Below are 121,896 nucleotides of genomic sequence, written 5' to 3' on the forward strand. Positions count from 1 at the left end.
ATAATGAAGAAAACCGCATGCTTACGTGGCACTTAATTGGATTGTGGTAAAAAATAAGATGATCTTAAGCGGGAGAGACAAAGGAGTTCGATGATCAAATGTTGAAATTGAGAAAGAAAAGATCAATTGGCCAGAATGCAAATAGAGCAGCAATTTGGGCTTATTCTACGAGTGGAGTGAGTGAGATTGCCGATTGACGTGAAGAGTCGCAGCCCATTTGAATAACATGGTCACCTCACGTGAGAATTGCTAAAATCGACTCACCTCAAGTCACTCGACTCATAGAATAGCCCAATTGACTATTCGAAAGTTAGAGATAGAACGTGATGAACGCCTTTCCCAGGCCAACATGAAGATAGGAGCCGAAGTGCGGGAACGTGTTTAAAAATATGAATTAGAATTAAGAGCACGATACAATAGCCATTTAGTTCAGTTTTAAATAAATTATGATACATACAAACTATTAATTCAATTCTCTCAAGACCTCTAAAAGCGCTTGACGCTTCGTTACTCCTTCAATACTACAATTATCACCATTCTCGCTAACAAAATCTTCGATTTCATTTCTGTTCTCGATCGTCGGTTCAAAACTGTCCTCGTTTTTTTTGTTCTACTGTGATGTTATGCATATTAGTATATTTAACGTAATCGTTATCTTTTAACAGATTTTAAGTTCTTTCAAACAATTAAACCTTTCTTTTAATAGACCAAAGGTATGCTCAACTATAATACGGTACTTGCTCAGTTTTCTGTTAAAATATGTTTGCTCTTTCAGACTTCCTTCTGTTGAATTGGACTCATATGTGTAATAACGTTTCTGCAGTTTGTACGCACTATCACCCAGTATCCACTCATGTTCACTAAAATATTGAGACGGGTATTTTGATAAATCGCAATTATTGTAAACCCTGCTATCATGAACACTTCCGGATAAACAAAACCAAACGTCAAATTTTATTCTCGTAGTCACATACAGCCTGATCCTTCAAGGAATAATCGTGTGAACGGGAAAAATATGATTCGGGATCTTGATAGGGTTTTTCAGAAAATTTAATTTCTTTCCGTCAACATAACCGATGCAGTGAGGTAGCTCATGAAATGTTTCCGACACTATTTTTGATCTTTCAAATTCAAGACAGTTCAAAAACTGATGTGTTAATCTGAATTGTCTCGTTCCGACACGAATAAATAAGCTATTAGGTTAGCCAAATTAGGTTTAAAATTATGTTAAAATTACTAACTTACTCGCACTAATTTTCGAAATCTGTCTTCGTTGAGTTCAAGAAGAACGTGAAGGAAAGGTATTGTGGGACGAATTTAAAACAAAATCAAGTGGTATCTGTAAACTCGCAACCACTGTGGAACAGATGAGTTCTTCTATTACTTCATCTTCATTTGCTTTTCGAGTACATATCGATGAACACGAAGTTGTTGAAAATCACTTCATTGATCATGGAGTATCTTACCATTATCTTCGTTCGATAATTCATGATCAGATCATAAATGCACGATCTTTTAGACGACGGAGCAATTTCCTTTTTTCACTGATTCTGGGCATGTTTGTTTACGCGGTAGTATGAACGGTTTGGATGTTATACTTTCAAAGCATGCTAGGATTGATCTCTTCTACGTTTGGAGCTACCTAATGGAAATATTTCATTTCTGGTTTACGCAGCTTGTGTCATAAATTTGGGATAAGAAAGAATCATTCTATGGTAAAATATTGATAGTTTGCGTGCGTTGACAGTATTCTCATGGAAAAACTGTCAAAACGCACGCAAACGTATCAATTGTTTGGCCCATTACGCAGCCGTTTCGCAGAAGGGAATCCATGTAATTTAAAACACAAAACTATCATTAAATTAATGAAACTCCTTTTAATATTTAGGGTCTGTCTCATGATAATTAAACTGAAATTAAACTTAAAGTGACATTTCAGTAATTATCAAATAACCCTGCTCGCAGAGCAAGATTACTTTGACAGATATCGAATCATTTTCCATCGATGTCCTATTGGAATTGCGGTAGCACCAGCCATTTTAACGTAAGTGATTTTTACTCGAACTGTCACTTTTAAGTTTAATTCTCCAAATGAGACAGACCCTTAAACTTTAGTTTACTCAATGAGAAGAAATAAAAAGCATGGTAATAACTAACGATGACGAATTTCGCGCCAACCGTTCTATGGGGCTGGCAGCACCATTTCAGAATCGAATGAAACTTGGTGGGCATAAAGATATGGTATTTCTAAGCCACCCTGCATACTTAGTTTTTCAAAAAATTCAAGAGTAACATTTGATGAGGCCTAATTTTTTCATGATTTTTTATAACGATGTAACTCTAAAATGACAAGACCTACAAAAAGTGTTGTTATGGACTGTCTGAAATTCCAGAAGTTTTTTAAAACATATCCAAAAATAAAATACGATTTCTACACTGAAAAAATTAGTTTTAAAATTAAAATCGATGTTAAAAAACCTCATCTCAGAAATCGATGAAATTTTTTCTGCAGATAGATATTTTAATTATCTAACTTTTCTGGGAATAATGTTCCTGTGAATATTTAAGGAAAAAAAGTTTTTCTAACAAAAATTTTTTCATGTCCATATTGAGTGAAAATTTATTAGCGTGTTTTATGCCTACAGCGCCAATTATAGGTTCAGCAGCCTATCATCTACTAACGACACATTTTGGACGCATACAAATTTGTTTGGGAAGCAATTTAGCATAATCTAACATAATTGTGGACCAACATTTGAAAAGGGTTTATGTTTTATGACTTTTGTATCGAAGTAACTTAAAACAATGACAAAAAAATAATTACTTTGTAAACGGGCAATGTGCGAAACGAAACTGAAGTGATATTTAATTGTAATAGTGGAAAAGAAGATGTTGTTTTCAGCAAAGGCTAACCACTGAACGGTGCAATTTATAAACCGTTATAAAGCCTGTAGATGATTTTGTATCGTATTTTATTAAAAAAATTGATAAACTTATACCTTATGACATTATTTAAAAACAAATACACTTGTACAGTTAGATTTCTTTGAAAATTATTCATTCATTATCCAAATGCTGCTCAAGGTTGGAATAATTCCAGGCAACAATACATCCATTCGAAGTTTACTTTAAAAGAAACGGTTATTAGAAAACGTTATTTATTAATTAGAAGTAATGACCCATGACACAAAACCTGTTCACTTATTCATTTCAACGTTAATTGACTTTTTGAAACAGTCGATCGATTTTACAAAAATTACTTTTGTGTCTGGGTGAGCTGCAGCACATTTTAAAAATAAAAGGAACTTTGTAAGTCTGTGTAATTTAAATTCAAAACATGGCTTAGAAGCAGAATGGCACTTTTTACAACATCGCACGGAAAAGGCCCTTGCGAAGCTATTGGTGACTCTCAAACGAATGGCAAAAGAGCAACTCTTGCCAAAGATTATGGAAATACTATCAAGACTCCTCAGGAGTTGTACAACAAGGCGAATGGGCACGTTTTCAATCAAACAAAAATATCACTATATTACATTTCTATTATATCACGAATGAGCAATACGCTATCGGGGTGGCAATGGCTGGGGTGAGAATGGGTCATCGCTCTCACCGCGAGCATGGAGGGCGTAGAGCAAAATCGTTCAAAAAGCCTTATATTTTGTCTTCTTGTCCTCAGATACATCCATTGTACGCATTCTAAGTAGTTGAAACAATGACCCATTCTCACCCCATTTGACCCATTGTCACCCACGACAGGTACTCAACAAGAATATGATGAACTTTCAAAAGGCAAAAACTATAATTGGCACACAAAAGCTTCATTCTTTATACCAATCGCTCATAATAAAACCTAAAAATATTCCAACCTGATGAAGACCCAAAAGTCTTTGAATTGTTCGACTAAGTTTACAAATTAATGAGTATTCAAGTAGAAATAAGAATTAAATGTAGTAACAAATTAAATTGAAGAAAGAATTTAAAAATGCGGAAAATTTATTATTCTTTAAATGTGCGTTTACGAACTCTAATGAAATTACCTCGTGAACGAAACGCCTATTTATGTTTCAGACTTCATAGTTCAGACAAATTTACAATAGTCCATCAAAATCAAATTTTGTAAATCTCATTTGTGTGTAACATTGATATAAGCCATTCAGGAAAATATACGCCCTTTCCAAATGTTGGTCCATATTAATGTTAGATTATGCTAAATTGCTTCCTAAACATACTTTATACTTCCAAATGTGTCGTTGGTTGATGATAGGCTGCTGAACCTATCATTGGGCTGTAGGCATAAAAAGTAATAAATTTTACTCATATGGACATGAAAGAAGTTTTTGTTAGAAAACTTTTTTCCTTAAATATGTCACAGGAACATTATTCCCAGAAAAGTTAGATAATTAAAATATCTATCTGCAGAAAAAAATTCATCGATTTCTGAGATGAGGTTTTTTTGTAATATCGTTTTAATTTTTAAAACTAATTTTTTCAGTGTACAATCGGTATTTTATTTTTTGGATATTTTCCAAAAACTTGGGAATTTCACGACAGTCCGCTATACAACACTTTTTGTAGGTCTTGTAATTTTAGAGTTACATCGATTTAAAAAATAAATTAGGACCTCATCAAATGTTACTCTTGACAATTTTTGAAAAACTGTTGCAGAGGGTTGAAATACCATATCTTTATGCCCACCAAGTTTCATTCGATTCTGAGATGGTGCTGCCAACCGCTGGTCGAGTTGGCGCGAAATTCGTCGATAAGGAAAATGCTTTGAGTAATTTTCGGTAATGTCTTCTCCTTCAATAACTCTACTTGGAACTTGGCTGGCTTTCCAACTTAGTATTCTACTAGAATTTCCTCAGTTATTAATTGCAAGCTTTCTATGCCCGCCATTGCATGAGTATGTATCTTTCGTGGCAAGTACAATTTATGCACTAGACCCAGGGTGTCGAGAAAGTTTCCAACCCTGTCCAACATTCTAGACCGGACAGAGAATCGAACTCGCCATCTCCGAATTGGCAATCCTACGCCTTTGCTGAAGGCTGTTGAAGACCCGAATTAATCTAAAACTTTCCCGTGTCTATAGCAATCAGATTCCCTTTGTTCTTTGTTTAGAATTTTAAGATGATCTCCAAACTGAGGATCTGCAACGTTAAAACCATCGGTGTCTTCTTTTTAATTTTACTTGGATTGTTCTATATATATTTTCCAAAAACATGTTTAAGTTTTGTATGTGGTATTTTTTATTTATAACGAATTATAGTCGAAATTCATCTAGAGCTTTTTCAGTGAAACTATTAAAAGGACTTGGAAGACGCTTATGATTTTATCGAATATTACATAGTTAAAATTAACCTTTCCTTCCCATGGTAGCTGTAGAGCTCCATCAAATTTTGCACCTTCCAACATACATCGAATTATTTCAACAACAAAAGCAGTTTGGCACAACTTTATGGTTTCATTAATAGCAAATATAATCAATTTTGAGTGAAAATAGTTAAACTATTGAAAACAATCAAGTAACTATTGATTTACAATCAAAAACTTTTTGTTTTTCACTAATTTTGGCTATGCCAAATAACTTTTGTTCTAGCATTTTCCATAGATGATTCCTTCCTATTTAAATCTTTGAAAAAAGTCGTGGAAAGAGAGGGTTAAAAAGTGGTTTGCCACTCGATTTAATTGTCTTACCCAAAGTTGAGCCTGTATAGTTTTTATTTTCTAATTTGAGCGATTTGTAACTCAATTTACCTAATCGTTTGCCCGCACTTGTATCAAAGGTATTGTTTACTCTGCTCCAACCTATAAAAATATTGGTTGCTTTATCATGACTTCATGATGCGGCGAGATTAATCTATGAATACGTCCGATGTAGTGAAGCACTCGTTCCAACAAACTGAAAACTCCTGCCTCTTAAGCAACATCCTAAAATGATTCAGCTGTGACGCAACGAGCGTCACCACAGTAGCTTGGAACACTAAGTCTTATTTGTAGTTCCTGCTGGAATCGTCATTAACCGGATCGTCCGAGAATCCCGGCCGCGCAATGATTGTAATTCCAAGTACTGAGACGCCTCACAAATCAAATACGGACTCGTATTCTCTGTGCGTTTCTCTACTTGCTTATATTTCTTAGTAGACAACAATAACGTGCCTATGAATATAATATATACATGTGGTAGAAAACAGTACAGTAATAGTATCCAAAGAAAGAAACAGCTGAAGCAGATCTTGTTTCCTTGGGTTAGGATACGTGCATGGTTTGCAAAGAAGTTTCAAGTGGCGTAAAATGATCAACAGGGCAAAATTACATTATTACAGCATAATTTGGGTATTGAATATGAAATTCCATCGAGAGAATTAACCATAGCTATGCGTTGGATAAACAGTGAAATGCAAAAAGAATTGATTTTACATACAATTTTGTTTAAAATAAACACATAGTATGCATTCTAGGAACATTCGTAGTAGCAAAGAATTAAAAAATACCAAATTATTGCTCTTCTTAGATTAGATTATTCTTCCAACATTTTTGCCGTTTTGCACAGCTTTGTATTACGAGTTTAAACACAAATTTTGGTATTTTTTGTAGGAGATCGTTTTGCAAATTTTGTATCTGTTAACGCGCAGATCTTCTTGTTTCTTCATTGGCATTACATCCACCACTGGGACATTGCCGCCTCGCAGCTCATTAAGCACTTCCACATTATTAAATGTGAGGTTTCTAAGCCAAATTACATTTCTGCATTAGTATATCATGAGGCTAACACGATGATACTTTTATGCCCAGGAAGTCTAGGCAATTTCAATCCGAAAATTATTCAGACCGGCACCTGGAATCGAACCAGCCACCTTGTTTTGTAGCCGCGCATAGGTTAACGCGCAGATAGGAATATTTGATATCTGATCCTCTTTCCCTACTATGTTGTTATCTTGCTATTCTGTAATAAGTGGCGTCATTAGCTTGTTCCATAACGCTCTCGTGGCCACTGTATTGCAAAGTATACGTTAAAGGAATACGTCAAAGTGTGACGTTATTCATTGTACATTAACGTTCAGTAGATCGTATATCTTGTTGGTATGTACGTTCAGTATTTATAATTGATCCGTTTGTTTGAGAAACTGCATATGTGACAATCCCTACCTCTAATTTGTTTTAAAATTTACATATTTGTATGGCATTTGAAATGCAATTATGCAGCATAATGGTGGCAGATTGCGAACTGCAAGTTCAATCAGGTATTGAAAGCTGATTTTGTCTAATTTTTATCGAAATAATCAAAAGATTCGGTGTCATTTTTTGGCCACAGCTTTTCTATTGTTTTCTCGGAATAATGATTCAAACTCATTATGTAGATTCATATTATATTCTAAAGATTTTCCAAAATAAATTATTTAAATTTTTCATTCAAAGTATGTTATACATTTTAGCATAAGTGTCATTATTACCGAACCAGGTGTGTCTGCATCAAAATGATCCCACCAAAGAAAGCGACTCTAACATATTCTCCAGCCAAGCTCCGGTGCTTGATCGCTCCTCCACATGCACCGTCACCATCCGTGAGCTGGAATGCACTACGAAGGCCCCTCCAATGTGCCAGCATGGGGAGAATATTATTCAGAGGTGTTCGAGACTATCATTATTGCTATTTAAGCTTTAATCTTCTCCGAACTGAGCAGCAAGTATAGCAATTAAATGTGGAGTCAGCAGCGGCAGCAGCAGCATTGTAGTCGTACACACCACCAGACACTTTGACTTCACATGCAAGCTTCGGAGTGGAAAAAGCCCTCATTTTCTAGCGCAACATTGAAACGTGTGTTCCACTCTATTGATTTTCCACCGTGCATCAGCACGGTGACTTCACGTGGTTGGGCGTCTGTTGTAGATTGTCGATATAAATAAACCCACTGATGATGTTACCTGAAACGGTGCGGTGGGTAGGCAGACATGTACCGGGTACACTGTGGATTAGCAAAACTTCGCCGAGGCGAATAATCAAATACATACTCGTAGTTTTCAATTCCTGTGGCCCGGCCGTCAACAAGGCCAAGCGCTGCTGCGGGAAGGGGCTCAGCGTCGCGTGCAGGAGGGCCTTGCACTCCACATTTCATATGAAGGGGAACGATGGAAGTACAGACAGGCAGTTCAATTTATTCCATGTATTATATTTCGGAATATTCATGGACTCATACATATTAATGGGTTGAAATAAGCCCGTTTGAAATTCTTTTTATTCAGTTGCTCTCTAGTTGGCTCGTACTATGCACTGGTACATATTGCTGTCGTAAGCACGCTTTGACGTTATCGAGTTTGACCGAAATGGTGAGCGAATAGAGAATGGCAGAATACGAATATTTGAACTCGATCCGATGAGAGCGTTGCGGTTTGTTCAGCGTTGAGCTTTGTACTGAACCAAATGCCATACAACGACGGGGATTCTTGTGATCCGAACGATGACGTTTCAGCTAGGGACTATCGATAATCATTACGATGAATTCATAGCGTCATTACTGAATCATTACTGTTTGCTGTTCTAAACATTACGGATGGGGATTTTTCTACGTTACTATGGTACTTTACTATATTGAGCGTAGTATTCGTGCCGAAATTGTATATGACAAATTATTATACAATTTCTGTAAGGTTCTTATGCAGAACTGTATTAAAATCTGCTATCCGCTGGTTGGGTGAAAACATGTCGTAATGTTGTCAGACCAATGATAATCCTTCCAAGTGGAATTTTCTAATCAGAATCGATTACCTATCTAGGCTAGAATGTTTTCAGTTTGGAAACATTTTCAACTCCCTAGCTACACAGAGTCATGCGCTAGATACAACAAACATTCAAAACACTTAAGTTGAAAGTATTTCAGTTATACAATTATTCGTAAACGTTTTAAAAAGTTTGTTCTAGATGATAGCGAATCACTACTCATGTAATAATGTCTTTCAAGTTGGACTGGCGACGATTAGGGATGTATTTTTCACAGCAGTCCGAGTTTCCGAGGGTTAATTAAAAATGAAACAAGCCGACCGATCAAAAAATAAAACGATAGTCGTCAATAACTGTGGAGGGAAGTTCTACACGTCGTCAGTGCTATGATCCTCGTGAGCTGCCCGAGAATCAAATTAAGAAGATGCATGAGAAATGCGAAAATGGTCAGAGTCTAACCGTTTTCAAGTTTTTTTGGATGCCTACTATTTTGTAAGAAAATCATTAGGCCGTTTTAGTGGAATGTCTTCACCTGTCAAAATTTCTTGAGACAAGTCAGTAATATTCCATTTAATTCCACCACGTTGTGGAATTAAATGGAATAGTACTGCTTGCCTCAAGAAAAGTGATCATTTTTGTACTGTACTGGTTGCTCCGTCGTCAAAAAACACAAAATCAACTGAATGATTCCCAGTCAATCATTCAGTTGATTTTTTTATGTTTTCTGACGACTGAGTACAACCATTATAATTGCGCAAGTTTCAGTGATTCAAATATTCAAATGATCATTAACTGCAACGGCCACGTCCTTGTAGTCCGCTTGGAAGAGGGAAGGAATATTAATAGGTGATTTTTTTGTTATTTACCTCTGCGGCTCCACAAAACCACAGGAAGGATTATCAGTTAGTCGGTAGGGATCGTTGGATCTGGATTCACTCTGATAAGCGAAGTGACCGTGACATTTTTTTACACAATGATTTTAATTAACTATGATTAGGCCGCACAAAGCAGAACTAACTAACCACCTTCACACCGAGCAGAAACATGATCAACCGCGTATCAATTGGGTTTCTTCTCGACCACATAAAACACAACGATACCAGATCGCTCGAAGTGTCTATAAAAAGAGCATGCACACTCCTAACCATGCATGCCGGAACGACATGCGGCACTCTGTACTTATTTGCTCGATGGACACTGCAAGCTATGGAAGATCCCGTTTGTCTCCGCCAAATCTCCTCGCGACGAATAACACACGCACTGTACTCATTTGCTCGATGGCTACTCACTAAATTTGGTCGTATATGAGTCATAGAAATTTGCTTACAAAATGTGTGCTGCTCGTCATCAACACTCTCAAAGCTAGAAACAAGCCCAACATTATAATGCATATCAAATCTTGAGGTCTTACGATATTGACGACGGTATATTTCGGCTCTTTCAGTTTTTATGATAAGCTAAAACGGGTTTTGCGTCAACTATCCAACGTTTCGGTGTTTATTACACCTTCTTCAGGGATTTAGAGGCTGCGTTTTGTTGTACTTATGTGTGTCATGTCCGACAAATAACCGTCGTCCATAATCAATCACAGTCGAAAGCAACAATTAAAATTAAGGTCTTACGATAATCATGGAGCTTCCAGAAGATTCCTACACGTTACTTTAATGTGCTGAGTTGTTCGATCCTCCAACGGATCACACATCTTTCACATCCATGACTATTTGTAAGCAAATATCGATACTCGGATGTCACCAGGGGTGTTTGTGGATATTCTTATATGCGACCAGAGCAGTCTCAGACGATTCCTCCTTGAGGTCTACCCACCGTTATTTAGTTTATGGCTTCTGCTCAGAAAGGATGATAACCAGAAGTATCTATTCTGGTTATCATCCTTTCTGAGCAGAAGCCATAAACTAAATAACGGTGGGTAGACCTCAAGGAGGAATCGTCTGACACTGCTCTGGTCGCCACAAGTTCCTATCTTACGCCTCCACGGGTTGACCGAAGACAAAAGACCACCAGCTGGGGGTTGCGTACTTAGCTTGTAGTACAGCCTAGGCACTGTTGTCCGTCTGACATCGGCAAGAGTGAGAATGTACGTCTCGAGCATCTGTCCGCCAGTAGGTGTAGCTAAAAGGGTGTCAGGCCATTAGGCCGAAGGTCATTAGGCCGAAGGTCATTAGGCCGAATGGCCATTAGGCCGAATTAGCAAAAAGAAGCAAAAATTTAAAAATGAGTAGTGCTTTCTTCACCTTACCCCTTCTTCCTTCTTGCTTCTTCTATCTGTCTTCTTTTTCCTTCTTCTTCCTTTTTTTCTTTTTCGCTCTTCCTTCTTGCTCCTCCCTATTTCCTTCTTCTATGCTACTTATTTCTTCTCCCTCGTTTCTTCTTCTTCTTTCTGCATTCCTCTTCCTTCATTCTTCTTCTTTCTTGATTCTTCCCTCTTCCTCTTCCTTCTTTCTTCATCTTTTTTCCTACTTTTTTTTCTTCTTTTCCCCCATTCTTCTTTCTACTTTCTTCTTCTTGTTTCCTTCTTCTTTCTTCTTTTTCCTTTCTTCTTTTTTTCTTCTTCCTTCTTCATTTTCTCTACTTCCTTCTCAATTATTCCTTCTTTCTTCTTCATTTTTCCTTTTTCGTTTTTTTCTTCCTTCTAACTTCTTCCCTCTTCCTTCTTCTTTATTACTTCTTCCTTCTTCATTTTTCCTTCTACCTTCTTCATTTTCCTTCTTTTATATGTCTTCCTGCTTCCTTTTGCCTTCTTCCATCTTCCTTCTGCCTTCTTCCTTCTTCCATCTTCCTTCTTCCGTCTTCCTTCTTCCATCTTCCTTCTTCCTTCCTCCTTCTTCCTTCCTTCTTCTTCTTTCTTCCTTCTTCCGTCTTCCTTCTTCTTCTTCCTTCTTCCTTTTTTCTTCTTCCCTCTTCGTTCCACCTTCTTTCACCTCTCTTATTTTTTCTTCTTTCTTCTTGCTTATTCTTTCTTCTTTTTCCAGTTTTCTTCATTCTATCTCCCGTCTTCCTTCTTTCTTATTCTTTCTTTCTTCTTCCATTTTCCTTTTTCCTTCTTTCTTCTTTCTCACTTCGCACAACTTATTTCTCACTCCCCAGTTCTCATTCGGCCTAATGGCTATTCGGCATAATGACCGTTCGGCCTAATTATCTTTGACCTAACGTCCTTCGGCGTAATGACCCAGCATCGGCTTCTTCCTTCTTCTTTATTACTTCTTTCTTCTTCATTTTTCCTTTTTCGCTTTTATCTTCCTTCTAACTTCTTCCCACTTCCTTCTTCCTTATTCTTCATTCCTTCTTCCTTCTTCCTTCTTCTTTTCTCATTCTACCTTCTTCATTTTCCTTCTTTCTTCTTCCTTCTTCCTTCTTTCTTATGTCTTCCTGCTTCCTTCTGCCTTCTTCCTTCTTCCATCTTCCTTCTTCCGTCTTCCTTCTTCCATCTTCCTTCTTTCTCACTCCCCAGTTCTCATTCGGCCTAATGGCTATTCGGCATAATGACCGTTCGGCCTAATGACCATTCGGCCTAATGGCCTTTGACCTAACGTCCTTCGGAGTAATGACCCAGCATCGGCTAAAAGAGCGTCTGGCTGCTATCCTACCACGTAGAGATAGAGATAATGATAGATTTAAAAAAAATAGAAGTAAAAGAGAACGTTTGGCAACCGGCAGCGAAATATGGACTCTGATTGGATACTAGCTACCTGGAAGAAACGTCAGGACCCTAAATGGATCTGATGAGTGAGCTTTCTGACTCCTGAGCTGCGGAAGGTTGGAGGGAACGTGTCTGCTATCCAAGACGTCCAGATCCGGAGAACGTGAACTTAGAACCGTGAATTCCACGAGGTACACTGCATTTAAAAATAACATTTATTACAGCGGCGCATGGAAAAAATTGGATTAAACCTTATATCATCATATCATATAAATTGAGAACAATAGAAATGCACTGTAATAAAAAAACAACTTAAGTCCCATAGTCTGCGAAGGAAGACGAAATTCGCGCTGTATACTACTCTCATTCTTCCGTTGGCCATACACGACCACGAAACAAGGCTGTTAAAGGAGGCTGATCGGCGAACTTTTGGAATATTTTAGCGTAACATGCTGTGGACAATACTCGGCTGTAAGCAAGAGAACGACATTTGGCGGCGTCGTATGAATCACGAGTTATATCAGGTGAATAAAGGGATGGGTATTATTAAGCTTATACAACATTGCATATTACGGTGGGCTGAAGGACCCCATAAGAGGCCGTAGGCTTTTTGTAGTTGAAGAAGGCCTGATGGCGCTGAACGTTCAGGGTGACTAGTTCAACATTGAGTTCAGTTAAAAAGGATACTCCAATCGACCTAGGCTTATCGAGCAGCATCTGCAGCCCATCAAGTATCAAATAAGTGAGTTGATGTTATAGAATTGTCCATTTGCGTAATAATCCCCGATGCCTATGGGGGCTATAGCCCCTACATCTATTTTCTCTATTTTGAGCTTCTTCGCAAAAATTCTCAAATATCTTAGTGGTAATGTTTTTTTTCTTTGGCAAGGGAAAACAGAAATCTCCAAACAGACACCTGAGGAGATTAACTCAGGTAGTGTGGGGATGGGCTCACCCGACCCACTAAAACCAAAACCCTTTCGCGAGTCCGTATTCCCCGGCCCGCAATTAAGCAATACATCAGGGGAGGACTATTGAGAAGCCACACGACATTATGACACAAGATCGACTTCAAAAGGGTGGTAACCTCTCCATCCGTCGATCGCAAGCTATGATAGTAACCTATCGGTCTGTATCATAAACTCGCGTAGGAGATGAGCACCCGACAACAAACACCGCGCAGAAACCGCAATGACCTCTACATCTACATACGGAGGTCACCGCAGCCCACCCGCGACGTTTTTGCTGTCGGGGTGAACATGGTGGTAACAACAGTGGTAATGTAATAAATACGGTCAAACCACCTAAGGCAATTGCGGATCAATCACACTCATCCATATTCTCTTTTCTCAAGCACGTGCTTTCTGTTGTAGCACACAGTGTCGAAGTGTATGTGTTTACCAGCCGATGATTGCTACAACGACTAAAATTGATAGCTTTTGCTATTGCGTCTAAGTGTAGTAGCACTCGGCTTGGTCCCGCACACTGTGACGGATCGCCATCATGTTCCCACCGATAGGAAGTGGAAATGTTTCCATATTTCATAAATATTTTATCTATCTCGAAGGAAAAAAACATTCCTCCAGGGATTCCGACGGGAATCTCCAGAGAATTCCACCAAGAATTCTCCAAGCATACCGAAGGAAACCTCCAGTGATTCTGAAGGCAATCCACCAGCGACTTCGACAAGAATGTTCCAGTGAGTCGGAAGGGATTCCTCAGGGATTCCTAATCCTCCCGGGAAGTCTACGGGAATTCTTCCAGGAATTCCGACGGAAATGTTCAAGAGATTCGAACGGGAATCTTGCAGAGAATTCAACGGAAATGTTTCAGGGATTCCAATGAGAATCTTCTAGAGATTCCGAATAGATTCTCCAGGAATTCCGAAGGGAATATTCCAGGAGCTCCAACGGGAATGTTCCAGATATTCCGTCAGAAATCCTCCAGGGATTCCAACGTGAATGTGCAGGGATTTCGTAGGCAATTTTCCAAAGAAGTAGAACCAAATCGTCGAGAATACCTAAGCAATCTATCGAGGGATCCCGAAGCGAATCGTCGAGGGACCCCGAATTAATCCTCCAGGGATTCCGTAAATTATTCTCCAGCGATTCCGAAGGGAATCCTTCAGGAATGTCGAAGCAAATCGTTGAGGGATTTCGAAGCAAATCTTAGAGGGATTCTGAAACAAATTGTCAAGAAATTCCGAAGCAAATCTCCGAACGATTCCGAAGCAAATCTTCGAACGGCTCCGGAGGAATTACGAAGCAAATAACGAGATATTCTGAAGCAAATCCTCCTAAGCACAGATTTCCAAAGGTATCTCTCAACGATACCGAGAGGAATCCAGCGTGAATTCTTCTGGATCCCGGTTGTAATAATTGGAAGATTCTGAAAGGAATTCCAATGAGAGTTCTTCTCGGATTCTGATGAGAATCCTTCTCGGATGCTGATGGGAACTGTGGAGATTGTCATGCTGCTAGGCAAGCGGAAGTCTGCTGGAAAACTGTCACTCCAGTCCGTGTTGGTTGACCACATGTCTTTGACTGCTGGCAGAAGACCACGATTGCTTCGATTGATATTTTGATGACTCTTCGTTGTTGTTCATATCAAGCTTACTTCGATGGTTTCAAATCAATTAGATATTGCCTTTTCGTATTTGATTAACACCAAGTGCAATTTCACTGCCACACAGGAATCTTTCTCAGAAATGAGAAACAAGCTCATTTGTCTTCCAATCATTTCATTATGACAGAGTAAACATGAGAGATAACTCTTTTGCCTTCAATTTTTTACAGTAATTCATTATGCTATATGTTGAAAATTTATATCAATGCTAAATAACTTTTCAAATCCTAGGGGGGGCTATTTTTTTCTAGGAATGGACTGAACGAAATATAAACACGCCTTTTGACTCTATTTTCTCACTCACTCCGTCATGTATCCTAAGCACCCCGAAGGGTACATGCGGCCAACGTAAAAAACCTCCACCCTGGAGATGGTTGGCTTTATCCCTGATAAGTCGCCACGAGCGCCTTGGTCTGCACTCGGCTTCTGCTGCGATGTCCTGCTGGACATCCTAATGTGCTTTTTCTTAATGTGTGTTTATGCTCTCGAATTTCTGTTTTTGATGGTAGATTATAGAATAGAGTTGCAAGACCACCATTTGAAAAGGGCGTAACAGCCAAAATTTATTCCTTCTGATTCTTCTTCTACATATGTATATAACTGTATATGCCGACGAAGAATCAGAAGGATTAATTTTTGGCTGTAACGCCCTTTTCAAATGTTGGTCTACGTTTGATAAATGCTTGCAGCCTTTGTTCTCTGCTGATACATATCCAGTCTCACTGGCGTATAAGAACACAAAATTAAAGTTAGAGTTAAATATGCGAGATTCAGTGCATTCTCCATTTAATATGTTTGGATATCCATATATTTCGTAAACTCGCAAAAACAACCTTAGCCTTCTTGATCTGTGCTTCTATCAGAAAAATATATTAAGCTCTTTTAGTGGAATATATGTAGCTGAGAGCTTGGAAATCCACCGACAGGTACAAACAGCGCTGTTGAATAAGGATCAGGGAAATGGCAGCTCTTGGCTCTTTAAGTTTCTACCTAAACAATAAAGTAATTTACTGTATAGGTAAATAAAGTAGGCAAATAAGATTAGATTAGGTACCTAGCGTAGTATAAATAGTGTAAGTTGCGATTGTTTTCTTCAAGTCGAGTCAAGTACAAGACACTGAAGACGACCACACAGTTGTGGTCGAAATACGTATCTGCAAAGATAACGAAAATTAACTGGTGGAATTAAATGGACGGTACTTAATTCGTCTTAGACGGTCTGTGCTTCTATGTTAATTTTGGTTGTCACCATTCGACGCTAACTGGGGTGGCATTGCGCATCTCGACTCGATACGAGCAAATCATGCAAACTGTCATACGACAGAACTGTCGAAAGGAAATGCGCAATGAGGCTCCTGGTTTGCCAAGATATTGAAAGTTTTCGACCTTTTCATCTGCTTGCCAGGTTATCATAAAGTTGGAGGGGTTGATCGTATAGACATCCAACGATTTGGTCCTGTTAACGTTGATGGTGAGACCCGCCGTAGAAGAGCGTTCGGCCAGGTCGCAGCCAGAGCAGCCCATGCTTTGGCATACGGTTAATCGCCCCCACCATGATCTCGTCGATTATTATGAGGAATAGTATTGCGCAAATTCCGCCGTATAAAAAACCCTGCGCGAACATTACTTGCGTGAATATTTTACCCGTGTCACTCACAAATGAATAAACACTGTTTGCTGTCTAAAAACTCAAGTCTAAAAATGTATGCAACGAGCAATAGCAGAGATAGAATACATATTTCCCTCACTTCTGCGACTACCCGGTTGGAGTCAGGCAAAAGTCCGTTATGCAGGACTCTGCACGTGAAAGCTTCATACTGCGGCCGACTATTTTGTCCGGAACTCCATTGCGTCTAAGGGCGCTCCACAGATTTTCGTGGTTCAGACGATAGAAAGCTTTTTCGAGCGTGACAACATGATCCACACATGATATTACGGGACGGAATTCAGCCCGCTATCATCGAAGAATCGTGTCTATCCTCTCCTGCATTCGATTTAGGATAACTCTGTACAGAATTTCGAAAAAAAAGCACAGTAACATGATGCCTTGCCAATTTCTTGACAGTCAGATCCCCTTTCTTGAGACCTTTACTAAACACCCTGCATCCAGTCGGTCGGAAAAGTCGCAGTTTCCCAGATATTGCAGAATAGTTGGGATCAGCTTTGAGCATCTCTGCTGAAATGCGATCGACACCAGGAGGCTTGTTGGATTCCATACTTCGGATGGTTGCTTCAATCATCAACGTGCACTGCCCACACGAAGGGAGACCCGACGACGAGAAAGAAGCCTTCTACGCACAGCTGGAGCAGACATACGATGGATGCCCACTGCGGGACGTCAAAATCCTCATTGGTGACATGAACGCACAGGTAGGAAGAGAGGAAATGTATAGACCGGTCATCAGACCGCATAGTCTGCACACCGTATCGACGGCCAACGATGCATCAACTACGACTAACGATGCATAAACTTCGCAGCCTCCCGCGGAATGTTAGTCCGAAGCACCTTCTTTCACCGCAAAAATATCCACAAGGCCACATGGAGATCACCTAACCAAGAAACGGAAAACCAAATCGACCACGTTCTAATCGACGGTAAATTCTTCCCCGACATCACGAACGTCCGCACTTACCGCAGTGCGAATATTGAATCCGACCACTACTTCGTTGCAGTATGCCTGCGCTCAAAACTCTCGACGGGGTACAACACGCGTTGAAGTCGGACGCAGCGGCTTAACATTGGGCGGCTACAAGACGGTAGACTAGCCCAAGAATACGGTGCCCCCGGATCAGAGAAACGACTGGTATGACGGCGAATGTGAGCAGTTAGTAGAAGAGAAGAATTCAGCATGGGCGAGATTGCTGCAACACCCCACGAGGAGGGCGAACGAGGCACGATATAAACAGGCGCGGAACAGACAAAACTCGATTTTCCGGAGGAAAAAGCGTCAACAGGAAGATCGAGACCGTGAAGAGACGGAGCAACTGTACCGCGCTAATAACACACGAAAGTTGAACCGTTCACGTAAGGGCCACGTGCCATAGCCCGATATGTGTAAGGACATAAACGGGAACCTTCTTACGAACGAGCGTGAGGTGATCCAAAGGTGGCGGCAGCACTACGAAGAGCACTTGAATGGCGATGTGGCAGACGAAGATGGCGGTATGGTAATGTACATGGGGGACCGCACGCAGGACATAATTCTACCGGCTCCAGATCTCCAGGAAATCCAGGAGGAGATTGGCCGGCTGAAAAACAACAAAGCCCCTGGGGTTGACCAACAACCAGGAGAGCTTTTTAAACACGGTGGTGAGGCACTGGCTAGAGCGCTGCACTGGGTTATACCAAGATTTGGGAGGAGGAAGTTTTGCCGCACTCGAGTGGATGGAAGGTGTCGTGTGTCCCATCTACAAAAAAAAGACGATAAGCTGGATTGTAGCAACTACCGTGCAATCACATTGCTGAGCGCCGCCTACAAGGTACTCTCCCAAATTTTATGCCGTCGACTAGCAGCAACTGCAAGGGAGTTCGTGGGGCAGTACCAGGCGGGTTCGGGGGACCAGGTGTTCGCCATTCACCAAGTACTGCAGAAATGCCGCAAAAACAACGTGCCCAAACATCATCTATTCATCGACTTCAAAGCCGCATATGATACAATCGATCGGGATCAGCTATGGCAGCTAATGCACGAAAACGGATTACCGGATAACCTGACACGGTTGATCAAAGCGACGATGGATCGGGTGATGTGCGTAGTTCGAGTTTCAGGGGCATTCTCGAGTCCCTTCGAAACCCGCAGAGGGTTACGGCAAGGTGATGGTTTTTCGTGTCTGCTATTCAACATCGCTTTGGAAGGGGTAATACGAAGAGCAGGGATTAACACGAGTGGTACAATTTTCAATAAGACCGTCCAGCTATTTGGCTTCGCCGAAGACATAGATATTATGGCACGTAACTTTTAGAGGATGGAGGAAGCCTACATCCGACTGAAGAGGGAAGCCAAGCGGATCGGACTAGTCATCACGTCGAAGAGGAAGTACATGGTAGGAAGAGGTTCAAGAGAAGACAATGTGAGCCACCCACCGCGAGTTGGCATCGGTGGTGACGAAATCGAGGTGGTAGAAGAATTTGTGTACTTGGGCTCACTGGTGACTGTCGAAAATGATACCAGCAGAGAAATTCGGAGACGCATAGTGGCTGGAAATCGTACATACTTTGGCCTCCGCAAGACGCTCCGATCGAATAGAGTTCGCCGCCGTACCAAACTGACAATCTACAAATCGTTCATTAGACCGGTAGTCCTCTACGGACACGAGACCTGGACGATGCTCGTGGAGGACCAACGCGCACTCGGAGTTTTCGAAAGGAAAGTGCTGCGTACCATCTATGGTGGGGTGCAGATGGCGGACGGTACGTGGAGGAGGCGAATGAACCACGAGTTACATCAGCTGTTGGGAGAACCATCCATCGTTCACACCGCGAAAATCGGACGACTGCGGTGGGCCGGGCACGTAGCCAGAATGTCGGACAATAACCCGGTGAAAATGGTTCTCGACAACGATCCGACGGGCACAAGAAGGCGAGGTGCGCAGCGGGCAAGGTGGAAGATGACTTGCGGACCCTCCGTAGACTGCGTGGTTGGCGACGTGTAGCCATGGACCGAGCCGAATGGAGAAGACTCTTATATATCGCACAGGGCACTTCGGCCTTAGTCTGAATAAATAATAAATAATAATATTAATCCCAACCGTCGATAAACCAATAAAAAATCAATTTAATTATAATTTCCCACAGCGTATGTACACAATAGTGGATGGAGCACATTCCTGAATGTTAGAAATATTATTCAAGATTTTGTTTAAGTTATGTTTTAATTCACAAGAATCAAATTATTAAAAGATAAAGTTATAAAGCACTTTTAATTTCATTTCCCTACCTCCGGCCTGATGGTTTGATGCACTGCTCGATTGCTACTAGCAGATTCATCTGTTTTCACGCCGTTGTTTTCCACTCAATTTCAAGCTAACACAAATGTATCCTTTAAAAATTCACTTCACAACGCATAAAGCACCTCACATTTTCACTATGAATATAATTATATTTGAAAAATCAACGCATTTTCCTATAGTTTGATATAGGTTTATTTCGAACAACGTCTAAATTATCCTTGTCCGTATTCCAAACTGTTTACATGGCTTGCAGTACTCTCAAGGGTTGCCGACCTAGATTTTATTTAAAAAATGCTTGAATGAACTATCACTGTAAAAATCAACTCTTATGTCTCTTATGTCGAAAAGATAATCTATGGCAAACATAAAATTAAATTGATAAGTTAAAAAAACTACACAAAAAACTGCAATTTTGTAATTATATTTCAACTAAAATACAAAACATTGAAGAATTCGGCATCACTGCAATCATATCGTTACCTTTACACTCAAGTAATAGAGTGCGTATTCTATGTTGGAAACAATATTACTGATATAGGTACAAGCATAGGATTAACTGTTTTTGAATGTTATTGAAATAGGTACATGGTGGTGATGATGTTTTTTTAGCTAAATACTTCTATAATGTGATGATATGTAATTTCTTTTTTAAAGTTACCAAATTGTTTTCAATTAAAAATTACGTGAGCCGAGCATAATTATTATCATGTTTCTTGATTATTGGGTGAGAAATCAATGCATTTCATATGCGCATTGCCTTATTGTTATTGATATACGAACAAATACCCTATATTCCAGTAGACATTGTATAAGCAATTGAATTGGATTGCTCTATATTTTACCACTCATGAATACCTTGAAACAGTACTTATGTGTTATATTTCCATCCAAAATAAATAAATGCCTCATAACAATTAAGTATCAAAACCTTCTCTATAGCAATTAGAAATTGATTTCTTTTCGCTTACATATAATATTTTGAGTGATCATCATATGGTTTGGTTTAACCGCGAATACCTACGCTCAATATAGTAAAGTACCAGTAGTAACGTAAAAAAATCCCCCGTTCAGAATGTTTAGAACAGCAAACAGAAATGATTCAGTAATGACGCCATAGAATTCATCGTAATAAGATTACGATAGTCCCTAGCTGAAACGTCATCGTTCGGATCACCCCAAGAATCCCCGATTACGTTGTATGGCATTTGGTTCGAGTACAAAGCTCAACGCTGAACAAACCGCAACGCTCTCATCGGATCGGAGTTCAAATATTCGTATTCTCTGCCATTCTCTATTCGCTCACCATTTCGGTCAAACTCGATAACGTCAAAGCGTGCTTACGACAGCAATATGTACCAGTGCATAGTACGAGCCAACTAGAGAGGAAGCAACTGAATAAAAAGAATTTCAAACGGGCTTATTTCAACCCATTAATATGTATGAGTCCATGAATATTCCGAAATATAATACATGGAATAAATTGAACTGCCTGTCTGTACTTCCATCGTTCCCCTTCATATGAAATGTGGAGTGCACAAAAGGCCCCTCCTGCACGCGACGCTGAGCCCTTCTCCCGCAGCAGCGCTTGGCCTTGTTGATGGCCGGGCCAACGGAATTGAAAACTACGAGTATGTATTTGATTATTCGCCTCGGCGAAGTTTTGCTAATCCACAGTGTACCCGGTCCATGTCTGCCTACCCACCGCACCGTTTCAGGTAACATCATCAGGTGGGTTTATTTATATCGACAATCTACAACAGACGCCCAACCACAGTGAAGTCACCGAATTGCTGATGCACGGTGGAAAATCAATAGAGTGGAACACACGTTTCAATGTTGCGCTAGAAAAATGAGGGCTTTTCTTCTCAAAAACACTCCGAAGCTTGCATGTGAAGTCAAAGTGTCTGGTGGTGTGTAAGGCAACAATGCTGCTGCTACCGCTGCTGACTCCACATTTAATTGCTATACTTGCTGCTCAGTTCGGAGAAGATTAAAGCTTAAATAGCAATAATAATAGTCTCGAACACCTCTGAATAATATTCTCCCCATGCTGGCACATTTGAAGGGGCCTTCGTCGTGCATTCCAGCTCACGGATAGTGACGGTGCATGTATGGAGTGACGATCAAGCACCGGAGCTTGGCTGGAGAATATGTTAGAGTCACTTTCTTTGGTGGGATCATTTTGACTTATAACATACTTTAAATAAAAATTTGAATAATTTATTTTTGAAAAGCTTTAGAATATAATATGAATATAAAATGAATCTACCTAATGAGTTTGAATTATTATTCCGAGAAACCAATAAAAAAGCTGTGGCTAAAAATGGCACCGAATCTTTTGATTATTTTGATAAAAATCAGACAAAATCAGCTTTCAATACCTGATTAAACTTGCAGTTCGCAATCTGCCACCATTATGCTGCATAATTGCATTTCAAATGCCACACAAATATGTAAACAAACTAGAGGTAGGGATTGTCACATATGCAGTTTCTTAAACAAACGGATCGTTTATAAATACTGAACGTACATACCAACAAGATATACGATCTACTGAACGTTAATGTACAATGAATAACGTCACACTTTGACGTATTCCTTTAACGTATAAGGTACACCGGGGCAAGTTGAAACGGTGTTTTCAAAGTTGAACTTTGAAGTGCTATAAAAAAATCGCTTTTTAATCAATTTTGAATCCGTTTGCGGTGTTTGCTAGTTCGGGCCAAAGATTATACATAAAAAATAAACAACCTTACAAAACTTTTTTATAAATATTTTGTATATTAAAATTACTTTTTTATGTGCATCGTTTCAACTTGCCCCGCGTATCAGGGCAAGTTGAAACTACTACGCTTCTATACAGAGATAAGCTATTTTTTCGTATTAAAATCACAATATATGTACTCAGTGAGACTCAAGATGCACGAGGTTGTAAAGGTGACTAAATTCGCATAAGAGTCCCATGTAATTTTTTGATGATTTTGATTTTCTTTCTAGAAACTAGCTTAAAATTGTCTCCTGTTTAAGAAAAACTGATAACATAGTAGGCTTTGTTTCAAAAAATTTTAAAACCAAATCCCAAATTGTGTCGCCTCATCTTGATATTTACTCGCATAAAAGTCACATTCCAGATATTGATATTCTTTTATTCAAAAAAAAAAACTTAGATATGGTCCATTCAATTGTCTCATATCAATATATACCGTGGGGCATCGAAATCCGTACTCTAGACTAGACTATAGAAATCGAATGTAAATGAAACGTTTGTCATTGACAATGGAACATGAAGGCTTCTTCTTTTGAAGTGTTTCACATTTACACATGAAAACTACGAAAAACATGAGAAAATTATGAATTAAATCAACTACTCCTGAATCGAAATCCGTCCACCGCGCACGGATTTTGAATCAAAGGATCGTACAGCTATTTTTAAACTAAATATTTAAATTGAAGCAGACTGATTAAACAAACTACCATTGTGAATAGTTCAATACGCACCTTGAAAAGCGATCCCTTCGATTTGTAGTCCACTTATCTTATGTAATGATTCGCAATTAGCAATTAAAAAAACAGTTACCTCTGGTGCAATTATGCTCTACCCGTAGAACAATGGCGGCAGAAACTTCGCGTTTGGTGGGTGGCGACTTGTTTTTGATTTTTGATGTTTTAATTACAAAGCCTACTTTCCATTTCAGTGCCCTAAAAGCGTACTATCAAGTATATTAGAAAAAAAATGCGAGGGAGACGTTTTGAATCGTTGTTTCAACTTGCCCCGCACCACACATTTCTATTTGCCCCGATGGGTTTAAATTGCGGAGCAATTTCAAACGACCGAAATACAAAAATTAAAACGGATCTCCCATCGATTTTTCATAATTATTATGTTTGTTCAACATTGAATGATTACCTACCGTGAAAATTTGAGGAAAGCACTCTTCCAAACATCATTTTGAGTCCTATTTTATTGGCACGTCAAAAAGTTGGTTAAAATTTTGCAAAGGGCGAAAAATAAACATAGGCAGGGATTGCGTTCTTGTAGCTGCAATCTACCGGGAATGGCAGTCAGAAGGTGCGTTCAGGGAGTAGTTTGTTGTAAAAATAATCAGGGCATTGGGTCATTTCCGATCCAAATTACAGCTTCCGTTTGAACTTACCCTGCATTTCAACTTGTCCCGGTGTTCCTTACTTTGTAATACAGTGGCCACGAGAGCGTTCTGGAACAAGCTAATGACGCCACTTATTACAGAATAGCAAGATAACAACATAGTAGGGAAAGAGGATCAGATATCAAATCTTCCTATCTGCGCGTTAACCTCCTTGGCCGTGCGGTAAGATGCGCGGCTACAAAGCAAGACCATGCTGAGTGGGTGGCTGGGTTCGATGCCCAGTGCCGGTCTGGATAATTTTCGGATTAGAAACTGTCTCGACTTCCCTGGGCATAAAAGTATCATCATGTTAGCCTCATGATATACTAATAGACCTGTGCGCCGAAGTATTTGTGAACGGCGGCGGCGTAAGGCCATTTTTACACCGGCGGCGGCGGCGTCGGCGGCGTCACGCCGTAAGCAATGTTCGGCGGCGGCGGCGGCGGCGGCGTGAATCGGCGTGAATGATTTATTGCGAGAAAAGAGAAAAATTCTAATTTTGCGGAGCAAAGAAGAAGAAGCAGACTGAGTGTCGGAAACTTCAAAATGGCATGCACTGTACAAAATGTGTTGATATTTCTTGATATTAAGAATATTCGAGAAATCTAAAATGTTTCTAAATCACATAAATATATGACAAAATGCCTTCGAAGTATCATAAAATTTGTTTAAAAAATGTAGCGGCATATAACACTGGTTTAAAGTTACATATTCCCGTTGATTTTAATAATCAACATTCACACCGAAAAAAGAAACCAAACATTTTTACCGTGCAACAAGTGATTTGACGTTTGCGGAACAGCTTTCCGACAGTCGACCGTCGGACCCCGGTTCGAATTTTTCAATCTTCTCGCAATAAGCTGAGAAAAAAAAACCACGCAGCAAGGCCTATCATGCTTTCAGTGGAAAGTATTTCAGATATAAATCCAGAAATTCGTTTGGAAATTCATCAAGATATTCCTCAGAAAATTCGAAAAAGGAATTTGGTGAACTAATTTAGAATTACCCTATGAATTCCTTCAGAACTTTCTCCAAGAATTCCCTTGAAAATTTATTTGGGTATTGCTTTCCAAAATTTCTCCAAAAGTTCCTTCAGGAATTTTCTTGGAAATTACTTTAGGGATTGCTTCGGAAATTCCTTTACGGAGTCTTTTGGGAATTTCTTCGGAAATTCATTAGAAAACTTATTTAGGAATTCCTTTGGAAATTCCTTTGGAAATTCCTTCAAGAATTCTTTAGAAAATACCCATGGAAAATCCTTCAAGAATTTCCATAGAAATAACTACGGACACTGTTTTAGGAACACATTCGGAAATCCCTTTAGGAGAAAGCCTTCGGAATTCGATTAAGTTTTTTTTTTTTCAAGAATTTCTTTTAAGAATTTCTAATAGAAATTCTTCCAGTAACTCCTTAAAGAATTTCTTCGGAAACTCTAAGAAGATATTTTTGGTATTCTTTCGAAATTTCCCTCTGGAATTTATTTAGAACTTTCTCCAGGAATTCTTTCTGAATTTCCTATAGGAATTCCTTCGAACATTCCTCCGGAAATTCCTTTAGCAACTCTTCCAGAAATTCCTGTAGAATTTTGAAAATTTCTTTTAAAATTCCTTTAAGAATTCTTTCGAGAATATCTTAAGACATTCTTTGATAAATCTTCTAATTTCGTTTGAAAATTCCTTTAATTTTTTTGAACCTATGTTTAAATGTTTTTTTTTTTAAATTGAAAATAAGTTTAACGCTCAAAGACCTTTGAAAATTTCTTCAAAAATTCCTTTATAAATTCCTCCAAATGAGAATTCTTTCCCGAATTATTCTTGAATTTTGTATAGTTTATTGAAGGAGATTCTCTCTATCCCTCGGGTTTCGCGTAAGTGTCTCTGGTTACGGGTCCGCCACCTCCGTTTCTTGCCCTTCGCACAGAAGTGCATTGAAAGCAGAATGGTAATTAAATTCGATTGTACTATTGGGTGGAGCCGCATGCAGAGCAAGACTCAAGCCAGGGTGATGGATAACCACATGCATACATACATACTTAGAAAAATTTCTACAAAATTCCTTGGGAAATTGTTTTAACAATTCCTCTGGAATTTTTCCGAGTATTTCATAAGACATTCCCTCAGAAATTATTCCAGTAATTCCTTCGGAATTTCCAACACCATTTCCCTCTAAAACTGTAGGACAATTTTAGGATATCTCCGTACGAATTCCTAGAGCAATTTCCAAAGGACCTCCTAAAGGAATTTCTGACATAGGGGGAAAGACGGCTTTGGCAGGTTTTGTTCTATTATTGTCAGGGGGTTTTTGTAGACCAAATTTTATGATATGCAAAGAATGTTTAGGCCAAATTTGAGCATAGTCAGTCATAAAAACCCCCTGCCAATAATAGAACAAAACCTACCAAAGCCGTCATTTCCCCTACTTATTTTTCTCAACAATTTCTTTGGACATTCCTCGTAGAATTCCTTCATGATTTTCTCAAGAGATTCCTTCAGAAAATCCTCCAGAAATTACAACGGAGATAAATTCAGAAATTCCTCAAAGCTCCAAGAATTTTCTTCGGATATTCCTTCAGAACTTCCTCCAGGACTTCCTGGAAATTATTTCAAGAAAACCAAGAAATTTCTTTGGGAATTATTTATCGAAATAAATCGAAACTATTTTTTTGTTAAAACAATTCTAGCAATTACAAAGAAGAGTGAGGGAAATGTTCAATTTGTTGGGTCACGTGACCAATCGTGCTCCATCTTCAGAAGCCATAAGACCAGTTTTACATTCGCATATCATGAGGCTAACACAATGATACTCCATGCCCAAGGAAGCGAAAAAAAAACATACCAGACTGGGAATCCAAATCCAACATTCATTATGGTGTTGTACACATTTAATTTTATTTTCTGGGATCTCAGCAATTTGTTCAACTTTTATCGAGATTCGCACAGCCGAGCCCCAGCAAACGTGTTTTGGCTAATATAATTTCTGTCAAAATTGCTGAAAATCAGCAAATTATTTGCTGAAAACCAGCTAACAAACGTTATTTTTGCCAGGATATCAGTTTTTATTTTGCTGGGCTAACGACTGTGTGGAATTTGCCGAGCTGTATAAATAAAAACTACACACACAGCACTGAACCAATTAAGATATATAACATTCCAACCTTTGAAAAGATGATGAACCACCCAATGCGACCAAAATGAGTTTATTCCACATAAAGTTGCATATGAGATTAGAAGTTAATCGCCACGCTCATTGATTTGTAGATCTGTATCTAAGAAGTTTTTGGATGACTTAACATTTAACACGCCAAAGCGGGTTAAAGTGCTAAAAAATAAAATAAATAAAAGTAAACAAATCCGCTAAAGGTATAATAGCTATTTAATTAATGCGTGACAGGTTGCTTTGGTTCGACAGATGGAAACGCACTGCATATCGATATTTTTATGTTATCCAATCATCGGCGTGAAGGGCGAAATTCGGCGGCGTGGAGCCAACCGGCGTACATCAATAAGTGTCGGCGGCGGCGGCGTGGCGCGGCGGCGCACAGGTCTATATACTAATGCAGAAATGGTAGCTTGGCTTAGAAACCTCGCAGTTAATAACTGTGGGCTTTAATGAACACTAAGCTGCGAGGCGGCAATGTCCCAGTGGTGGATGTCATGCCAATGAAGAAGAAGAAGATCTGCGCGTTAACAGATACAAAATTTGCCAAACGATCTCCTACAAAAAATAACAAAATTTGTGCAACTCGTAATACAAAACGGCAAAAATGTTGGAAGAATAATCTAATCTAAGAAGACTAATAATTTGGTATTTTTTAATTCTTGGTCGAACCCAACTAGCAACTACGAATGTTCCTAGAATGCATACTATGTGTTTATTTTTAACAAAATTGTAAGCAAAATCAAGTCTTTTTGCATTTGACTGCTTTTCAAACGCATAGCTATGGTTAATTCTCCCGATGGAATTTCATATCCAATACCCAAATTATGCTGTAATAATGTAATTTTGCCCTGTTGATCATTTTACGCCACTTGAAACTTCTTTGCAAACCATGCACGTATCCTAACCCAAGGAAACAAGAACTGCTTCAGCTGTTTCTTTCTTTGGATAGGGTAAATGATATATTTTGGACATGTACATATTTTGGACAAGCCTGAGCTTCTTCGATCAATTTTAGATAATGTGTAGGAAATTTTTTATCGAAAGTATGATCATTGCATACTTTTACCTCAACTCTAGTGGCTCCTGATGAGAATTCACAAATCAACTATTATTTATCTTTAAAATTATCTAAAATGTAAAGCTATCTACCAAAGTGCCTGCTGAACGCCAGTATGCAGGAGAACATGCATTATAGGACTCTTCGTAACATGCACCTGAAACACGTTTAAATTGGTTCAAACGGCAATCTTGAGGTCCTGCGGCCAAAGTGTGATTGTAATTGAGATACTAACATATTCCAATCGCTTAACATCAACTTGAGACGGATGAAAAAGGAGTGACCAAAATGAAGTTATGTTTTTATTCATCAGACATTTATTGGTCACCCCATGTACAGTACATGGATGCACCATTAATTGCCAACTTTCAGGCTGTTTTCAATGATATCGATAAGATTGCGAAACAATGTTAATTTCTAGTTTAATCTATGTCAGTTAAGCAAATGAATGCATTTAAATGAATGTGGATACGTGCAGGTAAGTCATACCATTGAGATCTGTAGGTGGCCATTTTTAGATTAGGAGAAAATGACTCTGTCCAAAATACATGCATTTTCCATGTCGAAATTATATATTTGATGTCCAAAAAGAAAATATTTCAGTTCGCAGTATATCACAGTTTACACCTAGTAAACGTAATTTACTCGAAAATTGGGCAATGGAGACACAAGACTAATCATAGGTTATGTATATGGATGAACCTAGTGGTTTTCAATTGGTTTATACTATTCTATCTCGATATATTTTCTAATGAATGTCCTGCGCTTGTCCAAGATACATCATTTACCCTACTATTACTGTACTGTTTTCTACCACATGTATATATTATATTCATAGGCACGTTATTGTTGTCTACTAAGAAATATAAGCAAGTAGAGAAACGCACAGAGAATACGAGTCCGTGTTTGATTTGTGAGGCGTCTCAGAACTTGGAATTACAATCATTGCGCGGCCGGGGATTCTCGGGACGATCCGGTTAATGACGATTCCAGCAGGAACTACAGAAATAAGACTTAGTGTTCCATAGCTACTGTGGTGACGCTCGTTGCGTCACAGCTGAATCATTTTAGGATGTTGCTTAAGAGGCAGGAGTTTTCCATTTGTTGGAACGAGTGCTTCACTACATCGGACGTATTCATAGACTAATCTTGCCACATCATGAAGTCATGATAAAGCAACCAATATTTTTATAGGTTGAAGCAAAGTAACAAAATACCTTTGATACAAGTGCGGCAAACGATTAGGTAATAGTAGTTTGTGCAACTAGTTGCAAAAAGATGATTTTTTCAGCACGAGTTGTACGTTTATCCAACGAGGCTTGCCGAGAGGCTTGTACGAGTGCTGAAAAAATCGAGTTTTGCAACGAGTTGCACACGCTATTTTTTGCAATGACGAAAAATGGGCTTTAATATGATAAATCTATACCAAAATTGTACAATCGAATTTACTCCACATGATCATTCATGCCAATAAATTATGTTGCGGCAGAGAACAATAAGATTCCATCTTATCGTGCCAAATTGCATAGCTTGAAAAGCTATGAGCGATGGATGCAATTGTCTTTGGAAAATTGTGATGTTATGTCCAACAAACCATTTCATTTATTACGAGACGCTTAGAGTACATTATTTAAACACTCACCCAAACTAATTCAGCTAAATGTAGTCATGTAACTACTGTCCCAATGTAGGTTTTCCATTATAGCACCCAAATGAGTGCTATAATGAATATTATGCAACCCATTTGAGTTGCATAATGGTCATTAAAGCATTCATTCTGTTGGTATGGAAAAGTAGGCCGTTTTATCACTCAAATGACAACTGTAAACCAGGTATTATGATCAGGAATTGCAAAAATTTAGTTACAAATCGCTCAAATTAGAAAATAAAAACTATACAGGCTCAACTTTCGGTAAGACATTAAATCGAGTGGCAAACCACATTTTAATTGTTAACTATGTAATATTCGATAAAATCATAAGCGTCTTCCAAGTCCTTTTGAAAGTATTTCACTGAAAAAGCTCTGAATGAATTTCGATTATAATTCGTTATAAATAAAAAAATACCACATTCAAAACTTAAACATGTTTTTGGAAAATATATAATAGAACAATCCAAGTAAAACTAAAAAGAAGACAACCGATGGTTTTAACCCGTTTCGGCCCGGGTTACGATTTCAAATTGTAAAATCCACCGTTCTCTTGTTTTTCGACCGATTTGCATGAAATTTGGAGGAAAGATGTATTAAACCCTATATGTTTGTGTAGATGTATTGATTTGGTGATTGGGTCCTTGGGTACGGTTTTATCGAGGGGGTCCCCTGGGTCAAATGGGGTCAAAAATAGGTCAACTTCCTTTTAATTGTAGATAACTAGCAGTAAATGCTCTCAATAATGATGCAATCGTTTTTATTCTTCATTTTGCAATAGTGGGAATAGAAACTGCACGTTTGGACCTCAAAAATCCGGTTACAGATGTTCCGGAAACCTGGTTCCCCCAGGGAAGTGGTCACTTTTTGAGATGGTATGAATCCCAGCTTGCGACACATCAACTTCATGATTTTGCAACACAAATATAATAGAAGAAATTCGCAGAGCATCTGAGCACATAAGCCACTTCCGGAGGTCACTCTGGTCACTTTCTGATTGATTCCTAAACCCAGCTTGCGACACCTCGAACTTCATTATTTAGCAACGCAAATACAATAGAAGACATTTGCAGAACATCTGACCACATTGGCCACTTCCGGAAGTTCCCTGGGGACCTGGTGCCCTCAGGGAAGTGGTCATTTTTTTATTGATTCTGAAACCCAGCTTGCGACACATCAAACTTCATGATTTTGCCACACAAATACAATAGAAGACATTTGCAGAGCATATGTGCACATTCGCCACTTCCGGAGGGTCCCTGGGAACCTGAAGCCCTCAGGGAAGTGGTCACTTTTTGATTGATTCTGAAACCCAGCTTGCGACACATCGAAATTCATGATTTTGCAATGCAAATACAATAGGAGACATTTACAGAACATCTGACCACCTTGGCCACTTCCGGAGGTTCCCTGGGAACTTGGTGCCCTCAGGCAAAGAAAGTAATATTTGCCTCAGGTAAGTGGTCACTTTTTGATTGATTTTTAAACAAATGTCTTCTATTGTACTTGCGTTGCAAAACCATGGAGTTCGATGTGTTGAAAGCTGGGTTTCAGAACCACTTACAAAATTACCACTTCCCTGAGGGCACCAGGTTCCCAGGGAACCTCCGAAAGTGGCCAATGCGCTCAGAAGTTCTGCAAATGTCTCCTATTGTATTTGCGTTGCAAAATCATGAAGTTCGATGTGTCGCAAGCTGGGATTCAGAACATCTCAAAAAGTGACCACTTCCCTGGGGGAACCAGGTTTCCGGAACACCTGTAACCGGATTTTTGTGGTCCAAACATGCAGTTTCTATTCCCATTATTGTCAAATGATGAATCAAAATGATTGCATCATTATTGAGAGCATTTACTACTAGTTATCTACGATTAAAAGGAAGTTGACCTATTTTTGACCCCATTTGACCCAGGGGACCCCCTCGATAAAACTGTACTCAAGAACCCAATCACCAAAACAATACACCTACAAAAAAAATATAGGGTTTAATGCATCTTTCCTCCAAATTTCATGCAAATCGGTCGAAAAGCAAGAGAACGGTGGATTTTACAATTTGAAATCGTAGCCCGGGCCGAAACGGGTTAGTTGACAGGTCCTACAGTTTTGGAAGATCATCTTAAAATTCTAAACAAAAATATAAATGGGAATCTGATTGCTATAAGACACGGGAAAAGTGATAGTTAATTACCGGGGTCTCCAACAGCCTTGCGAGTAAAGGCATAGGATTACCAATCCGGAGATGGCGAGTTTGATTCTCTGTCCGGTCTAGAATGTTGGACAGGGTTGGAAACTTTCTCGACACCCTGGGTCTAATATATCCATTGTACTTGTCACAAAAGATACATACTCATGCAATGGCGGGCATAGAAAAGCTTTCAATTAATAACTGAGGAAATGCTAGTAGAATACTAAGTTGAAAGCCAGCCAAGTTCCAAGTAGAGTCAGTGAAGAAGAAGACATTACCGAAAAATACTCAAAGCATTTTCCTTATCGTTAGTTATTACCATGCTTTTTATTTCTTCTCATTGAGTAAACTAAAGTTTAAATATTATAAGGAGTTTCATTAATTTGGTGATAGTTTTGTGTTTTACATTACATAGGGGGATTCACTTAACTGCGTAAGCGGCTGCGTAAGAGATGATTCTTTGCTTATCCCAAATTTATGACACAAGCTGCGTGAACCAGAAATCACGGTATACAGACAACAAGGTAGGCTCGTAAAAAAATGACTCTTCAAGAGTGACGCATATTTTATCGCTACATGTTACACTGTAAACTCGGCATTACTCATTAATGTGGTAAAAATATCCATTATTTTACAATATATGGATCTGTCAAAATAATGGGTATTTTTTGATTTCTTAAAGTGGGTGAATTATATTCATTATATACTTTCGAATATTTACCCATTAATGGGTGAAAATATACTTCTTGCAATGAAAACATTCTGCAGTTGAAGTGGAAGCGCAAGCGAAAATTTTGTGCTCTTGGAGTGGTAAGTTTTAATCGTATTCTTTTAGATAATAGATTGAAAATATTTGGAATCCCTTCGTTTACTCGTTTTACAGTGAATTTTTCTGCTTGCTTGACACCTTTCAATTAAGGCTCCCAAGTGTTCGGCGTTTTGCTATAAACTGTACCATGATCTATCCGGCTGTTAACGGAGCGTGTTCTACGGCATCTTCTTCCCGATGGTACTGAATCGAAGCAGTTCCGGCGACTGGTGGCGTGATGTATCGAGGTGTTTCACAAAGGCATCTGGGATGGAGTCTCGAAAGGGTGAGCCAATTGATTTTTTATAATTTGTTTTGATTCAAAATTAAATTTTAGCTCCGATCAGAGTCAGCAAATCTTTATTCTAACCGGTCGATATGCAACTCGTATTCTCACAGGACCCGCCACTCGCCCCCTAAGTAGAGGACTAGCAACAGGGGAGGCTATTCGCCGGATCCGCAGCAATACACCCTCAATATAGATGTACCGGAAAAGATCGTGAGTGCTAGACAATGAAAACAGTGTCCAATATCGAAATAATTGATATAACTTAATAATAAACAGATTTTTTTTCAACGAATTCGATTGTTTTATTTCACTGTTATCGAACTTCCTGATTCATTATCAATCTAAAACTGGAAAGAATAATGTATAAATTTTACCCACCTCAAGATTTTAAAAAATTTCATAATGGGTAAAATTTACCCCTGGTTTTGACGTACAAGCGGTTTACTCATTAATGAGTAAACGCTGTTTACTCTTTTAATGAGTTGAACTATTTAACTTCATAATGGGTACTTTTTCACCCATTAAAGAGTACTTTGGTGGCACAGTGAGAGTACAAAAGTAAGCATGCTGAGACCAAGATGAATACACTACTAGCGGCGGGGGTGAAAAATTCATTTTCAGTGCAAAACGACAACAAACCGGCTGGCTCTCCCTTACTAAAATCCAAGATGGCTGAATCGTGAATTTGGCAGATTGGAACACACACTGAAAGTGAATTTTTCACCCCCGCCGTCTTCTCATCCACAAACTTGGCAGGTTGGAGCACCTACTACTAGAGATGTCGTAAAATCCCGATTAATCGATTAGTTACTAATCGATTACTCTTGATTCTTGTCGATTATTGAATCGATTAATCATTGTATAGTAATCGATTTAAAATTAATCGATTATCACAACGATGAATCGATTAATCGAAATAATCAATTAATTTTCGACATCCTTATGATGTCGTAAAATTCTGATTAATCGATTAGTAACTAATCGATTACTCACGATTCATCTCGATTATTGAATCGATTAATCGTTGGGTAATAATCGATTCGAAATTAATCGATTATCACAACGATGAATCGATTAATCGAAGTAATCGATTAATTTGCGACATCTCTACCTACTACTGTATTCATCTTGGCTGAGACCGTAGAGCATCATCTCGGTTCAGCTTGTGCGAAGATGGTAGTGACGACACATGTTTACATTCAAAATGAATGTTTACATAGGTTATGAGCCTGCCTTGTTTTTTGTATGCCGTGCCAGAAATGAAATATTTCCATTAGCTCCAAACGTAGAAGAGATTAAGCCTAGCATGCTTTGAAAGTCTTACATCTAAACCGTTCATACTACCGCGTAAACAAACATACCCAGAATCAATGAAAAAAATAAATTGCTCCGTCGTCTAAAAGATCATGCAATTTATGATCTGATCCATTTGGAATTATCGAACGAAGATAATGGTAAGATACTCCATGATTAATGAAGTGATTTTCAAAACAGCTTTGTGTTCCTCAGATACTCGAAAAGCAAAAGAAGATGAAGTTATAGAAGAACTCATCTGTTCCACAGTGGTTGCCGAGTTTTACAGATACGCACTTGATTTTGTTTTAAATTCGGTCCCACAATCACACCACTTTCTGCTTCACGTTCTTCCTGAACTCAAAGAAGACAGATTTCGAAAATTAGTGCGAGTAAATTGGAGTAATTTTAACATAATTTTAAACCTAATTTAAAGGGATCCAGTTTTCAATGATCCAAGGTCTTGTAATCAATTTCCCGTTGAAATGCAGCTTATAATAGTTTTATATAGACTAGGATCATCCGGAGAAGGGGCAACTATTGCTTTTTTTTATACACCTTTATTAAGGAGGCTTTCAGCCTTTGGCTGGCTCACTATTGCTAAGTTAGCTTAATTATTCGGTGTCGGAGACGGGGGAGCAATTCGGATTTTAACACATCGAGTTTTTGAAGCTGTCTTGAATTTGAAAGATCAAAAATAGTGTCGGAAACATTTCATGAGCTATCTCACTGCATCGGTTATGTTGACGGAACAGAAATTAAATTTTCTGAAACCCCCTATCAATATCCCGAATCATACTTTTCCCGTACACACGATTATTCCTTGAAAGTTCAGGCTGTATGTGACTACGAGAATAAAATTCGACATTTGGTTTTGGGTTATCCCGGAAGTGTTCATGATAGCAGGATTTACAATAATTGCGATTTATCAAAATACCCGTCTCAATATTTTAGTGAACAAGGGTGGATACTAGGTGATAGTGCGTACAAACTGACAGAAACAGTTATTACCATCTTGGAACAAGTTTTTTGATAATTGAAAACAGTGCTTAAATATGTTCAATATTTCTAATTTTTAGGTTGATGTAATCATCCCAGAAAGCCTGGCAACAACTAGCTGGAATGTAATAATATAAAGCCTCAATAATTAGACATAGAAATGTATACATCCATCAGCGAGGTCATGCTGTTACCATCTGAAACATCATATTTTGTATAATATGCAGTGTGGCTTTAGTTAAGTTCAACACTCGGATCTGGGTACTCTTGAGGTTTTCCGATGGGAATAACAAGGACATATACATTATGCATCCTGCTGTGGGTTCTTGCTACTTTAAAAAATAATGAACTATGTGCCTCCGCTGCACTGGGTTAACTAGGGGAAACGAATGCTATCCTATTTATCTAAAAATCAGTCTCGATTCTCGATGCGCATTAGATATACAAGATTCTAGTTCCTTAACGGGATTTCAGAACATGCGCAAGATTTTAGTTGTAGGTGTTAATTACACACTACCGGGTCTAAGCATAACAAAAGAATGACATGGAGTGCTTGAGAATGGCTTTATTAATACAATAGATTAAACAGTTTGTCCGCTTGTAATGAAAATTTATCCCGTACTAAGGCAAAGAGCACTACATAATAATATAAGTTTCTGGCCGAGATGAAAATATTTCCCGCAAATTTCTTCGTAATGCATTCATAATTGGTTATCGAATTTTAAAAGAAATTTAGGGGATGAAATTAAGTAAAATTAAATCTTGTATTGATTTGAATACAAAACAACCTTTCTATATCTACATATATTTCCTTTTATATTTTTTGAGATTAGGTTTTCTAATTTGATAATCCAACATCCGTAATCCACGTGAAGCGTTTCTGCCATGAACTTGCTCGTGTTTGTTTTTGCAACATTTCTCCTTGAGCAAGTTAAGTTTTTCAAAATGACTGAATGCACTACTTAACATTCAGTTGACAAAGGTTTTCTTTGAACTGATAAGCTATGGTTAGCTGCACATCGATGTATTTCGTAGATGAGCCAAGCCTACCCGTTTCCAAAGCATGACACCTGGTGTTTGATCTATAAACTGTATCCCTGACTATTGAAGCTTCAAATTGTTGAATTTCAGCCAGTTGTTTTCAGGATTTGTTATTTTTAACATCAGCCTAAAAATAGAAATGTTAAACATATTATAAAGTATAAAGGTTGCTGAGCAACTATAAGCGTCGAAAATAGTTCAGCGTCGGAAGCAGTTACTGCCAGATTAATTTATAGCAGCCGCCATTATGGCGAGCGTGGAAAGCTGGATACGACTCTTCTCACGTCAATCAAGCAATCTCACGTCACTCCACTCGTCGAATAAGCCCAAATTGCTGCTTTATTTGCATTCTGGCCAAATTGATCTTTTCTTTCTCAATTTCCAACATTTGATCATCGAACTCCCTTTGTCTCTCCCACTTCTTTTCCTCAAAAAGTTATTTATTTCAGATTTCTCATCTTATTTTTAAGCACAATCCAATTGAGTGCACGTACGCATGCGGTTTTCTTCATTATTCTGGCATAGAAAATCTGAGCTGTTGGTTTCTACATGAATAAAAATAATCAGTAACTATGAAAGCTTTTTAAAAAAATGGGCTTATACCTCGAATAATTCAGGATTATTTTTCACTTCATCTAAAACCGTCTCAAGCATGTCCCTGGTTTCATCACTTGCCCAGCGATGAATTGGGTTCAATCGACGACGTTTTGTTTTCTGCTGTGTCAGCTGCAAATGTTATTGTTATTTAGAATGATATATTAAACACAAGACTAGGTTTTAACTCTGTGGTTTTAATTACTTACACCCCCCATATTCGCGTTCCTAACTGTAGTAGTAGTAGTAAAATTCTTCTTTATTTAAATCATTTTTTGTTCTACAATCATTTTATACATGTACAGTGATCGGCCGGCATGGCCCTCCAACTTCAATTTCAATTATTGTTATTATTATTATTATTATGCTATTACTTAATTTTTAAAATATAATGTATCATGACGGCCTTTAGGAGGCGCTGGTGTGTTTTTTAAAATTTGATAACCTAACTACTATGTACACTAATATTTACAATAAAAATTTGATAACCTAGATTGGAACTAGCGCCCTAATTGGAGCCTGATCCGAATGCAAGCAACGGACCCTAAACTTTTCTTTACACTCACCAAAGCGTTCATGTAAGGTTTTTATTCCGGCCAGACGGTGGACCTCGGATGTTCTTGTCCTGGGAGGGGTGTTGAGGATCATCCTCAGGAATTTGTTTTGGACCCGTTGAAGTTTGAGGTGGTGGGTTTTAGCGCAGCTCTCCCAGACCGGCATGCCATATTCGATCACAGGGAGGATGATTTGCTTGTAGACAGCAAGTTTATTTTTCAGGGACAATGACGACCGGCGGTTGATCAAAGGGTACAGTAGTTTCAACAAGACGTTACACTTTGTCACCGTTTTGTCAACCTGTTGCCTGAAGATAAGCTTGCTGTCGAGGGTCAAGCCAAGGTAGCCGGCCTCATTGGCCCATTCCACAGTCGTGCCATTGAGGATGATTTTACAGTCCCCAGGCGGAACAAGTTTAGGGGATTTGGAGTGGGGGAAAATGATGACCTGGGTCTTCGCCGCGTTGATACAGATCTTCCAGCTGGTGAGGTACTCTGTCAGGGCATCCAGGCCTCGTTGGAGTTTAGCCACTAGCGCTCTGATCACTCTACCGTTGTAGACGATGGATGTGTCATCTGCGAACAGAGACAGAATGCCGCCTTCTGGAGGTTCTGGCATGTCGGAGGTGAACAGATTGAAAAGCAGGGGCCCGAGGATACTGCCCTGGGGACGCCTGCGACGATGTTGTGCGCATTGAACTCGCTCCGCTGATTGAGACCCGGAATGTCCTTGCCGACAGGTAATTGTTGATGATTTTCACCAGGTAGCTGGGAAGATTGTAGCGTTGTAGTTTGTACACCAGGCCATCATGCCATACATTGTCAAATGCCTTCTCGACATCGAGTAAGGCCATGGCGGATGTTTTCGAGACAAACTTGTTCCGTCTGAGGACGTTGGTAACTCGGGTCAGTTGGTGTACAGTTGACCGACCGCGTCGGAAACCAAACTGTTCCTCGAGCAAGATGTTGAGATTTTCGGCAGACTCAAGTACCCGATGATGAATAGCTTTTTCGAATAGCTTGGATAACCCTGAGAGAAGGCTGATGGGTCGATAACTTTTGGGAGAGGAAGGATCCTTCCCAGGCTTCCGGATGGGATGACTTTCGCTGACTTCCAGGACGATGGGAAGTAGCTAAGCCGGAGACACTGATTAAAGATCAGCGAGAGGTGCTCAAAGAACGGAGCACTCATGTGTTTGAGCTCGAGATTCAGGATGCTGTCGAAGCCTGGGGCCTTCATGTTCTTCGACGATTTGATATAGGCCGTCAATTCGTCAGTTGAGATCTCCAACTCCTCCGAGAAGTCGTTGGGAATCAAATGGATGTTGTTAGCATGCTCGTTGACGGCTGCTTCGTGTGGACTGACGATGTTCTGCCCAAGATTGTGTGAGCTGACGAAGTGACGACCTATTTCAGCGACCTTCTCTGCAGGAGTTATCAAGCGATCCTTAGAGCCATTATTGTCTAGTGGGATCAAAGGTGGAATGGGCCGAGGCTTGGATTTTAGAATTTTGGTCATTTTCCAGAACGGCTTAGCATAATCTGGGAGAGTGCGGATCTTATTCGAGAAGTCGTTATTTCTGAGGTCCACCATTCTGGCCTTGATAATTTTGTGATTCGATTGCAGCGTGCCTTAAGCTCAGGCAGTCCAGTACGCTGAAACTGCCTGCGAGTGACATTCCGCAATCGAATCAAATCTTTGGTGAGTGTATCGATGTTTAAGGAGTTGCTTACCTGCCGAGCCGTCGGTACGTGTTGCTCTCGGGCCGCCGTGATCGCCTCCTCGATAGCGCACAGCTGGCGGTCGATACTTTCCGGCGTCTCCGGACGCACCTCGTAGTCGACGGTGTTATCGACGCACTGCTGGAAACGCTGCCAGTTCACTCGGTGGTAGTTCCGCCGTAACTGCTGGTGCCGATTGACCGAGGAGCCCAGTTCCGCCACCACCGGATAGTGATCCGAACTGAGCTCCTGGTATACAACCGGCTGCGAGACGTGGTCACTCAGGTTTGTTACGTAGAGGTCGAGCGTTGCGTGGGCACCGGACCGACTCAGCCGAGTGGGGGAATCCGGGCTCAGGATCGTGTAGTGGCCTTCCTCCATGTCGTTGCTCCAGATGGTGCCGTTTCGATTGCCGCGACTGTTGCCCCAGGCTTGATGTTTGGCATTCAAGTCGCCGGCAATGATATACTGGCCTTGCCTCCGCGTCAGCTTGACGATGTCCCTCCGAAGGGCAGCCGATGATCCATCGCCGGCTTTGGCCTGCGTTGGACAGTACGCCGCGATGAGCGCGATTGTGCCGACCGAAGTGGTGATTTCGACACCGATGGCCTCGATGACATTGAGCTGGAAGCTTGGAAGCAGACGACAGTTGATGTTGTAGCGAAGAGCGATGGCCACACCACCTCCCCTGGTCGGCCGGTCGAGTCGCACGATGCGGAAGTCCGGGATGTTGACGTTCACCTCCGGTTTTAGGTGCGTTTCGGTGATGAACGCCACGTCTATTTCCTTCTCCTCAAGGAAATCCTTCAGCTCGATTGATTTGCTCTTTAGCGAGCAAGCGTTCCAGTTGACCAGGCCCACCCTAGCAGCCATTTTCAATGATGAACATGCCAAGTGTGAAGACCTGGTCGAATCGGGTTTGCAGCCGCGCAGTCGAGTGGCGAGCTGCGCGAAGATCGGCATCAGTTGCTCCGGAGTGTACAGCGGGGCAGATTCTTCCGGTGGGACGGCTTCGTTCTCCGACTGCCGACGGAACCCAGGAGGAGGAAGCGGGGCCATTCGCTGGTGGATGGTGCCGACGATGCTGGAGCTTGGACCGATGCAGCTGCCGCTGCCAGTCGCTTGTGCGGCTGTAGCGGTGGGAGTATTGGAATCACACGACGGGGAGCCGGGATGGCTGGAAAGTTCACCTCGTTGATTACAGGAACACGGTTCTTCTTCGGAATGGTCCTGGTGGAAGCCTTCTTCCGGATTTCCAGGAACTCGGCTCGCTTTGGGCAGCCCTTTGTGGTGGCCCGATGTTTGTCGCCACAGTTGGCGCACTTGGGATCGGCCACCTCCATTTTGTCGCACTCGTCCGTCGGATGGGGTTCGCCACACTTGTTGCAGCGCGGCTTCATGCGGCAGTTCCTGGTGCCGTGCCCGAAATTGAAGCAGTTAGTGCATTGCGTGACATCGCGGTGCACTGGCCGATATCGCTCCCAGTCAACGACGGTGTAATTTATAACGCCAACCAGCTTCAGGTCCTTCCAGGTAGTGGAGCCGTGCTCCAGATGGATCAGGTAAAGCTGGTCGCGATATCTCCTCGCCTTGTCGTGACGAGCGATCTTGTGGACGGCTACTGGCTTCAGTCCGCAACTTTCAAGCTCTGCTTGGAGCTCTTCCTCCTTCATGTCGTGAAGTCCTCGCAGCAAAGCCTTGAGCGGCTTCGTGCCGGGGTGGTCATGAGTGTAGTACTCATACTTGTGGACCTCGAGGAACTCCACGACGGATTGATGATGGTCCCTGTTGGCCGGCATCACTTTCACGCCCTCGCTGCAGAGCCGAAAAGTACATTTCAGCCCCTTAGCGATCAGCTGGCGAATTTTTGGGCGTAAATCCGGCGGATCGCCCTTCACAAACACGGGCGGGCACTTCTCCTTCCGCTCCGGTTGCACCTGCGGCAGCTGCGATTGCTGCTTCTTCCTCTTTTTCGGCGGATTGCCGGCGTCATCAAGCGGCAACGGCGAGAACACGTTGCTCTGCAAAAGCTGCTTGGAGGGGTTACCCGCGCCTCCAAGAGCAGTGCGCTTAGGCACTTTTCCAGCGACCGAATCGGCCACCGAGTCTCCCATGACGGGTCCGGGAGAAAATAACGCCAACGCGACAAGCGGAAACGTAAACAGCGAACGAACGAGAAAAAACACTTCGAAAAAATGCGCGAGCAAAAAAACACGTCCGTACGTGTTGCTGTCTCGAACTGGAATGAGAGAGATGACGTTCCTAACTGTCACAAAGTAATGAAATTACACGTTTGAAGAACACGTTGATATGGCAATTGTACAAATGAACCGTTTGTTTGAGAGAAACTGTATATGTAACATTTTTGGCCAAAATGAGATTTTTATATATTCTGAATCCTATTCCAAAAATACTTATTCTGGCAAAAAACACGAAAAAAAAAATTTTTGTTCAGGAATGTATGCATTTTTTTTTTCGTTTGTTTGAGAAACTACATATGTCCACGCACTTTGAAGAGCAATTATGGAGTACTGCTTACAGTTTTTGCACTGAAAGTGGAAGTGGAAGGTGTTGAGTTTTGCCAAAAACTATTGATCTGTATTGAAAAAATCGAAAGGTTCGTTGCCAATTTGTTCAAAAACAGATTTTTGTTGTTTTCTCGAAATTGTGTAAAATGGACTTACACACTTAATTTTTTTACCGGGATCTCAGCAAAATAGTCAAATTTTACCGAGATTCGCAGAGCCGTGCCCCAGCAAATATGTTTTTTGCCGAGATTTCTGTCAAAATTGCTGGAAATCAGCAAATAATTTGCCGAAAATCAGTTTTTTATTTTGCTGGTGCACGGCTGTGCGGATTTTTGCCGAGCTGCAGAAATAAAACTAAGTGTGCATGCAGTTTTTCAAACAAATGATTCAAATGCTTACTAGATGTGGAGACTTCAATAAATACAACCCACTGTTGTAAAATGTCGGTTGCATTCGATTGTATAATTTTCTCAGAACTTTTTCCAGAAGGTAGCTATCAGATCATGATGTATGACGAACTTCTAGCGCTTAAATGTGCCTACAATTTTGTCTAACAAGACATTGCTGTAAATATGTAATCTGGGGCGTGGGAGTCATTCAAGTGACACGTTTTCACTCCCCAGGCTCAGATGTTATTTTTAGAGCAATGTACCATTGGACAAAAATATAGGCGTTATGAGTACATCTAAAATTGTGGAATAAATTTGACTTCTAAAGAAAGTTATGAACAAATTAGTCAAATGACATGTAGATGACATTTTACAAGCCTGATACAACCAATCTGATTGAAGTTGTCTCATAGAATAATCTTTATTAGTTCTCATATTGTCAAATGTTCAATGTCTCAGTCCATTGCCTACCATGATCGAGTTAGACAGATACATTAAAATTATTTACTACACTAGATTTTCAAATTCTCATTTGAAGTAGACGTCAAGATAAGAGAAGAAATGTTTCTTGAAACATTTCATTGCATATTTCTACGCAAAACTCATTGTTACGCAGATTTGAGTGAATATAATTGCTAGAAAAATTTCGAAAAGGACGTATCTGTTCAACAAGGATTGTTTTCCACCTAAATAAATCTTTCCAATAAGAATGCCCGGCTGGTCGGCATAGACAAAACTCATTTTAATATTGCGCGTGCTCTGTTCATGTCACAAACATAGAGTAGATTTTTTTGGAAAAAAGACCAATTAAATTTTAATATTCGATTTGGCGTACAGTTACCTTGATTTGTCATTTAAAACATTTTTTACTGAAAATATAAAACCAGCAATTGATTCGACAGATCTGCTATGAAGATTAAAACTTCGCCTTTGCTCGGTTACTCCGCAGGGGAAGAGGAAAGCTCGCATCGAATAGATTACAGGCTTGATGTGCTACTTTAGTTTTCGGAATTCTTCGAATCATCCGTGAAAGGCAGTTCACCAAGAATATATTTGGAAATGCGTTTAAAAAAATCGAATAGGCCGAGAACATTCCATCAACACATTTAATTTACTGTACGAAAATAATACATACTTGGTACTGATTTTAATTCATTTCGCTTAAGATCTTAAATTTTTTTTACAATTTTAGAACAAAACCGACTAATTACTTGTTTTGTTGTTTTTTTCTGACTCAATAGCAACGATTTTGAAATGGAGAAGCATGGCTGTTTCCATCGTGAAATGTTATAAAGGTAAAAATATTACGGAGACCACAGACGTACAACTACAACTACGAAATAGTGAATATTTTTTTTCGTGGATTTCTTGGAATATTTTTTCTCTTGTCTATTATAAAAATTAAATTTCAGATTATGATTCTGATTAATTCTGTTAATAAATATGGTCGATGTAACATAATTCAAAATGATTACATCAAGCCTGGTCCAAATAACCAAAATGTGCGCTCATACGACGGGTAGATTTTCGTTTCACTTTTTCTCTCTTCATCGTTGTGGAAAAACCATCGCCAACGGATCACAACCGTCCGCAGTGAGATGGTTGGTCCAGACACCACCAAAGCATACTTACCTGGCATAGGGGTTACCGTGATCATAAAGGCGGTTCCCCCAGGGTGAGACCCTTCCATTGCACTACGGCTGGGTTGACCCCTGCGATTATCCCTCATGTGGATAACTCGTATGCGCAATTTTTGGTAGCCGGGACGTGCGTACGCGCACATCCCGATCCTTTTAAACTTAGAAATTATAAAGATTTTTTTTCCTCTGGCTTATCCATTATCCATTATGTTGTACCGTACCATCCAATAAAATGACAGTTTTTTAAATCGTTCTACAACGGTTCTCATAGATGAGCAAAATTTATCCACAATACAAATGACACATGCTATCAATAAGCATTCGTCGAGTCACTACACCACGAGACAACACAATTTTTAAAAATTATCAAAGCGTCTATTCCTGTGCTGCAGATTTGCTTTTCTTGGGGGACTATCGGCGCATATTTTTGTAGGCGTTCAAAAGTAATCGCACGAGTAGATTTTCTATACGCCCTACTATAAAAGCCTATTATACTATGGAACTTTGATGTCGCATGAAAAAAAAGAAGCAGAAAGATGATAATCGAAAAAATCTCCACCGGCATACGAAGAAGTTTTTAAAACTCTTCTAAAAAATTCTAAAAGCAATTTAATTAAAAACAGTGAGCAGTATGGGGTTGGACTTTTCTTATACTGTGTACTGAGTGTAATATAACAAAATGAAATTTCAAATAGAAATATTGTGTGTTTTATACAGTAGAAGAGAAGTTCAACCCCGTACTGCTCACCGTTTTTAATTAAATTGCTTTTAGAATTTTTGAGAAGAGTTTTAAAAACTTCTTCGTATGCCCGTGGAGATGTTTTTCGATTACTATCTTTCTGCTTCGAAATGCATTTCTTTTAGGAGAATAGTTTAAAAAGAGCTCCTACATATTCTATCAAAAGTTCCTTCTATGGACGATACCATTTAATTACCCTCAGTTGCTGCATAACTGGGTGCGAACGGTCAAATGGTTTAACAACGAGCGAAATTTGACATTGCAATTTTTCAAATTAGTTATGACACTTTTGGTTGTTGGAGACTTTTAGAGTCAATTTATGTTTCTTTTCCTGGAATAATTCACAGTAACTATGAGATCAGAGAATAACTATTTTCGAGATTATATGGAAGAAAAAAAAATCCCATTTCTGGAATTTTCGATGGACCGCTTTCTTATTTGATTCTATTTGATGCTTTGATGGTGGATAAAATTTCATTTAAATTCGTTCAACGTTTGGTTGGGGTCTAATTAATTGGAAGTTATATGGTGAAATGGAATAAAAACCCTTCGGTGCCGGCGTTTGGGGCTTATTTTGACAAATCAGGGGCTTCTTTGGATATTTTGAAACGTAAATTATGACGATAACTATTGTCGCATTTCCATGTATCACCATTTGGGTTTCTGGTTGATAGTATAACACTATAATAAATTATATACAGTTTGACATAGGATTACTTCGAAAGTCAAGTCGGTTTGAATTCCGCTGAGTTAAGGCTCACCCAAAAACACGCGACACGATTCTATCGCTTGGCGACTGCGATTCTGTCGCCGTTGATATGGAAGCGTAAATGGAACATTGCCTGTAGCAACCCAACGATAGAATCGCGGCGACTAGATGTCGCCGTTTCGGCGATGCATTGGCTTAGGTCTGGGGGAGCCTGTATAGGCTATTGCCACGCCGACAACAAACAGAAGCGATTGCGCGAGCAAACTGATGGAGACGCGTGGTCGTTCATGCGGTGCATTTTGCTTGCTAACAGTTGGGACATTTGGTGCGAGCGCGTTTTATAAGGCCGGCAGCACGAAAACAAAATGGTGTCTAGATGAAGCTTTTTTATTTCACCCGGCAAGGCATATAAAAAGTCTTTTTTAAATGCTTATTATATCGTCAAAACCTATTTTAGACGTAAATAGTTTGATTTTTTGGGTTAGAGATTAGATTTACATGAAAGTTAGATAAGCAACACGAAAGTAGACTAACATGTAGTTTTTAAAAATTCTAAGCCTACGGATTTGAAAATGTTTGTTAATATTGTTAAAACATTTAAAAGGAATTTTAAAATATACTTCTTTCTCCACTTCATCAAGGCTTCGTCAAGGCAAATGTTAGGTTGCAATCTAGCTCCGGTGACACTTGGGCATGGGTTTAAAAAAATCAAAACAAAACGTATTATGTATCTATGGATGAATTCCTCGAAATTAAACACTCTAATCTAAAAAGCATTCGGTAGGCGAAGTAGCGGAGAACTAACTTCTTATATAACTGATACTAATTATGTTTTCTTTTAAAACTCCTGCTTTCGAGAAAACCAACATCATGTCTTTCGCCATACAAATATCTGGCGGTTACTTCATGCTGCTGTTCGTGCATATGGGAAAGAGGCCCGATTCAACACGTCTTTTGGATATTTTCTCATAACTAGGACTACAACGATGTAGGTTAGGCGAAAAAAGTGTCGAACTAATAGAAATTTTCCACATTTTGATGAAACATTTATCATTTTGGTGAGGCAAAACACCCTGGTGGGACTAATCTACAATATACATTGCGCCTCCACGCTCTATTCATACCAGAATGCTGTTTCGCCGACACGTGGTGCATTGTTCCCTGTCATCTAAAAGGCATTTTGCCCATGAGCTTTCCAGCAACAGAACATTCGATTCATTTAACTCAATTTTCGGCTTGGCTTTCAGTCACGGGTAATTGGCAACTAAAAGTGAGGTTAGGTTTCGAACAATTTCAAAACTGGAAAGAATATATACGCTTTCCTATCACTTCAATTGCATAAATCAAAACAGGGTTTTCATTTTAAAACATTTTCTTCCATTTTAATCACACGAATCATTGCATAGAATGCGTTAATCATCAATTTATCGAATGATGATCCTTCGATTTTAACCTCACTTTTTTTCGCCAATAGCGTTGACAGTTTTAATTCATCGCCGACGTTTAGATCCGAATAGAATAAAAAGTAGAAAAGGAGGAGTTTGACTACATTCTGGTAAAGCAGTAGCGGTAGTCACTGCTAAACGATAGAAGCAAAACATAAAGAACTAGCTGATCCGGCGAACTTTGTCTCGCCCAAAACTGATCAATTTGCTGATATATTTTTTTACGTACACAATTTATCTAAAAAACAAACCGGGTTTTCAAAATAATGTTTCCTTTTTTCGACATTTTTTTATCATGACATTTTTCGAATTAATTTAGTAGCCAAACCGAAATTAACAAAAATCGATCGTTCCGTTATCTGATGATGATGTCAACTTAGATGACATGATTTGAAATTATCATACAAAATGCACGACAAACCATTTCATCGGAGAGATTTTATTTCGATTGTCAATGTTTTTTCAAAAAGAAAGGGATATAAATAAGCAAAAATTAAGCTGTCTATTCTTGAGCCATGCGCGGTCGTACAAATGCCAACTTTGTTTTATATATATAGATGATCAAAATTGAAAAAAATCATGCAAAATAATACGAAAAACCATTTCAACGAAAAGATTGGGAATTGATCTTTAAAGTATTCCATTTCATCTTAATATTTTTCCTCGTAAATTGAAGAAGAAAAGAGATATAAATTAGCAAAAATTGGGTTGTCTTTTCTTGAGTGATGCGCGGTCGTACAAATGCCAACTTTGTTTTATATATATAGAAGATATAAGATAAGATAAGATGAGAGAACATACGGAATCATATTCGTAATGAATATTCCGAATTGTTTATTGATTAGGACCGGGATGTGCGCGTACGCACGTCCCGACTACCAAAAATTTCACATACGAGTTATCCACATGAGGGATAATCGCAGGGGTCAACCCAGCCGTAGTGCAATGGAAGGGTCTCACCCTGGGGGAACCGCCTTTATGATCACGGTAACCCCTATGCCAGGTAAGTATGCTTTGGTGATGTCGCGAGTAACCACTAGACGTCGAACGGCATTGCTCTGCTGGCGATGTATGCGATGGAAAAAGATGTGATTTGCTATCACTCTTTCCTACAAGCCCACGGCGCACATAGGGGTATTTCGCCATTCTAGCCGGAATAAAGTTAAATTTTTAAAATTGTCCTAGAGCAGTCTAAATATGTCTCAAACTTCTCTGAATAGTAGACGAGCCACTCCTAGTACTAGGTTTTGTATTTAGAATTAAAGTTTTACCACTACACTTCTAGAAAGTTAGAGGTTTTTCATTGAGGAAATTACCGGTTTTCTCTGTTGAATTTGATTACTTTCGGTATGTTTTATTGTAGTCAAATATTTGTCACAGTAATCCACAGATCAGTACATACCATGAAAAAGTAGACAAAATAGTATCATGTAAACGTGTTTTTGACAAGAATAAATGATTCTGAACAGAAATACAAAAGAGTAATTCGAAGTCCTTTTTCGAGCTAAAACTAGTTAATATTCCTCATATTTTCAATAAGCATAAAACACTTATTCGATGATATTTGGTAATATTTCAGTATAGCGATGACGCATTTATGTCTATATTTTAGGATCCCGAAGAAAAATCTTGCGCAAATTTGCGCCATTTTGAAAGCAAATGTTTTTAGTTTGGTACTGTATTTAAGGCATTTATGACCTATATCATACATTCATAGAGTCATAGAGCAATTTCCATGACGCCATCTTTTAGCTCTATGTTTCCCCTTGCAACCACATAGAGTTAAACTGATTTCGGTAGAAGCGATGACGAGAACGAATTAATTGAAATTATCAATGTTTTTCAGGGTTTTAAAGGGTAAAGCACATGGGTTAAAAAGTGAAAATTAAAAAAACTGGTATTTCAGCTAAATTATCATCACAGTATCATAAAATAAGGTGAAATATAGCAGTTTGAGAGATAAAACAATTTATTCCGGCTAGATTGCAAAAATACCCCTATGTGCGGCGTAGGGTAGCCATAGAGTAATATTATACTTCTAATAAGAAAGTTTTCTTTTGTATTCCCTAACCTCGACTGAACCGCAAGTCATTCGGTTCCTCAAAATTAACATAATTGTATTAGGGAAAATGTTTTATAATACATTTTTTTGTTTCTAATAATCTAGATTATTAGAAACAAAAAAATGTATTATAAAACATGATATCGGCTCCGTAACGCTTTACGATAAACAATCCTTCCTAATCAATTGTATTTGTAGATCAAATATCCTGAAATAGCTGGAAACTATTTAATGAGAGTAATGTGAGAAACCATCAACATTAATAGTTATGTGTCTGTATCCTCGTAAAGTACTCTATAAAGCATTATAATAGTAAATTAGGAAAAATTGGAAGACCAACAAATTTCTTCAAATCACCATGATGAAGCATAAGAAAATCGCTTTGAAATAATTTTATAATTTTATTGATGTATATGCTGTATTATACATTCATGTTTGTAAAATTAAAATAAATAAAAGTATAAATTTAATTCTGTACATCAGAACGTTAGTAAAAAAAAGCCACAGGCTTAGAAACTTGTTTTAATATGATCAAATGTTTATTCCAACTACATTAACTGAACTCCAATTTTAAATTTTACTACACGTGTTCATGCTAAAAAAAATGTGGAAAATTAAGAACGATAACTAATTTCTAACAAAATATTAGAAATTGGTGTTATAATTTTTAATAATACCATAATTTTGTAGGTATCCAATAGGATACATGTGATGTGGAGCGCTTCAAATGTTACGCTTTCGAATATTCCTATTGGAACTACTGCCTGGCCAAGTATCAAAACTTATGACACTCACTTTAAGAAACGTCAACAGACTTGCGTGGCGTGAGTTACGTTTGAAATGTCTGATGCTTGCAGCAGATATTCTCGCTAGTCGCTATTCGCCTGGAGGACGGAACGCGGCTGCAGCAATCTGGTAAAGTTGAATGTGTATACGGTAAAAGTGTTTTATTACGGACAAGTGTGAACAACATTTTCCTTAAATATTAAGAAAACTGTGGAGTCGCGTGGTTATTCAGATGGGACAACTTATAAGTAACCCAGTTCATCAGAAAATAAAGTGACCAGACGTCCCGGATTATGCGGGACAGTCCCGGATTCAGCTTACTTGTCCCGCATTGCCAGGTGTCCCGGAAAACGTCCCGCATTCCATGATGAATCTGTGGAGTTTGGAGAATCTATGGAATCTGCAGAAAATGGGATGTCTAGAAAATCTGTAATAGATCCAAATAATCAGAAGAGAAAAGAGAACTGCGACAGATCACTTATAATCCAACTGACAATTGATGTCTCTATGAATAAAACTTAACGTAACGATCAATGGTACAAAAAAAACCGTTGACGCAACACGTTCGAAGAAACATCGTTATAAAATTGGTTGAAAACTTGTTTAGTTGGTGGCTAATTGAACAAATGGACTCGTGCAGAGAATAATCTGTGCTTAGTATGCCCAATTATTGATCGGATCTGGGGATGATGTAAGTCCGCTGTCCCAGATATCGCCGAGACCTTTCAGTTGCTGCACTAGGATAAGACTACGTCCGGAAAGGATATTGTCGAAGATGATCAGCATGCTCTTACGGTGGTTCGAACTAATTTTGCATTTTGCTACACTTGAGCACAACAAACTACGTGAACACCAATCTGCGAAGGTACGCATCATACTTTGAAGCTTCATGCAATCCGTGTCGTATTTTCATATTTTTATTTATTTATTTATTGTACATCGCCTTCAACTTATAAATTGCACAGACTGATTGTTTGACCTAATCCTATTTTAAAAAACTAATTTGTTTACATTAAAGTCGAAAAAACATTACACTTCGTTGAATATAAATATTTTATCTCGAAACAAGCTGTTCACCAGGTAGGATGAGAACCAAAGCATAGATTGATGAAACTTCTCCAGTATGGCGAAAAGAATTCCATGGTCCACTGTAATTCCGCCTTCAGAGCCATATACGCAGCGGCAGCATCAATCTGCCACCCCGAGTCCATGCTACAGGGTGTCTGCAAATTATCCGTACAACAAAACAGGTTCACAAAAATATTTTTGGACAAATTAAAACCAGCATGCATTGCACGTATTTGTAACAGGATTACACAAACCAAGCTTCATTTGTTCATTTCAAAATGTCAGAACGATCACTCCAGCAGAATTTTGATGAGATATCCTAAAATGTGTAAAATCTGCAACATCCCAAATTCTGCAAAGATCTAGGAATCTGCAAAATCAGGAAACACCTGAAACATTCGAAGATTGGAAAAGACATTTTCAGCGTCTTCAATCAATGATTGTTCATACTGACAACTGACAATATCCAGTGGACCATTGAAGAATATTTTGCTTATCGCGGGAATTGAACTCTCACCACATAACGTTCCACGCATATTACACAACATAAGGCGACCGGCATGGCTAATCGCACAATCACGAGGTCTAGATTATGGAACATGTCTCATTTCAATTGCTTTGGGAAATCCAGAGGGTATCTGTTTCTACGAAATCGAGTATTTAACAAACCATTATGGGTGTTGTAGCTTTATAGGAGAAAAATGTCTTCGGAAATTCATAATTCACTTTCAAAATATATATTGCTTAGAGTGTCCCGGATTGGCCCAAGACAGATCTGGTCACTTTATCAGAGAACCACATACCAATAGTGATTATCAACTACATTTGCTTATTCAATAAAACATTCATTCAGTATTTTGCAATCAAACAAAACGAACGGTTATGCTACGTTTTGACGGGGTAAGTGAATCGAACAACTCAGTTGAATTCAATTGACTTACCAGAAGTTGAACTTTTTCAACTTTCTTTTCGTTCAAGTGAGTTGAATGATGGTGTCGAAACGTTCAATTCGTATTCAATTCGAGCGACTTGTTCAATTCACTTGCCTTGTCTAAACTTAGCATTACTCGTTCAGTCCAATACAGGACAATTTAGGCTGAAGAACCAAAAGACCAAACACTTAAAATGTTTGAAAAGTTGTTAAAAACTAAAAATAAATTAAATTGTTTGGAAAAAAAATTCCATAGGCAAGTGGCCAATACACCTTGGAGTTCGACTTAACAGTAAGCTGAATTGGAACATACATCTTGAAGAAGCATTTAGCAAAGCTACAAATGCTTTATGGATAAGTAAGGCGATATTCGCTGCATTAATATGGTGACCAAGACCTTTCAACCCACCCATTAGCAATGCTATTTAATCTATCAGTTCAGCGTAGTGAGTTCCCGAAACACTGGATATTTTCCTTCATGTTTTCGATTCACAAAAAAAGTAGACAAACGTGATATTGCAAATTATCGGAGCAGTACTTCCACGTTATTTGAAATAATAGTGACCGATTGCCTGTTTACGTGTTGCAAAAACTACATCGACAAAGATCAGCACGGGTTCCACCCGAAGCGTTCTGTATCCACGTATTTGATACATTTTACTTCCTCTTGCTTACGGAGCATGGACTTAGGTTGGCAGGTTGACGCTGCATACATGGATTCGAAGGTGGCATTCGACACAGTTGACCACGGAATTCTGCTCGCCAAACTGGAGAGACTCGGAGCATCCTCAATGAACGTAGACTGGTTTAGATCCTACTTGCGAAACTATCCAGCTTTTTACGCAGGCCATGCTATAAACTTTGAATCACCCCTTTTGACGTTAGGCGTGTCCACTATAAATTTCGTAATTCCATCAAAGTATGCTCTGTTACGGTTATCAACAATCACATGGAAACGTCTGATAAGCGAATGTTTTCTTAAAGTGATTCTCAATTGTTGTTTTCAATAGTCTATGTTTCTTCAGATAATGCAAGAGCTGCTGATTGTACATTGTTAACGACCATTATTGTTTGCTATACACGAGTAAGCAACCGAAGGGTCTTGGTGGAACCAACATGGGGTTTTTAATCAAGAAATCCATAGGAGTTATGGACCACGCACGCGTTATGCTAGACTTTACAGCTCTTTAGAATGCAGAGTTCAGGGATGTGGAGCCGGCTCACAAGTACAGGCGCTCCCTTCGAATGAAATCCATTAACGATGACATGGTCGCTCTCTGTTGAATGCTGTTTACGTTCATGCCATAGGGCCACTTTCCCTATACTGTTTTACTGTGTCTTCATCAATTTTAAGTTTCCAAGTTTTTTAAATGTATAGACTGCAATTGCCGTTCACAGACGTTCGCAAGTTTTCTTCTGGAAAAATATCATTGAAAAAAAAATTGAACCATCCACAATGTCAAAAATAATCCCAGATTGATCCTTCTTTTTGGCATCAAATGAAACATATTTTTAAACAGGCCATTTTCGAAATCAAGAAGTCTGTTTTGGAATTTATCCAAGAATATTCCGAACTATTGGTTTTCCATCTCTGAAGGCAGCACAAATCTAAAACTAGCTGATGTTGAAGAAAGGTCCTCCCTCATCCAGGATATACGAATTAAAACTTGGTGAGAAAATTCCATTATATATGATATATATATATGTACATACATATTTACCAAATTGTATGACTACTGACTAAAAGAAACAATCAGGGCACCCGATTGAAGCGATTTGGATAGAAAGAGTGGAATCGCCAATTTCCTATTGTTGACATCTCGTGGATCAAGGGCGGGATCTTCTCCCCATCTATTGGGTCAATCTGGGAAACGAGGGCTAGATTATAATTTTGTGTGTACGAACTTTCTTCTGGAAGGAGATTCTCTATTCATCCCGTGGATTCGCATAAGTGTCTTTGCTTATGGAACCACCCCACCCATTTTTGGCCCTTCATACAGGAGTTTGATGAAATACATACAATAGTATAATCATGTTTGTCAGATTTGGCCAGTGCTATCGGCAGGTGCCTTGCTACAATAGATGGTAGTATCATCATCATCATCATCATCATCATCAAATGAAACTTATTTTTAAACTATCAGTGCCAAGTTGAACAATCCGATGGCAAGTTTAGTGTATATTTGCCACCGTTGCGGGTGGCCACAACATCGACTCCTCATTCGCCAATGCACTAAAAGGACTGTAAAACCTTATACCTTTGCCTCACCAAAATACCTTTGCCTCACTAATGTCAGATCGTCGATCCTGATCCCCTTTACAAACAGGTTTGTACAGTCAAGAGAGAGAGAGTATTTAATCGGATTCGGAGGATAGTTTTTGTGACAAGCTTTTGTTCAGTTCAATCAAAGGTAATTGCCTATTTCCGGGGATTAAACCACCCGACTTGGACGTTAATTTACAATGTTATGAAAACTCATATGTGAATATGTATGTTATGTGGAAGATATTGATTTGAAAATATATTGGAGGTAACCACTTTCCCTTCGATGGGACTCGAACCCATGACCCTACAGTACGCTAGACTGGTGCTTTAACCAACTAAACTACGAAGGACCTCCGTCGGCCTTCGCAACCTAGCAGCTACTGAACGAGCTCGAGATTTCCACATTGGACGCATAGTCAAATCACTCGCAATCCATTTATCAAGCCAATACTTCCACATGTGTATTGTACACGTCCACATTAGAGGAGCGTGAGTATTTAGAATGTCTGGCGGCTATACATTCTTCATCAGCAACGGTACTGATCAAGTGAGGTTGTGTAAGCTATTTGCCAGTCGGTCGTCAAGCTCAGACCCGACCGCATTGCGTAGGCAAGAGCACGCAACTCAAGTTCAGTTCAATCAAAGTGGTGCCCAATCCCGGAAAGAGGCGGTACGGCACGGTTGAACTGAACAGTTGCGATGCGATCTAACTCTGACTTCAAAATGACTCAAATAATAATCTATCATATCACATATATTTCATCGATAAACTTTGTTTCCTAGAAATTCCCCCGCATCGTCGTTACAGTTGTTTGAAACCCAGGAGATGAAAAGTGTATCTGTTAGCCTCTTAGCTTAGTTGGCTTAGTGGCGACTCCTTCCGGGATTGCCAGTCTCAATAGTGCATCATTAGTTGCATTGGCATTTTTCTTGATTCGCTTGGTTTACTGGTTTTTGGATCTAAAATGCAGATTTAATAATTAAATATAATTTGAGCCATTTACCGTGAAGTGAAGGAAAAAACATAATATCATGACCTAAAGTTTGACAGAACGAAAAACAAACAGTAAATTCATGGCTACTAGGATGAATCTAGTGGGCCCTCCTTAGCCGTGCGGTAAGACGCGCGGCTACAAAGCAAGACCATGCTGAGGGTGGCTGGGTTCGATTCCCGGTGCCGGTCTAGGCAATTTTCGGATTGGAAATTGTCTCGACTTCCCTGGGCATAAAAGTATCATCGTGCTAGCCTCATGATATACGAATGCAAAAATGGTAGCCTGGCTTAGAAACCTCGCGGTTAATAACTGTGGAAGTGCTTAATGAACACTAAGCTGCGAGGCGGCTCTGTCCCATTGTGGGGATGTAATGCCAAGAAGAAGAAGAAGAAGAAGGATGAATCTTTAAAAATGTTCACATCATCTGTCATAGTTGAATTACCCTTACCAAATTTATGGCTAGCGTAAAAAGCTGGATTCAGTTAGCGTATAAATAGGTTGTTCGGAATCCTAACTGATTTCCAATAATTCTGGAGTCCCGCGAGGTAGCAATCTTGGAACACTTCTATTTTCCATTTTCGTTAATGACGCCTCCCTGTTGCTGCTTCCTTGGTGTCGCTACTTACTCGCAGACGAAACAAAAATAGTCAAAATAGTAAAATGTTACTCAGACTGCTGTTATTTAAGACTAAGTATCGAAAATTCAACATTATCTGGTTTCATCGGAAACATCAACCACACATATTCACATTCGACTACGTCCTCAACGGACAGACTCCTATTCGGGCTCAGCAAGTTAAGGACCTTGGTGTTATCCTAGAGAGTGCCCTTACATTCCGTGTCCACTATAACGATATCGTGACCAGAGCTAATCGTCAACTTGGCTTTATGTTCAAAATCTCTGATGAGTTCAGAGGTCCAATGTGCCTCAGGTCTCTCTGTTGCTCTGTGAGATCTTTATTAGAATCGAATACATTTGTGTGGAGTACTTTTTAGGGACGTTCCGATACTTCCGATATATCGGAATATCGATATTTTTGTTTCGATATCCGATATTTTTGTATCGATATTTTGTTTTCAATATATCGGTCATATCGATATTTTTGCTTTCGATATCGATATGATGAATCCGAAAAAAGCAACAACAAAAAAATTACACTGTATTTTGTAAAAAAAAATACTTCAAAATGGATTGGAATGTCGTATTTTTTATGGTTCAGATAATTTTTCTCAGAACATTTGGTGTGAAGTGTGCGGTTTCATCACAAATAGTTTTGACAACTTAACACTTTGCATTGACGCGCCGTTGTGTAACATTTGCCATGCCACTAGTCCTTGAATCCTTTCACGGATTCAATTATATATTTGACGTGTTCTTATGATAAATTAGATGAATTAACTTTAGAAACCAAGAAGATATTTATGGAAATGGGAATTTAGAAAAAATGGAAAACATATAAAAATTTCCTTTATAAATTAAAAAAAATGCCCCGTAGGAATTGAAAAGAATTTCCATAGGAAGTTCAACATATTTCTGCTAGTTTTCTGATGAAAATTTTGATTTTTTTTTTCAGATGGAAGTTTTAGCGTAAATTTTGATGAGAATTTCCTGCCGAAACTCAAGGGAACTTCGTATGAAACAAAAACATAATTTCTCGTGAAAGTTTAAAAGAATTTTCTTTTTTAGTTAAGAATATTTCACTGGATTTTATTCAAAATTCAAAAACAAAAAAAAAACAAAAATTCAAATTCAGATTTTTTTTGAACACTAAATTAAAAAAAAAACTTCCGTTAAAATTCGGAAGAGAGAATTTTCTGCTGTTAAGAATCAGAATAACCAGAGGAAAAATACAAAAAAAAATGTCTCGAAACTTCAGTTGATTTTTTTGAGTGAAATAGTGAAAAATATCATGCCAAAAACTCCGCCGCTACCGGTTAAAACTACGACGAATGCCGCCACCGATGATTCTTGGACTCTAGAAGCAGATTGGATTAAGTAATAGATAAAAAGTTTTGTTTAGTTTATTTAAAATAATCACGTGAACTTTTTACATCAATTTCTAATAATTATTGCAATTAGGGTAATATGGTAATACGACAGTAATTGAATTACTTCAACAAATATATTCTAAATATTCTCATTTCTGAAATATCATATGATTATCCGATATATCGATATTTTCATTCCAATATATCGGTGATATCGATACTTTGATTCGATTATCATATCGAATCAAATATCGATATTTTGAAGTATCGGAACGTCCCTAGTACTTTTCAAGCCAATTGGATTGCTCGAATAGAAGCCGTTATAAAAATATACGCGGTATGCACTTCGCTTCATTGGTTGGAGAGAGAGATCGACTGGAATGTTTTGGCTTTTTTCAAGGGTGAAACTGTCTACCGTTTTTCGGTAGACGGAAACGTCGGGTAAAACAAAACACATCGTTTATTGATTGGCGTGACCAATGAAATTTGCCACCGTACGAGGAGCGCTGTCGTCTTTAGAGAATCGAACCACTTGACGTGAGAAGAAGATTTGCCCAAGCAACGTTTGCAGAAAAATTGCTCACAGGTGACATCGATTATCCGGCATTGCCCGCCCAAATTCAAATATACGCACCAGATGACCGCTTGCTCATTGTAACTTTCTTTTTCTGGAGTCAAGAAGCATTAATTATGCTTTGAACGAGCCCGTCCGTGCAATCTGCCATCAATGAAATCAGTACTTTTCATACTTTGACTACACTGTTTCTGCTCATGTGTTTCGACAACGAATACTAGAAGTCTTCCGTACCGCCGGACGTTACCAACTAGATTTAGAATAGAATAAGTCATATTCATTTAGACAACAGTTGGATAATAAATAGATTAATAAATAAAAAAACAGTTTAAAAACTTCAAGGACTAGCCACTCTTTCAATGACTGGTGCATTGATAAGCACATCATCAGAGGTGACCCAAAAGGACATTTAAGAATTCTAAACAAAATTAGTATCATCAGTGAGTGAGTGAGTGATCAGTGAGTACAAACAATGATGACTGGATGAGGAAAAGGTATAACTTTTATCGTATTTTACACCGATCAATGGTTCAACTCTGAATAATCAAGTTGGAGCTGATGGGATAAATTTTTCAATTTCCATGGGCAAGTGCCCAACTGTTTTCCAAGCTGAATGATTCGTTGTTGTAAAAGGGCGTTGGATTGGTGAAGTTGGCAAATCGCTTGTTTGAACGTTAAATTCGCTTGAATGAAAAGAAACTTGAGCATGTTAAATTTTTGGCAAGTCAATTGAATTCAAATGAGTTTTCGGTCCATCGAAACGTAGAATTATAATGAGAACTTTTTGCTGAAGAACCACGAATAAACTAACTTTACAGCTTTACACTAAACATAATGTCATATAACATTTAACAGTTAATACACACCACAAAAAAACAATGATATTTTAATGGTTGATATCCATGGAATAATGGATCCATGGACATCGACCTCAAAAATATATTTTTTTTTGTGGTAAGTATTAACTGTTAAATGTGATAATGCAGACTATATACATTATATATACATTACATATACAGACTATATACATTATGCAGACTATATATACACGCTGTAATACATAATTACGATTACGAGCCGGCAATGTCCCGGAGGGGAATGTAATTCCAATGAGAATATGAAGAAGGATTTCTGCTACATCACACCAAGTGCCAATAAAAATCACCTATATTTTGCCAACAGTTATGATTGTTCGTGCAGCAGATCTAATTGTCCTCAACTCGTACTGGATACCTATCCCTCAACTCCATAATTGAGGATATCTTACAACAATTTTACTCATAAATTGATAGGATTTAATTTTCGTTTTCCTTCTACGAACAAAATATTACAAGTTAGTCAAAAAGACGTTTAATGCGTTTGATCCGATACCGATTTTAAGCCTGGTTTACTGTTCGGAAAACTTGTCACGGGATTTAGTCCCCCATGCATTTTAAAAGGGCACGCCCCTTTTATTTATGGAATTTAGGCACGGAAACCAGGCTTAAAATCGGTATAGGAAACCGCATCAAATGCTGGTTGCATTAATACCGATTACATATTGTCCATGAAAAAATTAGTAGGCGTTTTCTACTGAATTGCTCTCACTATACAGGCAAGTTACCCAGCTTCAGAAATAGGATTCGCATAAGAATGTGCTAAACAACAAAAGATATTTTATTTACTAGATAAAGATTGTCGCTGTCGTCGCTGTCCGGAACATCTTTTGCTGGCGAGGATAGGGGAGCTGAATGTCAAAGAAGGAAAATCCATACGATTTGACAGGTATGCACCACACATGTTTCGGACAGCAGAACAAAGGGAACCGCAGCGACAATCTTTATCTAGTAACTAAAATATCTTTTTAAACAACACATCATTTATTTGACAGATAAAAGTTCGGAAGAAACTTCGGTTCGAAAGTCCCTTCTTTCGAATTGTTATTTGGTACTACGCCGACAGTAACACGCATTACCAAAACTAAGCGGCATTCTTGGAACACATGTTATCAGGCACCATGCGTCTCCACAAGTGCAGGTGGTGGTTTTCCTTTTCCAAGGGGGGTGTGTGGGCTGAATCACGTCTACTCAGCATGCTAAAACAAGCAAATGATAAACAATCCCACAAATATTTCGGTAGCCAACAGGAGTGCTGCTCAATAAATTTCCTACATTTCCAATAAAAACAATGTAACACTTGCCGAGCGGGATGAAGCTGGTAATATGTATTAGGACTGATTTGTTCGCCGATGACAAGTTTGCTTACTCCCCCTGGCTTTTTTATTATAAATTTTTGGGTGGACAGGTTTTGATCAAATCTCCCTCTGCATGGACAATTACTTATAAAAATATACTAAATATGTATACATGAAACATGAACATTAGCCTCTAAGCAGTTCGAGTGGTGTACAGACAGCCCTCATCGAAAAATGTTCCTATTTTATGCAAACGAAGGGAATGAAATTATGGAATCGAAATATAATTATCAGTGCCGTAGCGTGTGGTTGGCAGGGTTGGGCCCCGCAAAGGGCGCCAGGCCTTAGGGGGACGCCGAAATCCAGAATTCCGCTATGGAAAAGGATGACAAATTATTCAACCGTCTAAGACGAGTTAAGTTAGTCACAAATTACGAGAAATTATTCACAAATTCACTAGTGCAAACTGATACAAATTTAACATCTTATCACGATTCTCTCGTGAACTACATCTATAATCAGGTTATTACCAAATGGTAACACTTTGTGTATGGTGTTGGAATGCAGGGAAATAATTTGAGTGTCTAACCGTCATTTCAAAACGGGTGGCGATGAATCAAAGCGGTGAATTTTGGCAAAGTGTGTGGCTTACCAAAAATATGAGCTCCAGAGGCTTCGATGAAGAAGACAAGAAGGAAGAAAGCGATCAGTCGAGGTACGAGATACTAAAAACCTACAGCCAATTAAGCATATGCGGTATTTCGAAAAATTCCGTTTTATGGCATTCGAAACGAAATTCCGCGGAATTTCGCGGAATTTGAGTATGGCGAAATCCGATTTTCTGATTTCGTTTCGTATCGTTAAATTTTAAAAATTTCGATGGAAAAATCATACTTTTAACGAAATCAAACGGAATTCCGCGGAATTTCGAAATTAATTTTTAATAATTCAAACTTTCACATCATAAAAAAAAATCGGCTGCGCCGCTGAATAAAGCCATTCAGACTGTATTCTAAATTATATACACCCAACCAGCAGCGGATGGCAGATTTTAATACAGTTCTGCATAAGAACCTCACACAAACCTTGACACAAACTGAATAATAATTTGACATATACAATTTCGGAAAAATTTAGAACAATAATTGTATTGAAATCTTACAGATATGTATTACTTTAATGCAATATTTGTATAAAAAGCTTACAGAATTGTACATGCCAAGATTTTATACAATAATTGTTGGATTTGTTTATTGGGTTTACATATCTATTCTTTCACTAAATCTAACTACATAATACAATTATGTATCTTCAAAAGATACGCATGTAGCAAATGTCTTCATTGTTTTGAAGAAGTACAAATAATTTGTAGATCTCATCGTTTTGTCATGACCTAAGCTTTTACATTCAGATATTTTTGATATTGTATATAATGGAAATCTATAACTAAGCCATGAGCTAAATTCCAGGAGCAGTTCCCTTATATGACTCATATTTTTTCAAGTGAAATCTTTTGTGTTTGAATTTTTCGCTCTTCTTACATAAATAATGGATAGGAACATCGAGTTTTGAAATATATTGTTTAGAAGATTCTGTACCAAATTAATTTGGTTACACTGGCGACCACCTCGTCAGAGCTTGACTTGACTCCCACCATACATTTTTTTAAAATTTCCGCCACTTCGCCGTCAGAGGTGAAGTGATGAAACGAAAAAACGTTTTCATCTAGCAGTCACGAATTTCGTTTATCTTGAATAAAAAATATCCCTAATTATAAACAACGTAAAAAATTGCTCGCATATTATTTTCAGCAGACCTCATTAGAAAATTTAGAAAAAGTCGAGTTTTGTACTGCAATCAACAGCTTTCATACTGCTTAGATCTGTTGAAAAGGCTATTTTGGAAAGTTTTACAGATTCATGAATTCAGTTGAAAATTTGCCTGGAGACTTTATTCAAGATGTTAATTGAATTGTGGGATTTTGAATCTGTAATACTTTTCAAAATGATGAACAGATCTAATCAATATGAAATCTGTTGATTGCAGTTAAAAATCGGCTTTTTTTTAATTTTTACTGAGGTCTGTTGAAAATATTAAGCGATGAATATTTTCACGTTGATTGTAGTGGAGGCATGCTTTTGAAAATGGTGAATAGGCCCAAAACTGATCGGTTACGTATGTCCTTTTGTAAAATTAAGCTAGATTCTCCCATAAAAATTAAGTCCTACTAATCCCGGAAAGGTCAAAAATAAATATTAAAATGAAAAAAAAAATCGAGAAACTCCTCGGATTTGTTTAAGAATGTTTTCGAAATCCTTATAATTTTCCGATTTTTTTGTGTTGTTCCCTCAAAATATTATTTTAGGGGGAAAATCCAGGGGGAGGGACATGATTCGTTTTAAATATTTGTAGCGGCCTTATTTGACTCTAAAAGTATTAAACAAAATAACTTTCCTCCGCGGATTTTTTGTATTTATTTTTTGCATTTAGTTTAAATACAAAAAAAAAACATTAAATGAAAATTCCGCGGAAAAAAAATTAAATTTCGTTTCGTTTCGTAAAATTTCGAATCAAATAGACCTCGATTTCGTTTCGTTTCGAAGTCTCGGAAGTAAATCTGAGTATCGTTTCGAATCAACAATAGCATTTCCAATTTCGTTTCGTTTCGTTTCGTCAGGAAAAAAATTGTTATCGCATACCCTTACAGCCAATTCGCATCTTTGAAGTTTATTTCATTCCTCGTGAAACTCGGAATTTTGAGATAAGTGTGGTAAATCAGCCCAAATAGTCAGTTCGATAGTGTGAAGTTCGGGAACGAACTAAGTGGGAACCCAGCTACGTGCGTGGCTGGATATTGCGCCTTTTCGACGCCTCTCACCAACTGTAGGTGCTATCAACACGAGAACGCCATCTTGCAAGTCGGCGCGTGCCTAAGTGCACCTCCGGAGCGAATACTGCCAAGAATTACCATTTGGCTGGCCGACGTTTGGTTATTCGTTTCCGGGGTTGACTATCCTGTTGGCTGACGGGGTTGACTATCCTGTCCTATGACTGTTGGCTATCCAGTTGGCAGACGACTTCCAGCGAGCGGTGCGTATTGTACAAGCCGATCGTCCCCGAGCTTAGCAAGACCTGCCAAGTAAGAACCACCGAAAGCCACCACCATTCGAAATCTCCCCACGCTCGCACGCCCTGGAAGCTGGGAGAAAAGAGGCCTTTTGCGCCTACCCCGGAAGCTGCCGATGGTCAGACCCTTTCTGGGACAGCAATAACTCCCGGGGTCATAACGTTTCAAGGTATTATAACGTCGGTATGCTCCCCTAATTTTGGAATGTCTTTTTCATCATTTACTTGATGGAAAAGAAAGTGGAAGAGGAAATACAAATGCATGAAACAAGCTTCTGGGGAAGGAGCCCTAGATAAGGACTTCAATAAGCCAAAGGCGAAACACAGAGTAAACTAGAAAAAGCGTAAATCAAATTCATATAGTTTTTGTTCGCAATTAAAAAATCCAAAACGTAATCTAATAATAGTTATACGGAAGTACTGATAAGAAATTTGTGTGAATTTAAGATATTTTTTTTCGGAAATTGCTGCAATGCATTGAAATGAATGTTAACCCTTTCTTTCCCATGGTAGCTGTAGAGCTCCATCAAATTTTGCACCTTCCAACATTCGTCGAATTATTTCAACAACAAAAAGCAGTATTTGGCACAACTTTATGGTTTCATTAGACTGCAAATACAATCAATTTTGAGTAAAAATAGTGAAACTATTGAAAACAATCAAGTAACTATTGATTTACAATCAAAAACATTTTTTTTCGTTTTCCACTAATTTAAGCTATGCCAAACAACTTTTGTTCTAGAATTTTTTTCATAGATAATTCCTTCCTATTGAAATCTTTGAAAAAAGTCGTGGGAAAGAGAGGGTTAATAAATGAGAAATGACGAAAATCGTTAAACTTTAGGGGATTTCTAGAAATGTTCTGGTCCTAATAACCCTTACTTTCTATCTATTGGAACATATGCAGGATATAGATATAGAGGCTTTAGGAATTTATAAAGCAAAAATTCATTAAATCTTCCCCGCAAAAAAAGTTAATTTTCATTCTCCCTGCTATTAGCACGCTTTTTGTTTCGAACATCAGCAAGAATGAGAGGCGCATATTAAAGGTTTCGCCAAGGGCGCTGGGAGTCCACGCTACGGCTCTGATAATTATTTATCGTTTTGACCAAAATTTCAAAAATGAGTCATATTCCGAACATTGGCGTTTTGGCGCCATTGAAAATTAAAACTTTCAATTATTTTCCGGATCAAGGTTGCGAACTACCGCCTTCGGGGGTGACAATGGGTCTGGGGGTGAGAATGGGTCATCGTTCTCACCGCCTGCCTGGAAGGCGAAGAGCAAAATCGTTCAAAAAGGTCTCTTATATTTAAGTCTTATTGTCCTCAGATACATTTAATCCATTCTACAAGCATTCTAAGTAGTTCAAACAGTGACCCATTCTCACCCCCATTTGACCCATTGTCACCCCCGACGACGGTACGAAAATAATTGAAATAGGTATTTTAAAGCAAGCGTACAATTGACTCGGGTTTTACGCGGGGGATACGTTCAGCGTAAATCCCTACGTAAATCGTACCCAGCCCACCACAGTATGGACTTGCTTTGTAGTCGCGCATCTAATCGCTAGGCTAAGGAGTGCCTTTAGTGCCTTTAAACTGAAAATTGTAGATAGCTATATATGGTATTTTATTCGAATTTTGTACGAGAAATTTACCAAAATCTTAACTGAAAATTCTTCATAATTTCCACGGTAAATTCTTTTGAATGTTCATAGGAAATTTTTTAAATTTCCTCAGGAAATTGCTTGAAATTTGCAAGAGAAATTTTAAAAAAATCGTGGGACCATTTTAAAATTCTAATGAGAAATATTTCGAAAATATTATAAATAATGTATGATTATTCATAGGGATATTGCATGAAATTTTCAAGAAATGCATCGGAATTTCCACGAAGAGTTTGTGAAACCGATAAAAATTTAAAGGCGCTCACCACTAGAAGGAATCGAATCCAACAGAAATTAAAATAATTGGCTTCGAGATTTGGTTTCAGGAGCAGAGATTTCATTTAAATTTGATTGTTTTGTTGGTTTTGTTCAGATCGATTTTTTTATGTTTGAAATTGGAATTTTATTGCGTTTGATGTACTGAAATGGATTTGAATAGCTGATTTACTAAAAACTTGTTCGATATCTATATTTTTCCAATCACATACATATATAATATTTTGTAAAATTTGGACAAGAAAAGTTAAGAAAATAAGAAGAGTCTAGAAAAGTCTACTAGGAGTAGGGAGATTTGAAAATGTAAAATTTTGGTCTACGATGCACAGCCCCAAAGTGATACACAGAACTTATTTTGAGATTTGGGTCGCATAGAAAATTAAAAAAAAACTTTATTTGTCCACTGCAGCAAACTACGTAGAACAAGTGCATGATCATCTGAGACACTTCAGGTTTAGCTCCTACTGGAATTCAATCAGAATTTCTTTGATAAATGCATAAAAGTATTGGAAAAGGCCAGCCACCAAAAAACTCATTATTATTTTCTTTTCTTTCAATAGAGACGAGCCAGCCATACTACATAAGGACAAAAAAAGCTTCTTAAAAACCCTTTCTCTTAATTTAAAATGCATGGATTACTGAATTTCAGTTATTCAAAAATCTTCGCAAACTAGACAGTATTTCCTAGGCCAACGACAACAACGACAATATTTCCTTTCCCAACGACAAAAAGTCGACCAAATGAATTGATGAAAAAAAAAAGTTTCTTCCAGACTTTTCAAAAGTAGTTTAATTCAAAAACAATTTCCAGTCACATTCCTTCCATGGTTCGGCCCAGTCGCTCGCAACATTGAACCAGCTTGCCACCGCACGTGTATCCATCCTCGGACTCCCTGAAGTATAGCTCGTTGATCTCTTGCTTGAACACCAGTTCCACAGCCCGAGCCCATTTTCGCAACAGTTCCCTGCTCAATAGGCCTTCGTTCGTAGCGCACAAGTGTTCCACTATTCCCTCGGCCAGAGTGTTTCTCGAAGAACGCGTTAGGAACGGTTTCCCCAATAGGTGACCAATAGAGCTGGAGGAATTCAAAAGCTGTCGCAGAGATTCGCCATTTTTGAGGTCTGCATCAGACGGATTGGTAAGAGCTGAGATGCTGAACGTGATTCGCGATGGGTTATCATCCAGAAACTCGATTGCGGTTGGACGTTCTGGTTCAGCTTCCGGTTCTTGTTGAGATTCGGTTATTGTTGTATCTTCATTTGGGATGGAAGTTGACGGTTCTTGTTCTAATTCATCCTCAATAATAGATGTTGCCGACTAGAATGTGGAATTGATATTACAATAAGGCATATAAATAAAATAGTTTAAAAAATAAACTCACTTTATGGCTACTACCTTCACCGTACCAAGACCCATCGTTTTCATCCACTTCCTTCAGCGATTGTGGACTGTGCTTAATTACTTCGATAGCTGAAGATTCTGATTCCTCATCCCCTGAATATTCGACTACTGTTATCAGGGTTTCCTTTGCATGCGATTCAGCAGTAGTTTGGTCGATGCCATCGTTGCTATCAATCTTTGGCAGCTGTGTTTCGTACGAATCTATCAGCATTCCATGGGTCGCATCCGAATCAAAATTTTCGCCCGATAGTTCTGGATTTTCATCACAAGCTTCGGTTTCAATTTCAACATCAGAGACAATAGGTGGCGCTTGACAAGGCTGAGACTCATCGTATGGATCATCTATTATGGATGTCGTGGTGATGATTTGAGGTTCTTCACTGTTCGGATTATCATTTTCCAATGTGGGGAATTCGTCCTTCACTACGATATCAATCTTTACATCCTCACACAGCTCGACGTTTTGGTGTATCTGAATAACAATAAACACGAATAATTACCACGTGGTGTTTTCTAATAATGATTGTCTCCTAACATACCTCACACAATGAGTTCTTCTCTGGTTTGTCCAAAAGTATTTCAGATCGATTTTCTGTTTCTGATGATACCAACGATCTACAATCCGGTTTCGGGTCTGGTACGGCTCTACCAGGATCGACCCCATTCTTCAAAGATTTACAATATTCTTTATAGGCTTTGTTGAAAATGGCACGTTTTCCCAGTTTCGGTATAAGTTCTCGAACGATATCATCCGTTAGGCATTTGAATGCCTTTTCGTTTACTTCCTCATCTAAAAATATTTTACTAAATCCAGTTGATCCGCGTATTTACGGTGGTTTAAAGCATGCTTGTATACACCTGGTTTTAATACTTTTATTAATTAATATTTTTAATAATTTTTTATCAGAACGACTGTTATTCCAAATATAAAAAGGCCTAACTAGGCTGCATTGAAAACTTTATCAAAACAAAATACATAGTTGCGTTGCAAGTAAAAAATAGATGCATCTATTCACAACTGAAATGCGGCAGTTGCTTTTGATGATCATCCCAAAATATGCATGAAAATCCAGTTGGAAGAGATCCGCGTAAAAAGCGACAATATTGTCACAAAAAAGGGCCCTCCTAAGGGGCCTTACACTAAATACGTAAGCATTTTTTTGGGTTTTTCAACCCCCACTCCCCATCATGTAAATTTTTTTCCATACAAATACTTTTTTATTTATATGGATCATAAGAAAGATCATAAGATAAGACCCCCCCCCCCACGGTGTAAAAAAATGGATTATTATCGAAGTTTCATGTACCTCTGATTTTTTCTTCACAGAAAGTTAGGCAAGGCCACTAGAAATGAGATACGGGGTGTTTAAAAATATTTCAACGGCGATTTTTTGACAAAAGTGATTTTTATTGTTTTCTTCATAATATATAGTCTAAAAAGTCAATTGATAACTCAGTAATGGCTAAATTATTGTAATTAGCCCGCAGAATTAAAAATATACCTACTTCTAGCCTTTTTTGTATAGAAAACATATCTTAAAACGGGTCTAAAATTTGTAAGAATATTGTTTTTCTGTGGTTAAGGTATTTCTTTTGTTTTTAATTTTTGCGTTTTTAGTAATCTTCTATCTCCGGCATCTATACTGTTGTCTGATGAATATTCACTTGAATAATGTTTTTGCAATTCTATCTTTTGACATTTGCAATATATGACCTGCCCACTGAAGAGCGTGGTATTTTAAAAGATTCATAATATTTTCTCTTTTAAACATATGAAATTCCTTGTAATCCATGCGTAAGCGCCATTCGTCATTTACTGGCCCCTCATTATGAATTATACGCAGCACCTCGGAAAACTCAAAAGCTTTCTAGTCTGCCTCTTTACATTTCACGTCCGTAATTTCTCACCGGTAGAATTAAGGTGTAAGGTGTAGTAATTAAGGTGATAAAGAGCAAATTTCTTTTCGGTCTGTATTATACAAGACCTAACTTAGACGTAAAACTTGTTATGTACGCCGGAGGTAACTCTATTTGTAACAGAAATACTTCACAGTAAACGTCTTTGTTAGTGTTTGCCAACATTTCACAGGTATTTTATCTACACCTTCAAACACCCCCCTTTCAAGCACTATATCAGCACAAGCAACACTCAGCTTATCTCTGTCTCTACACGCAACCATGTACTTCATCTCGGCAGTTCTTACGCATATGCTCTTGGGTTTTGCAGACGAAATGGTGGAAACTTTTGTCTTACTGAAGATTGAGATGGTAATTAACTCTACAAATTGTTATAGATAGAAATATAAATGTGGTTGGAGGTGTTGGAGAAATTGTTTCCTTAGAATACTTGTGGATTGCTTTCATGGGCGTAGCCAGGATTTCGAGCAGGGAGGGGGGCAACTTTTTGGATCTTCTAACTCGTAGTTTTATAGTGGTTTTATGAAAACACATGAATATTAGTGCTTGGTACTATTTCCTTCTAAGTTCCACAAACTTTGAAACGAAATCCACTACCAACAGTAAAGGCTGGATCACAATAGCAAGTTGCGCTGGGCATTGAAGTCAGCGTTTTGTACTAGAACGCAACGCTAATAAACGTGACGCATTCATGCCCACAATACAACGTTCGCGTTGTGCGTTTATTAAACAACAATAATGATATTTGAATTTCTAAACAAATCCGCCCTGAAATCATATTTATTATCAAATAGCCAGAAAAAAAAATATGCAAGCTTCCTCCAGGAATTCCTTCGACAATTGCTCCAGTCATTCCATCCGAAGTTCTATCAGGAATTCTTTAAGAATGCCTCCAGCAACTTCTTCGGCAATGTCTTCAGGAATTTCACCATTAAATGCGCCGGAAATTATTCAAAAAATTTCACCATTATTTACTCCAAGAAATCTTCCACGAGCTCCTTTATAAGTTCTGCAGGGAATTCTTTCGTTCTGTTTCTCATAAAAATTTCTGAAAAATTGCACCGTGAAGTCCTAAGAATATTCCGTGCAAATTACGCAGAACTGACAGTAAACATTCCTGAGAATTTCGCAAAAAATCTTCGAATTTCTTGTGTAAATTCCATAAAATTTTCCCGGAAAGTTTCAAATAATTTCTTGTGAAAAATTCAAAGAATTTCTCCTGGAATTCCATCGAACATTTATACAGAAATTATACCGAAAATGAAATTTTCGGAGGAATTCCTAGATTAATTCCCGAAGTAATCCTGAAAGAATTCCGGTGAAAACATCAAGATTTCCACTGGGAGATCCTCCAGGAGTTTCTTCAAAAACCCCTCCGGAAATTCTTCCAGGAGTTCCACCGGCAGTTCCTCCAAGAGTTCCTCCAGGATTTCCTCCGAGAATCATTCTAGTAGTTCTATCGGCAGTTCCTACGGGGGTTCCTCTGAAAATTCTTCCGGGAAATTCTCCAGAATTTCTTCTGGGAATTAATTCGGGCTTTCTTTCTGGAATTCAATTAGTTTTCCTCAGGAATTTATATAGAAATTCACCCAGAAGATCCTCCGAGAATTTCTCTGGGAGCTCCTCAGGGAATTCTCCGGGATGTCCTCTGACGATGACGATGGTTCAGCTATATACCCCTACAAAGGTTCCAGGTCTATAAGATGAATTTTCCACGATTATTTCCGAGGATTCTTCTGATAGTTTCACTGGCATTTCCTCCGGGGGTTCCTTTGAAAATTCTCCCGGGAGTTTCTTCAGAAATTCCTCCAGAAGTTCCTACGAGAATTCCTCCGAGAGCTCCTTCGGGAATTCCACCAGTAGCTCTGCCAGGAACTCATTCAGGCTTTTTTCAGGAAATCATTTAGGCTTTCTTCAGAAATTTAAATGGAAATTCCTCCTGAAGTTCTTCCGATAGTTTCTGTGGGAGTTCCTCCGGGAGGTCCTCTAGGAATTCTTCTAGGAGTTCCTCCTGAAATTCTTTCGAGAGTTCTTACGGGAGCTCCTCCGGCAGTTCCTTCGGGAACTCCTCCGGGAGATACACCTCAGAAGAGGAATTCCCAGAGTAATTTCCGGAGGAACATCCGGAGGAATTCCCGTAGAAATTATCAGAGGAATTCTAAGTCGCTAAGTTAACTAAGTCCCGTTTGATTAGGAAATGCTAAGATAATGTAACAATAAAACCGGACTTAGTTAACTCCTTGATAAAGGTACAATATATGTAACCGAATCGTTTTTGAGCATAAGAACGAAAAAACGAAAACCCTTTTTTTGAGCATAAGAAGACTGAAAGCCATAACCTCAAATATAATTATTATCTTTATTTGGGAAGTTTTCAGTCCAAGGCTGACTCACCTCGAATCCAGGAATTCCCTGTGAAGTTCCTGGAGGGATTCCCGGAGGTACTCCCACAAGCACTTCCGGAGGAATTCCCACAAGGAAGTCCTGAAATAATTCTTGGAGAAGTTCCTGAGAAATATCAGAAGTAATTTCCGGATAAAATACCAGGAGGAATTAATGCCGAAATTCCCAGATAAAATCCTGAAAGTATTCCCAGATGAATTACTGGATGCATTCCCGGGCGTTCGTTCTGAAGAAATTCCTGGAAGAACTCAATGGAAGATGTCCTGGAGGAACTCTCAAATCAATTTCCGAATGAAATTCTGGAGTATATTCCAAGTGAAGTCCGGAAAGAATTCTAGGACAATTCTGCGAAAAAATTCCCGGAGTAATTCCTGAGGGAATTCCAGAAGAAGTACCTGAAGCCCTGAAGGAATTCCTGGAAAAAACCTGGAAGAATTTCCGGGGAAATACTTGGACGAACTCCTGGAGAAATTCTCAAAGAAATTTGTAGAGGAATTCTTGAAGGATATTCTGAAGTAATTGCGAATAGAATTCTAGAATGAAATCCTAGAGGATTTCGCTATTAAGTTTATGGCGGTTTTATCCCGGAGGAATTAAAGGAAGAGCTCTTGGAGAAATGCCTGAAGAAGTTCCCTGAGGAATTTCCGAAGGAATTTCTTATAGATTTACAAGTGAAATTATGGAGCGAAATCGGAGAATTTCTGTCATAAATTTTTGAACAAACTTCTGGTGGAATTTCGGGAGGAAATTCCGTATGTATTCTTGAAGGAACTCTCGAATACATTCCAGAAGAAATTCCGGAGATTTTGCTGGAAGAATAGCCGAAGAAATGTCTAGAAGTAAAACTTAGAAAGAAGTAAAAAATCCTTAAGGGATTTCCTCATGAATTCCCTAAAAAAAAATTAGTGGGAGGTTTCTAGATAAACAGGAATTACAATTACATGAGAAGGATCTTCGAATGATTTCCAAAAGGAATTTGTGGATAACTTCCCGGAGGAATTAAGAAGTTCCCAGGAGAGCTTCTAGAAGGATTTTAAGGAGAATTTATGACCCCGAAATGTTTCGAGTTGTTTTGAACTTTCATATGTATTATGGATCCTGGATACCCTAATAAGTTTTTGGGAATCTTTTGAATTTCAACCACCTATTTCTGAATATGATTGGATTGTAAAGTGCACATGTTAAGGGAATTCATTCCAGTCCCCGTTCAATCTTACCACGATTTAGGGGGGCGACGGCCCCTGTTGCGAATACGGTCTTTTACGACTTATGTAACCAACTTACTGCCCATAAAATGACCCACACAGAAATTCTTCTTCTTCTTCTTATTGGCATTACATCCCCACACTGGGACAGGGCCGCCTCGCAGCTTAGTGTTAATTAAGCACTTTCACAGATATTAACTGCGAGGTTTCTAAGCCAAGCTACCATTTTTGCATTCGTATATCATGAGGCTAACACGATGATACTTTTATGCCCAGGGAAGTCGAGACAATTTCCAATCCAAAAACTGCCTAGACCGGCACCGGGAATCGAACCCAACCACCCTCAGCATGGTCTTTCTTTGGACAGCTGTGCTTGTAGCAACAGCTTAGCTTCGGTAACATGCAGTCGGAAATGAATTCGCTCTGTATAAAGCCCTACTTCATACGATACTATTTCGGACATGAAGCCTGAACACTGTAAAAAGCAGCCCAAGAAGATTTAGGGTTTTCGAGTAAAATGTGCTGCGAACAATATTCAGTGAGGTTCTTGTACACATGGCGTGCCACTGTAATGATGAGACACTGTATCTAGAGGAAAATATTATGAATCCTATAAAATATGGCAAACTGATAAAAGGCTGACCATCTAGTGCGAATGTCGGAAGAAAAAATATGAATACAACAGATAACCAAGGCTGGAAATAGTTGATACTTGCTGAAAAGATTGAAATACGATTGTCAATAAAGCAAAAATAAAACAAATATCCGGAATATATTTTTAAAACGCTCAATTCACAAATTTTTACAAAATTTTAGATCCGTTTTAAGATAGGTTTTCTATACAAAAGAGGCAACAAATATGTATTTTTTTTAATTCTGAGGGCTAATTACAATAATTTATCCATTGCTGATTTATCAATTGACTTTTTGACAGTATATTAAAGAAAAAAAAAACAATAAAAATCACTTGTTTCATAAAATTGCCAATGAAATATTTTTAAACACCCCGTACCTCATTTCTAGTGGCCTTGCCAAACTTTCTGTGGAAAAAAATCAGAGGTACATGAAACTTCGATAATAGTCCATTTTTTAACACCACCCCCCATTTTCTCGACTTCCCTGGGCATAAAAGTATTATCGTGTTAGCCTCATGAGTCATGATATACAAATGCAAAAATGGTAACTTGGCCTAAAAACCTCGCCGTAGATAACTGTGGAAGAGCTGAATGAACACTTAGCTGCGAGGCGACAATGTCCCAGTGGAGGATGTAATGTCAGTGAAGAATGTCAGAAAAGTGATGAAATGTGAAGCATCATGGAAAAACAAAAACCTTCCGATTTTGGTGACACTAAAATGAGAACGTGTTACTACTTACATCATATGAAGTCTGTCGGAAAGATGGAACTTTCATTGCAGTAACATAATAAAACAATCACAGTGATATTTTCATGCTCAACGTAACTTAGTTATTCAGAAAAAAAAAGATTTTTATTCAAGAGGGATCGGGATGTGCGCGTACGCACGTCCCGGCTACCAAAAATTTCACATACGAGTTATCCACATGAGGGATAATCGCAGGGGTCAACCCAGCCGTAGTGCAATGGAAGGGTCTCACCCTGGGGGAACCGCCTTTATGATCACGGTAACCCCTATGCCAGGTAAGTATGCTTTGGTGGCGTTTCGAGCAGTCACTCCATCACGCGAAAGCATGTTGTGCTAGCGATTTTAAAGGCAGTTAGAGTCAGGCAGCAAGTCGTGCCTCTCTTCCAACTCCCGACTGTAATGAGTGTGAGTGGATTTTACGCTCTTACCTGATAAGGTTCGTTTGTTTTTATTACAGTTATGGAATCAATGCTTCACAACATTATCTTGGTAACATTCTGTCAGCATGTTTCGACGATAAGCTTTTTTGAATCTCGAAAAACTGGAAACAATTCATTGATACTTGCTTCCTCTATGATTATTTGTTAACAATGAAATTTCAAATTCAATCGTTTAAAATCCTCCAAAGTAGTTTAGAGCAAAAACAAATCTTAAAACACTGCATTTTTCGTTATAAAATGTTGATTCTGCTCACTGTTTAAATTTTCGGAAGCTCAAATTTATTGCTAAGTACTAGGATTCCAATCAGCAATCCATCTATTAATCTGTTGGAAGTATAATGTATGCACAATACTAACCTTGGAATGTGGGTATCAGCTCTGGTAGTTCCCATTTTAGAAGAATTGACTTAACGTAATCATCCATCAAAACTGTTATTCAATGTTCACAAAAGTTCAGTGATGGTCCTAGAATAAATGATTATCAGAAATTGTTTAAACTATTTGAAATATACTGACCCAAATGTTTTAAAATTATTTTGTTACTAAAAACTTGCGCTTGTATTCTCGCTTTTCTCGCTTCTATCCACATAGCTCAAGCTGCCAAATCAAAACAAAACGACACTCATTTGCCGGGTCTGTTTGTATGTATGTATGGAAATGGAGGGAGTTTCTGGCACGCTATCTTCTCTCTGGAAACACAAACTGGAGATACGACTGAAGCTATCTCAATTTCCAATTGGAATTTTTCATTTTATGTGGACTCAGAGAGAGAGTGCGGGAGATCTTCGCACACGACGCATCGCTCTACCCAGAGAGGTAGAATAATTATTCCGTCGATTGCAATGTAAAATGTCAGAAGGTAGTGAAATTTACGTGCGGAAATTCAACTATTTTGTGCTAACAATATAAACTAGTCGTCCTCAATCATGGATGAATACGTGGAAAACATATTGAAGAAATGGAATCTGGCCGATTTGGTGCATCGTTTTCGAGGTAAGTTTAGATTTCAGATCGTGTAAACATTATCCGCAGAAGCATCACAGTTTGCAATGGCTGTCGTACCAGCCATAATATAGCTCGTTAAATGTGCAGTGGTGTTGGAAGAAAGCATCTGATCAGTGTTGTGCAGCTCATAGACGAAAACTCGGACGAAAAGTTGTGATTATTTGTTTCGACTTCGTCGAGTGCCACAGTCCAATGCATCGGATAGTGTTGGGAAAACAAAAAGCAGAAGGCTGTATGACGGCAAGTTCAATGTAGAATTGCGTTTAATAATGCTTCAGGATGTTTTATTTCAATGCATTATGAAAAATAAATGATTAATTATTATTGAGCGTCTTAGGGGAAAATGTTACAAAGTTAAAAGACTTCACTATTCCATTTACTTCCACTATAATAGTGGAAGTCTTTTATCTTTGAAAAATAAACGTATTCTGGAAAATGTCAAATCATCTTTGGTGGAAATGTGTTCGAATTGAGATAGGGTATCTGTTCCTATATCAATAACAATAAGGCAATGTGCACATGAAATACATTGTTTTTTTTTACACAATAACCAAGAACCATGAGAACAACTATGCTCAGCTCACATAATTTTTAATTGAAAACAATTTAGTGACTTCAAAAATTAAATTAATATCACATTTTTTAAGTATTCAGAAAATCATCATCACTACCGTGCATGATGCATCCATTTCAATAGCATTAGCAAACAGTCAAGCCTATGCCTGTACCTATGCTTGTAAAGTAATGCAAGAAAGTTAGAAAACTAAAAGTTTTTACTTGGGAATGAATGCATAATTTTAAGTGGTGTGAAGCTGAAAATTTCTAACGTCATCAAGATGCAATTGAATTTAATTTTCCATTAATTGGTGTACTTAACTAACATCAAGTCGTACTGAAAGAGCTGTGTAATCCTCAATAAGAATGTTTCCCAAACATAACTAATGCATACAATAGAACTTTTGAAATAACTTCTGGAACATATTAGGGGGTACTCTACTGAAACGTTATAGTGATCTTCTTAGTGCCGAATACTGTATATAACACTATGGGTCTCCAAGCCTTCTTCCAAAAGTTAATTTTTGGAGTGATCCTATAGCCTTTGTGTATACTTTGTATAGGAGAAAGACAAATATATGTAGACGACTAATCGAAATTATAACATTTTGGCTGTTACGCCCCTTTCAAATGTGTGCCTAGATTTATTTTATTGAAAAAAATATCAAGTACTAAGTGAGTTTTGTTCTGATAAACTCTAAAAAAGAAAGCACTGTTGTATTAACCTTAATTGATTCGAACGCCAATTCGATTTTAATTTTTTGCCCAATACTTTTAGATTGGGATTGGGCGCAGCTCCGGTGAGCTTAGGCGGTTTTTCTTCTTATAGGTACAACTAGGATGCTGTCAGCGTAAATATACCATTAATTGGCCATTTTCCTGTGATGACAAGAAGCTAGGTCTGGCCAAAGCAACACGGAATAATGGCTGGAACACAATGGATACGTTGCGTTTGCGTTTGAGTTTGCGTTTTGTAATCCGTTTGATACGCTTTGTACTAAAATACAAAACGTACGCAAAACGGATAAGCAACCCACAATGCATACGGTTTTTGACAGTTGAGCAGTTAACATTTTCTTGTCGCTGTTGGGTTCCAAATAAGTTATTACGGAATGGATATATGAATCTCCGGCGCTCGAGATTTTGAGCAGGGATGCCAGATGATATTTTCAAATGTCTTCACAGTCGTTTAAAAATGTCTTCAAATGTCTTCATTATAAAAATTATCCTTGTTTTAGTGATGTGGAATTTATTTTTTAAATTCAAATTGTTAGAATTCAAACGAATATTCTTTGAAATTTCCCCGAGATAGTGTATAAAGAGTTTCTCCTGGATTTTCTACTGAGTCTTTGATTAAAATTCTACTGGATTTTTAACCTGAATTTTCACACGTGGATTTTTTAGGTAGAATTACTTGCAGGGATTCAAAATTTTTCGTGAAATACTTGAGAATTTTCGGAAGGAACTTCCAGATAAGTTTCTGGAGCAATTTCCGGATAAATTCCTGATGGAGGTTTTTATTACTTATACGAATTTCTTCTGAATGGAGCTTCTAATTACTTCTGGAAGACTCCCGAAGAAATTTCCCGAGGAATTCCTGTTGGAACATCCAAAGGATTTACTGAAGGAACTTCCAGAGAAATTTCTGAAGGAACTTTAGAAGAAATTGCTGGAAGATTTCTTGGATGAACTTGAGAAGGAATTCCTGAAAAACTTCGGGATGAACTCTGGAGAGATTTTCTGGAGGAACTCCTGAAGAATTTTCCTGATGACTTTTTGAATATTCCTGAGGAATTACTGAAGAAATATCTGAAAAAAACTTCCGGAGGAATTCTTGGAGGTAGTATTGAATGAATTCATGGAGGAGTCTCTTGAGGTGTTGCTGCAGAATTTTCCAAAAGAAATCCAAAAAATTCCATAGTATACATCCGAAAGCATTCTTGAAGAATCTTTCGGCAACATACTTGGAGAATCTTCCAGAGGAATTACTGGAGGATTTCATTGAGGAACTTCCGGAGAGATCCTTGCAGGAGCTACCGCAAGAATACCTGGAAGAATTTCCTTGAAGAACTGCTGAAGGAATTCGTAAAGGAACTAACGGAGAAGGAGGAACTTCTGGAGTATCTTCCGAAGGAATTCTTGGATGTACTTTCGCAGGAATTTCCAAGGAAAATTCCAAAGGAATTCTTGGAGGATTTTTTATAAGAAATCCCTGAATCTTCCGGACAAATTCGCGGAGAAACTTCAGGAGGAATTTCAGAAAGAATATCAGAACGATTATTTGGAAAAATTCATAGAAAAAATTTCAGAGAAACTACTGGAAGAATGTCCAAAGATACTTCTAGAAAAAATACCAAAATAATTCAAGGAAGACATTTAACGAAAGTGTGTAACAAGTTTCATTTGAATTTTCTACTGAGTCTTTGAATTTTAAAATTCCACCGATTTTTGTTTGTGGAATTTCTTTTAAGAATATTTTCCTGTAGAATGTAAATTCTGAGAAATATCCATTTAACACCAGAACAATTTCAATTTCTTATCGACATTTGTAAGAAATTTCATATATGGAAATTAATTGAGACAAATTTCTTGTGGAAATTAAAAGGGATTAATTGCGAGAGTTCAGAAAAAAATATGGAAATTAAGTAGAATTTTCTGTCTAAATTTTATAGGATTTTCTTTTCCTTTATTCTCTTGTATTTTCCTTTATTTCTTCTTTGCGGAAATTATTATAAATTTCCACGATAATTTCTAATGAATTTTCTCTTGAATTTGGACAAGAATTCATCATCATTTTTTTATCGAAAATTCTCTTCTCTTCACATTAAAAATTCTTCTTAATTTTCACTGAAAATTCTTTTGAAAATAAACGGGAAAGCCAAAGAGTTTCCCGACGGATATTCACAGGAAAGTCACATGGAATACCGAAAAGATCAGATTAATTCAGAAGGAATTTAGAAAAACAATTTGGTTCTAGTTCAACGGTTGAATAGATTAAATCAAGTCATAGAAAAATTCAGTCTATTTTTGCCGTGAACTAGATCGGCCATTTCGTTCCGATGTAATGATCGAAATATTTTTTTACAGACACGTTAAAAACGCCGCCACTAAGGAAAATTCAAACGAATACTGCCATCGGGAGTTTTTTAACCAGCGCACAACTCAAAGTTAAGTGCGTATGAGGTCTAAAATGCGTTGCAGTTATCAACCGGCAACCGTAAATGTATTTTTATGTTTGAGATTCTAAGCTCGAGACAAAGACTATTATAACTTTTGTAATCTTTATATAATTTACATATATAAGTCGCAGAATTTATAAGTAAGTAACAAAATTGTATTTTCTATTCGCTGGCTTATTGATTGTCTTCAAGTATCTTCAAATAAGTAGAAATGTCTTCAAATATTTTGAAAAGTCTTCAAAATGTCTTCACGAAATAAATGTCTTCACAGAGATTCAAATGTCTTCAAATTGAAGACATGTCTTCAAATCTGGCATCTCTGATTTTGAGCTTATATTTATTTAGACAAGTTATTAAAGTATTCAGAAAATTTGATGGAGAATTCAAACTGAATTTTTGGACATTGGAGGATGGAGATTAATTAAAAATCGTGATTGATTTAGGTGTTTCCTAGGCAAGTTTCCCCACAAGTCATTCCAGGAATTTCTTGAGAAATTCCACCGAGAATTCCTCCGCAAGTTCCTCCAGGAATTCTTTTATAAAATCCTTCCTTCAAAAGTACCTCAAGATATTCTTCTGAAGCTTTCTCCAGAAATTCCTTCGGCAGTTTCTCCAGGAGATTCTCCACAAAATCCTCCAGAAATTCCTCCGAGAGTTTATCCAGAAGTTTCTCCGTAAATTCTTCTAGAAGTTCCTCTAAGAATTACTCTGGAAGTGCCTCCAGGAATTCCTCTAGAAATGCCTACAAAATTTCCTCCGGAAGTTTCTACAGGATATCCTTCAGAAATTTCCACATGAACTATAAATAGTTTATTTAAAAATTTCTTCGGAAATTCCTTCAAGAATACCAAGGGAAGTTTCTCCAAGAATTCCTCTGGAAGTTCCTTCAGGATTTTTTCCAAAAATTACTCAAAAAATTTCCTTTAGAAGTTTCTATAGGGGGTCCTCTAGAAATTTCTACAGGAATTCCTTCGGAAGTTATTACAAAAAATCATTCGGAAAATCCTCCGAAAAATCCACTAGGAATTCCTCAGGAAGTTCTTCCAGAAACTCCAGAATTTCCCCAGGAAATGCTCCGGAAGATTCTCCAAGGATTGCTCTAGATGCTCATCCAGGAATTGCTACGGAAGTTCCTCTAGGAATTCCTCCCGAAGCTCCCCCAGCTCAGGCATTTCTCCGGATGTTTCTCCAGCAATTCCCCCCGAAGTTTCTTCAGTAATTCCCCTGCAAGTACGTCTAGGAATTCCCCCAGAAATTTCTCTAACACTAACTTCGGAAGTTTTAATAAAGAATCCTTCAGAAATTTTCGAAAGTTCCTCCGGAAATTCCTCCGTTAGTTCTTCCAGGAATTCCTCCAAAAATTCATAAAAAATACAAAAAATCATTCGGAGAATCCTCCGAAAATTCCTCTAAAAAATCCTCCGGGAGACCCTCCAGGACTTCCCCTGGAACTCCCCCAGAAATTCTTTAAATATTTCCTCCGGCAGTTTCTCCAGCAGTCAAACCATCCCCCCCTCCCCATACGAAGTTTCTCAGGAACTCCCCCAGAATTTTCACAAACAATAACATCGGAAGTTTTAATAAAGAATCCTACAGAAATTTTTAGAAGTTCCTCCAGGGATTCCTCCGGAAATTCCTCCAGAAATTGATCCGGAAGTTCTTCCAGGAATTCCTTTAGTAATTCCTCAAACATTTCTTCCATGTTTCTACAGGGAATCCTCCACATTGGTCAAAATGCTCAGAGCGATGGGTGCAGTTGACATCCAGAAATGTCAAATCAGAGACTAACCCGTAGGCAAGCTGGCGGCCATTACCGCTCGCGGAAAACTGGATAGGAATTCTTTCGGAAATTTCTACAAAAAATCATTCGGAAAATGTCTCCAGAAATTCCTCCGGACGTTCCTCCAGTAAATCCTCCGAAAGTTCCTTCAGGAATTCCTCCGGAAGTTCCTCCTGGAATTCCTCCGGAAGTTCCTCCTGGAATTCCTCCGGAAGTTCCTCCAGGAATTCCTCCGGAAGTTCCTCCAGGAATTCCTCCGGAAGTTCCTCCAGGAATTCCTCCGGAAGTTCCTCCAGGAATTCCTCCGGAAGTTCCTCCAGGAATTCCTCCGGAAGTTCCTCCAGGAATTCCTCCGGAAGTTCCTCCAGGAATTCCTCCGGAAGTTCCTCCAGGAATTCCTCCGGAAGTTCCTCCAGGAATTCCTCCGGAAGTTCCTCCAGGAATTCCTCCGGAAGTTCCTCCAGGAATTCCTACGGAAGTTCCTCCAGGAATTCATCCCCAAGTTCCTCCAGGAATTCCTCCAGAAGTTCCTCCAGGAATTCCTCCGGAAGTTCCTCCAGGAATTCCTCCAAAAGTTCCTCCAGGAATTCCTCCAGAAGTTCCTCCTGGAATTCCTCCGGAAGTTCCTCCTGGAATTCCTCCGGAAGTTCCTCCAGGAATTCATCCGGAAGTTCCTCCAGGAATTCCTCCGAAACTTCCTCCAGGAATTCCTCCGGAAGTTTCTCCAGGAATCCCTCCGTAAATTCCTCCAGGATTTCCTCCAGGACTTTCTCCGGAAGTTCCTCCGGAAGTTTCTTCAGGAATTCCTCCGGAAGATCCTCCAGGAATTCCTCCGGAAATTCCTCCGGAAGTTCCTCCAGAAATTCCTTCGGAAGTTCCTCCAGGAATGTGTTCGGAAGTTTCTCCAGGAATTCCTCCGGAAGCTCCTCCTGAAGTTCCTCGAGACATTCCTTCGGAAGTTCCTCCAGGAATGTGTTCGAAAGTTCCTCCAGAAATTTCTCCGGAAGTTCCTCCAGGAATTCCTTCGAAAGTTCCTCCAGGAATTTCTTCGGAAGTTCCTCTAGGAATTCCTTCGGAAGTTTCTCCAGGAATTCCTTCGGAAGTTTCTCCAGGAATTCCTTCGGAAGTTCCTCCGGGGATTCCTTCGGAAGATCCTCCAGGAATTCCATCGGAAGTTCCTCCGGGAATTCCTTCGGAAGTTCCTCCAGGAATGTGTTCGGAAGTTCATCCAGGAATTCCTTCGGAAGTTCCTCTAGGAATTTCTTCGGAAGTTCCTCCAGGAATTCCTTCGGAAGTTCCTCCAGGAATTCCTTCGGAAGTTCCTCCAGGAATTCCTTCGGAAGTTCCTCCAGGAATTCCTTCGGAAGTTCCTCCAGGAATTCCTTCGGAAGTTCCTCCAGGAATTCCTTCGGAAGTTCCTCCAGGAATTCCTTCGGAAGTTCCTCCAGGAATTCCTTCGGAAGTTCCTCCAGGAATTCCTTCGGAAGTTCCTCCAGGAATTCCTTCGGAAGTTCCTCCAGGAATTCCTTCGGAAGTTCCTCCAGGAATTTCTTCGGAAATTCCTCCAGGAATTTCTTCGGAAATTCCTCCAGGAATTTCTTCGGAAATTCCTCCAGGAATTTCTTCGGAAATTCCTCCAGGAATTCCTTCGGAAATTCCTCCAGGAATTCCTTCGGAAATTCCTCCAGGAATTCCTTCGGAAGTTCCTCCAGGAATTCCTTCGGAAGTTCCTCCAGGAATTCCTTCGGAAGTTCCTCCAGGAATTCCTTCGGAAGTTCCTCCAGGAATTCCTTCGGAAGTTCCTCCAGGAATTCCTTCGGAAGTTCCTCCAGGAATTCCTTCGGAAGTTCCTCCAGGAATTCCTTCGGAAGTTCCTCCAGGAATTCCTTCGGAAGTTCCTCCAGGAATTCCTTCGGAAGTTCCTCCAGGAATTCCTTCGGAAGTTCCTCCAGGAATTCCTTCGGAAGTTCCTCCAGGAATTCCTTCGGAACTTCCTCCAGGAATTCCTTCGGAAGTTCCTCCAGGAATTCCTTCGGAACTTCCTCCAGGAATTCCTTCGGAAGTTCCTCCAGGAATTCCTTCGGAAGTTCCTCCAGGAATTCCTTCGGAAGTTCCTCCAGGAATTCCTCCGGAAGTTCCTCCAAGAATTCCTCCGGAAGTTCCTACAGGAATTCCTCCGGAAGTCCCTCCAGGAATTCTTCCGGAAGTTCCTCCAGGAATTATTCCGGAAGTTCATCCTGGATTTCTTCCAGAAGTTTCTCCAGGCATTCCTCCAGAAGTTTCTCCAGGAATTCCTCCGGAAGTTCCTTCAGTAATTCCTCCGGAACTTTCAGAGAAATTCCTGGAGGAACTTATGGAGGGATTCCTGGAGGAACTTCCGGAGGAACTCCTGGAGGAACATCTGGAGGAATTCCTGGAGCAACTTCCGGAGCAATTCCTGAAGGAACTTCCGGAGGAATTTCAGGAGGAACTTCCCGAAGAATTCCAGGATGAACTTCCGGAAGAATTCCTGGAGGAACTTCCGGAAGAATTCCTGGAGGAACTTCCGGACGAATTCCTGGAGGAACTTCCGAACGAATTCCTGGAGGAACTTCCGAAGGAATTCCTGGAGGAACTTCCGGAGGAATTCCTGGAGGAACTTCCGGAGGAATTCCTGGAGGAACTTCCGGAGGAATTCCTGGAGGAACTTCCGGAGGAATTCCTGGAGGAACTTCCGGAGGAATTCCTGGAGGAACTTCCGGAGGAATTCCTGGAGGAACTTCCGGAGGATCTCCTGGAGGAACTTCCGGAGGAATTCCTGGAGGAACTTCCGGAGGAATTCCTGGAGGAACTTCCGGAGGAATTCCTGGAGGAACTTCCGGAGGAATTCCTGGAGGAACTTCCGGAGGAATTCCTGGAGGAACTTCCGGAGGAATTCCTGGAGGAACTTCCGGAGTAATTCCTGGAGGTACTTCCGGAGGATTTCCTGGAGGAACCTTCTGACGTATTCCTGGAGGTACTTCCGGAGGATTTCCTGGAAGAACTTCCGGAGGAATTCCTGGAGGAACTTCCGGAGGAATTCCTGGAGGAACTTCCGGAGGAATTCCTGAAGGAACTTCCGGAGGAATTCCTGAAGGAACTTCCGGAGGATTTCCTGGAAGAACTTCCGGAGGAATTCCTGGAGGGACTTCCGGAGGAATTTCCGACGAATTTTCTAGAGGTTTTCCTGTAGGAACTTCCGGAGGAATTCCTAGAGGAACTTCCGATGGAACTCCTGGAGGACTTTCCAGAAGAATTCCTTGGGGAGCTTCCGGAGGAATTCCTGGAGGAACTTCTGGAGAAGTTCGTGGAGGAACTTCCTGAGGAATTCGTGAAGGAACTTACAGAGGATTCCTGGAGGAACTTCCGGAGGAATTCCTGGAGGAACTTCCGGAGGAATTCCTGGAGGAACTTCCGGAGGAATTCCTGGAGGAACTTCCGGAGGAATTCCTGGAGGAACTTCCGGAGGAATTCCTGGAGGAACTTCCGGAGGAATTCCTGGAGGAACTTCCGGAGGAATTCCTGGAGGAACTTCCGGAGGAATTCCTGGAGGAACTTCCGGAGGAATTCCTGGAGGAACTTCCGGAGGAATTCCTGGAGGAACTTCCGGAGGAATTCCTGGAGGAACTTCCGGAGGAATTCCTGGAGGAACTTCCGGAGGAATTCCTGGAGGAACTTCCGGAGGAATTCCTGGAGGAACTTCCGGAGGAATTCCTGGAGGAACTTCCGGAGGAATTCCTGGAGGAACTTCCGGGGGAATTCCTGGAGGAACTTCCGGAGGAATTCCTGGAGGAACTTCCGAAGAGGAATTCCTGGAGGAACTTCCGGAGGAATTCCTGGAGGGACTTCCGGAGGAATTCCTGGAGGAACTTCGGGAGAAATGCCTGGAGGAACTTCCGGAGGAATTCCTGGAGGAACTTCCGGAGGAATTCCTGGAGGAACTTCCGGAGGAATTCCTGGAGGAACTTCCGGAGGAATTCCTGGAGGAACTTCCGGAGGTATTCCTGGAGGAACTTCCGGAGGTATTCCTGGAGGAACTTCCGGAGGAATTCCTGGAGGAACTTCCGGAGGAATTCCTGGAGGAACTTCCGGAGGAATTCCCAGAGGAACTTCCGAAGGAATTCCCGGAGGAGCTTCCGGAGGAATTCCTGGAGGAATTTCCAGAGGGACTTTCGGGGGAATTCCTGAAGGAACTTGCGGAGAAATTCCTGGAGGAACTTCCGGAGGAATTCCTGGAGGAACAATTCCTTGAGGAACTTCCGGAGGAATTCCTGGAGGAACTTCCGGAGGAATTCCTGGAGGAACTTCCGGAGGAATTCCTGGAGGAACTTCCGGAGGAATTCCTGGAGGAACTTCCGGAGGAATTCCTGGAGGAACTTCCGGAGGAATTCCTGAAGGAACTTCGGAGGAATTCCTGGAGGAACTTCCGGAGGAATTCCTGGAGGAACTTCCGGAGGAATTCCTGGAGGAACTTCCGGAGGAATTCCTGGAGGAGCTTCCGGAGGAATCCCTGGAGGAACTTCCGGAGGAATTCCTGGAGGAACTTCGGAGGAATTCCTGGAGGAACTTCCGGAGGAATTCCTGGAGGAACTTCCGGAGGAATTCCTGGAGGAACTTCCGGAGGAATTCCTGGAGGAACTTCCGGAGGAATTCCTGGAGGAACTTCCGGAGGAATTCCTGGAGGAACTTCCGGAGGAATTCCTGGAGGAACTTCCGGAGGAATTCCTGGAGGAACTTCCGGAGGAATTCCTGGAGGAACTTCCGGAGGAATTCCTGGAGGAACTTCCGGAGGAATTCCTGGAGGAACTTCCGGAGGAATTCCTGGAGGAACTTCCGGAGGAATTCCTGGAGGAACTTCCGAAGGAATTTCTGGTGCACAGTAAACTCAAATCACTGGAGTCGGTAAAATTTTACCGAGTTTTCAAACATCTGAGCGTTCGGTAATGAGCCCGGTAATTTTTTGGATTACCGAATGCTCAGTAAACAAAAATAAGTATGAACTGTCAAAAATTGCAGTTTGTTCGGTAATAAATTGACGACGTGTTCAGTAATTTCATTAAAGAAAATGTCAATAAAATAGCAGGACGTCGGTAAAAGCTTAACAAAATTATCGGTAAAACTTTATTTGTTTTACAGATCGATCGGTAAATAGATATTTTTTATTATTTTGAAATCAAAATAGAAAAAAAATTGAAGAATTTAATAAGTATTCTGAGCAATTACATTTTTAAGTATGAGCATCTTAGCGGAAAGTAGGATTTTCTTCCTCTTACTTCCATTTCGATTACAACTGCAGTCTCATGAGATGGAAATAAAAGAAAGAAGAAGTTGAGATCTTAATTTGGTGCAATGGTTAAGAATTTTGGATCTAGTCTGTTATTGTTTTACACAAAACCGGACAAACAGTATTTATGTATGCTGAAGATTTGCATTGGTTTCACTATGCTTCTCCATCTTTCCTCAAATTCCATAGATGATTTCTTGATGATGTTTTATAGGTTTGCCATCAAATTGACATTGCTGGTTAACAGTTATGCTCGGTAATTTCAAAGACATATTTGACGGGCTGTTTGGTAAAATTATGATTTCTACGATTAATTTCAGTATTTTTTTACCGTACAGCCGAACAAAAAAAAATTGCCGAAAAAGTCAGTTATTTTGTTTGCGGTCTTCGGTACTTTTATTGTAATTAACTGAGTCATCGGTAAAAAATATCAATTTTGACAGTTGGTTTACTGGTATCCCAGTAAAACCATAATTTACTGAACAAAAATTGTAAAAATAATTACCGAACAGCGGAACCCTGGCTAAGTGTGTGGGACTTCAGGAGGAACTTCCAAACGAATTCCTGGAGGAACTTAGGGGGAACTCCTGGAGGCATTTCCGGAGGAATTCCCGGGGGAACTGCCGGAGGAATTACCGGAGGAATTTTTAGAAGATTTTGCAAAGGATTTTTTTTGTAGAAACTTCCGAAGGAATTCCTGTAGATTTTTTTGGAGGATCCCCTATAGAAACACCCTAAGAAAAATTTTTAGGAATTTTTGGAGGAATTCTTGGAGGAACTTCCGGGGGAATTCATGGAGGAATCTTCCAGGGGAAATCTGGAGGATCTTTAGGGGGAGCTCCTGGGGAACTTACGGAGGAATTAAGGAACTTCCAGAGGAATTCCTGGAGGAATTACCGGAGGAACTCCAGCTGGAATTTTTGGAGGATTAAGCGAAGGGTTTTGTAGATACTTCCGAAGTAATTCCTGAACAAGTTTCTGGAGGATTCGCTATAGAAACTTCTCAAGGACATTTTTTAGATATTTTGAGGAACTTCCGGGGTAATTCCTGGAAGGAATTTCTGGGGGAATTCATGGAGGAACTTCCAGGGAATTTCCTGCATGATCTTTGGAGGAACTTCGGGTGGAATTCCAGGAGTAATTTCCAGAATAGTTTTTGGAGGACCTTCTGGAAGATTTTTCAGAGGAACTTCCGGAGAAATTCTTGGAAGCACTTCCGGAGGAATTCCTGGAGACACTCCAAATTCCTTACGATTTACCTTTTAAATTTCTTGCTATTTCCAATGGAAATTTAGAAAAATGTCTTGTGAAACTTCCTTGGAATTTCCGTTGAAATATCTTTCAATTTTTAATGGACATTCGTTAAAATTTCTAATTGAAATTTCTTACAATTTCTTATGAAAATTCCTCATGATTTCCCATGCAAATTCCTTATAGTTTCCCATGAGAAACGCTAACAGTTTATCATAGTAATTCCTTGCAATTCCTTTTGAATTTTCTTACAATTACGTTCACAATTTGCCATGGAAATTTCTTCGAATTGCCCTATGAAACTTTTAACAATTTAGTGTTGATATTCCCAACAGTTTCTCATGGATATTCCTTACAAATTCTTATAATATTTTTTTAGAATTCCCCTTTGAAATTTGTCACAAATTTACTAGCAGTTTGCCAATTGCAATCCATCAAATGTTCTTATAGAAATTCCTCTAGAAAATTGGAAACTCCATACAATTCTCCATGGTTTCTCATGGAAGCTCCTCTCTGTTTATGGTTTTCCATGGATATTCCTCAATTTTTTTCATGAAAAATCTTTCTCATGGAAATTTCTAACAATTTCCCATAAAAATCCCATATAATTTTCCTTACAAATTCCTTTCTATTTTCAATAGAGATCCCTTGTAATTTGGCATTGGTATTATTTAAATAATTTCTTTGGAAATTTCATACAATTTCCTATGGAAATTCCTAACAATTTTCGATGGAAATCCCTATCAGATGCTAATGGAAATTTCTTACAAATGCCCGAAGAAATTCCTTCTATTTCCCGTTTAAATTCCTCGCAATTTCGTATGGAAGTTCCTTACCATTTCCCCTGAAAAATTCTTACAATGTTTTCCACGAAAATTTCTTACAATTTCCCAGGAAATTTCCTTAGACTTTTCCGATGATATTCTTTTGAATTACCCGTTGCAACTCTTTATAATTTCTTTAGAAACATACTTACATTTTCCCATAGAAATTCAACATATTAAGGTTTTCTCTCCTTGAAATTTACAATGGAAATTCCTTGCAATTCCCTGTGAAAGTAAAAATGAATCACCATTTTCTCGTGATTTGTTTATTTTTTGACGCAAACCTGTCCGCAAAGTTTGAGATTGTTCAAATGGTGCGGACAGGATTGCGGTTTACTTTGCGTTTAGTACAATCCGCAAACTCATTCCGGATGCATTGTGCGTTGCTACGTTTGACTGTATGTATTCAAACTAGCTGTCGAATTTCCGGATTGCCTTCCGGATCCATTATGCGCCGGCCTTAAGTGTGTTGTTAATTTTTCTTTCAAAAAAGACTACAGCCGTAGAGTCCATTTCCCGGCACTTTTTCTTGTCCCGGGATTCTGGATAGAAAAGATTCCTTATCTATGGATTTTTCCGTAATATTTTATATTACATCCTGAATTCGATGCCACTCAAAAGCCAAAATTTGGTATTGAAATGAAATTAGCTTTCCTATCCTACTGTATTATTGTATTCCCTAACCTCGACTAAACCGCGAGTCTTTCAGTTCCCCAAAACTAGCACTATGTATAAGAATCAAGAAATGTATTGTTAAACTTGATTTCGGCTCCGTAACGCTCCACTGCAAATGAGTCTCCCAAATAAACGTAAGATTAAAAACAAAAATGAAATTAGCTAAAACGTGGATCAAGCAAATCATTTACAGAGTGTCAGAAAATTATCCGTACAGATTTCGACAGTTTGCTTCTACAGAATCAGTAGCTCTATGGACATAACAACTCAGCATGCTGTAGCAGATGCATGTTCTGGGAATACTTGGAGTCATTTAATGTACAAAAAAAACTTTTAGTCTTTGTGAATGCTTTATTTCACGTTTATAATTAGCACGTCTTATCAGAAAAATGAGGTCTGTACAATCAAGTTTATAGTCTAAATGTTTCTCAGATATATTTTTTTCTTTTTTTCGTTTATTCCATTGATAAATAATTTTTTTAGGAATGGGCTGTCCTTCTACCACGTGGACAGATGATCTGAGGTGCTTATTCAAAGCCAGACTTTCGTCATGAAACGCTTTGAGAGAGCAGAAAATACATTATCAATTCAGTAGAAAACCGAAATGGGCGATTAGCAAAGTTGGATTTTTCTCACAATCCATACGTTAAACCTTTCGGAAGTGGTATGCTGTATAGCGCATCACCAAATAAAAACAGTAGTTCCGAAGTAAGGTTTAGCGTACGGATTGTGAGAAAAATCCAACTTCGCTAGTCGCCCATTTCGGTTTTCTACTGATTTGATAATATTTAGGGGAAGAGGCCTCAGCCGCTGTTTCATCTCAAATATGTCCTCCGAGTATTTATCTTTCACTTGCGTCTCAAATGTAAGCATATGAGTTGTTCTAAGATCCCTAAATTATCCTGGAGTTTGAATCAAATGGTCTGCCGAATCAGCCAAGTCTTTCCTGATATCCCCAGCCGCGGTAACAACCCAATTATGTTCTCCGAATATATGTCTTTCACTGAGCGTACAAAATGTTTTAAGTTCTCTAAATTGTTCTGGAGTTTGAATCAAATGGGCTAACGAATCAACCAAGGCTTTCATGATGTCCTCAGCCGCGGTTTCATCAAAATCATGCCCTCCGAGTATTTGTCTTCCACTTGCGTCTAAAGTCCAGGCATATGAGTTTTTTTAAGATCTCCAAATTGTCCTGGAGTTTAAATCAAATGGTCTAATGAATCAATCAAGGCTTCCATGATGTCCCCAGCCGCGGTAACAACCCAATTAAGTCCTCGGAGTATTTTTCGTTTACTCGCGTCTCAAGTGTAGGCATGAGTTCTTCTAAGATCTTCAAACAGACCTTGTATTTGAATCAAATGGTCTGCCGAATCCACCAAGGCTTTCATGATGTCCCTGGCCGCGATAACAACCCAATAATGTCCTCCGAGTATTTTTCTTCAACTTGCGTCTCAAATCCAGACATATGAGATGTAGTAAGATCTCCAAATCCTTATCCAAATCCTTTGAGTACATAATTGAGTTGATATCACGGCTTGGGACATCATGAAGGCTTTGGTTGATTCGATAGACCATTTGACATAAACTCCAGGACAATTTGGAGATCTTACAACATCTCATATGCCCGTATTTGAGACGTAAGTGAAAGACTAATACTCAGAAGACAAAGTTGGGTGGACACCGCGGCTGGGTAGACCATTTGATTCAATCTCCAGGACAATTTGGAGATCTTATAACATCTCATATGCCTGGATTTGAAGAGTTCTTACAATACTTCATGTAAGACGCAAGTTAATGTAGCCGCTAGGTTGCGAAGGCCGACGGAGGTCCTTCGTAGCTTAGTTGGTTAAAGCACCAGTCTAGCGTACTGTAGGGTCATGGGTTCGAGTCCCATCGAAGGGAAAGTGGTTACCTCCAATACATTTTCCAAATCAATATCTTCCACATAACATATTCACATATGAGTTTTCATAACATTGTAAATTAACGTCCAAGTCGGGTGGCTTAATCCTCGGAAATAGGCAATTAACTTTGATTAAACCGAAGTTAATGTATTTAAAAGTATCCAACGATCAATAAATTAAGTGAAATACTAGAAATTTTAGCGAAAATTCTTTTTACTTCATATTCGGTTTACGTCTCCCCAATAAGTAACTTAAAAAGAGGGTTGAGTGTATTATCAATATGATTGAGATTTTCTAAAATTTGGAAATGACATCAGCTAGCTATATTGTTTAACTGTTGCATGAGGTAAAAATACTCATGAAAATCGTTTCGACTAAGACATTAAAGCAGTCTTTGCTTAGCTAGGGCATATTGCCCCTCCTTCCCCTAGTCACCTCTCGCCTCTTTTCTTTTTCTATTTTGTTCCGATCGCACGGTCTTCACCGAATCGCGCATGCGCTTTTTGAACTCGGTAGGCATTGATGTGCTTTACTACATTGGCACTGGAAATACTACAATAAGAGATCAGCGAAGACGCCATCTTGTTTCCAATCAAACCGTCAAAAGCGTCATGCTAGTATGATTTTTGACGATTTCAACTCACTCAACTCAATCTCAACTGTCAACGAAAAACGCAACGCAGTCTACACATCGCTGATTCCGGTTAGAGCGGATGACCTACACATGCAAAATAATGCGTGAATGATGCATGACAAAGCGTTCTCGACTGAAAGTGCACGTGTCGGAAAACATGCGGTGGCGGTGGATCGTTTCGGCATCGTAAAGTAAAATATAACGCGCCTCCATCGCAGCATTTCGGTTGCCTCATAAATATGCATATCGACATTGTTGTTTCAAAAGGGCGAAAGTCTCAAACGTAAACATTGACTTCTTCTGCTGATTTCAGGAAGATTAGAGACTTATGGCGGTATTTTCCGCTTCCGTTCGATAGAAGGCGCGGAGCGCCACTAGTTCCAAGTGGTTGTTAGCTGGGAGCGGTCCTAGTTGTTGAGGAATTTGCAGGAAAAGGCATTGTTTACGTTTGCGACATTGGCCCTTATGAAACAACCGTGTCGATATCACATGCCGCCTATAACAAAAATCGAGCATATTTTAGGATCATGTATTTATACCTAACCGTCAAATTTGTACAAAACACATGACAAATACACATTATCCAAATATATATTTGGATTAGAAGGACAAGAAATCTGTTGAGAGTTTAAATGTTAGGGACAAAATTGCTACTCGTACTTTTGCAGTGCACAGGTTGCACATGCGGACGCGACGCCTCTGTTATTTAGAACAAAAAAAGTTATTTATTCTAGAGTTTCATCAACCCTTTATTCATATTTTTTTTCCAGAGGAAGAAGTCAACGAGGAAGCATTCTTACTACTTACCCCCGACATAATAAAGGAACTCATTCCAAAACTAGGCAAACGAGCCATATTCACTGCTCGCTTCAACGAGCTAAAGCAACCTCCACAAGTTCACAACGAACCGATTGTTCAGGATACTATCGACCTACTTATAACACAAGATAACACAAAGGTAAGAAGATATGTTCTTTTTTTTATCGAATGATTTTGAATTTCTCGTTATTTATACCTTCCCAGCAAACGACACATTTTATTGAACAAGGTCCATCGGTCTCCTCTGAATTTCAATCAGTTTCCCATATTACTGGATCTACCAACGATTGCGATAGTCCAACTGCCAAACGCGTTGGGGTGTCATCAGAGGTATTTTACGAATTCAGTGAGTGTATTCTCGTCATTTCTCGTCATTTTCATATTCACAGCCAACCAAAACCCATCTGGATGAGCAACGCCCATCAACCTCTGAATTTGTGTCACTTTCTCATGCTCCTGCATCTACTAGCGATGGTGAGACTCCATGTGCCAAGCGCATCAAGCTGGAATCAGATGTGTTTGACGAATTCAGTGACTCGATCCTGCTGGAGGACAGTTCCCAGGATTCAACGGCGCTGCTTGAGGACGAAAACGAAAACATGGATAAAACGTTGAAGGACCCGAAAGTACCTGGGGTGGAGAAGCTTCGTCTGCTGTTACAGCAGTCACCCTTTGCGCGGTACCTTCTCGGACTCAATGAGTTGGACCGATTTCATCGGATTGATATAACCAACTTTGTGACGCAGTACATCTACAACAGCAATCCAAATGAACGGTGAGATTTTTTAATCATTTAAGCTTCTAATTAATAATTAATTTGGCTTTACGATTTCTAGAATAAAACATGCTGAATTTAAGTACTGGGCAGAAGCTATTGTGAATCTGTTTCCAAGTGAAAATCAGCTAATCACTTCAGACGCAGCCATAGAATTTTACACGGCAAGACTTACGACACGTTATAACTATATGATGAAAATAAAAAAGGATGCGAAGGGACCCGTGTTCGAATCAGCGTCTCCGTCAAGAAGAGGAAAAAACGTTGGCCGCAAAGAATCCAAGGATGAAGCTGAGCTGCAGGTGGTGGAGGAACTTAGACGAATAGTAGGTTCGTGCTTTGTTATGCGTGACACGTTGAACTCAAGGTCGCTAACTCCCTATCAGCGTAACGTGCTGGCAGCCTACATCGTAAACTATCTGATGGATAAAAATGGCGGCCCGTGAGTTTCTCCCTGCTTTCGGAATGAATGATTTTGACCACATTTATATTTTCTTAAAAAATAATGTTAATTTTCAGAATATCCATCCGAGAGCTGGAGCTATATGCCAGGGCAATCGAGCAGGTCTTTCCCAACGAGAATGCATCGATTTATTTCCGCCGCAAGGGTAACTGCGCCAACGTCAACGGTAAACTGTACGACCGGTATGGGTACATGAAGCGAAAGCGCAGTATGGCACAGGGCAAGCCGTACAGCGATTTCCTGGACGGCAGCACACCTATCGGAAGGTTGCGGGAAATCAAAACCGTAGAGGAGGCACGGGCCTTGTGGAACGAAACGCACAATGCGCGGAAGGAAGTGACAAGGAAAGTGGTACCGATCAAGCTGTTCGAGCAGTATCCTTTTTTGACGCAGCCCGACGGGTATACGTTGGTATGGGACGCATAACGGGAGAAGGCATGTGGAACGAAATGCGATTTACTTTTTTACTTTTCAGTTCACAGATGATTTCGATCAAGATCACCCAAATTCCATTGATACCTTCAAACGATATTGGCCTGACTTTGCATCTGCTATCTATCGGTACATAGAAGAAAATCGTGTGCTTAAAGGCGTCACGGAGTTTAACACGGAAGATTGTGAGTATTTTTACTTTTAATGCTGATTTACTGGTTTAGAATTGCTATGATGAGATAAATATGAAAATTACAAAGGGGAGAGACAAGAGTTCGCAAATGTGAACGGTAAACCACAATTAGACGATTATTTTCAAATAATTTGAATGTTTAATAATACCGCGAAAAAGCAGTTTCCACATTTTTAAAGTATTTTTGTGAGTTTCATAGAAGTTTAACGTTCGACAATGAAATTCAAGGAAAAATAATGTATAGGGGAATAGGTGGTAAAATGAACACGTTAAGGACTTGCGTTGAAATCAATCTTTAAACAAGGATATTTTGCTAGTTCTCCACTTAGTCCAACAATTTAACTCATATTAGGAACCCGCAACACTTGGTAGACACCTTTACGTGGTGTGTTACGGGGTAAGATCTACCACGATTACATTGCCAGCTACAGGCAAATCCTGACCCAACGAATACCATTCTCATTATCCAACTCCGTGGTACTTATGAGGGTGTCGCTAAGTCGATAGGCCCTCGTTAAGTATGTACCACATCAACACTTCCATCCTCTCCCTAGTTACGGTGAAGATGGGCGTGGCCAGGAATAGTAATACTCATGCTTTTGTTATTTTTCTTTAAGACTGGAATCAAGGACCGCTCCTCTTCTTGATTTCAGATAGCATTCTACACACTTAAAATAGATCGCAGATTTCTGTGAAATTTCACCGAAATCTCAACAGCAGAACTGTTCGGTGAATTGGTTTTAAGATTTTCGGTGGTTTTCACCGAACAAATCTGCTTCAGTGAATTGATGCAAAATTCACCGAAATCTGTGAAATGATAAGTAGATAAGGATATCAACAGTAAAACATGAGTATCACTAGTGTCCAATCTACGAATTACTCCGTAGCAATGCTAATGCTAAGTCCAACCATTTAACTCATATTCTTATTGCACATTTTTTTTGCTAGTAAGCATTGTTTTATATAGTTTTTTTTTGTACAAAGATAGTGCGGGTGAAATGAACATCGCTTTTACAACCCTTTTAACACATTAAATTTTTATTTATTTTTCTAAATCCAGCACCGGAAATATAACCAATTAAGATTACGAAAGCTTTTCGAAAAATCTGGTATATCTTTTGAAAAGCTCTTAATTATGAAAATAATATAAAGAAGAAAAAAAGTTTTGGAATATCAGTTTGAAATTTATTTTTGGTATTCGAAGTTTTATTTTGGTTATTTGATATTATTTGTTTCTAGAACTTCCCGCTTCACAATTGCACAACTTTTATCAAAAATTTATGTACGTTAGATAAAAGTGTTCGTTTTACCTGCATACATGCCATGTGATAAATAACTCTTTCTATAACGATGCAAACCATGCAACGATAAAGTCGTGTCAAGTACAAGACACTGAAGACGACCTCACAGTTGAAGTCGAAATACTAATCTGTAAAGATAGCAAAACGTAGTGGAATCAACTGGAAAGTACTAAACTCGTCCTAGAAAAATGATGTCAAATTTGTTATATAAAAAAATATAGAAACTCGGCTCCATCGCCGCATTTGTTTTTAATAGTATTTGTTATAACATTTATTTGCCAGAAGATCAAAGTTTTTTTTTATATGTTGTATTAAAGGATAATTGTTCCCAAAGTTAACTGGATTTGTATTCGTTGTTCTCTTTGTCATCGCTTTCACACTTTCCTTAACATAGTTTTAGTATCTTCCGTAAGCAACTTCCTTCGACTTCTCGGCCAACCTCGGGCTTTTGATACAATGGGATCCAACGAACTCAGTGATTAATGTGTCAGTTCCTCGTTTGTTCTAAGATTAACCTATAGCAGATGTTTCTGCCGTTTTAATCAAATTGAAACGCTTCGACATGTGGGCTGTGTACGTTCATTGTATTTACATCACACGAATACTTACAGAAATTTGAATTCTTTAATTATATTTTTTATGAATTCCTATGTAAATATAAATTATATAATTTTTCCATGATTTTTTTTAAATTTGTATAACAAACTTTTATAAAGCTTGACACAACTTTATATAACTTTTTTTTTGGAAAAGATGTTTAATTTTGATACACATAGTTAAGTTTGCCATTTTAGGCTGTTTTTATCTTTATGAATCTTTTTTCGCAATATCTCATAAAAACACCCTAAAATGGCAAACTTAACTATGTGTATCAAAATTAAATATCTTCTCCAAAAAAAGAAAAACTTTATATAACTTTAATAAAACGTTAATTTATATGAGAAACAAACGTTTTATATGTGTTATGAAATCCCTTAAAAACATTATTTTAGCTGTTTTTGCTGAACATTGTAAAACCAAAGTTATTAAAATATCATGATGTTTCGTGGGTTTACAAGTTTTCATCATAGCAATCGAGAAAACGTGTCGAAAAAAGTTTTCAATGTCAGTAGAAAGATAAAATAGGCGACCTTCAGAAAATCGTGAAGAAATATGCGACTTTTTGCAATTCAGTAATTACAAGTGGAAATACCTGTTAAAATATGTACAATTTGAAGACAACTATTGTTATATGTGAGTTGGAATGAATGAGTTGAAATTTTGTAATTTTGTTTAACATTTTTGTCGAAGGACGGAAAATGGGGAAAATCGTTGGAAAGAGTTAGAATGGAAAAAAAGGTTTTGATAGGGTTTTCACATAAAATGTATTACGTTTGTTATAAATAAGAGTTAGAGACTCGGCATGCCTAGCAAAGTTGCTCGTATTAACATTTGCTACAACTTTTCGGAAGACACTACGTGTCTATCTCATTCTGGTGAAAAAATAGTTTTCTCAACTCACTTTTAGGGGCTTTAATCATCAAACTGTTTTTATCGAAAGATGCGCTACTATATATTTTGAAACTTCTGTGAACAAACCCTGTATCCAGAATTACAACTTTTCCAGTTGTTGTACTTCGATCGTGAAAATGACGAAATAAAACACTGTGCCTTATGGGATTGGTTGATTCACTAAAACCGATTGTAAATCTTCAAACAAATTTTCAATTGTAAGTAATTGGTAATCAATATTTTAACACATTGTCTATGAAGCGTTGCCTCTTCCTTGATCGAATGGTCAGAGAAAATTTGAAATCCATCAAAAAACGGCTAAGATATTAACGATCAAAGTCTATCATTTTTTCCCGACGATTTCGATTTTTTGCAATCGTTAATTGTACCCCGGAATAGAATTCACATACGTAGTCCAACGTCAAAAATCTGAGAGTATCTTATATAAAAAGTTATTTGAAAATCATGATGTTTGATATGGCCCCCGAGAGCCTTCCGGAACCGTAATGATTCAGCAGTGAGGAATGAATAGTGATGAAATTATCCAGTTTTTCAGTAGGTTCCTTCAAGGAGTACGTCCATAACCAAGCGATTGACCAAATTCCGAAGGGGCTTTTTGGTCAACATTGTGTTGTATCGGCACTCCTAAATATTTGCTTTGTTAGAATTGTTGTCATTAATGCCTATTAGTGTTCATTGCGGATTTTCCTTCTTTTCATCTAATATTAATTAAATCGTGACTCTTCACCCTCCTTTCGATGGCGTTTCCTGCCATCGACCAAATCAATTCAGAGTTGGATTCTATTGACCCAACTATTTGTATAAAAGCCTCCAAAATACCAACAACAGACCAATCCGGAAAAGAATTTCCCTTTATTTGAATAGATCTGATGTTGATTGCATTCACCAACCAACCCACTTGATCCAACGAGGTCCAATAACGACACTCGATACACTGATCAATCTATCTCATATCCGGATTTCTTTGATTCAACTAGGCCCAGTGGCATCTCCAATGCATACAAAGACTTATTCCAGATTTTTTGTTTCGATCAAAGTAAAACCAATGGTGTTTCCAATTGGAACCTTCTATATAGCGATTCTTCGATAGCGATTGTGGTAATCTACCACCTCTCTCTAGAATAAGATTTTGTTATTCCAATCACATATGTCCTATTATAGTAGTTCAAAACCATTCACAATGTTTGGGCTCCATTCAAAGGGATAGCCAAAACGACCAAGATATGATTTCGCGATTATGTTTTTCATCATTGTGAGAGCCTTAGAAATGGCCCTTGTAGAAATTGTGAAAAAGTTGCATTCCAAAAATGCGAAAAAAAAAAACATTGAATTGAATTGAAGTAATGACGGCTTTGGCAGGTTTTGTTCTATTATTGGCAGAGGGGTTTTTTATGACTGATTATGCTCAAATTTGGCCCAAACATTCTTTGCATATCAAAGAATATTGTGGCCAAATTTCATAAAATTCGGTCGACAAAAACCCCCCTGCCAATAAAAGAACAAAACCTGCCAAAGCCGTCTGTTCCCCTATCTTTATTTACGAGATTTTCGTAGATTTTGTAGCATGCCATCGTGGGTAGTGGGTAACATACCATCGAGAGTGTATACAGACATGATAGGTGAGAGATTTTCTCATTCTCTTTTAGATTCAAACCCTGGTCTTCACGCAAGAGTGCGATGGTTTGCAGGCTCGTGCTTCAACATACGCCCCAATCGTATAACCCAACGCATCAAGATCCGGACTGCTAGGGGGGCACAAATCTTTCCACCAAAATTTCATATTGTTCTTCAGCCATTGTTTGGGTCGATTTGGCGTGTGACATGGTGCTCCATCATGCTATAGAGCAACGTTTTGATCCTCCGAGAATTATGGCCTTCCCCCAGGGAAGCACTTGGTCCTTTAACCCTTAAAGGCGCAAGGCGATTTTTTTTAGAAATCGTCGGAAATATTGTTAACGTAAATACCATTAACATTAAAGGTATTTTAGGTTTGTTGTTTTAAAACAACATAGCGCATTTAAGGGTTAAAATACCGATAAACAATTCGGTATTGATTTTAACTTCAGCATCAATAAAAACAGGCGGCAGTTTCAAACCGTTGGGCGCCCCAAGCCAAACATCATGACACCAGCCGGATTGGTTTGGAATTTAAACTTCACTTTCTCCAGAACATCTACAATTTTCCTCTGTGAAATGAACCGGTCCGTGCGGCCGTTGGCGTCAGTATCTATACTGAAAAGCTTTCGCGTCGACAAAAACAAGACAATATTTTTTTTCCTTCTTCAACAAAGAAAGCATTCTTTTTGTACGAGTCACTCGTAGTTCCTATACCTCGTCCGTAAACAAGTGGTGTTTCACTCAAACTCTGGAAGGTACATGCAAGTATTCTTTGATGGTTCTCGCATGAATTTCTCAGAAATTTTGACTTCCTTGGCAAGTTTTCTGATGAAACGCACCAGGTTGCGAGCAATCCTTCCACTGCAGATTTGATCACGTTTGGCATACGTTAATGCGATCATCAAGCGTCCTGCGAAACGTGGGACGCCTGTCTGTATTGCGTCACTGGCTTGAAAATGGATCCTCAAAAAGTGCATTTCGCATAGATTTTGGCCCAAAAAAAATGGAAAAACATTTGTAAGGCTATATGAATTGTAATAAATTTGAAAAACGAAGTTGAAAAAGGCAGCGTCTGGTCACATTAGCATACGTGCAAAGCACGGACGTTCACTTTCCGGATTCTGCTGCTTAGACCCATCATGCAGAGATATTTTAAGGCGATAAAGTTATCCAAAAGATATCCAAAAGATATCCTACCACCACACAAAACTCATTCAGCGTCTTTTGCACGAGTCATAATCTATAGATTATAGATAATCTATAGTTATAACTTTTTATGGGTACATTTTTACAAGTTTGCAATACATCAATTACAATCTCTCGGGGCGGCAGTAAACATGAACAAATATACTTTTAACAGAAATTAGTAACTAGCTACTAGAACCCAATTTCAGAGTTTAAACATTTTCGCATTATTTGCTGCCGCACCCTGTATGTTAGTAGCTACATTACTACTCATACTAAAGCCTTTCTAAGTCAGTCATAAAAATTGCTTTTATTTTTTTATAGCCACGTGATTGAATATTTCTGAAAATTTGTCTTTTTTGACAGTGAAAAAAGTCTTTTGTAGCCGCTTGTTCCCGCTACTTTACATATACAGGTCGAACTCGATTATCCGGAGTTCGATTATCCTGAATTTTAGTCTCTTCGATTTTTTTTATTTTTATTTTAAAATTTCAATATTTCAATATACAATATGATTATTGAAACGATATGGGACGTATCAAGGTTGTTCAAGAGGGTTGAAAGGGGCTGTTTTCTATATTGAAATTTGACTATAGGCTTGTATGTCAGATCCATGAATTCAAATGAATATATTACTATCATATTCATACAAAATATGATTATATGAAGAAACATGAACGTAGCTGGAATGGTAGGGACTGAAGTAGGGGTGTTTTATATATTTAATCTTAATTCCATGAATAAACTATTTTCTCTAGAACATGTCCACAAACTTCTCGCTTCAAGTACTTTCCCATGGAAGTCTGTTTCCTCTTTTTTCTTCCATGTAATTTCTTGATCGATTGTCAATTAAGCTGTTGCATTTGAGACAACATCTTCAGATTTGCTATTTATATCAATCCAATGTGGTTCCTAAATTAATGAAGCAGTCACTCATTCGACACATGAAAGCGTAACCTCGCCGCCATAGTTTGGGTGCAAAACAAGGATGGCAGAATTCGCTCTTAATGTGTGTGTGTGTGTGTCATCCTCTATCCCTCACCCAGCTGGGGGTGTTGGTCAAGTAGTACTACGAATAATTTGATTATATCTCATGCTCCGTAATAGCCTATTCAGATTGGGCTATTTATGACTTTGTTAAGTGAGAGGGTATCCTAATTAATACGAGGTGTTCAGACTGCAGCAAGATAATATATCTTGACGTTTCCATGCTTCCTCATTTGCACGCTAATACAGGGTTGAATTCAAGGAGAGTTTTAAAAATTTATTTGCGAAATCAAGCATTTGTGTGGCGACAATCGAACATTTTTTTCTGAACAAAGTTTCTACGAAAAAAAATATAAAAAAAAATATGAAAAGGGATTTTCGAAGAATGTTTGAAGCTCTCATTAAGGATAATGAGCGAAGCTACATTCTTGGGTGTGCCGTTCTTCGGGGAATCAGACTATTCCTCAATTTATGTTTAAGTTTAAAAAGTATTTTGATTCTGTACTATGATCGAACGGAGATTTGATAGAAAAATTTAGATACTTTTGGGAATTCTCACAAATAAATAAAAAAAGGACGATTGGACCAATTTTCAAGAAATATTATCGAACTAAAATGTATTTCCACCAGTATCTCCATGTATGAAGGGCAACTCAGCAATTTATTTTTTTTTTCAAAAATGGAAACTGAACCATTGCGTTCTACTCGACAATCAATGATACAGCTTCTAACAAAATCGAATCGTGTCAATGTGATATAATTTAAACTGGATGTTGGATGAATATGTATAAATTATATGTATAAACCCATTCAAATCGTACAGTTGTCCCACGTGAAAAATGTTGAAATCCAAAGTATATTAAGCCATTCAAGGAGCAGAATTGAAACAATTTATGAAATCATGTTTATTCATCAAATATATTCGTTTTACAACCATTCCTACGTTTTAAATTGTCTTCCGCATTGGCCCTTGAACTTTGAAAATTTGTTCTATTAAATCTAGGTTTAAGTTAAATACTTCATGTTAATTCTAGAGATCATCTGTTTTTTAAACAATTCATGTTGAATAAGTGGAGAATAAATAATTATCATCATTATTTTTCATCATATAAAATGCTTTCCACAAAACCATCACAATCCGAGTTATTCTTCAGCGCTCAGAAGATTTCCATCTAACATGCATTCGACCCTGGTGCGACAGAAAGAGCATGACTGTCAACTACGAAACGAAATGAAAACAGAGAGAATTTTCTCTCTGGCAAAGAGAGCGTGACGCTTGTCAGTTTTGTTTTGTTGAATTTCTCCCTGCATCCCAGTTAGAACGAAAGCTCTCTCGTAATAATTGTTCGTAATAAATTCTTTTTAGAGGGTATCTTTTGACAGCGCAAAATGTATGGAATATTACGTAAATAATGACACCATAAAGCGTATTTACCCTGAAACGCCAATTATTATGTCATTAATGGCGTAATCTGAATAGGCTATAATGGTGCCCTTTTCGTTATGAAGACTAGTGCTGTAAAAAGGAATCACTGCTGAAGCAAGAAGGTTGTCTTCAGGGAGTGTAGGGGATGGGGATGCACTAGCTAGCCATAACAGGAACAGCAAAACATCACAAGGACGCCATTATTCGTACTGACTACTCAGGGAGTAGAAGGTCGAGAAGAGCCACCGCTGCCAACTAAAGCGTGAACCGGATACCTGGGACTCCCACAATATCCGCGGCAATAGTAGCAAACGATGCCCTGTACGTATTTAATTTGCAATATATGAAGTAACGAAAATATAATACAAATGAGGTATCAAAAATATAATACAATTAACACTCTAATTCCCAAGATCGCCTTTAGACTTATGTTTTAGTTTTCAAATAACTTTAATCCATAATTGATTTAGTTGACATTGAAGTCAATCGATGTGTATTTAAAAGTAACTTGAAGCCTAATCAAAAAATCATAGCAATTTTTATGAAATCTTTACTTTGTGAGTTGGTTTTATTTTTATATTTTAGTGTTCAAATTCGTATTACTTTGATTAGTGAAATATTTGTGGTTAGTATTCTTCTACAATTAATCCGATATCATAAAGAGCTAAAAAGATGCATAATACTCTTGGTATGATGGAAATTATGTCCAAGTATGAAAAACTATTGCAGCAAAATTCTTAAAATTCAATGAATTTGACAAAAAAGGAAGCAAAAATATGGTTTTGAGCGAATACGGACATTTTGGTCTTAGAGGGTTAAAGGAAATAATTGGAACTTTCTCACCAGATTCAAGCTTCCGTTGTATTCTTCTCCATCAACCAGCTGCGCAATTCAGCAGGATACGTCATCAACGACGACCACAGAAACGATTTTCCGGCGTTTTTCAATGGATGGTAGTATAAGTTAAGAAGTTCGTCCGGACGCGAAACACTATTCATATTTGTCACTTAGAGCGCAAAAAAAAACACAGGACGAAAAGCGGGCGAAAGAAAAAAAACCGTCTTCTTCCGTTATCACAACTTCTCACTTGAAATACTTTTTCACTAGGGGTTCGCCCTTCTGTACCTTTTTGAGTATAACTTCCAGTAAACCACAATTGCCGCGACGACATTCGGCCAAATCAAAGCCTATTTTAACTGGTATTAATACCGTTCACATTCGCACAACACGCAGGAACGCCTTTTTTATACTGCAAAACCTCTTTTTGCGCCCAAAACGGGGGAGCGTAAATGGAATCAGAGCGTAAAAAGAGGGAGCGTTATTTCGAATTTAGGGCGTAAAAAGAGGGAGCGTTATTTGGAATTTTGAGCGTAAAAAGAGGGAGCGCTATTTGGAATTTGGAGCGTAAAAAAAGTTTGCAAGCTTTTAGGTAAGCAAAATTTGATATTTAACTCACTTTTAGTCTTAAGATGTGTCTTTTACCAATTTTGGTATTAGGGTCGTCCAAATTATTTCCGTTACCATGGTCGTCCAATTGTGTGAATGCTGAGGCCTTAAGATGTTCTTGGTACGCCAAAAAATCAACAAGTCATGAGTGGTGCAGATCCTTGATAACGCACAGTAAGATGTTCATCATCGTTTTCACGTATTAAAAGTTTTACAAGAACCTCCTGGAGCTTGGACTTGGTGTTTTGTGATACATTGGATAGAACGTAACTATTGCATAGGTTCACGGACATCCAAGAAAACCCTGGAGTAGGCCTTAAGATCTACACGCGTAACCAGAAATCTTTCGCCTTGTTTCACAAATGGTACAACCCCTTTGTGGTACAAAGAATAGAATGCGTCCATTGCATGGGTTCACGGTCATCCAAGAAAACCCTGGAATAGGCCTTAAGATCTACACGCGTAACCAGAAATCTTTCGCCTTGTTTCAAAAATGGTACAACCCCTTTGTGGTACATAGAATAGAATGCGTTCATTGCATAGGTTCACGGACATCCAAGAAAACCCTGGAGTAGGCCTTAAGATCTACACGCGTAACCAGAAATCTTTCGCCTTGTTTCACAAATGGTACAACCCCTTTGTGGTACAAAGAATAGAATGCGTCCATTGCATAGGTTCACGGTCATCCAAGAAAACCCTGGAATAGGCCTAAAGATCTACATGCGTAACCAGAAATCTTTCGCCTTGTTTCACAAATGGTACAACCCCTTTGTGGTACAAAGAATAGAATGCGTCCATTGCATGGGTTCACGGTCATCCAAGAAAACCCTGGAATAGGCCTTAAGATCTACACGCGTAACCAGAAATCTTTCGCCTTGTTTCAAAAATGGTACAACCCCTTTGTGGTACATAGAATAGAAAGCGTTCATTGCATAGGTTCACGGTCATCCAAGAAAACCCTGGAGTAGGCCTTAAGATCTACACGCGTAACCAGAAATCTTTCGCCTTGTTTCAAAAATGGGACAACCCCTTTGTGGTACATAGAATAGAAAGCGGTTATTGCATAGGTTCACGGACATCCAAGAAAACTCTGGAGAAGGCCTTAAGATCTACACGCGTAACCAGAAATCTTTCGCCTTGTTTCACAAATAGTACAACCCCTTTGTGGTACAAAGAATAGAATGCGTCTATTGCATAGGTTCACGGTCATCCAAGAAAACCCTGCAGTAGGCCTTAAGATCTACACGCGTAACCAGAAATCTTTCGTATTGTTTCAAAAATGGTACAACCCCTTTGTGGTACATAGAATAGAATGCGTCCATTGCATAGGCTCACCGACATCCAAGAAAACCCTGGAGTAGGCCTTAAGATCTACACGCGTAACCAGAAATCTTTCGCCTTGTTTCACAAATGGTGTAACCCCTTTGTGGTACATAGAATAGAATGCGTCCATTGCATGGGTTCACGGTCATCCAAGAAAACCCTGGAATAGGCCTTAAGATCTACACGCGTAACCAGAAATCTTTCGCCTTGTTTCAAAAATGGTACAACCCCTTTGTGGTACATAGAATAGAATGCGTTCATTGCATAGGTTCACGGACATCCAAGAAAACCCTGGAGTAGGCCTTAAGATCTACACGCGTAACCAGAAATCTTTCGCCTTGTTTCACAAATGGTACAACCCCTTTGTGGTACAAAGAATAGAATGCGTCCATTGCATAGGTTCACGGTCATCCAAGAAAACCCTGGAATAGGCCTAAAAATCTACATGCGTAACCAGAAATCTTTCGCCTTGTTTCACAAATGGTACAACCCCTTTGTGGTACAAAGAATAGAATGCGTCCATTGCATGGGTTCACGGTCATCCAAGAAAACCTTGGAATAGGCCTTAAGATCTACACGCGTAACCAGAAATCTTTCGCCTTGTTTCAAAAATGGTACAACCCCTTTGTGGTACAAAGAATAGAATGCGTCCATTGCATAGGTTCACGGTCATCCAAGAAAACCCTGGAATAGGCCTTAAGATCTACACGCGTAAACAGAAATCTTTCGCCTTGTTTAAAAAATGGTACAACCCCTTTGTGGTACATAGAATAGAATGTGTCCATTGCATAGGTTCACGGTCACCCAAGAAAACCCTTGAGTAGGCCTTAAGATCTACACGCATAACCAGAAATCTTTCGCCTTGTTTCACAAATGGTACAACCTTTGTGGTACATAGAATAGAATGCGTCCATTGCATAGGTTCACGGTCATCCAAGAAAACCCTGGAATAGGCCTTAAGATCTACACGCGTAACCAGAAATCTTTCGCCTTGTTTCAAAAATGGTACAACCCCTTTGTGGTACATAGAATAGAATGCGTCCATTGCATAGGTTCACGGTCATCCAAGAAAACCCTGGAATAGGCCTTAAGATCTACACGCGTAACCAGAATTCTTTCGCCTTGTTTCACAAATGGTACAACCCCTTTGTGGTACATAGAATAGAATGCGTCCATTGCATAGGTTCACGGTCATCCAAGAAAACCCTGGAATAGGCCTTAAGATCTACACGCGTAACCAGAAATCTTTCGCCTTGTTTCAAAAATGGTACAACCCCTTTGTGGTACATAGAATATAATGCGTCCATTGCATAGGTTCACGGTCATCCAAGAAAACCCTGGAATAGGCCTTAAGATCTACACGCGTAACCAGAAATCTTTCGCCTTGTTTCGTAGATGGTTCAACCCCTTTGTGGTACATAGAATAGAATGCGTTCATTGCAAAGGTTCACGGTCATCCAAGAAAACCCTGGAATAGGCCTTAAGATCTACACGCGTAAACAGAAATCTTTCGCATTGTTTCAAAAATGGTACAACCCCTTTGTGGTACAAAGAATAGAATGCGTCTATTGCATAGGTTCATGGTCATCCAAGAAAACCCTGGAATAGGCCTTAAGATCTACATGCGTAACCAGAAATATTTCGCCTTGTTTCAAAAATGGTACATCCCCTTTGTGGTACATAGAATAGATCTACACGCGTAACCAGAAATCTTTCGCCTTGTTTCAAAAATGGTACAACCCCTTTGTGGTACATAGAATAGAATGCGTCCATTGCATAGGTTCACGGTCATCCAAGAAAACCCTGGAGTAGGCCTTAAGATCTACACGCGTAACCAGAAATCTTTCACCTTGTTTCAAAAATGGTACAACCCCTTTGTGGTACAAAGAATAGAATGCGTCCATTGCATAGGTTCATGGTCATCCAAGAAAACCCTGGAATAGGCCTAAAGATCTACATGCGTAACCAGAAATCTTTCGCCTTGTTTCAAAAATGGTACAACCCCTTTGTGGTACATAGACTAGAATGCGTCCATTGCAAAGATTCACGGTCATCCAAGAAAACCCTGGAATAGGCCTTAAGATCTACACGCGTAACCAGAAATCTTTCGCCTTGTTTCAAAAATGTCACAACCCCTTTGTGGTACATAGAATAGAATGCGTCCATTGAAAAGGTTCACGGTCATCCAAGAAAACCCTGGAATAGGCCTTAAGATCTACACGCGTAACCAGTGCTCTTTCGGCTTGTTTCAAAAGCGGTACAACCCCCTTGTGGCACATATAATTGAATGCGCCCATTGCATAGGTTCATGGTCATCCAAGAAAACCTTAGAAAGGGCCTCAAGATCTACAGGCGTAATCAAAAACCCTTCAGCTTGTTTTGAAAGTGGTACAACCCCTTTGTGGTACATAGAATAGAATGCGTCCATTGCATAGGTTCATGGTCACCCAAGAAAACCCTGGATAAGGACCTTAAGATCTACACGCGTAATCTAAAATCTTTCGGCTTGTTTTGAAAGTGGTGCAACCCCTTAGAAAAAGGCCTTAAAATCTACACGCTTAACCAAAAATCTTTCGCCTTGTTTCAAAAGTGGTGCAAGCTCGTTGTGGTACATAAAATATAATGCGTCCATTGCATAGGTTCATGGTCATCCAAAAAAAAACTCTTGAAAAGGCCTTAAGATTTACACGCGTAACCAGAAATCTTGCGGCTTGTTTCAAAAGTGGTAAAACCCCTTTGTGGTCCATAGAATAAAATGTATCCATGGCATATGCTAATGGCCATCCTAGAAATTTATGGAGTTATACTTCTAGGCTTACACCAATAACTAGTTGGTCTTTAACCTGATATAAATACGGTACATGGTCTATGCAATATTAGCCCGTTTTTTTTCTTACGTTTCCGGCGTGAAGTTGTCTCGTTCCAATTTATTCACTTTTTGCATTTCCAAGGAATAAACAGTTACGTACGTGATATGAATGAATTTTGTATGCTACCTGGAACCCATGACAACAAGAACTACTTGGAATGCAAATATTTCAAAATGAAGTTACACACCGTGTTTGTTCTTCAATAACTGCCTGAAGCTAATGACAACAACTTTAACTACTTGGGATGCACACATTCCAACAGATGGAGTTGCGCAACTTGATTTTTTTTTCAATTAATGGTTCCATCGTGGAGGGTAACCAGTAGACCTTGACTCTGAGGAGTTCGTAGATTACTTTAAACCCATGACAATAACAAGCAGTACATGGAATGCGAAAATATATAGTTCATTTTCATTTATTTAGTCTACATCTAAACAGATAACACTGAATCAACAATTTGACGCCACAATACACGGTTCGAGGCCGCATCATTTTGTCATCATAGTCATTTTGCACTTGATCTGCCCATCTCGCTCGCTGCGCTCCACGCAATCTCGTACCTGCCGGATCGAAAGCGAACACCATCTTTGCAGGGTTGCTGTTCGGCATTCTTGCAACATGTCCTGCCCAACGTACCCTTCCGGCTTTAGCTACCTTCTGGATACTGGGTTCGCCGTAGAGCTGAACGAGCTCGTGCTTCATTCTTCGCCGCCACACACCGTCTTCTTGCACACCGCCAAAGATGGTCCTAAGCACCCATCTCTCGAATACTCCGAGTGCTTGTAAGTCCTCCTCGAGCATTGTCCATGTTTCATGTCCGTAAGGACAACCGGTCTTATTAGCGTCTTGTACATGACACATTTGGTGCGGTTGCGAATCTTTTTTGACCGCAGTTTCTTCTGGAGCCCGTAGTAGGCCCGACTTCCACAGATGATGCGCCTTCGTATTTCACGACTAACATTGTTATCAGCCGTTAGCAAGGATCTGAGGTAGACGAATTCCTCGACCACCTCGAAGGTATCCTCGTCTATCGTAACACTTATATACAGTATTGACCCGATTTTGTCATCTCTCCTACTCTGATTTTGTCGACCCCGCATTTTTGTCGTTTTTATTATTTTCAAATAATACCGCAAACTACAATGATTTTCGTGAAATAACGTTCACCGCCTGTGGTTTATTATGAATTAATTCAGAGAATCTGTCAAGAATTTTGTAAGCCTCTTCGACAAGAAATTACGGATTTCGTTCACGTATTTTGCCTTTCCAAGGCATAAACTGATTCATATTAGCGAAACAAACAAAAAAAATAAATAAAAATTGTTCCTATTTTGTTACATTGTCTATTTCATCACCCAGAATTCACTAGGAATGATAAAACTGGGATATTACTGTATCAAGAAGAGGCCACAAAAAGTGTTCAACGCTCAATAACTGCGTCCATTACGGAGCCCACGACCACAAAAAGAATTACTTTTAAGACAAACATAGACCAAGAAGGGGTCACACAACTTGTTTATTTTCAAATAACTGCCCACATTAAGGAGATTGACCTCGACCTTGACCGACTTTGACTCTATGTTCGTAGACTACCAGGAACTCACGACAACAACAAGAACTACTTTAAATACACACATATATAAGGAAGGGGTCACACAACTTGTTTATTCTTCAATAACTGCCTCCATTTCGGAAGTTGATCCACAGACCTTGACTCTTGGAGTTTGTAGACTACCTGGATACCACAGCAGCAAAAAGAACTATTTGGAATACAAACATATACCTAGGAGGGGGCCACACAACCTGTTTATTCTTCACGAACTGCCTCCATTACTGAGGATGATCAACATACCTTGACTCTATGGAGTTCGTAGACTCCCTGGAACCAATGACAGCAACAAGAGCTACTTGGAATGCAAACATATAACAAGAAGGGGTCACACAACTTGTGCACTTTTCGATAACTGTCTCTATTACGGAAGTTGATCCGTAATATTTGACTCTATGGAGTTCGTAGACTACCTGTAGCTCACGACAACAACAAGAACTGCATGAAATACGAGCATATACCTAGAAGAGGTCCCCCAACTTTTTTATTCTTTAATATCTGTCTCCATTACTGAGGTTTATCCACAGACCTTGACTCTATGGAGTTAGTAGACTACCTGGAGCCTACGACAACAATGAGAACTACTTGGAATACATACATATACCAAGAAGGGGTTACACAACTTGTTTATTCTCCAATAACTGTCTCCGTTACGGGGGTTGATCCACAGACCATGACTCTATGGAGTTCGTAGACTACCTGGCATCAATGACAGCATCAAGATCTACTTGAAATACAAATATATACCTAGAAGGGGTCGCACAACTTGTTTATTCTTCAATAACTGCCTTCATTACGGAGGTTGATCCACAGACCTTGACTCTATGGAGTTCGTAGACTACCTGGCATCAATGACAACATCAAGATCTACTTGAAATACAAATATATACCCAGAAGGGGTCGCACAACTTGTTTATTCTTCAATAACTGCCTCCATTACGGAGGTTGATCCACAGACCTTGACTCTGTGGAATTCGTAGACTACCTGGAGCCTACGACAACAACGAGAACTACTTGGAATACAAACATATACCAAGAAGGGGTTACACAACTTGTTTATTCTCCAATAACTGTCTCCGTTACGGGGGTTGATCCACAGACCATGACTCTATGGAGTTCGTAGACTACCTGGCATCAATGACAACATCAAGATCTACTTGAATTACAAATATAAACCTAGAAGGGGTCGCACAACTTGTTTATTTTTCAATAACTGCCTCCATTATGGAGGTTGAACCACAGACCTTGACTCTGTGGAGTTCGTAGACTTCCTGGAGCCCACGACAACAACAAAAACTACTTGAAATACAAACATATACCAAGAAGGGGTTACACAACTTGTTTATTCTCCAATAACTGTCTCCGTTACGGAGGTTGATCCACAGACCTTGACTCGATTGAGTTGATAAACTTCATGGAGCCCACGACAACAACAAAAACTACAAGGAACACAAACATATACAAAGAAGGGGTCACACAACTTGTTTATTCTTCAATAACTGCCTCCATTACGGAGGTTGATCCACAGACTTTTACTCTATGGAGTTCGTAGACTACCTGGCATCAAGGACAACATCAAGATCTACTGAATTACAAATATGTACCTAGAAGGGGTCGCACAACTTGTTTATTATTCAATAACTGCCTTCATTACGGAGGTTGAACCACAGACCTTTACTCTGTGGAGTTCGTAGACTTCCTGGAGCCCACGACAACAACAAGAACTACTTGAAATTCAAACATATACCAAGAAGGGGTTACACAACTTGTGTATTCTCCAATAACTGTCTCCGTTACGGAGGTTGATCCACAGACCTTGACTCTATGGAGTTGGTAAACTTCCTGGAGCCCACGAAAACAACAAACACTACAAGGAATACAAACATATACCAAGAAGGGGTTACACAACTTGTTTATGCTTCAATAACTGCCTCCATCACGGAGGTTGATCCACAGTCCTTGACTCTATTGAGTTCGTAGAGTACCTGGCATCAATGACAACATTAAGATCTACTTGAAATACAAATATATACCTAGAAGGGGTCGCACAACTTGTTTATTTTTCAATAACTGCCTCCATTATGGATGTTGATCTACAGACCTTGACTCTATGGAGTTCGTAGACTCCCTGGAACCAATGACAACAACAAGAACTACTTGGAATCCAAACATATACTAAGAAAGGATCACACAACTTGTTTATTTTTCAATAACTGCTTCCATTACGGAGGTTGATCCACAGACCTTGATTCTATGGAGTTGGTAAACTTCCTGGAGCCCACGACAACAACAAGAACTACAAGGAATACAAACATATACCAAGAAGGGGTTACACAACTTGTTTATTCTCCAATAACTGTCTCCGTTACGTAGGTTGATCCACAGACCATGACTCTATGGAGTTCGTAGACTACCTGGCATCAATGACAACATCAAGATCTACTTGAAATACAAATATATACCTAGAAGGGGTTACACAACTTGTTTATTCTTCAATAACTGCCTCCATTACGGAGGTTGATCCACAGACCTTGACTCTATGGAGTTCGTAGACTACCTGGCATCAATGACAACATCAAGATCTACTTGAAATACAAATATATACCTAGAAGGGGTCGCACAATTTGTTTATTCTTCAATAACTGCCTCCATTACGGAGGTTGATCCACAGACCTTGACTCTGTGGAGTTCGTAGACTTCCTGGAGCCCACGACAACAACAAGAACTACTTGGAATACAAACATATACCAAGAAGGGGTCACACAACTTGTTTATTCTTAAATAACTGTCTCCATTACGAAGGTTGATCAACAGATCTTGACTGTGTGGAGTTCGTAGATCATGACAACAGCTAATACCACTGCGCACGCAAGCCTTTATTCTGTTTCTAGAACATCCGCAGTACTTAGAGCATCTAAACCAACCTCCGAAACTAATTCAAATTTGCCTCATATAAATGATTGAAACTTTTTTTACGCTCCTATAGGGCGTAAAAAGAGGGAGCGTTATTTCGAATTTGGAGCGTAAAAAGAGGGAGAGCAAAAAGAGAGAGCGTAAAAGGAGGGAGCGTAAAAGGAGGGAGCGTAAAAATAGGTTTTACAGTATAAACTAAACTCAACTCGCGTCTTTTAAATCAAATTCATTAAAATTCAAAAAATTGAGACAGGAAAAACAAATTAAGCCAACAGAATTCGCAGAATTCGCTCTTAATATATATTAACAACAATAGACATGAAGCCTAAAGTTTTTTCGATCATAACAAAACAAGAAAAAAATTGCTCATCACCTGATACTAATGCGAAAAACCCAGATCAATCTACCTAGCGCTGGTGGTGCGCATATTAAAATAGGAAAAACACATAAGAGAGGTCGAAATAACACTTTAGAGGGATAGATTTTACTTTTTCCATCAATTTATATGCATTTGCGGTTATTTGAATGCATTGCTAAAAACTTTGAAAAAAAATTTTTTTTCGTTTTTGAAATTTTTTTTATTTAAGGGGACCCTTGGCAGAAAAGCAATGTTTTTTTCAATAACTTTGGAACGCAATGACTGATCGGGCCAATTTTCAATAGGAAACAACTAGACCGCAATCCGCGTCGACTGCAACTTGTTGCGAGCAAATTAAATAATGCTAAGTACCAAAAAGTGTGTCTCACATTTTTGTACACACACACATACACATACAGAGACATATTTCCCCCAACGACGCACAGAAGGTCCAATCTTCAAAAAGACGGTCAAAACCATTTTTTCAAAATGATCCAAATTGATAATTTGAGTCATGGGATGTTAGTAGAATACTTGACGATGATGTAAACATAGTTTCAAGTCATTTTATTCTAGTGGATCTTACCTTTACAGTCAATACAAGTTGAGCATGTTGCTTGCTGCTTCATTATGATGGCCACAACGTATACATCGCCCAAACCTATTATATTTGGCACCATTACAAAGTGTAGCCCTAAAACTAATAAAGCCACGCTTAAACGTTCGTAAATTATTTTTGATCGCGCAAAAAGTACTCGGTCTTCATTATGTATAAAATTATTATTGTATTATCTTCTTGCTGTATTAATTGTAAAATTCAAAAGGGTACCCATCGGTACCCATCAATGAAATTCACACTGAAGCTTTATTTTTTTGTCAGGAATCCAATCCTGAAGAAATTAGGTTCCGCCACCCTCCGCCGCTCAGTTATTTCGGTTTTACTGACGGTAGTCCTTTCGGTCTTGCCAATCAATTTTGATAAGTGCAGCAACGCACAATTTGTTTTCACTTCTCATTTGCCCCAATGCAATGGTGTGACATCAGCTTAAAATTGTCTAGGGGTCGTACACTTATTACGTGAGCATTTTTTCTGTGGTTTTCGACGCCCCCTCCGTCATGTAAGATTTCTTTCATACAAATGTTTTTTTATTTACATGGTCCGTAAGAAAACGATAGAAGCCAGCCCCCCTCCCCCATAAGTGCTTACGTAATATGTGTGCGCCCCCTAGCACCATTTGTTCTTGTCTCACGCATACTTTTGTTGAGGAAATCCCACGTGATCATTAGTTCTTACAGGCTCCTGCGCTCTGAGATTTTGAAAATATTGATAATGAAAGTAGGATAAACTATCAAGTCATGTTATGTCTAGTCGCAATAGACAATTTCTGGAGAGGATTTTATTTTATCCCTTACTTTTAATTTTTCAAACTTACTCTGTAAAAATATCATGAGTTTTTCACATGAATCGTAATATTAAGTAACAATTTGGGCCTCTACGTAGAGTGGCCCAGAATAGTATGGGCAGAAAAAAAAGTCGTCGGATTCTACAGGGCACCCTCCAGGATTTTGCCTTTAGGTACGAAAATCATCCTCTGAAAATTTCAGCCTGATCGGTTATTGCATAAGCTGGCGCAATTGATTTGAAGTTAATATGGGGGTTTCAGCCGAAATATATGAGAAAATACACCTCTGTTACTACTTCGTACAGGAAATTTGATGGAAGAGCCCGATTGAGCCCAGATTTGCAAGAAATGAAGTTAACATGCCCATAAACAATTCGACATAAAATTCGACTATTCCTAAATAAACTCTAAATCAGTTTCGGGCTGATTTACTTGAAGTTGGGTTGAGCACTTTAAAATTCATTAATTGCCACGAAAACATACGCATGCAATCAAAGGTGCCTGCGAAGCGTGATTTCGCGCCACCACATAAGTAACTGCACGCGCGCCACAACACATATCGCAGCTACCTTCGATTACATGCGCTTGTTTTCAAGGCAATTAATGCATTTCAAAGTGCTTAACCTTTTGTCTGTGCTCTGGGGTCAATATGACCCCAGGCCACTTTGAGTGGCTGCCATTTTTTTAATTTTCAACCGATTCTCCTAATTTTTGGTAGTTTGGTAAAACTCACCGAGATCTGTCTCCTAGGTGCAAATTCACTTCAAAAATCTTGAACATATTCGCTACAGTGTACTTTTTTCAAAAAACTTACGTTGTCTGTGCTCTGGGGTCAAATTGACCCCAAATTGAAATTGCTATAACTTTTTTAATGCTTGGCCAATTTTGGATTTTTGGGGCTGTTTCGAAAGACAATTTAATCATCTTTCAGGTCGTTATTAAAGATTGACTATAGGTAGGCGGGTACATCGCGGGGAGGGGTATTCGTCAAAAGGGTACAAAAATAGTGATTTTTCATGCTTATTTTACTTATATCTGAAAGCCCTACCATTTTAAACTGCACCTTTTCAAAAGGTTATACAGGAAGGCGTGTGATATGAGGCATTGATTAGTTTAGAGCTTGGTCGCTAGGTGGCGGAACATTTGAATTCATTAATTTAGACTACTCAAGTAATTCCGATATATGGAATTTTCCTCATTGTTAATATTCTTATCGCACAAATTTGAAATTTGTAAAGATGGCCTCTTTAATAAAGTTCGTCTGGTGGGAATGGACTGTCATGTGACGGAATGAATAATTAGGAAATTTACAAATTGGCGGCGCTAGCGGACTTGCAATATTCTTGCATATATGAAATATTGCTTTAGCTTGAGATCGCTCATACCTACACTCAAGTTGTATTCGGCAACATTGTTCAGGATGTCTAGCACTACAAAGCGGTGCTCAATATAATGAGTACGTCTTCCAATTTTTGAATTTGTGCGATAAGAATATTTACACTGAGGAGAATTCTATATATCGGAATATCTTAAGTAGTCCAAAATAATGAATTCAAATATACCACCACCTGGCGGCCGAGTTCTAAACTTATCAATACCTCATGCCAGAGCACATGCCTTCCTGCATAACCTTTCTAAAAAAGGTGCAGTTCAAAATGGGTAGGATTTTCGGGTATAAGTAAAATAATCATGAAAAATCACTGGTTTTATACCCTTGTTCACTAAAACCCCTCCCCGCCCACCAATAGTCAATCTTTGGTAACGACCTGAAAGATGATTAATTTATCTTTCGAAACAGCCCCAAAAATCCAAAATTGGCCAAACATTAAAAAAGTTATAGCAATTTCAATTTGGGGTCAATTTGACCCCAGAGCACAGACAACGTAAGTTTTTTTGAGCACAGACAGAAGGTTAATCAAACTCCAAATAAATCAGCCTGATTAGAATTTATTTAGTAATAGTAGAATTGTCGAATTGTTCATTGGCATGTTAACTTCATTTCCTGCAAATCTGGGCTCAATCGGGCTTTTCCATCTAATTTCCTGTACGAAATAGTAACAGAGGTGTATTTCCCATATATTTCGGCTGATACCCATATTAACTTCAAATCAATTGCGCCAGCTTATGCAATAACCGATCAGGCTGAAATTTTCAGAGAATGGTTTTCTTACCCAAAGGCAAAATCCTGGAGGGTGCCCCGTAGAATCGGACGACTTTTTGTATCCTGGGCCAGTCTACTCTACAGCTTTACTTCGTTTAGGGACGAAACAAAACCTATTCCAAATGTTTACAATTTCTAACAATAAAATAAATTTTTCGTTAGCACTGCGGCTAGGCGGCTGGAGTCGGTAATTAAATACCTGTTGAAATGCTCATAGAAAAAGAACACCACATTGATATTTGATGGGGCACCACTTGGTGCAAGCACTTTGTCTTAGAGCACTATAGCGTGCTTGCGACGACTGGTGCCCCATCTCTCGCTCCGATAGTTGTACTTTAGCTTACGGGTCGTTGATGCCGAGAAGATGAACCATCTATTCAATGAAAAATCACAATATGTGGCCTGCTAGACCATTTTATAATTTGATAATTGTGATAATTTTACAAAATACCTCCCATTTATTTCGCACAATAGTCATCATTTTTCAAACATTTATTTCACATTTATTTTTTATTTTACATTTTATTTGATCCAATTATAGAAAATAAAAATGTAGATTCTGAACATTCACTCTTTGTTACTACACCACTGAGCCGAAGTGATTCTTTCCACTTGAACAAAACGGTATCATCATATAAACACCTACCTGAAAATAATCACAGTTCTCAATACAATCATTGCATGAAGCTGTTAATCACCACACAATAATTCTAAACTCACGCCTTTCTTTTTTTGTTCTATTTGTTCGTTTCACTAGAACATATAGACATATTAGAATACATTAAAAATGTTATTTATAATTCTCTCGATTTCTAAAAGTGAAAAAAATATAATTTTTAAGTTTTTGGAAGGAATTTGGATGAGTGAATATATCCTTGAAACAAAAAAAAATATTGAAAATAATACCATCTGGCATCATGTTGTCGTAGAACGTGTATATTTTTGTATACGTCGCATTTTCTACCGTCCTGAGAGAGAATGAGAGTAAGATGTTGATAGATTGAATGAAGATTTGCTTAGGCCGGGAGCTAGTTTGAAGTGTACCGGAAATGCAATCGCTATGACTGAAATGAGTGCTGCACCTAGTTAAACCTAGTTGCATATGCAGCTTATTTCTTAGAACGTTTCAACATGCCTAAAAGTATGTTTGAAAATGTGTAAAATGGGAATTACTACTGGCACACTTATCGTATCGGAGAAAATATCATTCAGCACCTAAAATTCAGGCACGACACACCGTTTCTGCATCGATTATTTTTAGTTGATAATGAAATTTTCTGTTTTTACATAAACTGTTTTTATTTAAATGATTTTGATGAGACTAAATGTATTTTATTAAATTGTGTGATCATTGGAATAAAGGTTATTTAGTAGAATTTAAGAATTTTGTTTAATATAAAAAAAAATATGCGCGAGCATCAAGATTGAGTGGTATTGAAAGGGTTTTGAATGATGCCCTGTTACATTAGTTTTCATATGAATTTCGAATGGTTTTCGAAAATCGTGCTGATTTCTGTTAGATTGCGTTCTGGAAGTCCGTATCGAATTGCCCTTCAAAACTTTGCAAGTATGGACCAACTGTTATTAACTGCGAGGTTTCTAAGCCAAGTTACTTTTTTTTGGATTTTTTTGATGATGATACGATGATACTTTTATGTTCAAGGAAGTCGAGAAAATTTCAAACCCGACGCCTTAGACCGGACCGGGAATTTAAGGCATCAGCCACCACAGCATGGACTTGCTTTGTAGCCGCCCATTTCACCGAACGGCTAATTAAGGCCCCGATAAAGCTTTAAATGTAGTAAAATTCAAATACTCTTGTAGTAATAAAACTCAAAATGCTGCTTGGGATGTTTATTATTACATTGTGAAGTCGTATCTTGCGTTGAGTTATGTGCTTAATATTAGGTCGACTTCATAGTTGAGATAGAAATATGCATATCTGACAAGGTACAAACAAGTAGTGGAATAAATGGAGCGGTTTCACTACTTATCGGCTATCATGAGCGTTAGAAAACAATGATGGATATTATTCAGACAAAACAAATTCAGTTACAAGCTACATTCACTATCTTACAGCATCTAAGCCGGCGGATAACTTCACGATTGTAGAAATTATGGATGGTGCTGAAGCATTTCTGTACTCATTACCCTCAAAATGGGTGCACAAAAATGGTTGGAACCATGTTGGTCCCGATATCTATTCGAAAAGCTCAGAAGGAACGGATCTTAGCTTTTGGCCAAATACACCAGCTGGTTATCGACTGCTTGAGCGATCGAAGGAAGACCCCAATGCGACCCTCGTACGAGATTGCCTGGCTCCATGTCGATGCAAGATCAAGAAATCAAATTTTACGACCTATGAAGAGGTATGATGAGGGCAATGGTGTAGGTTAGAGCAGCACGATTTTGATGCTAAAGGATTGTTGTTCCATTCCAGGCATGTCTAGAACAACAGATGATGGAGATGGACAACTCAGTAGAAAAACACGACCTTCACCAACAAGAGCACCAACATAAATTGAAATCATTCGAAGTTGCAAACATGTCTAATGAGAATGATACAGAAAAGTTAAATCTTCTACAAGCAATTGATGTCATCTCTCGAAAAGAATCCGCCAGCGCTCAAGTTTCGCTTACATCATCACTCGAATCGACCGTTAATGCGCTTCAAGCGAAAGTAAGTCAGATCTCTGCCGAATTCGATGCTTTCAAAGCGCTGGTTAAGGCCGAACTGGCTGCGTCGTTCCAAAAAAGAACACACTCAGAACCTGAAAGGGTTGCAACCCAAGCGCCACAGCAAACAATTACCATGCCACCAGCTCCAAGCATAGCCTCTTCCATTATTCCCACTGTTCAAAACCCGACTATTCCCATAGTGCCGGTGCTGCCCGTCAATAGGAATACCACAGAAGGTCAACAAGCTGTACCTCCGTTAGTACCCGTTAAAAATCTGGAAGATTTGGAAGCATTGCAAGAACGGGCACGGGATGAACGGTTCGTAGAGTCCGTCGTACACTCCCTGGGAATAGTCCACGGCCAAGGGCGATCCGTTGGCAACGGGTGGACCGTTAGTCTGCAAACTGTGGACTACTTCTTCGATAGGGCGTTTTTGCTACGATGTTCCTGGACCGGCAGTGGTCGTAACAAAGAAAAGGACGGAGCGAGGATTAGCAAAATTGCATTCCACAAGTACGATAAGGTGATAGGCCTATTCTACCGAGTGATCGTCTACTCGGACCCGATGTTCACGTTCAACGACTGCATGAAATTTCTGCACCGCTGTATACGGAATGCGAAGGCACGGGCAGCCGAATCCAAACGGATGCGACTGTCGGTGGCGCGCAATCGCAAGAAACGAAGCGATGGCATCGACGGCTTCGGTCAGATGCTTCAAATGGATACGAGCCATCTGGAGCAACCGGAAGAGTATTACTATCAAGTGGAACCGCTGGTGAAGGACGAATACGTCGAAGATAATGCCAGTCGGTTCGATGATCTGTAGATGGCTGTAAGTTTTAAATCAAAATAAATCAGGATTTCCATTGGGTGGCATATTACTTCGTAAAACTTGTGAGATTTTTTTTTATATATTTGATCCGCCGGCTTTTTTCAAAAGTTTTATAGTTTAAACTAAATATGCCTTTCCGATTAAAGTCGACATTCTACCACCTTATTGAGCTGTTATTTATACACATATTTAATTAATTAGAATTCACTGACCTTATTTTTTTTCCTTTATTTCAGACCAAGATGACATTCTTACATCCTGTCTCATCTTGATGCCACTATTGTTCAAGCTCATGGTACGCAACAAAAAGTACTGGAATCCAACCCGCATGGACGTGTGCCACAACTTTATCATATATGCCACCGATTTCAAGCAGATTGTTGAAATCCTGAAACAACGCGAAGAACTGCTGACCCGCTGTGAGCTGCGTATCAATCCGGTGGTGGTCGCCATCGGCCCCACCATTGCCAACATCGAGAGCAGCTACATCGTCGTCGAAAGCGTTTACTATCCGATGGAGTCGCTACAGGATGCCGTGGAGACGTGTGTAAAAGTTTGCACCGCCATGAACTTGCGGTACTTGGATGAGGTGGCGTCCCCGTGGATGATGGTGCAACGATTTGTGATGAAGCTGGAACTACCCAAAGATGTCATCTCGACCAAGGTGTTTGCGGTGTTGGAGAATTTGGGCCTGCCAATGCGGTAAGATCGTAACGAGGCCTATCGTTATAAATAAGTTTGAATTTAAAAATAGCAGTCGCATTCAGAGTGATTGAAGTTTAAGTTTTTGACTGTCTTTAAATTCCAATGGATTAGTAATTAAGTTTTTGAGTTAATGCGGCTTACCAGAAAGGTTTTAAAATCAGAACCGGAAATATTTTATTCAACATACCAGAAAAAATCGTAGAATTGAATAAATCAGAATATAATAAACTATTGAGATCTTTTTTTGCCTTTCTCGTATACTAAGTATACGGTAAAGGCTATATGATCGCTCCAAAAACAAACTTTTTATAGAAGGCCCGGAGACCCATAGTGTTATATACCAATCGACTCAGTTCGACGAATCGAGGTGATGTCTGTGTGTGTGTGTGTGTGTGTGTGTGTATGTGTGTGTGTATGTGTGTGTGTGTGTGTGTGCGCAAAACTACTCAAAAAATGTCACTCATTTTTCGGGCACTTATCCTTAACCGATTTGCTCGCAACAAGTTGCATTCGACGCAGAATCCTGTCCCATTGTTTCCTATTTGAAATTGGCCAGATCGGACTATGGGATCAGAAGTTATGGCCAAAATACAAATTCATACGAAAAAATCGCGTAAAAAATGTCACTCATTTTTCGGGCACTTATCCTCAACCGGTTTGCTCGCAACAAGTTGCATTCGACGCAGAATCCTGTCCCATTGTTTCCTATTTGAAATTGGCCAGATCGGACTATGGGATCAGAAGTTATGGCCAAAATACAAATTCATACGAAAAAATCGCGTAAAAAATGTCACTCATTTTTCGGGCACTTATCCTCAAACGATTTGCTCGCATTAAGTTGCATTCGATGCATAATCCTGTCCCATTGTTTCCTATTTGAAATTGGCCAGATCGAACCATGGGATCAGAAGTTATGGCCAAAATACAAATTCATACGAAAAAATCGCGTAAAAAATGTCACTCATTTTTCGGGCACTTATCCTCAACCGATTTGCTCTCAACAAGTTGCATTCGACGCAGAATCCTGTCCCATTGTTTCTTATTTGAAATTGGCCAGATCGGACTATGAGATCAGAAGTTATGGCCAAAATATAAATTCATACGAAAAAATCGCGTAAAAAATGTCACTCATTTTTCGGGAACTTATTCTCAACCGATTTGCTCGCAACACGTTGCATTCGACGCAGAATCCTGTCCCATTGTTTCCTATTTGAAATTGGTCAGATCGAACTATTGGATCAGAAGTTATGGCCGAAATACAAATTCATTCGAAAAAATCGCGTAAAAATGTCACTCATTTTTCGAGCACTTATCCTCAACCGATTTGCTCGCAACAAGTTGCATTCGACGCAGAATCCTGTCCCATTGTTTCCTATTTGAAATTGGTCAGATCGGACTATGGGATCAGAAGTTATGGCCAAAATACAAATTCATACGAAAAAATCGCGTAAAAAATGTCACTCATTTTTCGGGAACTTATTCTCAACCGATTTGCTCGCAACAAGTTGCATTCGATGCAGAATCCTGCCCCATTGTCTCCTATTTGAAATTGGCCAGATCGGACTATGGGATCAGAAGTTATGGCCAAAATACAAATTCATACGAAAAAATCGCGTAAAAAATGTCACTCATTTTTCAGGCACTTTTCCTCAACCGATTTGCTCGCATTTGCATTCGACGCAGAATGTCTCATATTTTCTTATTGAAAATTAGCCAGATCGGACTATGGGCTTAGATGTTATGGTCAAATTACTATTTATTGTGAAAAAGAGTTCAAAAAAGTCTAGCTCACTTTTTTAGCACTTAGACTTCATCTATTCCCCAAGCAACACAAGTTCAACAAATCTGGTTGCAGTAACCATATTGTGACTGAATCCGGTCATATATAAGTTACTGTGATTGATGTGCAACATGTGTGCTTCTCAGGTCGCTCGCAACAGATTGCATTCGACGCAGAATCTTGTCCCATTGTTTCCTATAGAAACTTGGCCGGATCGTACAATTGGGTCAAAAGTTATGGCGAAAATACTAATTTTAAAACTACAAAATAAAATGCCATTTTTTGCTCTTATGCTCATGCTCATGCTATTTGATTGCAACAAATTGCGTTTGGCGAGAATTTTTTTATGCATATAAACAAATATGAAAAATAAGACCAATCCACATATTGGTGTTATTTGAGATTTTTCCAAACCTTTTGAACCAAGGGCCTCATACGCCTGT

The 121,896-nt window shown here is 39.0% G+C and overlaps 2 protein-coding genes and 3 non-coding genes across 7 annotated transcripts; 2 read left to right on the top strand and 3 right to left on the bottom strand.

Moving 5' to 3' along the window:
• Positions 1 to 43,982: 43,982 nt before the first annotated feature.
• On the top strand, positions 43,983 to 44,146 carry LOC134218627 (U1 spliceosomal RNA). Its single transcript, XR_009981406.1, has one exon. It is a non-coding gene; the product is annotated as a U1 spliceosomal RNA (small nuclear RNA).
• Positions 44,147 to 47,738: 3,592 nt separating this feature from the next.
• On the bottom strand, positions 47,739 to 47,902 carry LOC134218628 (U1 spliceosomal RNA). Its single transcript, XR_009981407.1, has one exon. It is a non-coding gene; the product is annotated as a U1 spliceosomal RNA (small nuclear RNA).
• A 17,043-nt stretch (positions 47,903 to 64,945) lies between these two features.
• LOC134209875 (uncharacterized) lies at positions 64,946 to 74,206 on the bottom strand. 2 transcript variants are annotated; one of them, XM_062685893.1, is made up of 5 exons: positions 74,072 to 74,159; positions 73,913 to 73,984; positions 66,746 to 66,996; positions 66,187 to 66,678; positions 64,946 to 66,122 (listed from the first exon to the last, which is right to left on the bottom strand). In XM_062685893.1, the coding sequence occupies exons 1-5, from the start codon at positions 74,142 to 74,144 to the stop codon at positions 65,616 to 65,618; spliced, it is 1,395 nt and encodes a 464-aa protein (XP_062541877.1). In that variant the 5' UTR covers positions 74,145 to 74,159; the 3' UTR covers positions 64,946 to 65,615. The 2 variants fall into 2 exon arrangements, with proteins under 2 accessions (XP_062541877.1, XP_062541878.1); XM_062685894.1 differs by having other exon boundaries at positions 64,950 to 66,122; positions 73,913 to 74,020; positions 74,072 to 74,206.
• LOC134218629 (U1 spliceosomal RNA) lies at positions 73,235 to 73,398 on the bottom strand. Its single transcript, XR_009981408.1, has one exon. It is a non-coding gene; the product is annotated as a U1 spliceosomal RNA (small nuclear RNA).
• Positions 74,207 to 74,333: 127 nt separating the features above from the next.
• Positions 74,334 to 119,904, top strand: LOC134209873 (uncharacterized). Of its 2 annotated transcripts, XM_062685891.1 has the most exons (10): positions 74,334 to 74,548; positions 91,435 to 91,622; positions 91,688 to 91,813; positions 91,873 to 92,258; positions 92,320 to 92,700; positions 92,778 to 93,132; positions 93,197 to 93,338; positions 117,537 to 117,826; positions 117,898 to 118,968; positions 119,205 to 119,345. In XM_062685891.1, the coding sequence occupies exons 1-9, from the start codon at positions 74,482 to 74,484 to the stop codon at positions 118,960 to 118,962; spliced, it is 3,000 nt and encodes a 999-aa protein (XP_062541875.1). In that variant the 5' UTR covers positions 74,334 to 74,481; the 3' UTR covers positions 118,963 to 118,968; positions 119,205 to 119,345. The 2 variants fall into 2 exon arrangements, with proteins under 2 accessions (XP_062541875.1, XP_062541876.1); XM_062685892.1 differs by lacking the exons at positions 117,537 to 117,826; positions 117,898 to 118,968 and having other exon boundaries at positions 74,347 to 74,548; positions 119,205 to 119,904.
• The last annotated feature ends 1,992 nt before the right edge of the window (positions 119,905 to 121,896 follow it).

Source organism: Armigeres subalbatus, chromosome 2, assembly GCF_024139115.2.
Source record: "Armigeres subalbatus isolate Guangzhou_Male chromosome 2, GZ_Asu_2, whole genome shotgun sequence".
Classification (NCBI taxonomy): domain Eukaryota; kingdom Metazoa; phylum Arthropoda; class Insecta; order Diptera; family Culicidae; genus Armigeres; species Armigeres subalbatus.

Coding starts and splice junctions, on each gene's coding strand:
- LOC134209873 (XM_062685891.1), top strand. CDS start 74,482: ATGGATGAATACGTGGAAAACATATTGAAGAAATGGAATCTGGCCGAT. Junction 92,259..92,319: donor AACAGCAATCCAAATGAACG/GTGAGATTTTTT, acceptor TACGATTTCTAG/AATAAAACATGCTGAATTTA. Junction 93,339..117,536: donor GGAGTTTAACACGGAAGATT/GTGAGTATTTTT, acceptor ACTATCTTACAG/CATCTAAGCCGGCGGATAAC.
- LOC134209875 (XM_062685893.1), bottom strand. CDS start 74,144: ATGTGGATAGAAGCGAGAAAAGCGAGAATACAAGCGCAAGTTTTTAGT. Junction 66,997..73,912: donor GCTGATACCCACATTCCAAG/GTTAGTATTGTG, acceptor AAATATTTTTAG/ATGAGGAAGTAAACGAAAAG. Junction 66,123..66,186: donor GTGAAGGTAGTAGCCATAAA/GTGAGTTTATTT, acceptor TCCACATTCTAG/TCGGCAACATCTATTATTGA.